Genomic DNA, 144,179 nt, shown 5'->3' on the forward strand with positions numbered 1-144,179 from the left:
TTACTGCTTTTATTCGTATTCACTTAAAAAAATAACATATTCATGTGGTTTTCATTCAGTTTCAATATTCATTTGTATTCAATCTTTAGTTTGAATAAAAGGATTTAATGACTTCCCCCTCCCACGAAAAAAAAATTCTGGCAAAATAATCATACTGAATGGTAATGACATTTCTGGTAAAAAATAAAATACGATAGTTCTGGTAATAACAGCAAATTATATGGTATTTATATACTATTCATTTAGTAATTTTTTACTTCATATGTCTTACCGGAAATTTCTGGTTTTCGAAATCATATTTCTTATTACCATGCATTTAATAAAAATACCACACTGGAAAGTGTCTTTAACCGAATAAATAGTTTTTATGCCTTGCTCTAATAAATCGTAATAAAATTTCCACATTGTGCCACATTAACTAAATTTTATGAATTATTATAGCACTAGATTGTTTTTTCTTTCTTTCTTATTTTTTTCTTAAGATCAGATGGTTGAGCCACGATAGCATTCGCTAGAGCATTCGCCTCTCAATGAAGTGAACAGGCTTCGAATCCCGGCAATGGCTGGTCGATACGAATTTCGCATCAGGCTTGCCCGGACCACAGTGCTGACGTGTAATATCCTCAGTTGTAGATGGATCATGGGCTATAGTCCCCTTGCTGTCAGGCTAACTGTGAGAGGTTCTCGTGGTCTTCCTCTCCATGTAACGCAAATGCGGATTAACTCCATCAAAAAGTCCTCCACGAAGGCAAATTTCTTCCAATACTTGATCGAGGAGTTCCCTTGTCTTCTGGATTGGGTTCAAAATTACAAGGCTCCGTAGTTAAACATTAGCAGTCGTAAACCCAAAAATTGGGTCGGCTGTTCAACGACGGTTATAAAAAGTTAAAAAAAATACCAGATGGTTAATTTAATCAAAATCATTACCAAAATGCTTCGCTAAAATTTATCGACCTTTTTGGTGTTCTCATAGAGCAAGAAATACGGTAAATTTAACCATATTTTGGCAGTTTTGACCATATTTTTTTTCGTAGTGCGTAAACTTGTTATTTTTGAACAAAATCTTTGTACACATAAATCTAGACACTTTACTTGAAGAGAAATTTAAAGAAAGTAATTGACTATTAGTTTTTAAGCTCTTATATTCACATGACACCTTGATAAGTTTGACTTATTCATCATAAAATAATGACATTTTTCTTTTATTTTATAATCAGCAGATAAAAAAGTGAACATTTTATTAAACCAAATCAAAGTGAATACAATATTTGAGCAACAATATAATACATAGTTTTTAATTAGTGTACACTATAATATACAGTTTGTAATTGTTAACTTAGTAAAAGCTTGTGTTTTTTTTATTGGATGAGTATATGCTTGAGGTATTTCCTGTTTGTTACTGAGCAATTACTGTCTGGAAAAAAAATTATAATGTTAGCAGTATAATACAAAGCAGATATAAAATGTAAATAAAATATAATAATGTAAAAAATATATTTTATTTTATTTGATATATAAAATCAAGTGAGCAAAAATTTAAAAAAAAAATGCCTCAATTATGATGATAAACTAGCCCTGACTATTTTTTCGTACGCATTCATTAGATATGTAAAAAACACAACACTTTATCACCCGTTAATGTGAATCATCTCTTTGAACAAAAGCATCAAAAATACGTCATGAACCTCACGTAAATTATTTTTCTATCGTAAAATCACAACGTTTGTTTTTTTATTGTGTATGCATGTGTATAGAAAATTTTAAAACTGCTTTTGACTATACATCTCTACTCTTCAGTTCGATCCTTTAGCAGATCGACTCTTCCATTAAAATGATCCATACCTTAAGTCCCAAATTGGTATTCAATAGATTTAACACATTTTGGCGACCATTAGAGCGTTTGCCTTTATTCTTTATTCTTATTATTATTCGACCCTTTATCAGATCGACTCTTGCATTAAAACGATCCATACCTTAAGTCCCAATTGCTATTCAATAGATTTAACACATTTTGGCGACCATTAGAGCGTTTGCCTTGATTCTTTATTATTATTCTTATTATTATTCGACCCTTTATCAGATCGACTCTTCCATTAAAACGATCCATACCTTAAGTCCCATTTGCTATTCAATAGATTTAACACATTTTGGCGACCATTAGAGCGTTTGCCTTTATTCTTTATTATTATTATTATTATTATTCGACCCTTCATCAGATCGACTCTTCGATTAAGATGATCCATACCTTAAGTCCCATTTGCTATTCAATAGCTTTAACCCATTTTGGCGACCATTAGAGCGTTTGCCTTTATTCTTTATTATTATTATTATTCGACCCTTCATCAGATCGACTCTTCGATTAAGATGATCCATACCTTAAGTCCCATTTGCTATTCAATAGCTTTAACACATTTTGGCGACCATTAGAACGTTTGCCTTTCATTCCAATAAAATACCGAAATTAAGCCAATAGATGAGGTAAATCTTGTCCTTAGTTATATTCACATACGCTCTATATCAGAAATGTCTGCCCCGAACCAACTTATCATTTGTAATGGATTTTTTACCAACAAAGTACTATTTTAACAATTACTTATGCGGATATATTAACATAATAAATGTTGTGCTATTATTAATTCTGATAGTTACCTCATTATTTACATTTATAAATAACCGTCGCTGAAGAGTCGACCCAATTTTGGCCTTACGACCACTTATGAGGACGCGATACCCAGATAAAAAACCGGAATTGGCAAAATCAGAGTTGTAATAGTCACCCTTTGGGGGCGTCGCTTTGAGGGAGGAGTGAATTGGTACAGTGACAGTGATATATGATAGAGGGTCAGTTAAACTATCCCATCCTTCCCTTAGCAAAACTGAACAATATAAGCATTAGTTTCGAAAAGTGATTCTGGGTACGCGGTCTTTTATTTTTAAACCCATTCTTAGTTTCGTTGTGAAATATCCAGAATAGACATTCTAACTATTTATTTGTATGTAAATAGGTGTTTACAAGATAATGGGGATTACTTATATCTTAAATAAATTCGTTTCAAATTAAAACACCAAGAAGAATATAAATTTTTATTAATGTGTGTGGAATTAATGGAATTAATTAAAGTAACTTAGTTTTAATAATCGGAGCTAGAACTGCTAATTATATTGAGCTGTAAATATATGAAGAAATATAATTATAAAAATTCTGAAAAATACATAATTTATTAAAACGTAGGCAATTTATTAAGTCATAATACAGAATTGAAAAAATTATTAAAACTTTTACTAATATAATAAAAAGTTATAAAAATAAAAAAATAAGAATTAATTATAAAATATGATAAAAGAAAAATCAAACGCTTTTTAAATTGCATCAAAGAAAATTTTTGTTTTGATGTATCTTTTTCAAACTTACATTCACCATCCGGGAAAATTTTATTTTCCGTAAATAAGTATAATAATTTCTCAATAAATTTTTTAATTTATTTATATTGCTTTGTAATTTTGCTGAATTACAAATTACATTGTTTTGTATTTGTCTGAGAATTTTTCTCCTTTCATTTTCAATAGTTTAAGACACATACGTATATTAGAATATGGGTGTGTGTTTGTGCAAAGGAAAAAGAAAATTTAAAAATAAATATTTCTACACAAAAATAATTTTTTATTTTTTTCCGTTTCAATAATTTTATATTCTTTTCTGTTTCATACATTTCAATCTCCATTTGAATTATTAAAATTTCTGTTTGAGTATTATTTATTTTTGTATTTTAGTATTATTTATTTACTCTCCTTTTTTAAAGCGAATTCTCACCACATGTTCCATATTACTTCAGCCTCAGAAAGATGGAATTCAGATGAAACATCTGTTAGCGTATAGTTTGATAATCAACGAATTAAAAAAAAATTTCCCCTCGATTTTTATTTTTCTGCTATTCTACTTTGTTCTCTAAAGTTTTAAAATTTTGTTTTGATCACATCTTGAATTCTTTACTTTCATTTTAATTGTGTATCTATGAGCACACACCTGTTCATACAGATACATATAAAAGCTAAGAGACACTATATTTAAAAAAAAAATGGTCATTTTGTTATTTTGGGTGTTTAAATTCAGTGAAGAAAATTTTCTCGAACTACTTTTTTGATGTATGAAACATATGTTTTGTAACATATGTTTGAAACATATGTTACTTTTTTGTTGTCATTTACGTAATGAAATATAAACTTATTTATAACGCAGATAAGTTTGCAGACATATGTCAGAACTTCGCAAACACAAAAATAAATAATAAATCAAAAATAGAGAAAATGACTGTAATATTACAAAAAACTCTAATTTTGTGGGCGAAGCATGCAATTAAAAAAACTCTCTAATTAAAAGCATAAAAAATCTTTATTTATAACCATCCTGATCTTTTACTTCCGTATAATCAAGATAAAAACATAAAAAGGAAAAAATAAAAAATTTAAATTACAAAATAGAGCAAATATAAATAGTTTACATGTGTGCATTACAAACAGTATAACTTGAGTCACAAGAAATGTATAATTGCAATAGATTTATTATGTTTACATATGGTGACAAAATGAGGGCTAAAAGCAAGAACACAACTCTTACTTTATCACAGATGGAAAAAAGGAATGTAATATCAAAAAGTTAATTAAAGGTAAAATTGGCAAAGTAAATAATACAATGCTAATTATGGGCATTTTGTAGTAGTTAAAAGTCGAAGTAAACATTTATTTTCTTAAAGTGAACATTTTTCTGTCAATTTTAAATAGCCATCGAAATATCCTGCAAGATATAAAAACGTGTTTCTCAACAAAAGATTTTTAATATAATTTTCTTTAAAAAAGTTTTTAAAGATAAAAGCTATTTTGCAATAAAATACTAAAAATTGGTGTTATATTTTTTTTTCTAAAAATTTTAATGCAACTCGCTAATATCACCTACATACTCCCCTATCCCCATTGTCTCATGATTAAATTAATCTGAATACATTGTATGTTATTAAATTTATGGTATGTCTTAATGGATTAAAATAAATTAATTGTGACATAAATTAAAAATTGATTTATCCAAAATGTAGTTTTAGCGATGATTATTTGAATACATATAAAGTAACGACTTTTAATAGCAAGTCTGTCAAATTGCTATAACTACTTATTTTAGAGAATAATAATTCTGATTCAATAATTGCAAATAATGCTGACAAAAAAACAAAAGAAAAGAAAAGAATACTAAAATATAGAATTAAAATATAAAGTCAGGCAAGAATAAATAAAGCAAATAGGCATTATGATGAGCAGGCAATAAAAATTTTAAGAAATGTTAAAATATAATATTCATGTTTAAATCTAGCATTAGTATATAAAACAAAATAAATAAAAATCTGAGCAACAACATGTGTTGCTGAGAAATATAGAGCATTTGCGAGAAGGAAAATTATAATATACAATCGTTGACACTGTGAAAGCAAAATTTTACTGAGAAAACTCATGATACTAGGCAATTCTGCAAACTAGCACAAGTATTTTTTCGGGCAAACTCATGGTGCTAAATAAATGTGGAAATTTTGAAGATAAAATATGAGTAACTAAAACAAACAATAGTGAAAAAAAAATTCTTTTCAAGAATATACACTATGATGTACAGTTGCAAACATTAAATTTGAAAATAATAATAATAATAATATATATACTTGTATGTACATTTAGCACTGTCAGCAATGTGAAGAAAATATAACATTATTTATAAAATCTGGAAATACTATACAAAATAAAAATCTGGATGCTGAGACATAAGAAGCACTTGCTAAAGGGAAGGGAAAATTAAAATGTATGTATATGCATGTATATGTATGTATGTACTATATGCATGTATATGTATGTATATGCATATATATATATATGTATATATATATATATATATATATATATATATATATATATATATATATATATATATATATATATATATATATATATATATATATATATATATATATATATATATATATATATATATATATATATATATATATATATATATATATATATATATATATATATATATATATATATATATATATTTGGTGGCATTATTAATTATAAATTTAAAATTACGAAAATTATACTGCGATTTTTGAATTCTTTTCATTAATAGCTGCAATTATGTACTGTGGGTTTCTTATAGGAAGTGATCTTGTAAAACGAGGATCAATTATTTCTGGCAGCAGGCAGTCGAAATAGAAATTCTTTAATTTTTGTTCCATTTTATTTTCCCAAAACTCGTCATCTCGTTTTATGTTTTCTATTTTGATCCCTTTGGGTGTCCATAAAACAAAAAGGCAAAAACTTTTTCTAGTAATGTGTAATTGTCCTTGGACTTGATAATAAAAAATGTGGTTTGTATTGATTCCAAGGATATTTGTTTTAGTTTTATCTACCTTCCAAAATGTTACTTTTCGTGATAAAATTCCTTCGTCAGGAGTGATATCGTAACATTTGGCCGGGCATTTTACTTCGATTATACCATCATTACCTACTAAACCATCCGGCGAAGCAGCTAAAAATGGTAAGTCCTTATCAATGAAGAGACCGCATGGGGAGACATTGTGGTTTAGATTTTGCAAAGCATTTATTGCACCAACTTCATGTCTCTTCCCATACCTCATTGCTTCAGTGCTGAGATCGAAATAAAGAAGCTTCTTTATGATGGTGTCGCATTTCGTTGTGGGGAGTTTATTACAAACGAACCAAAATTGGAAGCTGTGAGGCGCTTCTTTCTCTCAAGCATCCATCTCGCCGAATTTTGTTGACCACGAGTGTCTTTCTCGATTTCTAGTATACCGAGTTCGTCGATGTTTATTTCAGCCAAGAATTTGTCTTTTTTATATGAGTAATCTTCCTCATTCAAATCCGGTCTCTCTGCATAGACGCCGTATGCCGCATCACCCGTTGTTTTATGAAATAGGCGCTTTCGACCTAGTAATTTTCGGCGAGCTTCTGTCTGCTGTCTCTTACGCACTCTGCGTTCTTCCGATCTTTTTGAATGAACTCCTGGGCTTCTCTGAAACATTTGTTTATAGAGAGCCCGTAATGGAGTTTTACTGTTGTGAGAGACAACTGCAGCGTTACACCGTGTTTGATAGGAGCCACGCTGACTATAATTGACCCTCTTTCCTCCAACAAATTTAGCAATTATGCTGTTGAACTGCTCAACGCTATTGTTGTTGGATTTGAACAGTAAGCTTCTAGAGTTGTCAGCCAGGTGATTCACTACTCCCATTACTTTCTCAAGTAGGCCACTAGATTTAAGATCTACAATGAAATTTTTTGGCATTTTCTGGTATTGCACTAGGCTACATTAATGCCAAGTTGAAAGCCTAAAGGCCCTTTCAACAAGCACTTCGCATTCTGGCTTTGTCTATGTGAAAAGTGAGAGGCTTAAAAAATGTTTTGTGTGAACGGTTTCTGTCATATATTCCGCAAATGTCTTTGCAAGTAGTAACAATGATCCAGGTGCATGATATGAAAGGGTAAATGTTGCATTTCACACTGACGTAAAGCGGCATCCAAGAAGATGATGTATATTTTGGAACTTGCCAAAACTTATTGGTTTTCTCTGTTCATGTCTAAAAAGAAAAGAAACAGGGAAAACCGATTCTCTCTTGTTTCTTGTTATGCTTTCTTCTTTCACATTAATGGATTTTTTTTTTTTTGTGTGTGTGTGTGCTTTGTGCCCTTGCCATACCAGATATTTTCCGATGAGGTTCATTAAATAAACGTATTAATGATGACAGATAATTATAGTATAAATATCTAACGTAACCCACACGTATTATTCATTTCAACAAAATAACTAATTTTAAACACGCCTTTAAATGTGTATTACTCCATTTGTAAAAAAAAGTTGAAGTTATATACTTTTAAAAGTATGAGATAGTTTGAAACATATAAAAAAATTTAAATACCTGCGAAAAAAGAATTTGAGCTTACTTTAAACGAATTGCTAATTTTCTACCTGCTCACTGTATCTGGGTTTTACTTATTTTTACAGAATAGCGATCCTGATTCATTAACTGTGAATAATTCAGACCGAAAACATAATAAAAGGAGAAAATTATACTAAAATAAAGAACTGAAATACAATTTTAGACAAAAATAAATATAGCATACATGCATTACAGAAAATTAAATTACAACAAAAGTAAAAATATAACGGAAAAATTTATTTATGTCTGGTCGCACCGTGAAAAAAACCTTTTTTACAATTAAACTAAAGCATAACAGCTGTGAAAGTTTGCAACTATAAGAATAACATGTTAAACCTATTATTGCTTCTACTAAAATAACGTTTTTTGGAAAATACATATGATGCTAAAAAATAAGAAAAACATGCAAATATGCAGTTAAAATATGAACTATAAATCAGTAAACACTGTGAACGCAACATTTCTTTAGAATACCATAATACTAAAAAATAATTAGAATTTGCAAATGTGGAATACTACAAGGATCATAAAATTTATTGACACAGTCAAGAAGTATCTTTTCGAATAAACACATAATGCTAAATAGTGGCAGAGATTTGAAAATGGGAAAATAAAACGGGAATAAAACAAATTATACAGGGAAAAAAATTTCCTTTTCAAAAATATACATGACTCTGCACAGTAATAAAAATTAGATTTGAAAATACTAAAATGAAATATGTTCATTTAACTCTGTTAGCACTGTAAAGAAAATGAAACGTATTTTCAGAAAAACTCATTATTATTGAACAGTTAGGAAAATTTACGAAATGGGAAAATATAATATTCATATTTAAAACTAGCAATCTATATTTACGACCATAAAAACCTGAGTAACATTATATGATGCTCAGAAATAGTTAGCATTTGCTAGTGAAGAAATTAAAATATAAATCGCATATCGGTTATTATATCGGATAATTTAAAGAAATTGCCAATTAATAATTTTAGAAAATTAACTTTTATTTAAGAAAAAAATAAATAAAACAGAAGAGAGAGAGAGAAGGAAATATGAATTGCCTGTTATGCACATAATTTCAGCCAAGGATTTGCCCGAAATGGATTTGCACACGGTAAAAATTGTATAAATTAACGAAGAAGTTTTTTAGTAAATTTATTCACAATAACATACAATTAACTTAATGTTTTTATATAGAATTTAATTACTTTATTTGGGTAACCATTGTTTTTTTTTATCAAATTTTGTCTATTTGTTTTTTGGATAACTAAACATTACTACATAATCTTTTAATTCTACACATTTGATTAAAAATGGTATTAAAATAGATATTTTTAAGAACATTAGAATTCCAAATAATTTATTTGCCTTAAAATAAAAATAATTTCTTTTATAAAATAGACCAACAAAGCAGATATTTTCTCCTTTTATAATACCCAAATCCAAAAAATTAAAGCTATCATTATGATTACGAAGCGAGGTTAATTCCTAGGGGTAAATATTATTAAATAAAAGAGTATATTCATGAAAATTGAAGATAATTAAATCATCAATAAATCTAAAAACAAATTTAATATTAAGAGTACAATTTCTTTTTTTTAGTGCAAACAAAAAATTAGCTAAGAGAGATGAAACGTTAGGTCCTTCCGGTATTCCATCAACTAGGAAAAAAAAAATATCTTTTCCATTTTAAAGATAATTATTGAAAAGACAAAAATTAATTGGAATTTCCCAATAATCAAAATCGCAATTAAAGATTTTTTCAAAACATAGTAATAATTCAAAAGAACATCTTTTAGTTTAGAAAGGGGAATGCTATTGAAAAGATCTTGGAAATCATAAGTGGCAATAGAATTAATTTTATTATGTTTAATAAATTCTAAAATCGGTGGATTATTAGTGATAATCCAAGAAAAATCCTCTTTAATAATATTGTTGATAATTTTATTTAAGTAGTTAAAGAAAAAGGTGCCAAGTTTAATTAGGAAAGTATTAGACCCACATGTGACTGTTCTGAAATTTATTGTAATTTTATGAAATTTAGGACTGATATTTAAGTAAAGAAATTTCATATTGCTAGTTTCAATTTTTAACCTCTTATATAAAGCTAAAAAAAATTTAATGACAATATTATAATTTAAATTACGAAGTTTAAAATTTTTACTATTTTTTAACTCCGTATTTAAAAGTGCTACATAAAATTTTTTACAGAAGATTGCATAATTGTTGTTAGCTTAATTGATATATATAATTAACTAATTAAATATATTTATCCTACAATGTTTTGATAAGTTGTTATTGCCAAAATTAAGAAGAAAAAATAATAATAAATAACATAAGAAAATTCGAAAGAAAGTCTTCCATCCTAACTCATTCTAAAGAAAGAGAATGAAATAAAAACTGTTTTCAACCACAACAGAAGACCCCAAGGCTATTTAACCTCTCAACTATTCAAAGTAAGTAAAGAGGCTTTTCTCCTAACCCCCCAAAAGATCTCCCCACTAGAACTTTTACTCGTATTGGTAAATGAAGGGAGGACAGATGGGAGGCGTGGTTTAGGCTCTTTTCCCAATTTTTTTAAGAATTTTTTCATCTTTCTTTCCTAATAACACATTTCATAATTGAAGAAAATAATTACTAGTTATTTCTTCTGGTAGCTTGAAATGTATAGTTCGAGTAAGTGAACTCAAAAATAAGGATTTACTAAATGAATTTTGATAAAAAACGGATTTCAAGAAGATGTCTCTATTACCGATATTTAAACTCCATTAATAATTTAAAATTTATGGTAAAACAAAAAGTGATTTCATAAGACCTTAGAGTAAACTATGAACTTTCAAATGCTGAAAGAATTTTTCCAAAATATCAAAATGCAAAAAAGTTATTAGCAAATGAAGCTCCCATAGAAAAAGCATTAGCAGCTGGCATTGAGAGGGTAGGTATTGCGTCCTCTTATCTTCAACTCCGTAGCCTTGTAATTTTGAACCCAATCCAGAAGGCAAAGGAATTCCTGGATCGATCAAGCATTGGGAGAAATTTGTCTTCGCGGAGGACTTTTTGATGGAACTAACCGCATTTGCGTTACATGGAGAGGAAAATCACAGTAACCTACCACGGTTAGCCTAATGGCAATGGGTCTCTAACCCACGATACCACTGAGGATATTTCACATCAGCACTGTGGTTAGTGCAAGCCGGATGCGGAATTCGTATCGACCAACCATCGCTGGGATTCGAAACCGGTTCACCTCATTGGAAGGCGAACGCTTGATCCCTGAGCCATCACGGCTGCTGCCTTATTATTGAAGTATTATTTTGCTCATACTAATCCAGTAATTTTAGTTATAAGTAAACTAAACTAAACTGAATGGCACGACAGTTCATGGAGGTCCCTCCATAGGCTGACCTTGAGTTATTTTACGGTGTTTTTGTGCAGATTACATCGAGTTGATTTGATGATAAAGTAGGCAAGTAATTTTCTTGGATAAGCTATACTTGTTTTTAGAAATTGATCATAGCAAAATTGAAAATCATGCGAAATTCTAAAAGAAAAGACATTTTGATATTTATTAAAATATTTTTCAACTCTTAAGTTAATAATACATGAGACTAATAATAGTGTACTGTTAATAACATAAGAAATTAATTTTATATTTCAATAATACGCAAAAAAAGGTGAAAAAAAACATGAAGAATATGGATTCGAAGACAATTAATTCCGTTTTTGACATTTGTCATCAGAAATGAGTGAGAAAGCGTTAAAAACTGAAGTAAGATTTGAAGGAGTGACTCTAAATATTTATATTTTTCTGTATTTTTTGTACGAAAAATCAGCATAAATTAAAGTAGAGATGTTCATGCTGTAAAATTAATACTGTTTCTCTGTATGCTGACTAAAAAGTCAGCATACAGAGAAACAGTATACAGCATACGGAGAAAAAAGACTTAGAGGTTGTGCTTTTTATACTTTTCCAAGAGTTCAAAGGAAAAACAAATTTACAGAATGCATGGTTTAAAATTTGATCAATGTTAAACCATTTATTACTGTGGCAATAAACTTTTTGACTTATTATTTCGGGATGCAAAACTTATACTAAAATAAAACTTAAAAGATTTTTTAAATTAAAATTAGGACTATATATTGTTGGAATAGGATACATGAAAAATTTCGTGTCATTTGCTCGATATTTTTTGTTTTGAAATAAGTTTCAAAAGGAAAAGTAGAATTAAAACATTACTTGCTTTATTTTGAAGATAGAAATGTGAAAGTTCTATAGATGCATAGTATTTAGATTTGTGTCAAACTTACATTTGAGTAAGATGTCAAATGTGAACAATACTTGCGATTTATTAATTTTTTTATGTATAGACTATGCTGTTAAAACTCTTGGACCACATCGAACTGTAATGATGTTCAAATTTCCAGCAACCTTGTTACGTACCAAGGTGAATCATATTATCCAGAAAATTATTATTATTACTATTTTTAATTTGATTGTTGAATAATTTAGTTCAACCTTAACGAAAACATGGTCCAATTAAAGACTTGGATTGGCAGCGAATTTGTATAGTGGTATAAGTACCGGTATTATCCTTCAACATTGAACCGAATTTTTAAGAATGTACACTGTTAAAATTTCCGGATCAAATTATGGTATAAAATACCGGTGCCTTTGGGAACATCTTCATTAAATCAATTTTACCGTAAAAACCATTTACTATAAAATAATATAAGCAATTATTACACTGACATTTATTTAATTAGAGTGATTCGGTGATTTTACGATAAAATCATTTGGTCAAATTTTGGAGCAGTGGAAGAAAATAATACATGGGGAAGTTTATATAACCTTGAAGTGGTGAATAAACATAGACAACCGAACAGTTTGTGAGTTATTAAGTCATACAAGATCAAATGGCTGAGCTAAAAAACTAACATTTTCCGATATTAAAGGTACAGGGAAAACAGGAGGCCAACAGGTGGTTGGACTTTGTGGAGGAGACCATAAGTTAAGTTCCATAAATTAAATCGATTACATTATAAAATAAGTTCTCGACTTAATAATGTCTTGCTTCACTTATAAATATATTACATAAATATTTCAATTATATTTATAGTTCTAAGCTTACGAATTTTTCCTATCACCTTACAAGGAGAGTATGATTTGCTTATTTTGGCCGCTTTATCCCGAACTTTTATGTATTAAAGTGATACAAAAAGCGTCTTTATGTAAAAATTGGTTTAGTATATGAAATTAAACTAAGTGAATATTTTCTACTTTTAGCTATTTTTTCTACTTTTACTATTTCATTTCAAAAATACCAGCCCCCTATCTAGATACCTAATACCTAAATCTAGTTACAGAAACCTAAACCATTAATAAATTATGATGGAAGGTAATCTTTTAATTCTTCTAGACGAACAATAAAGCTTAAACAATTGGTCAACCACAATAAATGTTTTTGAAAAAAGAAACTGTTCTATAAATATAACTCTAAGCGATAACAGATTAAGGGGGGGAGGGAATCCTAAATCATATCATAAATTATAATTTTTCGAAATGTTACAATGAATAAAGAATCCCGTTACAATATTTATTAAAATTCTATCAGCCGCAATCACATGTCGTAATGTGACAAGTTGTGTTATTATTTTTAATAATTTTCCGTTGATATATATGCTTACTATCCGATAATTGTTTTTTTAAAACTGAAACTTAAAGTAATTCTGAGAAGAAAAATAAATGAACTGCAAGAATCATTCATTTATTTTTAACCTCAACCGTTTTGCTGTTATGAATTTTTGAAAACTGTCAGTCTAATTTAGGACACCATGTATCTCTGAAGATTAAAAAAAAAACTCTCTTATTTGCTGGAAAATTTATGCTATACAACCGCCACAAAGCCTTATGTATGAACTTTAAATGTCTGTGTTAATTTTTATTTTTGCAATGACAAAATAAATAAAAAAATAGTTTCTGAAAAAAGGCATTTAGAATTTTTTTTTGGTTTTTGATGTTTTATCTACCGTACCTTTATGCAATTTGTACCACCTCTGAGTTTATCTGATGTGCAGCATTCTTTAACTCCCATAAAATCACAACAAAAATGCTCCATTTGTGGATAAATCTTACACATTTGACCAAAGCACAATGCATTCGCCTGGAATGGTAAGCAAACTGCAATGGCGAGCAACGTCAGAAAAAGTTTAGGTGCAGTATTTCTCACGACCATCTTGAAGGTGAGTTTCTGCAAAAATTTAAATATAGAAAAATCACTAATCAGTCACATTGAACTTTTTAACATTAATTTCTTACTTAATCCAATCTTTTACTTTCATAATTATAGAAACAACACACGTTACAACAACATACTCCTTAGTAACCAAAATTCAGTTGTAAGAGTTAACTCGGATTCATAGATACATTAAAAGTTTAAAGAAAAGTTAAAATTAACAACAACAAAAATATTTATTAAAGGTCTATTATAATAACAGTTCACATCAACAAATGATATGAAGAAAATTTACTACAGATGAAACTGTCGCTACAGAAAGCATGGCGATGATTTTATTTTAAAATAGAAATAATAATAATAATAACAAATTAAAAAATTAAAGGAAGTGCAATATTTTCAGGCGTTATTGATACAATTGAATGTTGACTTTATCAGTGAACTTTCCGAAAAATAGATTTGATAGATAAATATGTGGTCAACAAAAAAAGCCGTATCCTTTAGAAGTTTCTTAAGATAGCAGAAGTATTTTCTTTTGTTAAGATGACGATTACTTGACCAGTAGATAGTGAAATGATATTGTAAATGATACTTGTTTTTAACTTTTTTTTATTGATACTAGATGTAAATGAAAATGTCTTCCACGTTGCCTTTTTTCATATTATCTTCCTCCCTTTAATAATCCAAAAAATGTGTCGCAATAACAGAAGGCGAATAATTTTTAACTAGTTATATAATAGCAGGCTTAATTTTAAACACGTTATAAACATGTATTAACATTTTAAGGATGAATTCTTTGAAAAAAATTGTCGTAATAGCAGACTTCTCGTAACATGACATGCTCGTTCCATTGAGTTTTTCAGTACTCAAGTAGTAAATGTTATGAGATATTTTGAAAGTAGTAAGTGCTATGAGTTATTTTGGGGCATTTATTAGCACTTTATTTTTGGTTCAAAATTAAACAGAACGTGTTCCTTAGAAATAACTGACTTTTGGTGACTGCACTTTAAAAAATAGCTTGCTCTTTAGCTACCCTGTAAAAAAAAAAAAAAAAAAAAAAACACTTTGCTGGATAGCGCTTATCCATGCTTCAAGAAGTTTTCACGCGTTGAGGAGCTCCATTCCATCATCCATGGAAATTTATTTGCTATAATATTTCACCTTCAATTACAGAAGCATTTCCTTTTTCTGAAGGTTGAAGGTGAAGCTCGTCACTTTTCTTCTGGCATCCTAACAGCGATGCATGTTGATGTAGTAAAACATAAAAGTCTGAATGGGAGACGATTTAATGAAAATGATGAAAACGAAATTCATTGTTTCCCCCTCTTTTTTTAAGCCATTTTTCGAAGATCATTCGCGAAAAAAATAAAGAACACTTCTTGAGTGCCCAAAGCAGAGCGTTTTTTAAAATCAATTTTCAATTTTCTTTCAAGATGATGATTCTTTATATATATATAAAGAAAAGTGGAAGCTCAAGTATTTCATTGTTAAAATTCGATTTACAGAAACCAAATAGTTCTGTCTAGCATAATCGATAATAGAAATATTTATTACTTGGATCAGAATGTAGTTCATAATGCTATTTTAAAGCTAAAAATGGCACAAACAAATATTCTTGCATAATATTCTATATATTCCATTTAGTATAGATAACTATGTATTAGTAACACATTTTTCATACAAGCATTTTTCAAATATTTTGCTAAACTATCTCGCTGAAAGAAATATCTAATATTAAAACTGAAAAAATAACTTGCATATTTCAAACTGAAAAAAATTATTAAACTTATTAAAAAAGCGCTAATTTAGCTGGATTTTTCCGACTATATAAAAATTGTTAACGGTAATGAAGAATTAAAAAAATCTTTCCACTGTACACAGTGCAGAAACTAGCCCATTATTTCTCGTCAAAAATGGCTAAAAATTTCGTCTGAGTTGTAAAAAATATTTCATTTACTGTGACTAAGTCAAAATGAAGAGGCGTTATAATTATTGATTAAAAAAATCGTGCGAGAAAAGTGTTATTAATTTACAGTCTGGCAACCATAATTCAAAATCGTCTTTTCATTTTACTCTTATTATATCTTGTGACTTAATGCGATTGTGTTGACGATTTTCATTCTTTAATCATGCAGTAGGATTTCAAAATTTCAAATCTTAAATCAAGTAGTACGGTATTATTTTTTTTCTTTTGATTTTCAAATTGCATTTATGGATGTTACTGTGACCATAATAGTACAATTCTGAAGCTTGCTAGGGACAGAATGGGGTGAATACAATCTGTGACGACAACTATGTAAGGCCTTCCACACCCTGTTGTAGAGTACTGGTCTCCATAAGGTATCTGAATAGCTGATACAATTTTGTAAGCTTTTAGCCCGTTTTGGAGAAAGGAAAGGACACCTATAGTTTGTCTAAAGTAAAAACTTCCCTAGTCATTCATCTAACCTCGTGGCGGTGGCTATGGTAACAAGGTGCAACTATTTCAAGAAGGGGTTTGGGGTCGGCGGGAGAAAGGAAATCTTTTTCTTTGGTCTATTGCAGGGATGGGCAAACTCTTTTGGTCGAGGGCCAAAAATCGAAAAAGAAAAGTTCGTTGGGCTAAGTAAAAATTTCTAAAATAAAGAAACAACATGCAAGTTTTAATTTAAATATTTTATGAGATGAATAAAATTGCGATTTCATTTTAAAAGTTCCTTATATTGAGGTTCGAAGTGAGATGTACTTATTTTAAGGCTATATGGTTGTCTGTTAGTCTACTTCTGAAATTATTTTTTTTTAAGGTTCATAGTTGAAAACACTTTATCAATATATAAGATGAAGCAAACATAGCACTGATTTTCTGGGCATGAGATATTAAATTTTGAAAACTAACTGTTGGTAAAGATTTGTAAAACTCAAACTTTGGCATATTTAGAAGCAACTGCTTCAGGTGATTGCTAGATAGCAACTCAAATTATTCAACGCTGCAAATCCGACCTCACTGCTTCACAATTTACGTTGAAAGGCATGGTAAAAATATCTAATTCTGTTTGAATGGCACTGAAATCTAAAACTCAAAATGGAGTTTTTCAAGCCATATTCCTTATTTGCTGAGGGTATTGAATTTAACCTCTAGAAATGAGACAAGTCGTTCTTAGTTAGCTACCCGGCAAACAAATTAAGCTTCAGTTTAAAAGCTTTGAATTTGGCCCAGGTATCATTGATCAATTGCTTTTCCCTTGCATCTTAACATTCAAGTTGTTGATGACAACTGATTGATATCATGATGTGCTGATGATATCATGTGATTTATTTGCCCAATGAGAATGCGTCGACTTACTAATATATTCAAATTATATTTATGTATCATATACAAAAGTATGTAAGAAATGTGGTGCCTGTATCAAAATGTATCCAAAGTGTTAAACTTGCAATGCCTATTTTATCTTACAGCACCATTTCAAACCCTGTTGGTGAAAAATGGAAGAAAAAAAGTTTTCCTTTAAAAAATCGAATCCCTATCGTCTAAATAGTACCTATTGCAAATTCAGTCTTATTCGTTGCAGCAGTTTTCTCACTATTGAGCTTCGAACACGTCTACTTTAAAAATAGCCATTACATATTTCTGCTGGCCAAATTTTAATGCAACCCTATCCATGAATAACAGAAAAAAGTCGGGTTGTTTAATTGTATTGATAGGTTGCATCTCCATAATTAAATGCAAATGTTATATAGTGAGGATGTTTTTATTGTTCTACAAATTTTCTTATGCTTTTGCAAAATGCAGAGATAAGCAATTTTTAGCGGGTTTGCTGAATAGCTTGTTATGTTGAACTTTTGTTAGGAAGAATGTTGTGCCTAGGACCACATATACCTCGGAACAGTTATTTCCATGCAAGCAACAATGCTCTTTTCAACTAGAGCAATTCCAAAGGTAAATTTTCCTATTTTCATTTCCTATTATTTTCTGATACGAACAACTTTTTATTCCTTGAGAGATTCATTTTCATAGACACTGTGGCAATTTTTATGCCTATGCTATACCAGCTCCCCACTATGTTTTGAGAAAGCATTGACCCTTATTTAATATCTTATATCTGAGACAGACTCGTTTTAACTTGGAATGAAAGCCACAGTTGAAAATTGAGGGATTTCACTGTTTGATGGAGTAATGATGAGATTGGGACATAGTGGGGTGCTGGTATAACATGATAGCACAAAAATTGCCGCAAAAATGCATTTTACTGACTTGGGATTATGCTGGTAAACAGACAAATCTTTTACCATTAAAATAATGTCGATATTATCGGATATTAACAGATTTTTGTATTTCAAAAATGGAGCTATTACTTTAGGTATTGCCTATATACATTAGTTATAGATAATGGTTATGTGTCGTAATAAAATATAAAATTAAATTATTGTAGCTAATTAAAAAAGAGTAAATTATGCAGTACTCTATCCAATGAACAGAGAAAATACAAATATATGAAGTAGTTTTTGCGAGAAATGAATAAAAAGCATTGCTTTTTCACCTATGAATTATTTGTTAATTTTATCTGCTGAAAGACGAGACTGTAATTGTTTCGCCGCCAAGCTCAGTAAGTCAGAAATTGCAAGATGTATCTATTATCTGCATAAAAACTAAGAAAAAGAAAGAAATGCTTATCAAGGAGAACAAACAAGAAATAAAGATAATTATCGAAATTTTCGTAAACGTAACCTCGAATCAAGTTCTTGTTGGAAGTAATACTTAAGCCTAAATTAAAGCCCCTAAATAAAAAAATTTATGCTCTCCGTTTCCATTATATAAAAATATTTAGAAATTTTAAACTTAGATTTTAAACCATTATTTCAATTTAAAAGAGCATAATTAAAACTTAAAAGTACTTCTAAGAAAAGTTTCACAAAAGCTATTAAGTATTGTGTATTTTAAGTATTTATGTATTTTTCGGATTCATGATTTTCAAAGTAATAAGAGTAACGACACTATATGGTCACTAGAGTTGATTTTCAAATGCGGTGGAAAGCTTGGACTCCGTAATGTTATTTTCACATTTTCCATCTTTCGTTTTTACATTACCCGAACTATTTATGCAAAATAATAATAATAAAAGTAAGCATTCTTGAAAAAAAAAACTCTTAATCAAAAGATTATGTCATGTAAAATAAAACTTATTTCATATACAAATTTTTAAAAAGAGTTTTAACTGTATTTTTAAATGACGATTCAAAAAATTTTGTGAAATGGGCTCAATACTTTTTTAACAATGAAATTTAAAAAAGTCAACAATTTTTAACCGAATCAGTTTTCATTTAAGATTTTGTGATTTAAAATTACATAGTTATCAAAAATTTGTGCAACGTGCAGTTATTTCAAAAAATGTTTGATTATTGCAAATGATGAAAAAGGAATAATCATCCTCTATTTTATTTATCGTTGAATCAACGATTTTTTACAATTTTTTCATAAAAACGTTTGTAGGTTTTTAAATAATTCCAAAGATATGCAGAAAATACTTAAAAAGGGAAATAAATAACGAAATAATGAGATATAAATAATTAATAAAGGTGAAATAAATAATTTTCTACTTATGACCGCTTTCCTGTCCAAGCTACTGAAACTATATTTTCCAGATTGCAGCTACTTCTTCATATTCTGAGGGTGAAGAATATGAACCCTCATATAGAAAACATGTTTGTTTAGAGGAAGTACATTTTTGTGTTTGATTTCGTAAATTAAAAATATCATCTGCACGAATTAATTAACGTTTCGTCGAAACATTAGTACCTGAAAATCAGATCAGTAACTTAGATGCCATTTTTTTCTCATTTTGTGTATAATGTTCATAGCTCAGTATCGAATAAAAAAAATTTTGACACAGTTTTTATTTTAGTCGTACTTAAAGAATCGATGCTATATTCCTATTCTAGTCAGGAACGCTCCACCATATCTGAAAAACTGCTTGCAAGTTTAACTCGATTTTATTACCATCAAAATGCGGCAGAGAAAAATAGTGGCACATGCATGATAATTTAAAGACTCTTCAACCATTAAGATTGCTTCTTAGTGTATGAAAATCCGTCCACTAGAATTAATGTTATTATGGTGTTTTGTTTTACACTCAAGATTCCCATGCAGCTAAAAGTTGTCATATTCGCTGTTTTACTTTCATATAAATAAGGATAAAGCAGTGAGTAAAAAGTTTTAATTGAAAAATATATTGCAATAAAAGCTTTTAGTATATACTTTCAACATGTAATATTTGTTTGGATTGTAATTTTAAAAAAACACACACTGATGTCATTTTATTCTCACTTCAATTATTCTTTATAAACTAACATATATAATTTTAAAAATATTATAATAATAAAGGCTTTTAACCATGTATTATTGATGACGTACGTATACAATCAAATATAATGTGACTATGAATTGAGGAATTCTCGCCAAATAAGAGAAGATACAAAATATTTCATTTAGAGCTCACTTACCTTTCAGAACGATTCCAGAAGACAATGCAAATATGCAGGAAGACGAGAGAAGCCAGATCCTATTTAGGCAAATTATATTTAAAGAGAGGCCTGTCAAATACGTCACGGGAACAAAAAGGGTCATGTGATTTAGGGAATGTGGGTGGTTGTGTAACTTAAAAGAGATGTTCGAAAAAGCATATAGAAGGTTGTCACTTTTCTATCCGGGAAACGTGAGTTCTTCAAATAATTTTACTGTGGAAAGCAAAATGAAGGCAAGACCTTCGATATAGTGTAGCGTAACGGTTTCACTCTGTAGGTTTCGAAAAAATCGTTCGAAAAGTATTATTATTACATTATTTAAATATGGCATTGCATAAAATTATGAAGATAAATAAGGGACTCTTCATCAAAAATGATTGAACATTAAAAAAGGGGATTTGAACTATTAATTAGGCTATGCTTGAAATTTCAAATTTATTTGTAACGGTATCCGGTTCTGACTCGAGATAATCGAGCAACGTAAAAGAAATTGTAAGACAACTGGGATCATGGACCTTTTCTTCCAATGATGTCATTTCAGGAATTTTAATTGCAAAAGAACGATTGCCTTTCCCTCTTTTAGATGACAATCGACAACATTTAAATACGCACTTTATTAGAAAAGAAAAAAAGGGAAAAAAAACGTGAATTTGAACAATCTATGTTTAGCAGGTTTTCACCTTCTGTGTTGTGTTGCGAATGTATAGAAAATTTAAACTTATTTCAATATTCATTGGATCAGCAATTGAACTTCACAAATGCTTTGGATTTTTATGCAATTTTCCACATATTTTCTAAAAATAATTATTTTTATGATATAATGGAATCTAAATAAAATTTGATTTGAAGAATATTACCTTTGATCCCAAGGGCAGTGCCAGTTTGAGATCAGTGAGGGCAATTGCCCCCAGTCAGACATAACTCGCACCTCTCACCCTCGGGACCAAAGTTAAAAATCGTCAAGAAAAAGCCATTCTCCTTCAAAAAATCGAATTATATTCCTTAAGTAAATATTTTTTAAATGAGAATAAATTAAAAACACAAATTTAAAAGATGTGTTCTCTTTACTTGCACTTTACCACCAACTTCCTGTTATGACATCTTTTTCTCAGAAAATTTTGAACTTGATCTTGGTAAACTTCAATTTTCGTAAGATATATGCTGAGCGTTTCGTAAGCGTCTAAATGGAATAGGACAACTTTAAATAAAAAGTAAACACGCGTGAGACAAATTTATTTCAATCTAAATAATTAAAAACAAAATTTTTCTTTGTCAGGTTTTTCAAATCAAAAGTTCAAAGGTTGAACCGTGCGAAACTTAAATATGATGTAGTTTATCTAGTAATTATATGCAATACTGGTCTAACATTTCAATCTGTAAAATATAGAAATAAAAAAATAGAAACTTTTTGAGGTGTAAAGATTTAGACATTAAAATATTGTTGAACTTTTCAGAGAAGATTTATTGAAAAACTTAGAATCCAAATCCGTCTGTACGAAAATGCTTATTTCACCACTTTTTTCGTATAAAAACTTTGATCACGCATTCGAATTTTACCGAAATTTTACCGTATGGATAAACATGTTTTATGGGACTCTTTTTTACAAAACTGGATTGTTTAACTTAGTTTTTATTTCTGGAAAAACATCACAACACAAACACTTTTCATCGATACATCAAATCAAATACTTCTTTTCCAATTCATGCTAAGGAGGGTAGAGGTGTTTAAAAATTGTGTATTTTTGGAAAATTTTTAAACACATATATTTTTTAACCCTTTTTGAATGTATTTGTTTCACAAAAAGGAATTGGGATTTCTTCGTGCGTCACAAATGTCTCCCTTAACAAATTTTCATCTAATAAACTAGGCCTCTATAAAAAAGAAGAAGAAAACGCATTTTAGCACTATTTCTACTGAGTCTCACGTAAAATGACCTTCTGATAATCCGCATGCGATCCTTGTTTTTCTCACCATCTACTGTTTATAGTTTGTCCAAAGTAAGAACTCCCCTAGCCATTCCCTTGGACCCGTGGCAGTGACTGTGGTAACGAGGTATAACAACTTAAGCAGGTGTGTGAGTTCATTGTTTTGGACAGGTTTTGGCTCGGGTCGATGAGAGAGAGGGAATTCGTTTCTTCCGTCTACTGTGTTAACTCTAGAGTGAAGCGAAGCTACTCTCCCTGCAATGCGCTATTCTTGTTTACATAGCATCAGACAGCCTCAGACTTTGCGGTGGGGGAACTCATACTGTAGACAAACTATACGTGAGCAACCCCTACGTTTATCACTATTATATTTTTTTTAGCCCTGTACTTAATTTATATATATATATATATAAAAAAATTTTTTTTTTCTTCTTCTAAATAATAAAATTGCTTAGCTACAATTTTAGTTTAAAGCAAGTTAGAAAGTCGGAATGCATTAAAACCTCTTAACAATTTTGCGAAAGCATCGAGGCTTCTCCGCCGAAATTGTGGCTATACAATTTTATTACTTTAGAGTTTTTTGGAGAGAAAAGGGGGACCTGGAAACTGGAGAGTGAAGTAGATAAATTACAAAAAAAAAAAAAAAAAAAAAAAAAAAAAAAAAAAAAGCACAATCATTTTTAATAATAGATAAATAAAACTTTTGAAAAGTGCTAAACAGAGAGAGGGGGGAGATTTTCCAAAAAATGGGATTCAGAGGGTCATTTAAGAGATTTCTTAGGCCACACAGCATACTTAGGATATACCAATTAGTAATTAAGTTAATTAATGTTAACTTTCTCAGAGTAATCATGCATTTTATTATGATGAACTTTGAATATTAACCATCAGATATTGTACAAGTTTTGTAGTGGGCCACAGGACAACATTTTTTTAAAAAAACTAAAAACTAATGAACTAACTTTTAAAAAATTAATTTTTTGGAGCATATACCAGACTATTTTTAAAAAAAGCAAACTAAAAAAATTTATAATTTGCTCCACTTAAATATAATAAAATTTTATTGTAAGAGAATAACAAACTGGTGTTCAAAATTAGGAACATTTGCATATTTTAGTGAATTTCCTGAGCAAAATATAAAGTTACTGCTTGGAAACAAAACTGTAAATCTTGTGTGTTAAATATATAAGCGTATATGTGTGTGGAGATGGAGCTAAAAGAGGAATAGACTTACGTGTATGGCAAAATCTGTATTTCGCCCACTAGCGCATCTTGCAAAATTTAAATTTCTAGGAGTTTTTTTTTCTTTTTTTCTTGGCTGCAATCTTGACCGATTTTTTAAAAATTTAATTTCAAGCAACAAAAAAGAGTAACCACCAATGTTTAGATGACGGGATGAGGTGGTGAACAGTGGGAAACTTGCCAGCCACATGTCCAAATTTTTAGAGAATTCAATTTTAGGCTCAGCGTTAATGCAATTTATGGAAATAATTTCAGGATACCGGATTTGTCAAGAGAAGGCCTGGACAAGGTCAGTCTAGAAGCACAATGGAAAATGAAGATCTGTATTTGTTGGTAACAGTGAGGAGGAGGTACTGCAATTTTTCAGCTCCTTGGAAACCTCTGTGCTATCACAGAAAATCGAGTTTAAGGATTACTGTTGCCAGAAGGCTTGATGAGAGAGGGCTGTTTGCCAGAAGACCTACCGTTTCCGTTCATCTGTCGAGTGTTCTCTTCACTGATGAGTGACCACTGACTCTCGACGTACTTTCATATGGAAAGAATCAGGGACTCGTTACAAGCACTCTAATGCTCGAGAATTTCACCATTATGATGGCCAAGATTTGCTGCTCCGGACGCGTATTGACAAAACATACCGTAGATTGTAAAGGGGTTGGCGAAAATATCTATCGGCGTTGAAGGAGCGTCTCGCAAATCGCCAAACAGCTGTGTGCTTATGTTTTTTTTTTTTTTTTTCGGTATCACGTATCTATCATTCACCAAGTTATATATGGGTGTGACATTTCAGAGTTTCAAATAAGCTGATCTTCATTAGATTCTTCTGCATTAAATGAAATATAAAGCGTATTTTTTTGTTATAGCTCCGACATAATCGTTTGTATTTGTTAACATAATTGTGTTTATTAGCGTTTTTTAGAAGATCGTAATAAAATTAAGATTAAAAAAATTATATATTATTACCTCCATAGCCCCCTTCTGTATTTTCATAACTTTCATTAAATGTATACGCGTAATTCGAGTAGTGCACTTCTTTACCTACTCATCCACTAATTAAAATTAATAATTTCACAATAACCTCTAATCCTTAATAATGAAATGATTATTACAATAAAGTTCGTTTACTTAAAAGATTAAAAAAAAATTATTGTTCAGCAGTGACTTTGTTACTAATTCTATATTCATTAATTAAACTTAATGGTTCCGCTCAATAACCATTTACAATTTTTTTTAAATTTTATTTAATTTTCAGTTATTATGGAATTACTTAAATATTTTTCGACGTAGAGATTATTTAGCAATAATGCGAAAAGCTGAAATTTATAAATGTATAATATTTATAAATGTTAAGAGAATTATTAGCAGCTATTTTGTACTAATTATTTTAGTTGAAATGTTCATTATACACAGTTTTATAAAAATAATCGTAAAATTCATTGAACGATGGAGACATTGACATTTTAAAGTGCAAGTAGAATTCAATAATCATTTCATTTTATAACTGTAAAACGGTAGATAAGTAACTTCGTTATAAAGTTTTACATGATACGAGAATATTATGCTATTGCTTTATAATGAAAGAACAAAATTTTAAGTTCTAAACTTTTTGTGGAAAAGAAAGAAAAAAAAACGAAATTTTTTTCCTGTCATCGGTGTTAGCGATTAAAGAGTGTTTTATCGTATAAATGTTAAGTCAGTACTGTTCCATTTTAAATAAAAATGCATTTTGCTCCGGAAAAAAAATTACTTGAATTTGTCAATAGAAATTCCCCAATTATTGTAGCAAGAACTTTTAAATTTCTAATCAAACTTTCCTCTATTATAATTTTGTGCAAATAATTATTATTAATAATATAAATGACTATTAAAAGGAATTAATTGAGAATGTTCAATTTTAATAAATTAACTGTTTACGCAATCAGATTAATAACTTTTTTCATAATTTACAAATGGAGAAAAAGTCTTTTACAGTTTAAAAGTGAAAAGAAAAAAAAAGTTGAGATTAAGTTTATAAAGTAAGCATAACTCGAAGGAAGTTGAAGTAAGGGCATTAAAATCAAAATTTCAAAAGAAGAAAAAAATCACCTTTTAGTGTACAGTGAGCATTAAACGAAAAATCTAAAACTAACTTTTGATCTAATGATCAGATGTTTACGTTCTAGGACTCAAACTTTAGATTTAGAATTTCCTTAATTCCCTACCACTATTGTATATATTTACTTTTCACCTAACTTGTAAAATTTTAAAGTTTAGAATTTCTTACAGAATCACTCAGGCAAAGTGATTGTGTTTTATTTAAATATTATTTAGAACGAATTTTTCTAAAAGTATTTCTTTTAAAGTTTTTATCAAACTTTTGTTTTTTTATTTATCTATAGTTATTGAAAGTTAAGTTGATGATTTTTAAGTTGAAATGAATGCCGCCCTGCTTTGCATATTTCAAATATTATTTCTAATGAAATGTATAACTTAACATTAAACACCCAGGACCTTACAATTGTAAATCAAACAATCACTACATTTATTTATTAAAAAACACTCTTATGACCTGATAATAAATTGATCTAAATCTTAAATGTGAGTTTTATAACATATAATTTATTTAAACTCAGCACATACATCTAACCTCTGTTGTCGCCAATGTCTCAATTTTAAAATGTAGTCTTTCTTTTATAAATTTTCTGATATTTTCATATGAAGGATGGTATTAAGTTCGAGAATTAAAAATTTGTGCCCAAAAAAGTTGCTAAAAATTATAATTATTATTAATATATGACAACAGGAAGTTTTTAATTGAAGGTTGAAATTTTTTTAAATTATGTTATTTTTTAATTATATTTTTAATTACCAAACTCATATAACAGTATTTAGGAATCTATAAATTTATGTTACGTATGATAGTTGCATTATAACCTGTACGCAATATGTGTAAATAAAATATATTTTTAAAATTGTGCATTTTCTATTAATTGCATTTATTATTCTTATATTGAAAAGGTATCAAGTTATCTATGACCTCCATAATGAATGAAGTATTTACCTACTTTTATATATATTAAGGAATTGAATCAATTTTTCACGAAGTTTAAAATCTCATCTCATTCCAAAAGTTATTTCATAAAATTATGCAAAAAAGTAATTTATTATATATTTTTTTTATAATGAATGCTTCTAGTAATGAAACAAACGCTTTCAAACTTTATTTTAAAAATATTGATTATTTCGTTTACAAGAAACTATTACTTTAAAGCGTGATAGCATTTTTGAATACTCTATTTTTTTTCTAGTAAATAATATGTCTTTGTTAATTTCTAAAAAAATAATCTTTATAAAAAAGCTTACATTATTCTTTTATAGAGAATATTGATTTCATAAAAAATATCACTAAAATAAAACAGGTTATGTTTTCTTACAATAAAAGTTAAATAGAATTAATTCTTCAAAATAGCGTTTCAATAAAACATAGTATTAAAATGTTAGGTTATTTTTTGTGATTGGTTCATTAATAAATTATTTTTATTTCTTCGCAAACACAATTCTTGTAAAAAAAATTAAAAAATTGAATCTGTTTTATCAAAAAACTAGATCGTTTTATAAAATATAAATTATAGCGCTTAATAAAATATGAATACAGTGTATTTGTAAAGTGATCCTGACAATAAAAAGGTGTTATTTTCTTTTTTATTTTCTCTACTAAAAGGAATTAATGAGTTATTTTTATTCATAATGGCTAGTCGAGGAGAAGAAGAAAATATCGAATTACACTGCTTAGGTCAATGTAATTTCGTTCTCCCACCACATTTACGCGTAATCCATCGCCAACTCCACCTACAATCGCCACGTTTACAATCTACGGTATGTTTTGTTAATACGCGCTCCGGACACGCATAATGCAGAATTCCCGCACACATCTCCATGTTTTTAAAAGAGGTACTGTGACTAGTGCGAAGCTCAAAGATGAGGTCTGGAGCCTGTTCAGGCTTGCAGTGGGTCCTTATTTTATTTCAATAGATGACAATGCGACACCACACAGAGAGCACTGTTTACTTTAACGAACGTAAAATCCTTATCAATATAATGATCAAGCAAGACCCAAATGTTAAACAGTATAATTGATGATAAAAACTCAACTCACTTAAAATATGAAGAGGGAAGTAAAAGTCGATATCAGTCGAAGTCAGGCTGTTCACATATAAGCGCCCATTCTCAAGATTTGTCAAGCGTGAATGACTTGTAACGTTAATTATTGGACTATCCATTTAGTAACACAGCATATTAAATTAATTCACTCCATATTAAAATAAATTTTACATAAGATATGGGCATAGATTCTTAGATTGAAAAAATAATAATTCACTACTTTCTAAAAAAATCAATGCTGCAGAATTTTTTTTGCTGCAAGCCTTACCATTTTAATTTAAAGACATAAAAAAATTCCGTTTACAATTTAAATTTCAAAAGTCAAATGCGAAAATGGAATGTCTCCGAGCACCAGGAATTGAAATTAAATAGTTACAAGGACAACTATTTCAAACAAGTTAGCGTTTCCGTCCTACTCGAAGTTATTTGAAAAGGTATTTCTTATCTATCGATTCCAAAGTTTATTCTACATATATTTTAGGGTATATTTTAGGAGTATTTCGATCGAGTTTATTTTTATACCCTTATTTGCTTAAAATCATTAAATAATTCGCTTAAAATAAATTATTCAAGCTATATGATTTAATGCATTTATAGTATAATAGTAAACGGGGCTCCCGTCGCATATCCTTACCCTTGATACCGCTATCATTAAATAAATGGAATAAGCTTAAATAAATAATAAAAATTAATTTTTTTCTCGTTTCAGTTTTCAAGAAATAATATGTTTCGATCAAACAGATTTCATTCTGGAAGTAACGAAATAATTGAGTAGATTCCTTGGAGCAATATATTCTTATCCTCTTATGACGAACTATAGGAAAAATTGGTTTTCACAGTTTCTTTAAAAAGTATGTTAACCTTCTCGCAGTGTATTTTTTTTTTCTTTTTTTGCAAATTAAGCTTGAAAATTACGTATTTTTTATTGCATTTTTTTAAAAATCAGATGATTCTAAAATTGGCACTGCTTCAGAATCTTTTTACAAATTTCAATTTTTAGTATTTGCTGCTTAACAAAATAAGACATTTTCCTAACAACAAATTATACTATAATAATATCTTGGGTATCGTGCTAAAGTTAAAAATTAAACAAAATAGTTTAGTATATTATCCGGAAAAAAATCTACATGGTATCATAAAGAAAGAGTAAAAGATATAATGGATAGTTCTGTGAATCACACGTGGTAAGATAATAAAAAATTTAATTTCACAACTAAGATATTAGGACGACATTTAAGATACTGAGATATTTTAAGACGCTTAAAACTTTTGGCTACGTATTCGGCAGCTTTTTATGTTCGGTATCTTTATACTCTTTGTAGTGACTTATAAAACATCAACACTATTTTAGATACTAATCTACGTTAAAGTTACAGGAAATAAAAAAAAGACAATCAATAATTTATATTCTTTTTAGGAAAAAAATTGTATGCTTAGTAAATAATCAGCTGTTTTGCATCAAATAATTTCAAACAGCGGAATGATTTTTAATTTCTTAACAAGTTTTTATTCCTAGCTAACAGACAATAATTCTAAGCTTTCTTTTAAAAAAATGGACAATAATTTAAAAAGGAACTTTACTTTAAAGAAAACCTAAATTAAAGTACTGAAAAAAAATTGGTTAGCATATTAGTCAAGAACTAATATTACGTAGTATAGCGTAAAGAATAAGGTTTTTAAAAATTTAATTAAATCGTTGATAAAATAGTTTTGCAAAACTCCCTCGTACAGGTGATTAAAAAATTTATTTTAAGATTAAGACGATATATATGATGTTGAGAAATTTTAAGATGCCTAAAAATGTTGATTACGTATTCGTATTAATAATTATAAAATATATATTGAAGAAATTGACAAATATATTATTCCAAATCTATGTATACTTATGTATATTATTGAAATTGTATCAATTATTGAGAAAACAAATTAAAAAATAAAATATAATCACATTAAATAAGCACAATCTGATGTATAATCATATTCTATGAGAAGCATGCTATAAAACTCGCCATTTGTTGAATATGTTTTTTTATTCAGCAAAATGTGTTATTCAAATTTCTTTACTAAGTTGCAAATAAATTTTTAGGCGACTAAAAAAGAAACATCGTATTTTATAGTTAAAAAAAAAAAATAGCAATCGGTTATTAGCCGAAAAAAATATGAATGAAATTTTACGCTACGCGCGCGAAGTCAAGTTCCTCGTAAGTTAATCACATTCTAAAATTAATTGCCCAATTGAAATATTTCTTCATTGTCGCCAAATTATATTTTTAAAAATAATTAATTTTAATTTTTCTCGCTTCTATTAAATAAAAACAGTTGAAACTTTAGATTTTTCAATTGAAAATATGTAGATTAATATGGTATAAAAGAAATCCATACCTTATAATACAACGTTTTTTCATCCTCAATTCAATTAAATAATAAAAAATAGTTACTAAAATTTGTTTTGTATGAAATTATCTTTGGGTAAATGAGTTTTATGAGTGGGTGAAATTTTTTTTTGAATTGCTTAATTAGTTTTTAAAATGTAACTAAAAACACAAAAAGTGAAATTAACATTAAGGGGTTTCAAACTTGGAATCGCTCTCCTGACCGAACTATGGGGACCACATTTCCCAGATTGCGGCTACTCCTTATATTTTGAAGATCTAAAGAATTGAAAAATCTAAATATGTAAAAAAAAAAAAAATACATGTTTATTCAGAGAAAGTACTTTTTTGTGTCCGATTTCGTAACTTAATTAATAGTTAGCACTAAAGAATTGGCATATTTGAGGTCACCCCTAGAAACCATTAAGATTGGCGCTTAGTACATGAAAATCCGATCATTGGAACGAAAGTTATTCAGGGTGACATCTTTTTTTCTTTTGCGGACTGTACATACTATATAGTTTAAACGGACTGTACATACTTATAGTTTAAAATTATAGCTCAGTTCCGAATTTAAAGCCTAAAATAGGAGGAGAATTTTAATAAACTGGTGAGTTTTTTAAAACTTTAATATTTTTAAAATGCTTAAGCTATATGACCGTTCTAAAGTCTAGAAAATTTATTTCAGCACTATGGTATGTGGAGTTAAAAATTAAAGCTTCTTAAGAGTTTAAATCACTAATGCTTTGAAATGAGCATTGTCAAAATATGGAGGAAAAATATAAGTTTTTGAAAATTACACTGCGGTATTCTCCCTTAACTTCACTATCTGGATACCCTGTTATACTTTAATTAAATAGCCTAAGATTAAAATTTATACCTAATAGTAAAAATAAATATCGTGCTTCTAAAAATTAATTCAGACTAATTTATGAATGAATTATTCATTAGTAACTATTCTCAATTAACAGTTTTTTTTTTATAATTGCAATAAACTGTAAAGCAATATTAAGTTAGACTGATATGATATTGAAAAAGAAAATAGAAGCAACGTCAATGAATTTTTAATTTACGATTTTGCCCTTCAGGACAGTTTTTATATCGTCAATTTAAGTAGACATAAATGTCAACTTACACGGTCAATTTGTCAGCACTTTCAAAGTCATTTGACGTTGAAAATGAATTTTTTTTCGCCTCAGATGAATTCATTCATAAAATACCCAACTTAAAAACAGACTCAATAAATAAAACAAACGCTTAAAAAAAACTTATTGTTTGTAGTATATTGTAGGAAAGTCAGTGAAAATTAGGAAATCGGACAAGTTTCTTGTAGAGAAACTAAATAAAAACTCTTCAAGGTTAGTTTCTCTTCATGGTTTCAAAAAGTTTTTGAACTCTTTAGTGCAATTACAATAGATCCTTTCTATGGACAGTTCTAAAAATGCACCATTCATAAATGGCCTTAAAATCCTATACTAAAAATAAATAAAAAAAAAAAAAATCCGTTTCGCTTTTGTTTATATTGCTGATATTATCTTGTAGAAAATAACTGAAATAATGAATTTTTTTTTCTTTTTTTGAGACACGGAATGTTAAACTGCAATGGTTAGTGGAATTGATCTATTTTTAAACAGAAAATAATATCATTAGGGTAGGTATTTTTTTTTTTAAAAAAAAACTCTTTATTGCAGTTAGTTCCATTATAGGGACGGATCTAAAAATGTATTCTTAAATACTTCACTTAAAATCATCCTTCCTTACAAATAAAAAAAATAGTGCGTGGAGACCCTCCGCACGGAAGAAGTTAAACTTCGTAATCTGCGACGTTAATTGTAGAAGAATCAGCAGTCGTAGAAGGATCACTAGTTCTATTCAACGACTCTTTTTCCTGCTCCGCTCGCTTCCGTGCTCTGTAATGACGGTAATATTGTGCATTTTTCCCTCGTGGACCTCTTGAACCAATGGAAGTGCTTGTGGTTGCCTCATCGTCTCGCCATGGAAAATGTATTTGTATTAATAATGTATGTGAATGCGTCATAATGTAATTCCAAAAGAGAAAACCTAACAATCAATTGATATTCACAAGAGACGTACCTTGACATAACCTTAAATCCGTCGCATTGTCCGTGGGATTGTTTTCACTCATTTTTTACAACTGCTATCCACTAAATTTGAAAATAAAAAATACTACCCTATTAAATTATATGTGTATCAAAGCAAACTAAAAAAATATTTATAGAAAAACAATACTTTTATGACTTATATTATTTTTATGCTAGTGAGAACCAAAACAATATGGAAATGAATGAGGGAAAACTAGATCCTATCAAATGATTTCCCAGCCAATAAAAATGTAGCGTTAAACGTTTAACGCAACCTGGTTGGAAGTCGCATAAGAAGTATAACTTTAATAACAACAAACTATGCTTTCTTAAAATTTATATTGTCATTCAACTAGCAGATAAGATACTTCATTTGCTTGTATATAAACCAGTTTTCTGTGAAAATATTTCCAAACATCATCAGATCTACCTTTAAGAAAACTATATGAGATGAGGATCAATCAAATAATCTTGAAAATACAATGTAAATTTGATTTTTCTATATAATTACTTATTTCAAAACAGCCAGTTCAAGATATTTTACTTTTTGAATAGTTACAACCAGGGTTGGCAAGTTTTTGACACATGACGGTTTTTACCACTTTATACCATGGTTTTTACCGTCATGTTAAAAACCCCTCTGTCAAAAACCCATAGTTTTGGTAAAACTGTATTTTTATTTGAGTTTAACTGCTTATAATTTAAAATTAATTCATTTTTGGGCAATAAAATTAGAAAAAAAATTGTTAAAAGATATTTAAGAACAAATTCTTGCATTTTCCCCAACATGATTATATCAAAACATACTATTTGAAGTAAAATATTAGGATACTAAACAAAATTTTCAACATTTCCGAGCATCATTTTGTTTGGCATATTACATTACTGAAGAATGTCAAGTCATTCTTGACTTAGAGTTTGTTAGTAGTTACAAGTTTTGAAAGTTTTGCTTCGCTTATTTCTAATATTTAAGAAATGCCAAATTTTAAATTCTTCTTTTTAGTTCTTGAATTTATTAATAGTTCGAAGCTTTTTTGTTTGTTTGTTTATTTCTAACAATTAAGAAGTGCAAAATTTTGAATCGTTTGCAAATCAAGCTATAATGATAAAAGTATCACTATTTTCAATAACAATATTTCTATATGAATGTATATCCTTCTATAAGTATACATGTATATAGTTGCAAAATCAATAGCAATCACTTACAACATTCATTTATAAAGGCAATTATGTGAAAATAATATATTGTCCGCTATATGCCATAAATGAAAGAAAACAGTAGGTTTTTGACGGTTTTTACCGGTAAAAACACGGTTTTTACCACTGTCATGTCAAAAACCAGTTTTTGACGGCAAAAACCCAACACTGGTTACAACAAAGAACTTGTGACGAAGGTTATTATCACCTCAAGATCATTCACTGGATATGTTTTATTACGATTAAAAAAAGTGGTAATGACTGTTTAAAATACATAAAAATTTTAACGAAAATCTTATAATACCCAAAGAATAAGTTCAAAATTACAAGTAAAATCCTTACAAAACAGAAGAAAAAAAATTATGTTGATTATAGGTTTTGAATTGACGACCATTTGGACGAACTTTTAACTGGAGTTACTCAGGCTAAATAGGTAACTTCTGCCATTTTCTAAAAAACGCCAAATTCATTTACTCGTTGTTCGAACATCGTATCTTATTCGTTACGTGTAAAATCAATTTTCATTTACTCCCATTTCAACTCCTTCATCTTTAACCTGAATCATGCAATTATAAAATACCAGTTTTGAAGCCCTCTGTACTCCTCTAAGTTTAGTTTTCAATTTCAGGGTTGCCACAGAAAAAAATGGACGAAATAGTTGCTTTTAGTAGCCTAAAGCATGAAAATAGTTGCCTAAATAAGAACAAAAATATGACTAAAATTTTGTTAATTACTTAATTGTCATATACCATGATCCATTTAGTCAAGTTGGTGGCAAATATGATAATTTTTATATAAACCTCAATGTTCTAGCACTATTTTCTCTTTAATCAATAATTTATCTATGAAATATATATATGCACACACACATATATATTGTGAAAAGTGATTACTCAAATTCGTTTTTGTCAATTTAAAAATTGTTTTGTCAAATTAAAAATTGTTTTTTTTTAAATCATGCGGAATTTCGAAGCAATAACCATTGAAAAGGCGACCGAGAAACAAAATAGGCTTACAAAGGAATCTGCAGGTTGAACGAATTAAAAAGTGAAGACTCAAATTTGCAATTCAAAATTTTAAACATTTTTTAAGAAACAAAAGTTCAGTGTGTTCAAAAGCTATCGTGGGCAGCAGATTTTGAACCCAATTTATGCTTTAAAAAAAACATCGCTAGGAGTACAGAAAAGTCTCCCAATAGTCTCCTCTTCCTGAAAATAGTTTCTTTTTTAGCCTTTTCAGGCAAAAAAAGTGGCCATAGTTGCATTTTAGTCGCCTGTGGCAACCCTGCAATTTTGAAAGAATACCGAAATTAGAAACGTTCTTTCAATTGATGCTGAGTTGCATGGACTAGAATGTAGACATACCAAAACTATTACATCATACACTAAAATAACCTATATTAAGAATTTATTTCAACAACTGTACTAAATATTGAAAATATACTTTATTAAACATTTGAATTGATTGAATGAAAAAAATCATTGACTTATTCAAATAAATGTTTATATTTTTTGTAAATTTTAATTAGCTTACTTATCAGGTAATATATTATAATCATGATTTATAGACAATATTCATGTACATATAAGTAATTAACAACAAATATTGAAAATAAAAAAGAATAAAAAAAAAAACAAGACGAGATCAGACAATTATTGGCAATCACTTTAGTTTTACTTAAGCTAAAAAAATCTGGGAGAATTCCATTTCATCAGAGAGCACAGGTTTTCATCTTTAGAAGTGATCCCCCCCCCTCCTACTCTCTACCATCAGAGGTTAGGGCATCAACACTAATCCATCTTACTTGACATAATCTTTTTATACATAGGAGTTTATAGTCATGATGCAGTTTTATATTATTAGCATCATATTCTAGAGTAATTTCAAAATATTTTTAAGCATTTTTGTAAACACCATTTTATAAAACATAAGATAAATAAAAAAAGGAACTTTTTTTTACAGAATTTTAGTGTGTTTATTTAAAAAATGTTTATTATTTGCAAGATGCATTGATTTTATAAAGCATGAAGATTAAATACGGAATTTCTTAAGGCAGCTTTTTTTTTCACTGTGATTATTAAAATTTTATTTATTATTTATTTTAATTAAAAAAATCCATATTCTAGTTTTATTCCATAATATTTTTAAAGCATCTTTGCTCTCATAATTTTACAAAACATAAAGTAAATTAAGTATGGAATTTCTTTAGACAGTTTTTTGAGCGTGTTTATTATTAAAATTTATTTATTGATTATTTACAGCAAAATTAGTAAATTATTGTGATTTAATGAAATCACGTGCTGGGAACTAAACAGGACGAGGAACAGCATTCTTTCTGCTGCTCATTTTTTAATATTATTGTGCAATTTAATTGTATGAAGGTTGTTCCGTAATTGCGAGTTCACCACTTTTTTTAAAATTCTGGACAAAAATGAAATGTAGAAAAACTACACAAAGGTGATCTTGAAGTAACATTAAAAAAAAATATATTAAAGATTGACAAATAATCAATTACAGCAAATGCAGGATAAAAATATTTAAAAGAAATTCCTTTTTAAAAAAATGGTAGTAAACTCTCCTTTTAGCACAACAATCATTGTTAACTAGCTGAAATGTAAGGAAAAAATAAATAATAAAAAATGAAAGAAAGCCTGTTTTAAGTGGAAAATTAAATGCTGTAGGTTTTATTTTGTGAAGGCTAAATAGATAACTTCTTATTCTTCAACAAACTGAATGACAGTAGAAATCTTACTCAGATATTAAAAATCGGAAGGTGACAGATAACTTTTAGAGATTTTTCTTTAATGAGTCAGAAAATTTTAAATTATAAAAAAATATATGCATTTTCTTCAAAAAATAAAATTTGATAATTCAAGTTTTTAATAAATTTATCTTTGTATAATTTGGACAAATAGACGTAAAATAAACTAAAATACAAATTAAGCATTTATGCTTTTATTATGCTCAATAACCAACAAAATATACACATCAAGTTCAACTAGAGTGTCAACAATTATATCTTATTTAAATTTTTTAACATTAACATCAATATACAAAAAAAAAAAAGAGACTATAATCATATTTTCTTTTTAAAGTTTATAGTAAACCATAATACGAAACTTTTAACAATGATGCAAGAAAACAGGGAAAATGTATATGAATGTTTAGTTTCATATTTAAAAACTCTAAACTAGTTATAGAATCCAGTTCTCTTTAAATATTTTCAACCCATATTTCCAAATGGCACAATATATTAGACTGGAACCAAAACCCTCAGAATTCTAATTTTTTTTAAGTATTACACATGCCTATTGCTTAACTTTACTAATTAACTAACTGCTTAAATAAATAATACTTTCTTTTTTGCTTTTTAATATGAATAGATATATCTTCTACATATTATAAACATTTAACATATTATAAACATTTATATATTATATAAAGACCACTTATTGTAAACATTTATAAATGTAAAACTCTGTTGTACGATTTACACATAAATAAAGTATAGGATGAAGTAGAATTTCAGTCAGCTTAAATCTTAACAGTATAAGCTTTATGTTTATTTAGATGTTAATCATATACAAGTAAATATTCATCAAATAGACAAGCAACCCCTGCCAGTTTTTTTTAATATGTCACACCATACACTTTAAAATTTTCAAAGATAGAAAATTTTATATTTTATAAAAATAAAAGTATTTCTTCTAAATTATGATAGTTTCCTTTAAGTTACTAATGAAATTATAAAAATAGACATAAGTTTAATTATAAGTCTATGAGTCAAATGATTACACAGTGATACTGATTTAAATTTTGTTTATTTTAGGATTAATATGAATAAATTATCATTTGAAAATATTTTTGACTTTGTACCTGCTAATAAATATTTAAAGACTAGTTTCAAATGGAGGTTATAAGCTGAAAGGGGAAAATTAAAATTTTGTCAGCTTAAATAACAGTTTGTGAAGTATCATATTCATTTGAATTTTAGTATAAAATATATGATTCTTCAAAAATACTTTTGATTGTGTTATTAATCTTTTAAGCTGAATTTTAAAAGGGGTTATTACTTGAGATAGATAAACCTTTCATCTCTACACATACTAAAATAATAGTATATAAATATAAAAAATAGAGCTTGATTTGATTTTCATATGTTTTTCAATGCAGAACTGCTTCTGAAGTTGAAGCAAAGAATTTTGTCACAAATTACCTCTTTTTTTTTAAGGTAATGTACTCTTGGCTGTAAGCGTTTTACTTTCTAAACATAGCATATAAAAATACAGAACAGAATTTTTAAGTAACAAAAAATCAGAAATCTGCAAAACATATTGTTTAAAAATTGTAGAATTAGTTGTGCTATTAAAACATATCATGGAGAAACTTAAATAGTACTTTTACTTTCTTATTTTTATACAGGTTAAATTAAAGTTTTCTTTTAAATAAAAACATTAAAAAAAATCTGGCTTACTCAGAACTATTCTTAATAGTAGAGTAAAGATTAATACCAAATAAATTATGCATAAATAAATAATAATAAAAAAAATTAGACAGTTAAGTAACAAAAGTTACTGAGTTTAAAATTAAAGTGTATTGTTTACAAGTAGAAATTCATATAGCTTACAAGTAGAAAATATGTATAAATAAAAAAATTAAATAGTTAAATAACAAAAGTTACTGAATTTCAAATTAATAAACAAATTAAAATTAAAAAGTGAAACATGGAATATTGGTTCAAAGTTTAGATCACCAATTAATCGGCACTAAGAGATTCATCAGAGTCATACATATTTCGGAGATCTTGAACAAGACTTATTTGCTTATCTGTTCGGATATATGATGCAATTTCTGTGTCAGATATTTCAATGTCAGATGCATTCATATCATCAGCATAAGAAGAAACATGCAGTTTGACTGGCTTTGGTTTGCTATAACAGTCGCGAAATGTTTCAAATTCTTTTTGATTCACTGCATCAGTAGTAAATTTATCAGATAACAAATCATTTCGTAAGGATTCTGAATTCTCCAAAATATATCCCAAGTGGAAAATTATGTTTTTATCAGTGACATAATTTGCAGTTTTAGAAGGTATATTAGCACCAAGTTTTAAAAGCATGTCTTTCAACTCAGGAACTCTTGAACGTGCTTTTGTCACATTTAGAGAGTACTCTCTACAAAACCCAGGGAGAGTCAACTTATTTTTAGGATTCATAGACTTCCAACAGAGATAAGCAGCTGCACTAACGACTCCTAATTTGGATCTTCCAGTCAAAAGCCAACATGAATCTGCCAGTTTAGCTAGAGTAGTAGTTTTTTGGATAAGCTCATTTTTAATAGCTTCTGGAGCATGAGATAGCAAAGCAGCAGTATAGGATTCTAATGATTCATTATCCTCAACACTAGAATTCACATCAGAAATATCTTGATTATAATCTTCAGATTCTTCCTCAGATAATATATTATCAATTAAATAGTTCTGAAGAACTTTTGTCATTTTTAAAATTTTTTTCTTATTGCATTTCAACGAAGAACAAAAACCATTGATGGGCACAGGAAGTTTATGTTTTCTCTGTATATTTAAAAGACAACAGCCTGCCAAAACACCAACGTCTTCTTTCAATTTAAAAGATTTTCCAACTTTTCTTCGACTAGCATATACTTCTTTGAGTAAATTTAAAGTTTCCATTTTTACATCTGCTGTAATATTAAACTGATGACACAAAAAACTCACTGCATCAATTCCATGATTTAAGGCTTCTGCTCGAGGTTTTCTAGAGGCCGTGGATTGAAAAGGTTTGAAAGATAAATCTTTATTGCATTCAATTCCAAATTGAATATCATCACAAACTATACCACAAGCCTTGCAAACTTGTTCCTGATGGAAAAAAAGAATATATATTTCAATTGAAAAAAAAAGGAAAGAAAGGAAGATTTAAAAGTTTGAAAGCTATTTATAAAATGATAGTAGCCCACACTTTTTTTTAAACTTCGTAATTTGCTCTATTAATAATAAAGATCAGTTTAATAAGAATATAGTAAGTTCTATTAGTTTATTTAAAAGTCAAGAATTTTTTCTAAAAAGCAAGCCTGTATAAAAAAAGAAGATAAATAATATTTATAGCTGCATTCAACTTATTTAGCAAAAATATACAATCCATAGGCTAGTTTCCATACAATAACATTATATAGTAAAAGATCTATAAATGCAATTCTATAAACCACAATAGCTTTGTGGGTGCAAACAATGAAATTTGTAGCTAAGAAATTTTTGAAACTAAGTAAAAATTATTAAGTTTTAGCCAGAGTTATGATTTTATCCATTATAAAAAATCTGGGTAGGTTTTTATGGAAATAATCATGTAAAAAAGCCTTTGAAAAAATTCAAGCTGATATTTTCATGATAGTACAGGGTAACAAAAAAATATAGGGATCATTTTTGAATGTTTTTATTTCAAAAATGTATTATATAAATTCAGCGATGCTTCTTAATATGGCGACCTCCGGCATAATAGATTTGTCTACAACGCTTCAGCCATAATTTTAAAGCCCGCAAAATGATTTCCTGGGGGATTTTCTTCACCTCTTCTCTAAAAGCTCTTTGAGGGCCTCTTAATGTAGAAATTCTTCGCTTATTCAGTTTGTTTTTCAGATGTCCCCATAGCAAATAGTCGCATAGTGCAGCATCAGGACTATTTGGAATTCATTGTTCTGGTCTCAGCAATTGCACTTGCTGATGTGTTAGGAATTTCTGGGTGACCTTAGATACATGCGATGGGGCAGAGTCCTGATGGAACACAGCATCACCATTAGGGTACAATCTGCAGTAATCATTCTTAAGAAAGGGCTTTAATATCTTCTGTATGTAATACTCAGAATTTATTTTGGTCCCAGGTTTCACAAACCGAGGTTTGGTCACACCATGGGCGGATATGCCCATCCAAACCCTTACGCTTTTTGGATGAGGCACCGTGGTTGATGGTGTCAAGTTTCGCCTGTTCTGCCCATGGCTAAGATATAGAACCTTAGATTTAGCATTGGTATCAGATAGATAGATCCAAGCTTCATCAGTTGTAATGAACTTTCGCCATCTGTCCTTACGGAGAAGCTTGTAGAGGAGCCATGAACGTTGCCTCCTAATCTGCACCGATCTCTCACTTAAATGATGACATTTCAGTTTTTTACGGCATTTTTTTCTTCAACTTTTGTTTTAGTTGATAGCTTACAACTTGCTGACTCACGTTAAGAGCTTTAGCCGTGCTTGCCTGTGTTAGTGGATCCGGCTTTGATGTCATCTTATCAAGCTTCTGCAAATCTGATTTCTTCAATTTGCTTGGCCGTCCACTTCTTTTTGGTTTTGCATTATTTTGCATTGATCCGAGTTTAGAATTCCTGATGCGACTGATATGGCTGAGTGAAATCGCAATACCTATCTTTTTAAAGTGGGTTTGTATAATCCTGTGGCTCCATCGAAGTTCTAAAAATGTTTGTACTTGATCAATTAGCTTTTTGTCAAATTTCTTCAAAGGCATTTTTGTGATTTTATGAAATAGTATTGCAATTGAAAGTCTAATAGCAGAGCTTTAGATCAGTATGCTATATATGTAAAAAGGTTTTAAAACTTTAGTGGTAGATAACCACAAAAGTGATCCCTATACTTTTTTATTACCCTGTATTTTATTAATAAATCTAAGTTTACAATAAAATACAAACTCCAAACAATGAAATATTTATATTTCCATTACTTCTATTTTCTATCATGCTTTAAATTTTTTAATTAAATACATTATATCTGAAACTTTTGTTATAATAATATATAATATGTAATATTTTTAGAATCACAATCTAATGAAAGGAGAAACTCATCTGTAAAAATATATTTTAAATACTATTTTCCCAGATCTATAAATCGTGTTATACACAGTTTCAAATGATTTTTTTAAAACATAGTAAAAATTTAATCAGTTAACACAAATTTAATCAGTTAACACTAAATTAACATAAATTTAATCAATGGTAATTATTAATGCAGCAAACTTTATTCCACGACTATAAAGAATAAAAAATTAATGAAAAAAAATTAATTTTGAAAAACTCAATAAATCTTGAAAAAAACCAAAACACAGAAGGGATAGGTGATTTTAAAGGTCTGTTTTTTGATTATTTGTTTAATTACTTTCTAAGAAGTTAAAATTTTAAAAATTAAGGAAACCAAAATCAGTTAATTTGTTTGTTATTTAAGTTCCAATGATGCAAAAAATTTCAATTTTTTCTGTAAATAATGAATACTTAAGTGTATATTTTGCATTTTTATATAAAATTTATTTTAAGGCACTTAAAGGTAGATCTGTTTCTGACTAATATCTCAATATTTAGTAGGTAATTTCAGTCATAATTGAAATTATCTAGATAACACAAAATTCTATATAATGCAAAGCCTCAGGTTTCAATGTTTTATTTCATTTTATAACCGTCAGTGAACGGTCAACCCAATTTATGGTTTACGACTACCAATGTTCCACTCTGTACCCTTGTAATTCTGAATCCAATCCAGAAGACAAGGAAACTCCTTGATCAAGTATCGGGAGAATTTTCCATCGTGGAGGTCGTTTTGATTAAACTAACTAACATTTGGGTCACATGGAGAGAAAAAGCTCCTACAATTAGTCCATCAGCAATGGGATTCTAACCCACAATCTGCTTACCACTGAGGATATGATATTTTACGTCTGCACTGTGGTTGATGTGGAATTCGTATCTGCTGGGATTCAAACCCAGTTCACTTCATTTGGAGGCGAATGCTATCCCTTGAGCCACCACAGCCCAGATTGCAATGTTTTATTTTAATAACTGGTGTTGAACAGCCGACCCAATTTCGGATTTATGACTACTAATGTTCAACTTCGTAGCCTTGTAATTTAGAACCAATCCAAAAGACAAGGAAACTCCTGGATCAGTACCCCAGAGGTATGATTTGTTTTGGGAACATGGAGGACTTTGAGACTCGACAGATTTAACATTCATCAGTCACCATTCACGAGGCGGGGAGCCTTTGTCCGACGGAATTGAACCAACGCTCTTTTGAACAAGGGCCCAGTGCCCTACCAACCAGGCTATCCCGGCCTCAGGTTTCAATGCTTGTGCGATAAAAATATTCTGTATATCTAAATGTTGTTTTTTTCTTTTTTTTTTTAAAAAAAAAATCCTTGATTCAGTTTTTAGGGTATAAAGTTTACAGCATTAGAGTAGTTGAGCAACAATAGAATTTTTTTAAGGCTATAATAATTTATCAATCATAAAACCATCTCTAAAATTACTCATTTTTTGATTTCATTAAATTTTTTTTTTTAGTATTTTTCAAATACATGTGGAAAAAATAGCTTTTTTTTTTGAGCATATTGCACCTAGAACTAGATATGCCACAGTGAATTTGGAGAGAAAAAATTACACTTAGCCTAATAATATAAAATGTCAGAAATAAGTTTTCTGAATTATAAATTCAACAGTATTAATTAAAAAATAAGCTCTAATAAAATTTACTACTTTAAGGAATTATTATGTTCAATACACATAATTACTATATTAAATTAAATAAACATAAATTAAATTGAAAAATATGTTTTATAAATACAAGAATTTCACTTTAAATTATAACTCTTCCTCTTAGTTGTTTGTTATTAAATATTAAACTTTCAATTGTAATCATATCTTACTAAGAAAGTCTGATAGACTAATATTTCCTTTAAAACTGTAATTTGGTTAAATATTTTTTATTCATTTAACATTTTTAATTTAAGAGTTTCACTTATTTCAAATACAATCAATTATTGAATTGTTCAAAGTATCAAAACCTTTAAGGCTGTTTTCTGATGCCATGAAATTATGCTTTTTTGTGAATAAAATGCTTTTTTCATAACTGCAGTAAATTTGCAACAGTTACTCATGACTGTTAATCAAGTCAGCGCCCTCTATGCTTATTCTGAAAATGGTGCAAAATGTTAATATAGAGAAAAACTAGAGTTTCCAGAAAATGAAAAGCATTTGTGGTTTCATTTTTGTAATATATAAAAACTTACTCTAATACTGCATTATCTGGGGTCATAAAAATTTTCAAAAATCGAGAATAAAGCATTGATTTCGATATTTTTCATCAGGGTAGAAAAATGTCGCCAAACTGACGATTTTAAAAAAAAGTTTAATAACTCTTTAAATATTTAACTTATTTGTCTGCTCTAAAGCAGGGTTTGTTGATATGAATCACAATTTAAATCATATAATTTTTTTTAAAAAATCATCGATTTAAATCAAATGATTTTTATACATATATATATATACATATATATATATACATATATATATATATATATATATATATATATATATATATATATATATATATATATATATATATATATATATATATATATATATATATATTGATTTAAAAAGTTAAGTAACAGTGTTTTAAATTATTGATACTTTTATTATTTTCTGTTATTAGTTTTAAAATTTATTTTAAATAAATTGCTGCATTTATTAATTTTAGTTAACGAAATTACTTTCTTTCTTGGTGTGTGTTAAATTCCAACACATTTGAAATTACATTTTTAAAAATCTTTTGATTCTTGAGATTGAAAGTACGGATTAAAATAAACATTTAATGGTGTTTTAATATAGACTTGCATAGTTGTAGAAAGCAATTAATAAACATAATTTTTTTTCCCAAAAAAAATACAAAAAATGTTAATTAAAATTCTACCTTTTGATTGAAAAAACATGGAATTAAAATCTACATTATATTTTATTGGTAGAAAATGTATATTTCTAAAGCTTAAGGTTATCTTAAAAAGAAATTACCCTAATATGCCAAAAATAAGATTTAAATTCTCTATTTCATTTAGTCTTTAAATTTTAATCCTGCATTTGTTTCAAAATGGTTGCTATGCATTCAAAGCTATGTATTATGATGAAAAGTTGTTTTAGGTAGTTTGAGCTTCTTAAATATTGTTTTAATATAGTTTTAATATTAATTTAATTTTGATTAAAAATTCATAAAGTTTTTTAATCATTAATCAAAGTTCTTACAGTTTATTTGAATAAAAATCAAAAAAATCTGATTTAAATAAAAAAAAAAATCTGACTTTCTATTTTTTTTAAAAAAATCACAAACCCTGCTCTAAAGCCCAGACTATAGCAAGATGGTCTTTGTAGCTTTACATTATAGCTTTGCCATAAATCTAAGGTACTTTAACTGTAGCTTTTTTTATTTTGGTAGTCGAAAGAGTTTTGAAAAACAGTGTTAAAAATAAACTGCACAAAGAGATCAATTTGAAAACAACTGATTTTAATAATACAAGATTTGATTTCCTCATTAAAAAATAATTACAGGGTTCCCACTAAATTTCAGAAAAAAAATCCCTGACATTTTTAGGTATATCAGGTAAATTACAATGAAAAGCATAACCATATTTTTTATCTATACCATGCAATTTTTCGTCAGAAAACTGATATTTTTATTTGTAATGCCAAATATTATATTTGTAAGCAAAAAGAACATCATTTAATGAGGATGGAAACATGCGAGTTTGACTATAATGTGAAATTTTTATAACAAATAATTGTAATAGATGTTAGAATTACTTAATTTGAATCTCAATAACTACTTTTTACTACTGTTTCTGAGAATTCTTAAAGGAATTTTCCAGGTTTTCGTAAAAAATTTCAATTTTCCCGGTCTATTCCTTGATTTTTGAAGTTAAATTCCCTGACAATATCAGGTTTTCCCTAACCTGTGGGAGCCCTGAGTACAGAAGTATATGATCTTAAAATTTCATGAAAAGGAAATTTAATCAATATTTTAAAATATTATTCAAGTTCTAAAAATTCTGAAACAACAAAATGTACAAAAAAATAATAGTAAAAATAATTCAATCTCTTTCATAAATTAATGGTTGATTCACCAGCACAAATGATCAGGTTTTGAGCTTTATAACAGTTATGGAAACTGGCTAAAAAAAGCAGAAAAGTGGCATGCCTGCAAAACTTTAAAGCAACAAAAAAATATCAATAAAAATTGAGTAATGTTTAAACCTAAACTTAAATAGCACAACTACATATACAATTTAAAAAAAAAATTATTATAATGAACATAAATTTCCACAACATAACAAAGTTTACTGAAATAGAGAAATTAAGATAATATATATAAATATTTACCTCTACATCAAAAGCCTTCTCATTGCAGCTTTTGCATAATAAAGCCATCTATATGAAAAAAATAAATTATGTTAGATTATTTAATCCTTATGTTAAAATCAACAGTGGTATTTCTACCAGAAAAGATCTATATAGTCAATTTGACTGGAAGAAATTGGAAGATCTATTTGTGTCTTTCATAATCTATTCAAAGATAATAAACTGTCAGAACTAACAAGTATGCAAAATTATGTTCAGATGCATACAATAAAAATTCTTTAAATACATGGAAGAAAAAAAACATTTAAAAATATCTATTTTTATTATTATTTTGGATTGGTTACAATACAAACCTTTTTAGTTTAATATTAGAGATGATACTCTGTATCTCTTTAAATTTTAAGTAGTAAACTTTGAAACAATAAGAGTTTTCACAAAATGATTTAGAGAATTCTTTATTTTGGAAAAAAAATTTTTTTCACTATTTAAAATATTTCTATAAGAAAAAATAACACTTAATTTAAAATTAATTCACAACTTTCTGAAGCTCAACATTGTCATCTATTTTCCATATTATATCATCATTAAACTATTTATATAACACTAAATCATTTATTTACATAAAAAGAGAGGACAACTGCCTTTATGTGGCAGAACTCATCCAGTTTTTGCCACAAAAATTCTTTTTATTTTTTAACAGGGTGCATAGCCAAATAATTGAACAAAAAATAAGCACTTTTCAAGCACTCAAATAATATTTTTAAGAACTTTAAAAAAATATCATAATTAGGCAGGGTTGGAAAGTTTTGATAATTGACGCTTTTATCTTGTTCTAACCGTCATGTCAAAAAAAAACGATGTTTTGAATTGTTTTTGACAATTGTCAAAAATCATGAAATTTTGAATCACGTGAAATGAATGATGTTTTCATACGCTACGGACTGACAATACGATGAAATAGATTGGGGTTGAATAAATTATGAAAATGTTGAATAGAGCAATGTGAACTGCGACTTTTTGCATAATTTGAAGCTCAATTTTGCATAATTCGAATAAAATCTCATTTTGTAAAAGGGAAAATTATGCACTTTTTAAAACCACCCAATGAAAAAAGCATCTTTAAGGGCTTTTAAAAAACGAAAATAAGCACCTTTAAGTACTTTTTATAAACACTACACATCCTGTTTAATACTAAAGCAATTTATATTTTTGACAAATAATAATTACTTAAAGCAAAATTTTATTTTCAAGAAATTCTAACATAAAATTTTTTGAATAATAAAACATTTTATAACTTACCACTTTTGTAACTCTTTTTACTGATTTATACAAGTACTCAATTGCAGTTTTGTAATCTTTATTTCATATTATTTCAGAGAGGTAAATTTCCTAAAAATAAAATTCAACATAAGATACTTTTAATTTTAACGAAAATCATAATATTATTAACACAGTGCTGTGTTTTACACAGGGTACGTAGCCAAATCTTTGAATCAAAAATAAGCAATTTTAAAAACTTTTCAAGCACTTTACAAAAATTTTCAAGCACTCAAAAAATTCATATTCAATCAATGATATTATTGAAAAACAAAAACTTTTTATAAACAGTTTTAGCGTTAAAAAAACCCCAAAAAGAAACGGGCGTCAATCGAAACTATCAGTACTTTCCCACCTCACCGAGTGAATTCAACTTGACCCTGAACTCTGAACAAAACCCTTACCCCTACGTCAAAAAAAAGCGTTAGAAGCAAAATAAAATAAACAAGAACAAAATTAAAAAGAAAAACATTTCATAGGGATCTGATATTCTCAATGCGAATTGGAGCACTTGGGTTTCGGTTTCAAGTGCGCGCATGCGCAAGTCATAACGTGGGTACAACATGAAGTCCGCGTGAATGATTACGTAGCAAACTCCCCATTTTTCGTGAAATGCATAGGATCCACCAGATATGACTGAAGGGAAGAAAAAAAATTATTAGAAAAAAAAGCACTTCTTAAAAACGCCAGCTGAAAAAAGCACCTTTAAAAGCTTTTAAAAATGAAATCCCCAAAAAAGCACCTTTAAGTACTTTTTACAAACGCTACGCACCCTGGGGCTGCTGCCTGGAAATTGCCATGACTTGGCAAATATTTTGCCGCAAATCACAATACAGAAATCTACTCAAATTTTTTAAAAGCAAAAAAGAAAATTGTAAAATAAAATAACTTTAATTTTAAAATCAATATAAGAAGTAGGTACATTGGATATTTACTGTCCAGTTCTTGTACTTGCAGTAAGATATAATAAGAAAAAATATGATATAATAAATATAATAGGGAAAAAAATATAATGGCATTCACAAGTGATTATAAATTACTATGTGTTAGTCCCTTTTCAGATGTTTTTTTAACTGGTTGTCATCAAAACCTAGCAATTAAAATGGTACTGATACGAATAAAGAAATTTTTAAGGTATCTACTTTAGAGAAGTAATTTAATAGTTCATACTTATCAAATATGAAATATTCTTTAGTTGTTCAGAAATAATTATAAATTTTGAACAGTTACTGACATTTATTTAGCACCTTAAATATCTCGTTCATCTTCAACGTTTAGTCTTTATTCACATAAAGTTTAATTGCCCAATTAAAAATAGTAGGTATATAGTTATATTTACGATAGCCGTTCCATAAATAACACTGCAAAATTTTACCTATGGCAATGTGATTACAATGCAATCTTCAAACAAGCAATCAATTTTAAATACGTTACTCATTTTTTTCAGTCACATAAAGATTTTTTTCCAACTGGATTTAATATATGAAGAAAAATTCCTATTTTACACATTTTGGAGTTAAGGAGAAATTTAAGAGAATTAAAATTGTTGTGACTTGAGGAAGATTACAACAAACTAGAATGTAAAGGGAGGGAAAAATATCATCGTTCAATAAAAGAAAAACAAACTAAAAACACTACGGAACAGATAAAAAAAAAAAAAAAAAGAAACAATGGAGATACTGGTAAAAATGCAGAATCGCCCTTCTTATTTCGGCGATTTTTTTTAAGACATTTTTAATTTTATGTTCTTCCAAATAATAGGGAAAATGACTTTAAAAAATCGTATAATTCTCACATTTTAAATGTAAGGGACAAAGGGGAAAATAATCTGACAATTTTTTAACTTGAGTAAAACAAAACAAAAAAACTACTTAATAATCGTTGACATTAAATAATCAATTTATTCAGAACTTCATTAATATAAGTTAACTCAAATTTTCTTACGAAAGAAGTGAAATTGTTCATAAAATTTAAAAAAAGGTGAATCTAAAATGATATAAATTTAAAAATAAAAGAAATATTTGACAAGCGATTGAAGTAGAAGTATATAATATATGAAAAAATTTATCATTAGCGTTTAGGTTAAAAGTTAGGGATCGCAAAAGCAAGGCACTGATCCTACAAAAATATTTATTTTAATTTAAATGGCAATCCCGATTATATTATTGAAATTAAATGGCAATAACTGGTTGCATGTCTTGTCTACTCTACATCTTGTTTAGGTGATTTGATCAATTTTATTTGATTGGAAATAATATTGCTTCGTATATCAACTCTTTCGCACTTTATATAATGTAATTTTGTTTATAATAAATTTATATCAATTCTTTGTAACCTTATGATCTCAAAGAAATCACTGTGTTTAGATTTAAGTTATTGGTGTACAAGTAGATTTCTTGGACTTAAAAAGGCTGTTATAAGATCGTAAGTGAAAAGTTAGTTGTTTTTGTATAAGTATGATACATTCTATTTGGAGAATTTGTATGCGATAAAGAAATTTTTCTGAAAATTTGTCATCTCGTATGTCATGAAACGTATAAAAAACATTCTTTATGTATCATCTGGTCGACTTGACCTTAAAGATTATATTGAATTATATTTTATTTGGATTGAAAGCGAAACTATAGAAATTTAATGAACTTAGAAATGATGGGATATTGATTTCGATAAATTGTTAGTGTGTTTTTATTGAATTAAGTAGATTTCATGTGAGAAAAAAGAAATGATTTTTACAAATTACTATTTAATATTTTAATTACTAAATTGTAAACAAATTTTTTCTTAGCTGACTAGCGATGTAGTGTAATATTTGATTATTTTGACTTGGGAGATACTAATTTACCTTAGATATAAAATGTGTTTAAATATATTAGTTTTAACTTTGAACTTCTTCAATAATTTCTTATTTTTTTTCTTAAGAAAGTTTCTTTTTTATATATTATTTATCATTTTTATTTTCAGCTGTGGAAAGCAAAGATTTTGTTCATTAGGACATGTACGTTAAGAAAAGTATCTAAATAGTTCATCATTGTTTATAATTGTGTTTTAATCATTGAGTGCATATGAATAATGCCTACTGCATCTGGCCCTGTAACAGTTAACAGTAATTCTCTTCAAGATCGAAATGAGCAGTGCGGTATTCGTGATGTGTGGGCACATAATATGGAGGATGAATTTAGGATAATCCGTCAAGTTGTTCAACAATACCAATATGTAGCCATGGTAAGTAAAGATTTATCAGATTAGAAACAAAACTAATTAAAGTTATAACAAAACTAATCAATTTTTATATCAACTCACTTTTCAACTTTGCCAATAATTATTTTATCTGTGTTGTGTGAACTTTTATTTCAAATTTATGACAGTTTCCAAATTTAATCCCCAAATTTTTTGATGGGCTTTGGTAATCTGTGATATATTTTAAGTTTTCCCAAGTAGAGATATTTCTCAAATACCAACAAAAATAAGAAAAATATCGTAAAAAATTAGGCATCAATAAGTTTTTAAATCTTTTATTGAGTGTATGTTCATAACAGTATCAGAGATGCCAACTTGCTCCGGACAGCAAATATATATTTTAAAGTGGTAGTTTATCAATTGTGATTCTTGGTTTAATAAATTTAATTTAGTAGATTTTTATCCACCACTATTTCTAAACAATTCGTAGGCTTATATATTTCACCACCTTATATTACTTATGTCGTGGTATACCTTTTAAAAAGCAAGCAGAAATAGTCAAATATTTGCAAAATTTACTTTGTAGTTACTTACCGTTTTACTAATTATTTAGGCTTATCCGGAGCAGTTGGCATCTCTGCAGTATAATAACAGGGTTCCCACAGTACTTGAATTCTGTCATAGGGTACTTGAAAAGTACTAGATTTTTTTTGGAATTAAAATAATACTTATCTTTTTGATAAAAAATGCAGCAAAAAAATAATAAATAATATCAAACGAAAATTATAGAAATTCTGGTATATGCAATTTTTGATCCTGAAGTGAAAAGAGGTTAAAGAAGATACGAAATTTTTCTCTCCTAGATTTTTCACTCCAGATTATTGTTCATCTCTGATGTTTAGAAAGCTAAAAATTTCTTACAAATTTTAGTTTTTGTAGTCATAGTTTCTGAATGATAACTAGCGTTTCATCGATTTAGAAATATTTTCAATGTGTTAACTTCATTATTATGACATGTTAATGCTGTTATCCTATTAGTTTTTTTAATTTTTGTAAGAAGGATCATTAATTTGTAGATAAAATCAGATTTTTACATTTAGTTCTAGATTTCATGAATTATGAATAAAAATTGTGATTCACATTAAACTGATTCTTGATTTATGGATCGGAATTCATATAAAGAAAGTAATTAATGTATGATATATCAAATGTTGCTTTAAAGTGATTTGCAAATTACTCATCAGTATTCGTATTAAGGTATTTTATAAATCACACATCATGATTCACATTAAAATGATTTATCAAACAAGCATCATGATTTCAATTAAAGTTATTTCTAAATCATGTAACTTGATACGTATTTAAGCAATTTCAGAATCGTGCATCACAATTCTCATTCAAGTAGTTTATATGGTATTAGAAGGATTTAAGATTTACGCATCGTGATTCACTTAAAAGAGATTTAATAATTAATGCTTGCAATTCTCATCCAAATGATTTATGAATCACACAGAGTTGTTCTAAATTAAGCAACTTTCGAGTCACATCAAAATGATCACTATTCACATGAAAATTATTAGCTAATCATGTAACAGAATTCTCATTAAAGTGATTTATCTCACATCATGATATACGTCTTGTAAGCTCCTGCATTTTGTAACATTTGCTATTCATATTGTTCCGATTTAAGAAACATGCTCCGCAATTTGATTTCAATTTGCAAATTGTGATGCGTGATTTATGCAATCTTCAGGACTTACTTCACCTTTTTTGTAATTTTGATTTACAGATATTATATATCTAGATTTGCATAAATGTGATTTTTAAAAATCACGCTTTTAGTGCTAATCACGCTTTATGTCAATTGGAATTTTTCAAAGTGATTTGAAGCAGCAATATAATTATCAACCAGAGTTGGGTTTTTGCTGTCAAAAACTGGTTTTTGACATGACAGTGGTAAAAACCGTGTTTTTACCGGTAAAAACCATCAAAAACCTACTGTTTTCTTTAATTTATGGCATATAGTGGATAATATATTATTTTCACATAATTGCCTTCATAAATGAATGTTGTAAATGATTGCTATTGATTTTGCAACTATATACATGTATTCTTATAGAAGGATATACATTCATATAAAAATATTGTAATATAGGGTGACCTGGTAATTCCTGATCAAAAAACGCAAACATCTATTTTGTGAAAAAACTATTCAAAATAGAATTTTAATATTTATTGGAAGTTTGAGGCTATATGAGATGAGTCCAATGCCACCTTCTTTTGTTTGAAAATCTAATTAGAATTTAAAAGATTTTAAGTTTTTAGTGATCAGGAATTACCCCTGGTCTTGATCATTTCTGGGGTAATTACTGATCACCAGTTTTTATTGTAAAGGGGCTGTTTAAAAATAATTATATAATGGTAATTAACAAATAAGACATCAAGATCAAACAAATAAACCAAAAGGATATGTTTAAGCAGTTAATAAAATGATTTATTTAAAAGCAAGAAGAACGATTAACACTTTAAATTTTCAAAAATCTTTGCATCATGCCATACACTTTAGGCAATCAACCAACTCATTCTCATGTTCTTCTGAAATATAAGAGAGTTCCCACATGGGTTACTTTTGCTGGATTTTTTAACTTCATTAAGGGAAAGTGTAAAGTTAAGTAAGGTATGTCAACAGCTCTCACACTGAAATTTTCATTTTCAATCATTAAAAGAAATTCACTAATTTTGTTTTCTAGAAGCCTAGTATCCTTTTTAGGCTTATAATTTCTCCCCATATTTATACTAGGCTAATTTATAAACTTAAAAATTATTCTAACAATTATACTAGGCTTATTTATAAGCTTAAAAATTATTCTAACGATGTACACACATAAAATTAAGATAGAAGCACTGTAAGACAAATCAGAAATGGTGCAAATCAGAATTCAGTCTTGTATACAGTTAAAAACAGATTTTGTGATGACAGTTAAAATATATTTTATAGTTGTTCCACTTAATAAATATGAACTGTTATTTACGAAATGACAATTAGGTATTTATAAGCTATTTTATATACTATTTATAGGAAGAAATGACAATGATCAGGAATTACCCCAGTGATCAATAATTACCCCATCTGTAGGGGGCAACATTTGATATAGTTTCCTATAATCAATTATAATGTTTACAGTAGATGTGAAACAATTAAACAAAAGCTTACACTACTTATATATCAAAGAAAAAGAAAGTGACTCAAAATATTTATTATTAAGAGAAGGAGGGGGATCTTTGCAGAAATGTGCACATTTTGAAACCCATCTTTGAAATGGAAAATACAGAAAGCAGTTTAAAAGATACTTATTTTGTTTGATTAAACAAAAAATTATTATTAAGTAAATGTAGTTATACTCTAGTAAAGTGTACAAGCATTCTTGTCCATGTCTTAAATTTAAAAAAAAATAATTTTTTTTAAGATAAAACTTAGGTGATCATTATTTACCCCAGAAACAGAGTGATCGTGAATTACCCCGGGTCACCCTACTTATTGAAAATAGTGATACTTACTTTTATCATTATAGCTTGATTTGCGAAGGATTCAAAATTTTGCACTTCTTAATTATTAGAAATAAACAAACAAACAAAAAAGCTTGAAACTATTAATAAATTCAAGAACTGTAAAGAAGAATTTAAGGTTTGGCATTTCTTAAATATTAGAAATAAGATAAACAAAACTTTCAAAACTTGTAACTACTACAAACTCTAAGTCAAGAATGACTTGACATTCTTCAGTAATGTAATATGCCAAACAAAATGATGCTTGGAAATGTTGAAAATTTTGTTTAGTATTCTATTATTTTGCTTCAAATAGTAGTATGTTTTGATATAATCATGTTGGGAAAATGGAAAAATCTGTTCTTAAATATCTTTTAACAACTTTTTTTCTAATTTTATTGCCCAAAAATGAATTAATTCTAAATTATAAGCAGTTTAACTCAAATAAAAATACAGTTTTACCAAAACTATGGGTTTTTGACATTTTTGACATGACGGTAAAAACCATGGTATAAACCGGTAAAAACCGTTATGTGTCAAAAACTTGCCAACCCTGTTGTCAACCATTTGCATTAGAAGCTGATAAATAAAATTACTATTAATATTATTATTTTGTCAAATAAGCATTGTGTTTGAAAATATACAATTTCTGCTTTGACGAAATTATAAAATCTGGTTGACGTATACTTTTGTATATTAACTGTAATACTGTATGGGTCCTTGAATAATTTGAGTTAAGGACCTTGAAAGTGTATTATTCATAACTGTCGATACATTATCCTTGCCAGGAAGTTCTTTATGAGATTTTTGTCCTCCATCCTCTCCTATCTAGGGTGTTACTTGTGGTAACATTTCAACTTTGCTAATTGAAATTGTTTTTCTCATTGGTCACCATACTTGACCATGTTGATCTTGGCTTCCTTCTCTTCTTTCCTTCTGATGACCAAGTTAATGCGATTCTCTGTTTGTGATGGCATATTTTCTCAATTTGTGCCTGATTTTGTTTTAACTTATCTTTTTAAAATCTATTCTTAATAGCTTGGTACTGGATTTATAGTATAGATCCATGTTGTGTTGTTTATTTTGTTTGAAAGGCTTCTATTTTGTTGTTTTTGTTATCTGCTTTGTTGATTTCGCTGTTTCGTTGTCAAGTAGTGAAACAGATTTCACTGTTGCTTTGAATCTTTAAAATTTTAATTGAATAGAATCTTTAAATTTTTAATTGATTTTAAATATGAATAAACAATTTCATATTCAAACATTGTAGTTTTAAAAACCATGAAAAGCATTCTGAAAGTGTTCAGTGCTTTTTTATTCTTTCTCTTATTGTCCTCGTCAGTGTTACCATGATTGTCCAATTTATGTAAAATTATTTGTCTCTTGAATTTGCTCTACTTTATAATGTATTAAAACAAAAGGATTTTACAAACCATCTCATTCTTTACTTTTAAAATTTACAGAAAAATACAATTTTAACTTCTGAGAAAAAAGAAATTTTTTCTTGGACATTGTGAAGTAAAATAACTACTGTGCTTCTTGTTTTATCAATTAAAACAAAAAATTGTTTATGGATCTCAAGAGAAATTTTTTTTATATAAAATGACATTTGTGTCTAATTGCTATAAAACTTGTTTCTTACCTGATACAAATTTTTGAAAGTAAGTGGGACCTTTGTATTTTAGAGATCCTTTTGAGTAGTTTGTATGTTTGTCCATTTAAAAGTCCTGTAAAATGCAATTTTCAAAAAAATAAGTTTTAAGTAAATGAAGCAAAAGTTTAACATTCTACTATTGCTAATTTATTACATACTAGTTGGAAAACATTTAGATAAATTCTGATTTTTTTAATGATTTTTTAAGATCAGCCATTTCACAGTATTTACTGCTCAATGTGTGCAACTTACATTTAAAATAAAATTTTCTTTAAAAACTACTATAAATAGCTGCCTTTTAGATTGTCATTGTTACTTATTTTTAAACAAAGTAATCATTTGATATTAAAAAAAATTTTAGATTCATTAAAAAGAAATATTTTTCTGTTAAAATTTGGTTCTATTTTTTTACACTAATGTAACAAAATATTATAATTACATTCATTTTTAACTATGTTAAGGTAAAATTTCATTCAGTTTCTACAACATTAAAAGAAAAAAGAAGAATAGAGTATACACTAAATATTTTTTCTCTAGTGGCTATTTTTCATATATTTCAAAAAAAAAAAAAAAAAAAAAAAACTACTTTTTTGATCAAAATTTAAATTGCTGTATCAACAAACAAAAAAATTGCACAAAATCCTTTAGAGATCGTTTATGGTAGCTAATACCCAAATTTTTTTAGAAAAGAAAAAAAAAAGCACTACCAGATTTACATTATATAGCTGTAAAATATATAAGAATAGTAAATTTAAGTTTTTAAATTAACAGTTAGTTGAAATATAGGTATAGAAAATAATTTCAATTTATTTATACAATGACTAAAAATAAAGTTACCTACAGAAAAGAGACATGTTTAATACTTATGCATTTCTCATTTGTTTCAGGACACAGAGTTTCCTGGAGTAGTAGCTCGACCGATTGGAGAGTTCAGAAGTACAGCAGATTACCAATATCAATTATTGAGGTGTAATGTTGATTTGTTGAAAATCATACAACTGGGATTAACATTTATGGATGAAAATGGAAAATCTCCTCCAGGATTCACAACATGGCAATTTAATTTCAAGTTCAATCTTACGTAAGTTGGTTTTGTTAATTTAAATAGTTATATATTTATTTATCTATTTATTTGAATATTTATGTACTATTTATTTGAATTGCTAAGATCTTCAAATGATGTTCCACATGTTTTGATTTTTGCTTGATATGAAAAATTTCACTTGCTTTATTAACATATTTGTTTTATGTGAACTTAAAAACATTTCATTTTCTGGATTAAATAACATATAGGTCATCAAATAGTACTGCCAAGAAAATTAATTTATGCTGCCGTTGACAAGTATGACATTTGTTTTGTTAATTTAAATAGTTATATGTTTGTTTACCTATTTATTTCAATATTTATATATTTATTTATTTGAATACTTCTGTATTTATTTATTTAAATTGCTAAGATCTTCAAATGATGTTCCACATGTTTTATTTTTTGCTTGATATGAAATATTTCACTTGCATTATTTATAATTTTTTTTTACATGAACTTAAAAACATTTCAATTTCTGGATTAAGTAACACATAGGTTATCAAATAATACTGCCAAGAAAATTAATTTATGCTGCCATGTTGTCATTTATTTATGTTAGAAGAAGATATTTCAGAAACAGTTTCTTGCATTTAAAAGTCGATTTTATAAAATTCAGTCACATATCCTCCTTTCTCAAATCTTTTAATATTGTGCATTAATGACACATTTCATTTTCTTCGATTTATGAGCATGCAATTCTAAACAGAATCTTAAAAGTATCAATTTTATCAGTATTTGTAGATTTGGCAATCATTTTTCCAAATTTATGTTTACTCTGTCGATATTCTGTGATTTTCCATTGATTTAACTTAAAATTTTACTGCTCACTTCCTTATTGGATAAAATAAATAACTTTGATATGATATGAAATATCTTCAAATTAAAATGTTTTGCTGAAGGAAATACTTAGAATACTATCCTTTTTATTTTTTACTCTGTTTAACTAATGTTAGATTGATTTTTACAGGGATGAGATTTTTCCGCTTTTTAGCGGATTTCCGCTTTTTTCACTTATCTCTTGAATTTCAACTTTTTTATCAAAGATTCAGATTTTTCTAAAAATTTAACTTTTTTTTATAAATATTCCGCTTTTTCAGTTAATTCACCGATTTTCAAAGAGAAACAGAAAATTCAAACTACATAGCTACCAATCCTTTCTCATTTTAACTATTTTCTCCCCCTTTTACTCGCAGCAGATAAGATTTTCCGAATTTTTTACCCGCCCTCCAGATAGATCCGATTTTTGTAGTTCAAACGACGCTGCTTCTGACAAGCCTTTTACAGGTCCCAAGCCTGGAATCTGCTAATATCTCGATTCTTATTCACACGATTTTAATATCAAACATAGCTTTTCATATTTGCGTTTTGCGATTCTTATTCACGCGATTTGAATATTGTACGTTGCGATTATTATTTACGAGATTTAAAAATCCAATATTGTGATTCGTATTTACGTCTTTTTAAAAACCTATGTAGCGATTCGTATTCACGCAAGTTTAAAATTCAATGTCTTGATTTGCTCATGCAGTTTATGATATCAAACATCGATTTTCGTATTTATACGTGATTTTAAAATAAGGCATTGGGATTCGCATTCAGGCATTCTAAAAATTATGCATCATAATTCTTATTTATGCAATCTAAAAATTACGCATCATGATTCGTATTTACGCGATCTAAAAATTATGAATCGTGATTTGTATTTACGCGTTTTAAAAATTCTATGTCCCAGTTTGTATTTTCTCATTTTCAAAATCGTATATCTAGTTTCATATTCATGTGATTTCAAAATCCATAATTGTTATTCATATTCACGCAATTTTAAGCTCAACTATCGCGATTCTTGTAAGAAGTAAAAAATTTTTTTTAATTAGTTACTATAAAGGTAACTGTTTTTCTAACAACGATTATCAATATATGTAAGTGTTACAACATCAGAGAAACTGGAAGGGAATATATTCAAAACTTACATTCTGTGCTTGCAAAGAAGAAAAAATAGGATTTGTCACAAGATGTTTGAAGATGGACTAACGACTAAATATAGCAAACAAAAGCAATCACTTACAAAGGGATTTAATTTAATTTTTTTTTTGTTTTTTGAAAATAGTTAATTAACTCATCATCAAAATTTTATTTATAATTGCTGTTATTTATGCTATAAAATGCAAAATTCTTATCAAATAAAATACAATTATCTAAACACTTGCTGATTGTCATGTAATTTTTCAAACTAAAATAGCAATTTTTGTATGTTAAGGAGTTACTATATATTTCTACTTCACTGTTATTGATATGTTTCAAAGGGCTCTAGTAAGATTAGACTATAATATGAACATAATGATTCGGTCCATTGTTAAAGTTTTTTTCCCCAATATAATTTAAAAAGTAATATTACTGATATATTTGCTATAAATCACATAACAGTATTTATTAAGAGAAATGAAATATTATTGTATATTCTCAGTAGTTTTAATTTGCTAAACAAGGTAGTTTTTCAAGTAATAATTGTCTCTTATGTGAACTGAGGAAAAATATAATTTCCAGCTTTATTTTTTCAATTGATAATTTTTATTTTCACTAAATGTTAAGTATCAATGTAGTCATTTATATAATAATAGATTAGTACACAATTGTATGTCAACACATTATTTATTACCTTAAACTGTCTGGAATTTATTATTGAAGGGTTGCGCTTGCGTAAAATTTGCTATTGTGGAAATTCAGCTTTTTTGCCTTTCGGCTAATCTCATCCCTGTTTTTAATAACATATAATTTAACTGTTCCCAGTCTTATTGAATGAAATAAATGACTTCAATCTTTATAAGTGATATTTTCAAATTAGAATGCTTGATTAAAACAGATGCTTAGAATAATATCCCCTTTCTATTTTGTTAATTATTTATTTCTCTGTTTAACTAATGTTTTATTAATCTTAATTACCGTATAAATAATTGTTTTCTACAGAAAATTGTAATTATGTTTACAATTTTCTTCTATATTGAAATTAGGAAAATTAGCTTTTAAAAAAATTTATTTACAATTATAAAAATTAGCTGTTTAATTGTGGTCTTAATTTTTCTATTAGAGAAGATATGTATGCTCAAGACTCCATTGATTTATTGACAAGTTCTGGTATTCAGTTCAAGAAGCATGATGAAGATGGGATTAACCCTTATCACTTTGCTGAGATATTAATGACATCTGGCGTTGTCTTATGTGAAAATATAAATTGGATATCTTTCCATAGGTAATTAATATCATTGCAGTTTTCTCACTTGGTTGTCAAAATCTATAATTGTCTGGATATTTTTTTTTTTTTTCGGCAAATAAGATTTTCGTAATCTGGCATTTTTTACTGAAGATTTAAAATTCTATAAGAAAATTGTAAAATAACCAATCTTAAAATTCATGGTAACAGTAAATAGCCAATAAAAGAATGGGGTTCATTTATTAAAATTATTTGCTGTAAAAAAATTGTCTTGCATTTAATGAAATCATTCTTGTAAAAATTCCATTATCACAAGGTTAAATTTTCTCAGTTCTATTAAATCTGGATCATAAATTTGTTCAAAGTCTAACATTTCTGAAATTTGATCATATTTACTGTATACACAAGATGAGTAATAATATCTTTTAATTTTTTCTGTAATTTAAGTAAAATTAATAAAATATTTTACTTTTGTAATCTAAACTTATTTCTAAGTAATAAGTTGTTCTGCAATTTTATCTAGTTCATATTAAATACATAAAATGTGTATGTCTGCAATATTTTATGAGAAAATAAAAAAGTTATATTTATTTTACTGCTGTTGGAAGCAGTTTCTCAGAACAAAACATTTATTAAAAGTTGATAAATGCAGTTCATTTAATTATGTGCTATATAATTTCAAACCATCTGTGTCAAAAAAATTGATATACATATTCTGTTTTGTCTCCTACTGTAGTATAAATTAATATGTAAGCTATTTTATTTTTGAATTTTAAATTTGTTTGATCTCTTAACATATTTCTAGAAATTTATATGAATAATCAATTATCTAACATTCTATTTATAAAATAACTGTTTTTTTACTGCTGTCTGTCTTAGTTGCATCTGTTTTGCAAATTTGAAAATACAGGCTTTCCACATCAAAAAATCAGTTAAATTATTTTTTCCCTTGTCATTAAATGGGAAACATGGCGTGTAGCATTTTTAAAGAGTACTTAAAGGTGCTTATTTTCGTTTTTTAAAATCCCTGAAAGGAGCTTTTTATAATTAGGTTTTTTTTAAAAAGTGCTTATTGTTCCTTTTTTGTGAATGCAATTTTTTTCTTTATCATATTGAATTTTGCCACGTATTATGCAAAAGCGTGATTTTCATTCAACCATACTCTGTTTCGGCCTTTTGTCGGTCCTTAGCGTATGCAAACGCCAATAATTTTACATGGTGAAATCTTTTCAAGTGTGCATGTGCATCTATTGAACTGGGTTTAATGAGATTCTAGTACTGTCATGTGCAACTCTGCTGCATTTTGCAAAATATTCTCAATTTCATGCTTCATTTCCCCCCCCTCTGAAATCATGATTTATTGAAGCGAAAAATTTTCCGATCTTTTTACGGTGGCTGATATATTCAAGAAAAAGTTCTTTGTTAGAAACTAGTTATTTTATCATGATCGTGCTAAGTCTTTGAAAATTATTTTGCATTTTGTTAATGTATATAGCAGTTAAAAATATTTTTTAGTACTAAAAAAGTACTTTAAATGTGCTTATTTATTGTTGAAAGATTTAGCTATGCATCCTGGGAAAGAAATATGTAACAGTGAAATATCAGTGTAATTTCACCCTGATTCAAAATTCTTGGAGAGTTAAATAATGTGATTTTTTTCCCCTTCAATTCATGTTAATCTCTTTTCATAATACCCAGTCTCATGAGTCTCTTCATAACCACTCTCATTACAAAAATTTTTTAATTACAGTAGTATATTTGATGCAATTAGCTTTGCTGAAAAATTTCTTAAAAACATTCATATTGCAGATACGAGATTCTTCTGCTTTTCTAAGCTGTAGAAGAAATTAAATTTTTAAACTTATTATAATTTTATTCTCTTTTATGATTTATTTATCAAGCTTAAAAATTTTTTTTTTTGGATTGTCAATGTACATTTATTGTATATTAAAAAAGAATTTTAATAAGTATGTTAATAATTTAAATGTTTACTTTTTTTGAAAAATAGTTTCACACGCTTTTTAATTTTTTTTTTTTTTTTTTGCCTCTCTAATGCATGATGTGATGATGTTTGAGAATTGTATGAAGTGACAAAATAGTATTTTCATATTAGGAGCAAAATAGTTTCACTTGGTAGGGGCAATACATAAATACATTTACCAGACTAGTAATGGCAAATTTTTTCATAAATTAACATTTTTATGTACGTTTATATAGTTTTGTAATCTGTTCTTTTCAGTGGGTATGATTTTGGTTACCTGTTAAAACTCTTAACCGACCAAAATTTACCTGCAGAAGAATCCGAATTTTTTGAACTGCTGAGAATCTACTTTCCAACTATATATGACGTGAAATATTTAATGAAAAGCTGTAAAAATTTGAAAGGTGGCCTGCAAGAAGTCGCAGAACAACTAGAAGTAATCTTTATTTTTTTTCTGTGTATAATTATTTTATTTAGTCATGTCATTTAGGAAAATGCATGTATAGAAAAATACATCTTATGTAATTTACAGATATTTATGAGTTATACAGATGTGTATAAATAGTTATGGTTGTTAGAAAGGCGAAAATACATAGTAATGAGTTTTATTTAAATGTTTTATGTTTGATTTATCCTGCATGAGCTGCAAGTACATTGAAACCCTAATAAAAAAAATAATCGCTCAAAGAAAACAGGAAAAGAACATAAAAAAAAGGAGTAAGGGAAAAAACAATAAAAAATATATATATATTTAAAAAAAATAATGGCTAATTAACCATAGTACTTTTTCAACCCATGAAGGTATTATATCTGCAAAAATTAGTGTTTTCTTACATTATATTAAATACTTATTTCTATTAATTATTTCTTCTTTCTAATACTAATTCTTTTGTGATTTTGTACAATATTGCCAAAGTTAAATACATCAATACATTAGTGTGAAGAGCGCTAAGTAAATGAGATTGATTCTTTATGTTAACATAATTCTATCAAGTAAAAACCACAAAAATTTGATATAAGACACACAAGACAAAATAAATAAAAAATTATATAGAGAGTAGAATGAAAGAGTTAAGATCAACTTTAAAAATGGATTTTAAAATATAATTGTTTATATTTTTTAAAAAAAATTTTGTTTAGTTATATCCTTTTGTGGTTTATTTGTCTTTATATTGTTTTGTTTTTCTTTCTTTTCTGAGTTTTCTTGTTTTCATTGTCTGGTAGTAAAATACTACCAGAACAAAGCACAAATTTTAAATAAATAAGTTTGAAAGTAAGACTTTTGTCTATTGTGCATTTACTAGGTTTTTATGTTCCAATTATTTCCTATACTTTGAATTTCTGGAATTGTTGAATGCTTTCCTTCCAAAAACCTAGGGCTGATAAAAAAAAATAATCCTGGTTACTTTTTTTACCCTGCATGATTAAGTTTTTTAAAGCTGAACTCTAGTTGGTTTTTTTGGTAAATTTAAATTTAAACACATATTCCTGGTGCTTAAATAGATAAAAGATTAAAAATCTATATTGAGAATATTTCTGTAAGAAATATTTCAAGAACGAAAATATAAATCTTATGACTTTTTATAATTGTATGAAAAGAAAAACTTCAATGAAGAATATATAGCAGTGGTCATCAACTGGCGTTTTTTTTTTTACGAACAATTTTCGTAAAAAATCTATATGGGTTTAAAATACTTTTCTTTCTTTAAAAAAACCATAATGTCTTCGTTTCTGTGAAATTTAACATACCAACAGTGCAAAAAAAATTATTTCTCAGGTTTTGCATCCAAGAAAATATTCATTCAAATACAAAAATAATCGTGTATGTTGCTCTTTTTTGTTTAGTTTTTTTTTTTTTTTTTTTTTTGTATTTTGTGAATATAATTTAGCATGTGTGTATTTTATTTTATACCCGTCGTTAAACAGCCGACCCAATTTTTGGGTTTACGACTACTAATGTTCAACTCCATAGCATTGTAATTTTGAACCCAATCCAGAAGACAAGGGAACTTCTGGATCAAGTATTGGAAGAAATTTGCCGTCGTGGAGGACTTTTTTGATGGAACTTACCCGCATTTGCATTACATGGAGAGGAAAACCACAAGAACCTCTCACGGTTAGCCTAGTGGCAAGGGGACTCTAACCCATAATCCGTCTACCACTGAGGATATTTCATGTCAGCCTTGTGGTCCGTGCAAGCCGAATGAGGAATTCGTATCGACCAGCCATCGCCGGGATGAAACCTCGGTTAACCTAATTGGAAAGCGAATGCTCTATCCCCTGAGCTATCGCGGCTCTGCATGTGTGTATTAGAAATTTTCTAGGAGAAATTCTCCAATTTATTTACATTTGTAAATTTTGTAGCCAGAATTTTTTAACATGCAATTAAATATTTTTAAAAATCTACATCTTATTTTAATTTGTAATTCAATACTTTTATTTTGTACAACTTGATAAAAATCTGACAGTAATATTTAATATTCCTTCAAACATAAAAGAGTCCTGTATAAAATTTTGATAAAGTTGCGGAATAGTTTTTAGTTACGTTATTGTCTGGTTAAGAAGGAAACTGCGTGCATTCAAAATTGTTACTTTTTTATAGTGTATGTTTTTGTGTTGCATTAAAAAAAAAATTATTACTATTTTTTATTGATAATTGAATTTTGATTTTCAGTTAGAAAGAATTGGTCCTCAACATCAGGCTGGAAGTGATAGTCTTTTAACTGGTGCCACATTTTTCAAAATGAGAGAGGTGAAATTTAACATGTGTTGTATTTAATGTTTCTTTATCTTTTAATTTCAGTGCATTAAATCATTTAATTGTATAAAAGAAATTGAAAATATTAATAATTAGTTTTTACCGTATTTAATTTCTTTATTGTCAAAGTTGGTGTATCTTAAATTAATAGACATTTTATTTATTTTGTTTGTCATCTAATCCTGATATACTGATAATTAAACAGATTTAGATTCAATTAATTACCTATTTTTAGTTTTGAATAGCTTTTTCTGTAAAATGATATAAAAAAATTTAAATAATACTCAAATAAAATAATTTGTGTCATAATTTTTTTAAAATATGGAAAGTTATTCCCTCCAACACTGCGTTTTTTGAATTAATAAAAATATCCTAAAATTAAGAACTTTTCATTAATTTGAAGAATTTTTATCTAGGTGGAAAAATCTTACCTGATTGAAATTTTTTTTTTTAAGAATTCAGTTTTTAAATTTTTAGCTATTTGTCAGTTTTAAGGTACAAATGATTCTTTCCAGCAAAAAAGCATGATTAGTTTAAAATAACTCTTTGCTTTGAGTCTCAAGCGATCAAGGTTATTTATTTTCATTCTTCTGAAGTCCAAAAATGATTAGTTTTTCTCAACCCTTTTAAAAGATAGATGTTTTCAGATGTGCTCTTTGACTTATTCAAGGGAAACTATGTAAATATTAATATAAATAGAGATATTGTTAATGGTATGATTTTAAATCTCAGATCTTTCCTTTTTGCTTGATAAATTAAATCAGGACATCGAATTTCATCTCTGAAGTTCTAGTCAGACTAAGGTTTTGCTCTCCACTATTTTTAGGAAAAATATAAATAATTTTGTAAAAGTTAACAGATGTATAATAAAAAAAATTTTGGTGACCAAAACTATTAAAGAATATCGAAAATAAAAAAACTGAAGCACATTTATGGCTCAAAAAACACTGATATTAGCTTAGAATTTTTTTTTACGGTGGTTCCAATGTTATCCATATATCATTAAAAAGAAATATCAGAAATGTTCCCATACTTTTAGCACTTAAATTTTGTATACTGCTGATTTTGGACACTAAAATGCCAATTGTCAGTTTGAGGCTTGGCTAATGGGGAGAGGATCAATTAATGCAAATTTTGAGAAAATCATTGAGTGTCTTATTATTAAAGAGTTTCTGTAAGCTGTCTTCAGTCTCTCATAGAATAGCACAAAAATGTTATAAAGTGGGGCCTATTAGAGAATCGCACGGAACATTCTTCGCTGTTAAACTTCCTCGTCTTCTAAATCAATGTTAACAAAGCAAACATAAACTTGAATTTTGGCTACCTTTTGTCAACACAGCATCTAAATTTTCGTTAAAGAAATTTGGGTTTAAGAGCATGATGGAGCAGAGATAGTTTAAACACTAGCATAGATTGTAGTTTATTAATCTAATAAATTAACAACAAAATTTAATTAATCTCTCTCTTAAAGTGTGAAACCATTGCTCCCCATTTTTAATATTAGTCAACTGAAAGCTCATAAATCTAGGAAAAATATCGTAGTTTGATTTAAAACACAACATTTTATAAGAAAAAACTTATTTGCCAGTCCTAATTATTCTGTTGCTGATGGCGAATGAAATATCATGCCTTGAATTGAAGGTTGTGAACAATTTCCTTTAAAAAAAATTTTTTGTAGAATAGGGGTGCACAACCTGGGGCCCGAGGGCCACATATGGCCTGCCAATTGTTGATGTGTGGCCCAAGGGAGCTTCAAAATGCGATAAAGAAGTTTATTTTAATTTTTTTTAAACATTATAAATTTTCTTTAATTAAAATATTTAATTCAAATTTATAACACTATAAAAGGCGTACATTTTTTTCACTTTCATTCTGTAAACATCTTTTTTTTAGAGTTCATATCCCCCCCCCCAAAATTAATGTATATATATATATAACAAAATAAATAAATACATGAAAACACGAAGAAAGTTAAGAAAAACAATAAGTTTCATTTAATGTGCATAAGCTGCAAGTAAGCAGAACTCATCACGTAAGTTTTATCTTTATTTTAAACATATATATATATATATATATATATATATATATATATATATATATATATATATATATATATATATATATATATATGGTCAATCAATTATTGTGAAAAGTGTAAAAAATATTTTTTAAAAAAAGTATCAGTTCTTTTTAGTTTTAAATAAATTCAAAGTATATAATTTTCTGCAAAATGTTATTAAGCTTACTGATAAAAATACTTAGTGCTTAGAACACTAATGTTTTTATAAAAATTATAACAGGACTAAATATGCATGCGGCCCTTCGTTAATCTACCTGTTGTGTAAGTGGCCCTTTTCTCAAAAAGTTCGGGCACCCCTATAATAGAACCTAAAATGGGTGATGTTTTGAAATGTGATGTATTTTCACTATTTTGCTTTGATGATGTTAAAATCTTTTTAGATTATTGATCTTACTATTGGAATATGAGTCTGAATTTACTATATAACTTAAATAATTCATTTAATATTATCATAAACTTTGAAGTTTTTAAATAACTTTTTCTTTAAAAAATATCATTGAAATGTGTATTATTTTTTAGATGTTCTTTGAGGATAACATTGATGATGCTAAGTATTGCGGACATCTGTACGGACTTGGTACATCGTATGTTATGAATGGCAATGCTACACTTGAGGAAGCATCTCCTATCCCAACGACATCAACTTCTTGACAATTGTTGATTTAATTTCATCGCATCTTTTCATCTACTGCATCTCCTGATTTGAGTAAGTGTCAGTAGTATTTTAGTTTCTTATGTTTAATCAATATTGATAGTTTTACATATCCACCGAAATTTGTATTGTCCCACAGCAAAATCTTAGAAACAAGTTGAATTTTTTTTAAATTTTGCAAGCACTGACTTTTTTAGTACTTACATATTCTTTCTTTTTTTTTGTTGTATAAAGCATTTAAATTATTTATTTGTAGTGGTACTCAAAATTCTATTAAAGAAACTCATTAAACCAAGAATAGAAATGTTACTTTAAAAAATGTTTTTTAGTTTCTAGGAAAATTCTGTATCAGTTAGTATGGATTTTCTATATTTTAGTTTTTAGTAATTTTGTGATAATTTTTTAGCTATATCTTTTTTTCCTATTTTCCCTTGATGCATTTGATTCAAAATAATTCTGCAATATCAAGTTGTTGAGTTTTGGCAACTATTTATCATTTTTCCAACCCTTTCCAAGGTTTTTCCAGTAATTTATTTTACTATCTGTTCTGCTATCAATATTGGCCTCTTCAAACATAGAATATTCCTTAAATTTTACCTTTTTTTAATACATTTAGACATGATGATTGTTCTATTAGAATTATATTAATCAGTAATATGATGTATAAAATGAACTCTTGTTAAAAAAATGCATATGTTTAAGATTTTTGTTAATAAAATAAAATAATTTAATAATTTTGTCAATAAAATTTACTTATATGTTTTTATTTGTTTTTCTAGGATTGCAATATCATGACATGGTTTTAATAATTCCAGAGATATGTTGTACATGCTAAAAATAAATTGTTATTCTTTTAAATTTCTGAAAACTTAAAAAATAAATAAATAAACATTAAAAATCATAAAGTCTCATAAGACTTTTACAGGATGTATCGTATATATGCATTTTGTATTAATTAAATTATTGTTTTGTCATCATTCATGCTTCATTGGATTATGTGCACATTATTTTGTTCTCATTTTTTTAAAGCAGCTTAAAAGGCATTGTGTCTTGTTTTATTTCTACACTAGGTCACATTATTTAAACATTTACAATTTGTACACTACTTACAGGACTATATTTCGAGGAATTACTATAGATTAATATGTCATAAAGCTAAAATTATCCATGCAGCAGATTTTATAAATCCAAATTTTAGATTTTATTAATCCAAATATAAATCCTAATTCAGGCTCATTTTTTTTTTACAACCTTAAAAAAAATTAAACTGTTAATTATGATATTTATCCAAATCTATGTTTGGTAACATGCAAAATGTTATTTGGTGAAATTATCAATATTAAAACAAGTCAAAGAAATCTAGTATGTTTTTGGTATTTTTCAAAATAAACTTTAACACTTATTATAAAAATAATTATTAATTTGTGTTATTATTTTATTGGAGACATACTGTATAATGATGGTTGTTCATTAATAGATATTTTAAGGGTCATTAATATAGTTGACGAAAAAGATAATTTAGGTACACTGATTTTTACTAAGAAATATACTGATTTTTTTTTTTAATGTATATTTTTGTGTTTGAAAATCATTTAAATTTATACTTAAAATAAACAAAAAAGGCAAGAGAAAAGAAAAATACTTTTAACATAGTGTTAGAACTACCTTTAGTAATTTCAATAAGATTTGATGAATTTAAATTTGTTTATATTTACAATAGAAAGAAAAAAAAGAAATTCAAATGAATAAATTAACCAAAAAATTATCAATGAAAAAACTTTACCTAGATTAAATAAAAATGATTGCTAATCGAATCATATTTGTATTTTTCTTTTTTTGAAGGATAATTTTTTTATTAAATCTATCTATAAATTTATCTATTTTATTAATTTAGTGTTATTTATTACAGCTTATCAAAATGCTTTTCTATAAAGTACTTTGTTTAGAATATGTTTCAATTTTTGGATAATCGTTAATCAAATTCCTCTTTTTGATAGTTGAGATAGTTGTATTTTATCAGATATAATGTGGTAATTACAAAATTTTATAAAAAGTTATATATAGGATCAAATAGATATATTTTGCTTCTAGCTGTAGACTGAATCAAATTATTTGATTATGTCGCAAATGAAAAAGAATTAGCTGCAATGTCTTATTATAAAATAAAGATGTATTAAAGAAATAGGTTATTATTTATTCATAATGTTATGAAGTTTTTGAAAGTATTTTTTAAAAGTTCATTAAATACATAGATTTATAGCATTTTTGTTGTACATACAAAATATTTTTAGGCATTCCACCTAAATAGGTTTTTACTACTCTTTATGTACACATAGTTACATTCTATTTTTCTATAGAAATAATCATATCAGGTATTAGTTGAAACAAAAAATGAATAAGAACTTGTGAAAGGTTGTAATTAAAATTCTATTCATTTTCCTAATAATGAAGGAGAAAAAAAAATATATAAATATAATTGTAAAAATAATATTAATTTCTACAATTATCTTGAATTTCGTGTATCTTCTTTTATAAACAAATTGATACTCACCTTTATGAATGCCTATTTATAATTTATTTAAATAAAATAAATTATAGTTATACTATGGATTTAAATTTTACTATAATTTTTTCTGGTAAATCATGAACTAATTTAACTTGAATATCATTTAATTGTTTTTCCGCTGCCCTTGAATGAAACATTTTTGCTCTTTTTTTAAGACAAGCTTTTTATAATGTTAATTCATGTATTGTATTTATAGAGTTAATTAAAAGAAAAATTTTCTATACCTTGATGTGTAACTAAAATAAGTCATCCAGTGTCGTCAGTATTCTGAACAAAGTAACTTTGAAATTAAAAGTATTCTGGCTTATTATTCTTTTGCAATAAAATATTCCTGAATGATATTTGGGTAGAACAAATTGTACTTTTTGAGTTATTTCTTTAAATTTTTTTTAACGTGTTGACTGGTCACATATCAGTTAGTGTACATTTTCCACACATTAGGAGTGGTTATTTTAATTCAAAAGAAAAGTGCAATCGATCCTATGTTTTTTTAAAACACTCCCTAGTATTTTTTTTCTTTTTCTTAAGATGAACGTTCTTGATATTTTTTCAGTCGGTTTTTTTTTCTTCAGAACTTTGCCTTCATGGAGGACTTTTTGATGAAACTCACTTGTATTTGTGTTACATGGAGAGAAAATCCTCTTTTGGTTAACCTGACGACAATGGGACTCTAACCCATGATCCGTCTAGGAGGATATTTTTCGTCAGCACTGTGGTCGATGAGAGCCGGACATGGTATTCACATCCAACAACCATCGCTGGCATTTGAACCCAGGGCACCTTATTGGGAGGCGAGCGCTCTATCCCCTGAGCCATTAGGGCTTTTATTTATTTTCTACTGACCTAAATCTCATTATGTACTTTTGAATTATTTGATGATTATTTTAATTATTATAAAATCAATAAAAAATGGTCTCTTCATTTAAAGCAGTCAAAAAAAAGAAGACAGAAACACTTGAACTATGTATTTTAACAGTTTGTTGGAATTGTTTATATTTTTACACTATGTTTTTTAACTGTATATTCAAATGCTCTAAAAATTATTTATGTGTTCTTTTTATTATTATTGAGCCTTCAGATAGGGTTTAGTTTGAATAATTTTTTCCTCAATAAAAACAAAGGATATTAAGCTGTAAGCAATTCTATCAATTACGTGAAACTGTTTTAAAATGTATTTAAACTTTTTTAAATGTTTAGGGATGAATGTTATTTTTCCAGTAGATACTTATATCATTGGAAAAATTATGTGCTTTCCATTGAAGAATTCAAATTAAATTGTCCAATTTTTAAGACTGATTCTTTGCTCTTATAATAAGTAATAAGCAAATAATAAATAAATTGGCTTTTTTTCAGAATATAGTTAGTACAATTTTTTTAAAACTAAACAAAATTTATTTTAAAACAATAGGAACAATGGTAAAAAAATATTTATTCTCATATATATACAGGAATGAAGAAGTACAATACATGACAATGTTTTTAAGAAAAAATGAAAAGAACATCATGAAACTTAACATTCCCTTTTATCATGGTTATTTCTCTTTACTAAAAGTATTCATTTTGTTTAATTAATAGCTGAATAGTTCTTTTTTTTTTCCTTTTTAACATATTCAACTTAATAACAGCATCAATTATCTTTTGAGTAATTAGTTGCAACTTCTATTTATCATATAATTGTGACACAAGTAGACAAGTTTACTATTCACTTTATCCTTTTGGATTACTACTTGGTTTTGTCATGGAGCTCTTCATTAATTCATAAATTTCACTTCCAATTAACATTTGAAGCAGACAATTTAGTGAACGCAATGAAAAAAAAAATATTGAATTTATAAGCTTCAGAGAATGATCTTATAAGTTCTCTAATGTAGAATGCAAAACATTTTCTATCTTAAACTAAACTAAATTTCCAAAATACTAATCAACAAAAATTACACAGCTTTCTATAATATATATATATATTTGTTTTTTTTTTTAACTTCTTGCACAACTTTGCACAAAGTTGCACAGGTACAACTTTGACAATAAAAAAGCCGAATTTCTGATGAGTCAAAGGTGATACTTTTTATTGTATAAAGATTGAAGTAACAAAAAAAAAATATATTTTTGAAATCTCAATTGAAAGAAAGAAAGCCTCAAATCCTTGAGACTGGTATGTCAACGATATTTATGAATGAAAAATAAGTGTCGCAACAAATTTTACAAAACTGAAATCAGTACATTGAAATTGATGGTCATTTTCTGTACTAGTACTGATGGAAGAGAAATATGCTGATTGCGACACTGGCAATGATGCTCAAAATATTCTGTGACATCACAGCTGCATTTCCTTTACGGTATCCTTTGACGAATTGCGGATATGGATGTTTTCCAGGCATTGGAGTTATGTCTGTAAAGTGCTTCATTCGCTCTTCGTATGGCACAATAGTTGAAGGTGGTTCAATAAAGGATTTATCCCTAAAAGCAGGGTGACAGTAAGCATTGACTCCAAGTTTAACGACATCGCCAAATATTTCTTTTACGAGGGAGAATGGCTGCTCTCCACATGTCTGAAGAATTTCCTCGATACATTGGGTTGTATCTACAACAATACTGTAATAGAAAAAGTAATTTCAATATGCTACTTAATTTATAAAAAAAAATTCAAAATAAAAAGTAATATTTTTAAAAACCACGTTTTAGTAGTGGAGAATAATAATTAAGAAAAAAATTGAAAAACGTGGGGCGCATGAAATACATAACAGTAATGTTATATTAGTGTGTGTATGTGTGCTCTTGAGAATATGTGTATGTATATCAGTAATTGTATGTGGATGTGGAATATGCTTTTGTATATGCATATGTATGTGGATGTATATGTGGCTGTGCATGTATATGAGTAAGAAAATGTGTATATGTACTGTTATGTATTTCATGCGCCCCACGTTTTTCGATTTTCAATTTTTTTCTTAATTATTATTCTCCACTACTAAAACGTGGTTTTTAAAAATATTACTTTTTATTTTGAATTTTTTATTTTAAGCTATGATTTTTTTATTTTATATTTTTAAAAAATTATTATTTTTTAATTATTATTCTTCACTACAAAAAACGTGGTTTTTAAAAATATATATTTTTATTTAGATTATTTTTCTTAGTCAAGAGTAGTCAAAACTACTACAAGACCACTACTAAAGTAATAGAACTTTTATTTTAAATTAGGGATGCAAAAATCTTTATAGAAAAACAATACCTTTACGACTTTCATTAGTTTTATGCTGATGACAACCAAAACAATCTGGAAATGAATGAGGAAAAACTGGATCCTACCACGTGATTTTTCAGCCAATAAAAATACTACGACAATGAAAATATTTTCACCTGACACGTAATACTAATTTGAAATAATGGAATCGACAACAAAAGACAATCTCGAAAATAATTTATTTTTAAAATTTTAATTTTATTTTACTTTGTATGTCTTTTTTCTCTTCATTTTCATGCATTGTCATCCAATTCTGAACTGTGTGCTAAATTTGAAGTTTCTAGCTAGTCGGGAAGTTAGTTTAAAATCGATTACAAAATTCCACCCGGACAGACATACACGAAGGCAAGTTTATATAAACGTGGTAAAATGAACTGTTCGATACTGACTAAACTATGTATAAAAATCTTAAACATATTTAATAAAATAAATTTTTAAAAATTGCATTTTGGCTACTATATGTAGCACTCTGGGAACATTAAAAGGGAACATCTGGGAACATTAGTTTCATGTTTTCCACCATTGACTTGACGGCAATAAAAACATGATCGACGATTAGCACTTTGTTTAATTATCAAGTACACGAAAAGATGTATTATAAATATACATTGTTTTCTGCTACTTTTTAATCATCTGTTTAAATGTGGTATTAAAATTAACTGTATTGGCTGGTCTATGGTTTTAAGGTAGACCTCAAAACAATGGATGTATTAGTAACCTGTGTACTGAATGCAATGAAATGTCATGTTAACAAAATTCATGGAATCCACAAAATATCGTGCAAACAAAGCATCACGAAACAAAATTTCTTCTAAAAAAACAACGTTTTGGATGTTTACAGTAGCATTTCGTATGAACCAAAATTAGGTCTTAAAACCAGACCGTGCATGATTGAGAATTCAGGAGCCAAAAAAAAAACTATGGTAACTCATTATGTTATTGCTCTTTTATTTCTAACTACATTCTACAGAGTTATTCAACTTACCTGCAAGTTGAATTTGTTTTTTCCACGTCAGAGTAATCCAATAAACCGATGTGAGCCAAATCAATTAGTCTTTTACTGCATTGTAACAACGGCCAAGCCTTTTCTTTGGCGCATTTAGCAAGTGCCACGAATCCTAGAAACAAAAATTGCAATTTTACTTAAAAAGTTTAAATAATCTGCCCAAACTGTAATTACTTATACTTATGTTACATGTAATGGTAGGTTTTTCAAAAATTTCCTTTTCAGATCTTGTGGATTGTTTTAATTAGAGTTATAGTACCATATATTTTTTATTTTGGAACGTGAGAGCTCTACGGCATTGAGTGCGTGCTAGAATTCTAAATTAACCCATCAAATTACGATGTTTTGTGTTCTAGAAAATTCCCATTGTTAGATTAAGTTTTACATAGTAAAAATTCGATATAACGAGACCTCTTACCTCCCAATGAAACGACTTAGGTTCGAATCTCAGGGAAGGCCGATTGATATAATTCTACTCCTTGCTCGAACCGACCACAGGGCTGACGTTAAACATCGTCAGTGATAGACGGATCATGGATTAGAATTCCCTGACCATCGAGTTAGCCGCGGGTGGTTTTTCTCTCCATGTAAAGCAAATGCTGGTCGGTTCGATCAAAGAAGTCCTCCGTGAAAGCTAGATTGTTCGAAAGTTTGATCTAAGATGGCTTTTGTCTTTTAGGTTGGGTTCAGAATTACGAGTTTACGGAGTCTAATATTGTTAGGCGTAACCTCAGAATTGGATCGGCTGTTCAATGCCGTTTATTCAATGAAATAAGATTTAACGAGTCCGGCTAATTGCGAGTAGACTGTCGAGTACGTCATTATCCGTCTTTTACAAGTTTCCGAATTCCCGTTAAAATGCTAAAATTTATTTATATTTATGATTAGCTGAATGTTACTATCCTCCCTCTACAACAAGTTTTTTCCTGTGGGAAATTCCCTTCCTGCCATTTATGTTAGCAATATTAAACGGCAAAGGCCAAAATGGGAGCAATTTTTTTTATTTCTCGTGTTAATGCAGGAAAGTGAGAAGCGGTCATCATTACAACTTTTTTCCATTTTACAATCATAACCCTTTATGTTTGTAAAGCAAAGATAGTTGGCAAAGTTATATTCCTTACAAAAGAAAAACTTATCTGATACTTTAATGTATCCAACTGTGCATTGAAAAAAAAAATCAGCTTTTTGTTGACCAGATATACACATACCATCTTATTTACCTTCTTGACAGCGTAATATTGACATCCAGGGTTAGGTTTAGAAATGCGGGGGGCCCGGAGTCGAAGGTCGTTACTTTAAACTAAATTTACATGTTATTTAAATATGAAGTGTTTTTAAATTGTTTACTACACAAGTAAGTTACGATTATTAATAAATTTGAGCTCAGCTAAATTTACAAGTGTAAATTACGATATATATTTATTTCAATTTTCGTTAATTCATAGTTCTAGTAAACAATTCATAAGGAAAAACTTACGTAAAAAAAAAAATATAAGTAACATTTAGGGGAGTCTTAGGCCTTATGATAAATCAGGCATTGTTGACATTAATGTTTAAAGTTATCGCCGATCTCAAAAAATATTATTACCAATTCATTATATTTTTTTACTTAACATCTTAGAACTCCCAGTAAATTTGTAGCAACTTGTGCTTTATCTAAATTTTTTCACACCATATATCAGGATTGAGAAACAATCGATTTAATTTTATTTAACTTTTGACTGTTCTTTACGACTCACCTTTTTTTGTAATTGTATTTTCTCTATCAATGGGATAATGATGAATAATTTTATTTCAATTTTAATGAGAAACATTCAAACAACTGTCTGCCAAGCTGTCAGTACTTCATCCTTAAGAAACTACAAAATTGGTATTAGTTTTTGATTTTTCTCTTGTACGCGTTTTGTTATCGAGGAAATTATTTATTATTTGATTTGTTATCCACCCTAACAGCATTTTTAAGTTGTGCTGGATGTTTAGTGATGATCACTTTTAATATACAGTGGTAGAATCTCGATCAATTCCTCCTCGTTAGGACCATTAATTGAGAGAGAAAAATACAGGTCAACATAAAAGATACGAAATCTCCTCTCGACTCGCACCAACCAATTAAAATTTTTCATTTGAAACGTTTGAATAGTGCTTTGGTTTGAAGCGCTGTTTGAGGACGAGCGTTGTCATTCCACAAGCAAACTCCAATGGACCATTGTGGCTAAGGAGATAAAGTTCTCGCCTTCCAACGAGGTGACCCGGGCTGGAATCCCAGCGATAGCTGGCCGAAACTACTTCCCCACGTGGCTCGCATCAACTATAGTTCTGACGTAAAATATCCTCAGTGGTAGACGCAGATCAGGGTTTAGAATTCCCTTGCCGTCGGGCTAACTGTGGGAGGTTTTCGTGATTTTTCTCACTGTGTAACACAAATGTGGGTTAGTTACATCAAAAAAATCTCCACGGAGGCTAGTTTTTGCCCACAAGTTCCTTTGGCATTTGGGTTGGTTGAAGGCTACGGAATTAAAAATTGGTTGTCATAAATTAAGAATAGGCTTAACTGTTCAATGTCGGTTCTAAAATAAAATAAGCATAAAAAGTATTCAATTGCAAAAAAAGTATATGATTGAGTCAAAAATATTTATGTTGTTAAAGACGTTTCATCGTCTTCGGTATCAATTTTCACTTCAGCTTCTGCTAAAATTTCTTGAACCGCCAACACCACAAGTTTCAACATTTTCATCAACTGATGCATTAACGTCAAACGTGATGTTTGTGGCGTTTCCCTCAAACTGTAAGAAATCCTCGTTTTATTCTTCATAGTTATTATCAGGATTTACAGCTTTTTTTTCTCAAAATGAAATAACTTCTTTTTCTTTATGTCGGTGAAATTTCTAAATAGACGCGTGAATCAGCTTTCAAAAACACTACGCTTGCACTACGCTTAAATCCGAACAAACCGCGCATAACTTATGCACCCGAATGTTCGCAAAAATAGCCTTAGTTTTCAAATGTTATCTGGACTTCAACAATATATCCTAAAGTAGCACGTAAATTACATTAGGAGACAAGATATAAAATACCTATGCATATAAAGAAGAAATAAGATCCCATTCAGCCCTTCTTGTTTAGCCCGAGATTAAAACCACGAGTACGTCTCATGATATTCTTGTTTGACATGAAATTAAGCAACGAACCTGACGCGTGATATTCAAGTTTGGTCTAAAATTTTCATCATGCAAGTGCAAAGGGTTAAACTGGTTTCAACTAAGAATACCATTTGTGATCGGACAGTTTAAACAAGGTTCGATTCTTGTAAAAAATGAAATAAAAAATTAAGCTTAATAGATATTAGGAAAAAAGAGAAAGAAACAAGTTATAAATTTCTGCCAAAACTTTATGAAAGCGAGATTAAAATCATCAATACCAGCTCGATTTCCCTTTGATGGAAAGAGGAGTTGAAAGCTGATTATTTGAAACATCCTCAATGTTTATATTCCCATTTTTTTTAATAATGATTTTAAAGACTTCTGTAACGTTTGTATTCTTTCCCAATCTCTAATTTGTATTCATTTTTGACATAGAATCTAAAAATACATTTTCAGAAATGTGATAATGTGTAAATAGTCTAAATTATTTAAATGTCTATGAGCAATATTACTTACTATTTTTTTCCGCACAGCCTTCCCCAGAGCAATGGTTCGGAATTCGTCTTGTTATACCAAATATAATGCTTTGGAAAAATTCATGGACTACTGGCGGAGTGCAATTTCTTATGCAAAATGAACCAATTTCTACTTTCCTATAAGAATATTAAAATATTTTAATGTCAGCGTAAAACTCGAACTTTTCATATAAACAGTGTCGGCCGCTTATTAAAATCATTTGATTTTATAAAGTGGCTGATTTTATAATATCTATCTACACTAACAACGGAAGAACGCATTTAGAAACCATGGATAGGGTACAAATTAGCCGCCACATCTACTTAAGGTAAAATATATGTCCAATTTTAATTACTTTTAAATGAACAAAAACGTTCCATCTAATGCGTATTAGTGGTGTAAAGTTTAGGCTGCCCGCCTTCTGCCAAAGATGCCCGAGGTTTAAATCCGAATTGGGAATATCAAGTTTTTAACCCTAATTTTCTTTTCTAATAAGGTTGATAACTATTTAGTACTTTTTTTTTTCTGTTTAAAAATAATTATTTTTTAATCTAAATTAATTTCTAAAAAAATAATTTTAATAACAAAAAAAGGCTTATAGATATTTAATTTTTTAATAAAAATCTATGGATTCTTTAAAAAATTACAAAATTTGAATGATGTGGTTTTCTTTTCTAACAGACACTAATCCAATTTTTTGGTTGTTAACTTTTGCTATGATTTCATTTTCTATGTATAAAAAAAATTAATGTCTGTTTGTGTGTGTGTCCTTTATTAAGTCCTAAACCATCCAATTGAAAGCGACGAAATTTGTCGAATAGATAGTTCGAAGCGCGAGGAAGGTCACTTTCGATGTTCTGTTTGGTTAAGCGTTAGCCATTGTTTTAAATTTAACTATAGACAATTAAATTTTTCAAATATCAAGATATTATCGATGATATTTCCTGGCTTATTTTTTTTAAAAATTCCATATAATTTAATTAAAAATTTAAATATATATTAATTTTTAGTTATTTATACTTATCAGAAAAAGAAATAAGAGTTTAAAACTCGACCGTCCAAGCTGTGATTTGAACCGCAGACATCTCTGACAATGCATATTAGCTGGAAAGGTTTTGGTTGTTTAAAAGTAAATGAACTGAAACTTTAATGGGGAGTATTTCGCCCTAGGGGCAGATGTGGTGGATAATTTTTACTCTATCCAAGGTTTTTAAACGAGCTCTTTAACTCAAGCTTAACATTGTTTTAATACGCATTTTCGAGATGAATACTTCCCTTGGAAGGGAAAAAAATGTTTCTAAGTTAACGATACAATATTACACAATGTTAGAACATAGGCGTTTTTTTTTTATTTGATCATTTTTTTTTTTTTAGTTTAAGGAGTTGTTTTATTATTCGCAATGAAAAAAATTTCCTTACCTAAATATACTAGAAATTCCAAAGTGTTCAAAATTCAGCAGTTCTGCCCCACATATTCTGAAATTACATTTAAGGTCATCCTCATGATGTTCAGAATCTGAAAAAGAACATTTTATACTATACATAACATTGTTTTCATACAATGATGAGCGATTAATGCCAAATAACATAATGTGTTCGGTATATTATTTCCACACAACGGAATAAAATTTACTCCAAATATCTCGAGCACTTGTTTTAAGTCTTGGAGAATCCGCTTGTAGTAAACAAATAAAGTTTCTGAAAATATTAAGAAATGAACAAAAATTTAAGTAGATTGCGACTACCCTCGTTATTTTGATGGTTAGGAATCCAAATGGATCGGGAAAAAAGCATGTTTATTCAGTGAAAATGCGTTTTTCTGTTCGATTTCGTTACTTAAGATATCTTTTGCATTAATTAATTAGCATATTTGAAGCCCCCCTTTGACGAATTTAGATTGACATATAGTTCTTGAAAAACAGATCATTAGAACAAACCTTATTCAAAGCATCTTCCCTATGATCACTCCTTCATGTGTTGCGAAGAAATAGTTTTTCTTGGAATAATTTCCTCGTTGCAGTTAAACTGCAAGTAACTCTTTTTTTTAAATTTCTAATAAAATGGTAATACCATTTTATTTATGGTATTAGTGAATTTTTTGGCCGGGATAGCCTGGTCGGTAGGGCGCTGGGCCCATGTCTGACGCATGTTAAATCTGTCGAGTCGCAAAGTCCTCCATGTTCCCATAAACAAATTAATACCTCTCTGGGTACAGGATTGAAGATCGATCGTTCTCTGATTCAGGTCAAAATTACGATCTGTGGATGAATGGGTTCGCCCTATAAACGGGTGTGACGTATGGGTGTGGCAGAAGTCGAATTCTTGTCCAAAGATGGCGCCACTGGAAAACAAGAACAATCGCACCCCTCTGCCTAAAACAGGCATACGTCAACAACAACAGAGAATTTTTTAACTTTCAGCCGTTTAATCGAAAAAGAATTTCATTGGAAGTTTATAGCACATTTTAATTAAATTACCAATCGTCGGTTTCCTATGTAAGTTCAGCAAATGCAAAATCTATGAGGAAAAATTTTGTAATATAATCGAAATAAAGTTATATAATAATTTTATTTCATAACTATAGAATAATTTATGTAATAAAATTGAAATAATGTATCGTGAATATGTAAAGTTAACGCTTATTTTCGTGAGCTGACTTCTTAAAATGTTTTTAAATAAATCTGTTCACCAAGATGGATATTGTTTTTTACATTGTTTACACGTATATTATAATTTTTGCACTCCATTTAAGTTTTCTCTTTTTTTAAATCATAGAAAATTTAACTAATTATTAATGAAAATTAATTGCAAACATGAAAGCATCATGTGAATAGTCTCTCTTTAAAAAAAATTATTGTAGGTACTTTACTTGTATTTTATTTTAAGAGTTTATTTAATTTAGTAACTCAAAGCTTAAACTCTTCTTAGAGAAATTCAAAAAATTAAACCAAGAAACATTTTAGTACATCTATCTTAACCGAATACGTCATTTAAAACTTTTTTATTTAATTCGTCTTTATTTTAGCAATTTCGCATCTATCTATATTCTCACATAATCGATTTCCTTCAATGTATTACTTGAATGCATTAAATTAAATGTATTAATTTACTCAACTATGGAAAATGCTGCAGAATGTACAATATAATAAAATGAATAAACTCGTTTTTGCATTGGTTATAGATTAATTAGATCAATGAGAGATTATTTTTATGGGTAAATGACTTTTCTATCTATATCAGATCAATCAATTAATTAAACTTCCTTTCCTTGCGAAGTTTGCAAACAAGTTGTTTAATATATGTTTGTTTTTTGATCACATGAGACCTCTTTCTTTTATCTTTAACATTGATTGATAACAATAACTTAAAGCCAAATATTTATCCAATTTTGTTAATTTATAATTTTATTGATTATTTTTCGATTAAAAACATATGGGTGATTCTCACAAAGTATGACAATTTACAGTCTCTTGCTTAAAGATCTAATATACTATACTACTAAAAGAACTTTTTTTTAACGATTTTAATAAATAGCATTGTTGTTAATATTTTAAAATGACCTTGTACTAGCATTGGCCGTTTTGTATTTTTAAAAAATTTAATTGAATTTCAAAATGTAATTTTCCTGGTATGTCACAAACAATATTTCCAATAATAACTAGCTTCAAAACATCCCATAAATTTTTCAATATCTAATTTTCTTATCTCAACCGTTGTAAGCATTTCTAGAATATATGCGGAGGGTATTATTAACAAAAACTTCGTTGAAAAGAATTTTTTCTGTCAATAATATGTTTGTCACAAGAAAATCTGTCATTTTCCTGGCTACTTTTATTTAGTAATTTATAATCAAAATAGATAGGGCCAGCAATCAATGTCTCATGTTAATAGATTGATTAGAATACCATCCTATCTGAACAAGTCTAATTGCATGAATAAAGTACCAACTTTCTGGTTCAAAACCTATTTCAAAAAATGTTTCAAGGTGAGTAGGTTTTTATGTTATCATTTTCATGTCTTCTTGAAATCATTAATAACATAAACTACATAGATTTACCTGAGTTATTTCAAGAAATCCTGTTGTTTTCTTCAGAATGTAAACATCTTAGGCAGAAATGTTAAATTAAAGTAAAGTTAAATGCTATATAATGGTAAATTGTCATTATCCTGGCTTATGAATGCCAGGACATTGAGACAGTTACCAGAAAATTTTTTAAACAGTTGAATGTAAAGAGAAAAAGCAAATATCAACCTAATACCAAGTTTATGTAAGATTGTAATATGCTTGAATGTAATCAAAGTTTTTTTAAAAAATTAATGATTGATTATTCTACACAATTTTATTCTGTACATATCAGCAACAAAAACATTTTTGATTCTTTCTACAGTGGATAAAAGAATTAATTTAAGGAGATCATGGTCCATTTAACGCAAAGGCTTATGTTGAGTTACTTAACTACTATCAACTTAAAATGACTGTTTTTTTATCTTCTAAGCTAATATGTCATTTTCCTGGCATTAAAAACTTGATGAATTTCTATATTTTTTTCTTGAGCAAATGTCAATAAGCTACACAGCTGTCATTAAGATATTAATATATGTAACTAAATAAATATACAAAAGAAATTTAGATTATTTTGAAGACTTTAAATTTGAAGAAATTGTTTGTTCCAAATTGTCATGTTTCCAAAGAATCACCCATATATCAGTGCCTAAGGCTAACTTCGCAAATGGCCTATTTGTATCAGTTTTCTGATGTTCCAGGATAAAAAAAATAACCTTCATAGATTTTGACTTAATATTCCTATTTTAACGAAAAAAAATTAATCTGCAAGCTTTAGTTAAGTAAAAATAATTACTTGAAGGAGTTGAAGCGTGGTTCCGTACTTAGGGCACTATATTTCCCTAGAGTTACAATTCAGCTGGCTATTTTTAAACTCGCACAAATAAAGATAACCAATAAAAAAAAATTATTTTTTTGAATTTTACCTCCTTTGAAAGCAGAAACTTAGTCCAAGTCATGTGACTTGTTCGGCATGCGATAAATTTCCATTTTGGTCAATATCTTTTCACTAACATTTCTTTCTCGTCCCGAATTATAACAAAGATAACTGTTTATAATCAAGAAGTTCAGTGCACCAAAAAGAAAAAAAGAAAGAAAAAAGACCACCCTGGTTAACTTTTAATCTAATGATCGGATCTTCACGTTCTATGACTCAATCTTAATGGTTGAGCGGGTAACTTCAAAAATCTCATTTAATAAACATTCTCTTTTATGTTGTAGGGAAGACTTATTCTACGTACAGTGAACCCTCCCCCCCAAAAAAAAAAGAAATGGATCATCCTGAAAAACTTTTGATCTAATCTGATTTTCACGTTTTTGGACTCATTCTTAGTGGTTCAAAGGTGTGACCTCAAATATGTTACCTACTTAATAAGTGTAGACGATATTTTAAGTTATGAAATCAGACACAAAAACATATTTTCTCTGAACAAACGTATCTTTTTTGCAATGGATTCGGATTTCTGATTCCCTAAATATGGGGGGTAGCCGCAATCTGGGAAATATGGCCCCCATAGTTTGGTGAAGAGAACGATCCAAAGTTTATTGGACCCCTTAATGTAAGTTTTACTTTTTGCGTATTTCGTCCTATCTCCGAAACCTTTCAAGCGAATTTAAAAATTATCGCTAAAATCAGAAGTTATTCAAGGTTAGCCGCTCCCCCCCCCCTCCCCGTATTATTCATGGGTTTTTTTCAGACGCAATAACGACTATGTAATTCAATAAGAGCTCAACTAAGCTCCTTAGAACACCGAATCTAGGATACCATATAGTTAAAAGGTCACTATTGCGTGGTATTTTTTTTAAAAAGTGGATCTCATTTTCAGTGCTACAAGTCATCTTTACAAGCTTTGCAGTTTTGAAAAATTAAAAAAAGGCACGAAACTTCAAAAATGAACGTTTTTTACGGGTGCAAAATAATCCCTTTTGACTGTTTAAGGTATTTCCATGTTTATTTATTTTAATAACTAATATAAACGCATGAAAATTTCAAAAAGTATGCATGAAAACAATCTAGAAAAAGTAAAAAAAGAAAAATAGATAAGTTTTAAAGCTCTTGTGTATCTTCAAAAACACCAAGCAAAATTGCAAAAAACGATCAAAATGACCAGAACGGTGCTTCCAGTTTTAAGCGTACCAGAATTCAATTGTTCGAGAGCTTGACCTTAAATGTACAAATTAATTTGTACAAAGGATATTTTTCAAGTCATGAAACAAGAACTAAAAACGTGCTCTAACGAAACTTACATTTTCTTCGACGTACTTGAATTCCGGAACTAAATCTAAATAAAAAAAACTGGAAAAAATATGGGAAGTAGCAGGAAACTATGGTCCAAATCGCTTAGGCCGGAGAGCAGTCGGAAGTTTTATGCCCCTTTATATTAATTTCTCTCTTTGACCATTTCACCAAACCAACGCAACTAATGAAGTGAATCAAAAAAACCTTTTGCCAGCAATTATAGAGCTTGTTTATCCAAAGGTAATTCCGTAGGAAAAAGCATTTCTTATAACTATTTATTATATTTTATTATTTACCCAGGATCTTTCCATTATGAACCCAGGATCTTTCTGGTAATACGAGTTCGAGTTTAGCCACAAATCACGTGATTTCGTGACGAAATGCAACGAAATACAAATCAAGCATTGAGTTGCATTGATCAAGCATAGAGTTTTTTTTCTGCGAGTGTAGGTAGGTTTGGGTTTAAGGTACTTTTGGGTAAGTACAAGGTACACGAGTTTCATTAAAAAAGTGTTTCAGCATATTTATAATTATTATAGAGAAAAGGAAACTCAATTAAGAAACTAACATATAAGTATATTTGAAAAGGCAAAATTTAATCAATTATGTTCGCAAACTAAGCCGAAAAAAACAACATAGAATTTCTATGATTAAGTCAATAATTGTTTTCAGTTAAATTAATTATGATTTTGTTTTAAGAGTTTGGATGTCTAATTGATCTACACATAAACAATTTGGGAAGAGGCCTAGGACTGGCCCCTTCAAGTCTTTCTGGGTTTACAGACACGCTATGTCTTTCTAGTGTTAAGCAATTAAGTAGTTCCTATTAAATTGTAATTACATTGTATGAAAGCAAAAATAGCATTAACTAAATATAATAATATCAACCGTAAAAGAAATAGTATCAAAAAATAATCTTAAAAGTATTATTTTGTTAAATTTTTTTATTTAACTCAGTAATGATCGAGCATGACAGCTTTTTCAATTATAAGATTTAAAAATGTTCAAATCATACTAAACAATACCTAAATTTCAACACGATCAGCTAAAAAGTTAACGAAAAAAAGATTTTTCTGTTCTTTTTTTTTATTTCTGGAACCAATTACTTAGAAATCAAACAACTAACTTAAAAGTTTGTGCACTGTACACAGTGGTAAAATAAAAAATGGAACACCTTAATGACTTTTGATTTAATGATAGGATTTTCACGAAAAAAGATGCAATTTTAAAGAAAATTATTTGTTAACTCTAAATAAGCTAATGATTTCTAACATGTGATGTTTTATGTAACAAAAGCGTACTTTCTTTGAATTAACAAAACTTCTTTTAGATGGATTTGGATTTTTGACTCTTAATGTATGCGAAAATTTAGTCCTAAAAGTTCCGACAGGAAAGCGTTTGAAAATTTGGGTCCCTTAATTTTAATAAAATTTAATTTTAATAAAACTGAGGTTTGTACTATTGCTAGGCACAAATAGTACAGACCTCAAAAAAGAAGCTTTTATCATTTTAAAATTAAAAAACTCTTGTTATATAGCTGGGAAAATTGTTGTCTATATTGATCGTTGTAATAGTGAAGTAAAAAGAAAACATCGATTTTTATGAATTAGTAAGAGTAACATCCTTTTTAGGGTTAATATGTTATAAAATAAAATTGTAAACTTACGAACTAGAACTGCTAAGGCAAAAAGAACTAATAATATCTTCATCCTTTATGTATTCAATGCCGAAACATTAATTATTTAAGTTTTATAGAAAGTTTTAGTAATTTTTAAATGCAGTTGAAATTAGGCTTGGTTCGCTATGGAGAAGCGAAACAATTTTTTTATCGCCTTATTACCTATCAGGTAAATAATTTCCTGTCTCTAAATAATCTCGATTGCAGTTGTCTGCATGGCAAAGTTCATTTCTGATAAAGAATAGATCTTTAAAAAAATGAGTGTTTATAAGTTATTGATTGAATTATAGGTAGCCTGCTTATGAAGCATAAAAATTTTGAGATTTTGAGCCTTATCAGATAAATTCTGTTACAGAATTGCTCACTTAATCAGTTTCTCTCGAGATTAAACTTTAAATGGTGTCGGTTTTAAGTTTCTATTGATTTCTTACCGCCATTTTTTGGGCTTTTGAGAAAATCCTCTTTTTTTCTTCATATAAAAATAAAAAATGTCATTTTAAGTACAGAAAGTATTGCCTTTGTACTATAAATACCAACAATGAAAAGAATAATGAGTAGCATATTCGGGAAATTTATAGCTCATATATAAATCATATTAATCACTTATGCGTATAAATACAAGCCTCATGTTGATAACGGTTCTAAAGTGAGCCATAAGTAGAATAGAAATGAAAAATCAATAACGAAATTTTTAAATCTTATCTCAAGTCAGTCCTTCATCATGATCATGTCATGATCATCATGTCACGTATCTCATGCTACTTTTTAGGTCACAAATAGATGTCTTTTAATGATTTTCAATTTCAATAATTTTATCCATTTCATTTCAAATTTTTTTTATAAGATTTGGTTTGATATACAGGTATCTTAAACATGACTAAAAAAATCCTAACCATTCTTAAACAAGAAGTTGAGTTTACAATTTCATTTTGATTTGAAGTAACCAACTTATTTAGAACTTTTTGCCGTTTATATTCAACCTTGACATTCTTTATATTACTAATATTCAACCCCCCCCCCATTTTCTTTGCTTCGATTACTTCTTCTGATGTTACTATCTATGCTCCACTAATTTCTTAATTTATATTCTTTTCTTTTTTCTTTTTCATGGATATTTGTGTAATATATATTCGAAACTGATATCACCATAATATATTAATACATTTTATTCGATATTATATTTAAGTCATTTAACCTTTATTGTAACTGATAAGGCCTTGAGCGGACATAACTTAACTCTTAAAACTAAGGCTAATATAAACAAAATAGGCCCTAAATATTAATCACATAAAGTGTTTCATAATATACACTATCATACTTTTAGAAATCTCTTCGAAACTGCGACAATAGTTATGAAAATGCAAGTGAAATTTACTGTATACAAACATTAAGATTTTCAAGACTATTTATTCCGCCATTTTGTGCCATCGCCTATTTCATCCAAAAGGTGTCTTTTGAAACCTTTGCATTTAAATGAAAACAATTACTGAAATTGGAGGAATTCTCAACTTTCAGTTAAATATAGATAGTTTAAACTAAATACATCGTGATTTTACAGTGCAACTCCATTCAATATTTTTAGAACCGCTTCCTGCAATGATCTGTATCATAAAAAAACTTTCAAGCAAAAATGTCTTTTGACACCGCTCTATAAAAATAGCGTGTTGAACACAACGCTCTTTGAATCCAAAGATGAATTTTCGAATCCACAAAATTTAAAGAGGAGTTTTCGCTTGGTGTTATTATAGTAATTTGTCGCTGTTAGTAACTCTATATTTTATAAACGTCGTTGAACAGCCGACTCAATATTGAGTTTGCGACTACCAATGTTCAACTTCGTAGCCCTTAGTAATTTTGAACCCCATCCAGAAAACAAAATAACTCTTGGAATAAATGTTGGGAGAAAATTGCAGTCGTGAAGGACTTTTTGATAGAACTAACCCGCATTTGCTTCACATGGAGAGAAAAACCACGTAAATCTCCCATGTTTAGTCTGACGGCAAAAGGACTCTAACCTATGATTCGTCTGCCACTGAGGATAATTTTAAATCAGCACTGTGGTCAGTGCGAGCCGGGTGCGATGCCGGGGGGGGGAGAATTCGAATCCCAGCCATCGCTGGGATTCGAACCCGGGCAACTCGTTGGAAGGCGAGTACTCTTTCCCCTGAGCTACCACGCCTCCTAGCACTTCTATAGTTGAATCTCTGCCAACTCCGAAGGTAGAATGAAAATTTTAGGAACTAAGATTTATAAGGTATTAAATATACTGAGCATGTGGAGGCAACAGTCTCAAATTTGGGACATTTCCCATAAATGCTCCTGAAATTTATTAGTGGATGATGATTAAGAAGGCCTTTAGTGCAACTGGACATAAAAAAAGATGGTCATAATGATGACTTAAATATATCAAATCGACTCTAGTAATACTTATAATTAGTTGTTAGAAAAACTGCATTATTTTTGTAGTTAAATATAACTACTTTATTGCATTTGTAATTAACTACAACTACTTTTTTCTAAAAATGTAATGACTAAGAACAGCTTTCGAAATGTAGTTACTACTTTTATAACACGAACTTGGCAGAACCTAATTAACACCCATGTTCAAAATTTTTTTTAATAAAAAATGGCTTATTTAAACACGAGGAATTATTAAAAAAATATTTATTCGCGTTTACATGAGCCCAGTTTTTAATTCTAAACCACTTTTAATGAATTTGTTCTTTTAACCTACAACTTCTGATGTCCTTCTCGGCAGAGAATATTTAAGAAATGCTAGGATATTGTAAAATATTTTTAAAACATTTTACTCCCCTAACTTTTTCTTTCTCATAAAAAGAACGGCGTCCAACCTTCCTTGTCTTTAGATAGAATTCCATTTTTTAGCCAATTTCGTAGTTTCTTATAAATTGCAAAATATTTTCAGCATTGTAAAGTAATTTTTAAGTAAAACAAAACTAAGGCAAACAGCGTTAAAGAGCACAAAAATATTTATAAAAATTTTATAAATGCAAATTTTATAATTTTTTTTTTTTATAAATATTTTTGTGCTCTTTAACGTTGCTCGCCTTAGTTTTGTATTTTAGTACAAAGGTCGCCCACTTGTGTATTTAATTTTTACGTACTGTATTTTTTTTTTCGTACTACGTGCTTAAGAAACTTTTTTATTCATTTTGAAAATGGTTACTTGGAGTAAGGCAGATTAATATTGTGCGTCTTATTTCTAAAATAAAATATAAAAAGTGCACAAATTTTGGAATTCTTAGCGTTTCTCTTCTGAAAAATTTTGATAATATAATAAAACTTCTGAAGTAAAAAAATGTGAAAAAAGAAAACATGCGTTGGCCGGGAGTCGAACCCGGGTCAACTGCTTGGAAGGCAGCTATGCTAACCGTTATACCACCAACGCTTCAGCGACGCGTGAAAAACTAATAATCTGTAGTGTAAAAATGAGGTTAGTATTTTTTATGCAAAGAAAAGTTCAATTGTTGTTTTTTTCCTAATTGTTTGTTTTTTCAAGTTGTAATTGTTTTTTCAGTTGCAATTGTTTTTTTTTTGTTCCCTAATTCATTAGGGGGACCGGAAAGTAATGTCGTTTTGGTGCATTTGATATTTGTTATCAAGATTTTATTTTTAATCAATAATTTATTCACCCTCGTAAGCAACACGCTTTCAATGCCGCATCGAAAATGAATCGAAATGGATCGAAAAAAATGAATTGGTTTTTAGAATTGACGAATGTTTAACGAGCCGAAGCTGTATTACTTTCCGGTCCCCCTAATAAATTGGGGGGAAAAGGCAATTACAACTGAGAAAACAATTACAACTAGTAAAAACAAACAATTAGGAAGAAAAAAAAACAATTTCAACTGAAGCGCAAAGGATAGATTCCTTTTTTATCTGCATAACGACATTACTTTCCGGTCCCCCTTACAAAATATTTCATACAGTTAATTTCATTCGACTGAAATGAAATAATAGCATTAAACTCTTTTTTCAGAGAGCAACTCTTTTCTATCCATACTTGGTTCATGTAGGAAGGGACAATAATATTCATCAATAATTTAAAATGGCGTTTAAAAATTAATGATTACAATGATTCTTTTAAATGAAAAAGTGACAAATTAGATTTTTACCTAACAACGAGATCGCTTATTATTTCTTCTTATGAAAAAAAGTTTCATTTAAATGAATAGTCAAATAGCTTTCTTTTAAAACATTTGTATCTCTCTAGTTTTACATTATCTTGAAACATTCCATTATATTTACATAACGATATTTAATTTTACATAACTTTATTACAATAATTAAAGCAATTATTTTAAAACTAGAAAGCGTAAACTAAATACAAAAATAAATAAATGTTTAATATTATATTTTTGTTTGTCAGATGTTTAATATTACATAAAATTTTAATGTTATATATTTGTTTGTAAAATATTTACTAAGTATATATTATATTATGTTATGTTATGTTATACTCAAAATTAACAATAAACGACTTGGCGAGAAACTGATTTTTATTGGTGTATAGAAGTCTTCTAGAACTATAAGGGGACGTTATACCACCGGAGAAACGTTTCAAGGCGAATTCTGTTTTTATCTATATTAGTAATTTTAAATTCAAAGTATTAAAAAAAGGAGTTCAGATATGCCAAAAGTCATGAATCATGAAGTTGCAAATTCTAAAAATGTTTTTTTTTTTTTTTTTTTTTTTGTAAATATTCAAAAAGGGGGGGGGGGGAGAGAATCGCAAGATAACTTAGGATTTCGCTCTGTAATCCAGTCGTAATTTGTTTGCATCTTGATATTTTGAAAAAAAAAAAAAAAATCAGCATTTGAAACTTTTTGGTTTACTCTCGGTTCACCTGAGACCCCTTTTTCCTACAAATAAAACTTTAAATTACCTCTGCAGGTGAAGTAAAATTTGTCAGGAAAAGTTTCTCCCGAAAGTATATGGCGTTCTCTTATTGAAGAGGTGAGTTTTAGAAGGGAAAAAAAATTTTAAAGGCAAATTTAATTTTTAAAATTATTTGAAAGAAAAATAAAACAATTTCATTCAAAAAAATTAAAAAAATTAAAATTAAGATTTAAAAAAAAGTTATTAAAAAAATTTAATTGAAAATCTAATTTAATTTAAAAAGTCAAAGTTTTATTAGTTAATTTAAAGTTAAAATTTTATTAGTTAATTTAAAGTTAAAAATAGTTTAGAGTTAAAATTACGTTCAAGGAAAAATAATTAATTAATAATTAAAAAACAAATTGAGAAATTGAAAAAAATAAATTTTGGAAATAAAAAATTTATTAAAATATCGCGAAATTAAGTTTCCTCTTTAGAAAACATCCTAAATCCATTGAATCACTTTTGCAGCTTTATTTAAATATGATAAACTTACAAAACTTGGATTATTTTTAAGGCATTCGCATGTAACACGAAAGATTTGAAACGCATGATTAGGAAGCTCGTATCTAAATACCAGACTCACGGATTCCATTAAGTGAGAGAAGGAGAGAGGTCAGTCGTTTCATCTCTTGATCGCCGAAGTGATATTCAGTGTCTTCCTGCGAATTACGTCAAAACAGGAAGCCAATTAGGGTGAAGAAGATTTAATTTGGAAGGCAACTGATAATCATAAACAAGTTGGGATAGAACATCGTTGTTTACCGGCACAGAATGAGATTTAAATTTCTTCTTTTCTTTTCGCATCTTTGTTGGGGTGAGTAACCCAAGGAATATATAAATATATATTTTTTTAAAAATTATTCTTTTATTCATAGTATATGCTAAGTGAGAAATACAGGTTAAATTTTTTCATTTTATAATTTTACATTTTAGTTTTCACAATGTTTTCCTTTCTGAACAAATATTTCATTGTATACATATTTCATCATATATTTATTTTTTACAAACTACAAAACACAAAATTTTTAATTTCTTAGGAAATAAGAAATAGCTGATGATAGATTTGTTTAAAGATATTTTTAGAAAGTTAACAACGATAAAATATTTAAAAAGTCTTTTTAATTGGTAGTGTCAAGTTTTTATAAATATTTATTTGTTTGAAAGCAATTAAATACTTGGTTTGAAATGCTTAAAATATTCTTTTTAATGCAAATTAAGCAAAAAGAGAAACATCAAAAATTTATGAATTGAAAAAAAATTTTATTTTAAATAATCAAACTTAAAATACTGTTATCTTATTTCCTGAAGAAGTTTAAAATACCATGCGTAATCTGTATTGATATTGTAAGACAATTTGAATGTTTCTGAATATATTGTTAAGTAGACTAATGAGTTAATATTAATTAATTCCCAAGTATTTAGCATAGATTAAAACGCATGATAGATGAATACAAACAAATTTAAAACTTTCTAGCCACATAGACTTCATTCTCAAAGAAAGAGCCCCCTTAAAGTATTGTGCATATATTAATCATTTCAAGTTTTCTGTCATGTACATTGCGCAAATAAAAAGAGAAGAGAACCTTACTAACTTTTGATCCACTAATCGTATTGTCACGTGCTAAGATGCACTCTTATTGGTTTAGAGAATAAACTCAATCAATCATCACAGAGAATAAGCACAATCATCAATGGCACAATCATCGGAAACGGCCATACTGTCCTCAACGTTGTTTCATACTCTGAGACTCAATGTATTAAATATTTTAAATTAAGCCTGACAAAATAAAGAGACCGAAAAAAGTTGGAAAGATTAAACAGGATATCCCAGGGACAGTCAATTTGTATTTACATAAAAAAGATAAAAATAATATAGAATAAAAATTTTGTGATAACAGATGAAAATGGTTTGTTGTCAGTTTAACAATTTAAGAATTGTCGGCCTAAAACCAACACGCTTTGATATGTTAGTAAATAACGACGGACCACCAGCTGCACTTTTTGTGTTTTATTAATAACAACAACATTAAGTATAAACAACAACAACAGCTGGAGATATTGTGGATTTCGAAAGGGTTTAAGAGATATTTATCCACATCTAATGTTTATCGAGTCTCATAGGAGAAGTGATGATTTAATCTCGTTCCGCTAGGGAATGGTGCGCATGCGCCAACACACCGCCCAGCCTTGCACTGTTCACATGCAAGAACTTGACACTTTTTTTTTGCACTTATACATTTAACATATAATTTCACAAAAACTTTAACATTATTGAGTATTATAACTTTAACATAACTAATACTCAATCAGAATCTTTGAGATACATTTAACATTTTTTACATGAAATTCTAATAAAATACAAGTGTTACATAAAATTTATACAAATATTTAGATGAATATACAACTATTTAATTTTCTATCGGCAGTACACTCAATCTGGAAACTGACCTTTTATATACTCCCTTACAAGTTTTTACTTCAACTACCCTTATTTGATTATCTTGTCCAGGATACAGTTTTACTACCCGACCCAAGACCCATTTGCATGGGAAAAGGTTTTCTTCTTTTATCAAAACCATATCCCCGAATTTTAAATTTTTTTGATTTTTTACCCATTTTTTTCTTTGCTGTAAGCTATTCAGGTAAGAAAGGCTCCATCGTTTCCAGATTGTTTGTACTGACTTCGTAATTCTCTGCCAAGAGTTTAAACGACTTGGCTCGATATCAGTTGGGGATGGTTCAACTATGGCCGTTATCGGCCTCCCTATTAAGAAATGCGCAGGTGTCAGCACTTCTAAATCTTCAATATCAGAACTAAGAGGAGTAAGAGGTCGAGAGTTCAATATTGCCTCTATTTGAGTTACGAGTGTTAAAAATTCTTCGTAATTAAATTTAGAGTTACCTGCTACACGCTTAAAATGAAATTTAAATGATTTAATGTTTGCTTCCCAAAGTCCTCCCCAATTTGGGCTCCTTGGGGGAATAAAGCTCCATTCAATTTTTTCTTCGCCAAAAAATGCAAATAATGATTCCTCTCGATCCCTTACCATCTTAAACAAACAATTAAGTTCTTTATTAGCCCCTACCATGTTAGTTCCGTTATCTGAAAAGATTTTACGACATTTACCCCTTCGGGCAATGAATCGTTTAAGCGTCGCTATGAGAGCTTGCGAAGTCAAGTCACTGATTGGCTCAAGGTGTATAGCCTTTGTTACTAAACAGATAAATATACAAACGTAGATTTTAATTTCAGGACCTTTCCTCTGATATTTATTTTTAATAAAGAATGGTCCGCATAAATCCATTCCAGTAGAACTGAAAACTTTATCAGGTGTTATTCTTTCTTTTGGCAAATTACCCATCTTTTGATTATACTCCTTAGGATTTGCTTTAAAGCAAACTACGCAACTGTGCACGATTTTTTTGCACAAATTCCTACCATGAATGGGCCAATATTTTTGTCTAACCTGAAAAAGTAGATGTTGTGCACCAACATGAAAATACTTAACATGATAGTATTTAACGATAATTTCAGTTAACTTACATTTAGATGGCAATAAAATGGGATGTTTACTCGAGTACGATAATTGAGAATTTTCTAGTCTGCCACCCACTCTCAATAACCCCTCTTCATCTAGAATAGGTGATAGATTAAAGATCTTACTTTTATTGGAAACGCTACCTCCTGACTTTAGAGCAGTTAATTCTTTTGGAAACTCTTGCTCCTGCAAGCAGCGAATTAGATAGGTTTCAGCAATGGAAAATTCTTCTACCTTCAGAGGACCAAGAATCCTTTTCTCTGGATTTCTCAAGTTATGAATGTACCTGAAAAGATAACTACAAATTCGAACTATAGTTAAAAATCTATTGCTACGATTAATCAGATTATCAAAAATGGTTTTGTCATGATTTAAAGTCAAGACTGTAGTTTCTACTGAGTTTTTGGATTTTGGTTCTGGTAAATATTTTTCTTCATTTGGCACTGGACAGTCAAATTCACTCACGAGTTCATCGGACAACAAAAATGGAGGACCATGCCACCACTTTTTGCTGTGCAGAAGCGACTCTGCACTGAGACCTCTTGTCAACAAGTCTGCGGGATTTTCTTTACCGGCGCAGTGAAACCAAGTATTAGGATCAGTCAGCTTAGTGATTTCTCGAACACGAGCGACGAATTGTTTCCATTTTTTCTGAGATCCTCTAATCCAAAACAAAACTACTTTTGAATCGGTCCAATGAAACACTGTGCACTGTCTTTTCTGATTGAAGATTTTCAGCACTTTGGAACTCAGACGTGCAGCTACTAAGGCTCCTAGAAGCTCAAGTCGAGGCAAAGTAACTCCTTTTAGTGGTGCAACTCTGCTTTTCGAAGTAACGAAATTTACATACACTTTGTCTTGTATTTTAAGTTTCACATAAATGGTAGCTCCGTATGCAAGTTTCGAGGAATCACAGAAAACATGCATTTCTACGATGTCACTATTACTGTTAGAATCTAGCACAAGTCTTGGAATTTTAAGTTCTCCCAGGAGTGGTAACTCTTTACACCAATTTTTCCAACTTTCCATAATGCTGGGTGGGAGATTCTCATCCCACGAAACTTTCTTTTCCCAAAGTTTTTGAATGAGGCATTTCATCCGTATAGTGAAGGGAGTAAGCAATCCCATTGGATCGAAAATCTTTCCGATGGTCTGCAGAAGAAATCTTTTGGTATTTCGGCAGTTTGAAACGAATTCTAAAATACCTTTTGTGTCTAATATCAAGCAATCATCTTCAGTTTGCCAGGTCATGCCTAATACCTTAGCATTATTAGTTCCTAAGTTTATAGGAATATCAACTGGATAAGTGTCAAAGGCTTCTTCTGACCACTGACTCATCAAGGTGGAGTCGTTGCTAATCCATTTTCTCATCTCCATTCCAGCTTCCTTCATGATTTTCTTCGCACTTCGGGATATTATAAGTGCCTCTTCTCGGGTATCTTGACCTGTTATCCAATCGTCTACGTACATGTAAGAATCTAGATGATGTACAGTCGTGGGATATTCCTCTCTGTATTTTTCAATGTGATGTTTGATGGTGGCTGCTAGTTGGAAAGGGCTAGTATTAAGTCCAAAGAGTAATCTCTTGAAACGATAAATTCGAAGTTTTGATTTTGAGTCTAAACGAGGATCACTGTCTGTCCACAGAAATCGTACTGCATCCTTGTGCTTATCCGCAATGCAAATTTGTAAAAAGGCCTGACGAATATCTGATGAAATAGCCACTCGGCTTAGTCTAAAGTTGATAAGTATATCGAAAAGGTTAGGGTAAAGGTTTGGACCTGGCCATAAACAGTCATTCAATGAAAGTTCGTCTACCTGGTGAGATGCTGCGTCAAACACTATTCGAGTTGAAGTTGTAACGCGACCTTCCTTTTTAATGGCCTGATGTGGTAAATAGAACAAGGGTCTATCAAAGTCCGATTCAGAACTCTCTACTTCTTCGATTATTCCTTGGTCCAAATAGTCCCGAATGATATTTTGGTACTGAGAATATAATTCATTATCGAACCGCAATCTTCTCCATAAATTAAGAAAACGTTGTTTTGCAACGCAAACGTTATTCGATAATTCTTTCCAGTGTTTACGGAATGGTAGTTCAACTATATCGACCATCTTTATATTGTACAGTTTGTTCAAAAATGTTCATGGCTTGATCTTCTTCTCGAAGACAAGGGTCGTCTTTTATACCGAGAGATTCAAGTTCAAAAAAGCGTTTTAAGGTATCGTCTATAGAATCATCGTTTTTGAGAAGAAGACACGAATTTTCATTATTAATTTTTGATCCTTCGAATGCTGAGTCAGCGATTTGATTTTCTGACGCCAGCTGTTTTCTGTTCTCAGCGATAGCTCGTCTGAAACATAATGTATTCGAATGGCGTTGACCACAATTACATACAAAAGACGATTTACATTCCCACTTTTTATGATTTTTTTTCAAACAAATTTCACATAGTTTATGATATTTAACAAGATCAAATCTTTTATGCGGTGTTAATTTCAAAAATTTATCACAGCGAAATATAGGATGTGATTCTTTCAAACAAATTACACAGTTTTTATTCTCTATATTTTCATTCATCAAAACAGTTTTGTTTTTAAATGGGAAATTAGTTGTTTTCTTAATTGTTTTCGTTTCTGAATAACAATTTCGATTTACCGATAAGAGAACAGCTTCGCGTTGTTCTAAAAATGTAATGAATTGTTCGTCTTTGGTTTTTTGTATTAATTCGAAGTTCTTTCGAGTTTCTTTATCTAATTTGTTAAGCATTATGTTTTGAAGAAAAATGTCAAATAAATCATTTCGTTCATATTTTAACACTTTTAAAGCTCGTAAATTCTTTTGAATGCAATCTATCATTGCACGAATTTCTGTAGCATTTTCACGTTCTATATTTTTAAAATTTAGGATGGAATTTACATGCACATCAACGATTAATCTTTTATTATCGTAACGTGAATCGAGTGCTTCATACAATGAAGAAAATGTGTCAAATGTGGAAGCAAATTCTTTTACTTCATTTGAGAGACATGAGTTTAAATAATAAAGTTTTTGCGACTGCGTGAGTTGATCATTAGAGGTGATCAAGTCATCAAACTGATTTTTAAAGGTACTAAAGTGTTCATATCTTCCCGAGAATGTTGGAAGTATAATAGGTGGAATTTTTGTGTTAGTTATATTTTCAGTTTGATTACTGTATTTAACATCTTTTACAGTTGATACAGTTTCTTTTTTAGAATCAATTATAAGTTTGAGGCTTACCTCCAAATCTTCTAGACGAGATTCGCATTGTTCGATTTCTTTTTCGAATTCCTCTAATTCTTGATCAGTTATTTTTTCAATACCGAAAGAATGCACTCTCAATTCATCAAGCTTAATTTGTAATTGCTCGACTTTTTTCAATTTCACTTCAAGTATGGTATTATTAGGAATATCTTCAGATACACTATCGACAAAGGTTTGTATTCGAGTAATATTTCCTTTCAAGGAAATTTTTGCTTTATTTAGTTTCACTATAGTATCCATAGTTGTAGTTTGATTCGAGCGCTCCGTGTGCTCGACGTGCCAGACAATGTCGGCCTAAAACCAACACGCTTTGATATGTTAGTAAATAACGACGGACCACCAGCTGCACTTTTTGTGTTTTATTAATAACAACAACATTAAGTATAAACAACAACAACAGCTGGAGATATTGTGGATTTCGAAAGGGTTTAAGAGATATTTATCCACATCTAATGTTTATCGAGTCTCATAGGAGAAGTGATGATTTAATCTCGTTCCGCTAGGGAATGGCGCGCATGCGCCAACAAGAATCATGATTATTTTCCTTAGAAAACAAGAAGAATTTACCTTTACGTACAAGAATTTCTTTTTAAAGTTAATGTACATTGTGAAACAGACTAACTTTATTATGACTGAAATACTGGTTTGATCAGAATTTGATTTATTCTGTACATTTGAGAGCTTCAAATGTAATTACAGATTTTGTTTTTAGAAGAAGAATATTAGCCTTAGCAAATGTGAACATGAAAGTTATGAAGGAAAATTATATGATCTTTCATTACAATTAAGTTAAAGATTAAGTTATTAATTTAAAGATTAAGTAAGTTGAGTGTTAATGTTCAGTGCCATGGGTGTCCCTAAAGCAAGAGGAAGAAAAAGAATTTGAAACATATTTTAAAGAAAAACCGAAAGAAATATCGGCTTGCTATATGTCGTTGCTAAGGATACCGAAGCACTCTTCTCAATGAGTACATTCTCTACATTTTTGATCTTCAAATGTAATTAAAGATTTCGTTTTTGGAAGAATATTAGCCTTAGCAAATATGGAGTTTCTTCATAACTTCATAAACATTAAAGTTATGAAGAAAAAATATGTATCTGTTTATTAATATTAAGTTAAGTTAAAGATTAAGTAAGTTGAGTGTTAATGCGAAGTTATCACGGGTGTCCGTAAAATGAAAGGATGAAAATAAATATGAAACATTTATTTTAAAAAAAAAAAAAGAAAGAAAGAAATGAGAGATTTGCTGTATGCGGTTGCTATGGAAACCAATGCATTCTTTTAAATGAGTTTTAAAATTAGTTACAACTTCCTTTAACACATGGCACTTTCTAAGAAAAATTAAAAAATGCAAAATGAGATTTTCTTAAAAATTTAGAAATTTTTTCAGTTGAGCATTCATTAAAACAAGGAAATTTAAATTTAATTGCCCAATATCTTAGTATTATTAAAATTTCCTGCGCTATTGTTTTATTTTTTAGTTATCAGTGAGAATATTTTTTATTGGTTTGTTCAGAAAGTAGTTACGTTCCCCCCCTCCTCCAATAGAGACTTAAATGTATTTTTCACAGACAACTTAAGTCACACTTAAGTTACATAATATTTTAAAGTTAGGAAGAAACATTAAAGTTAGGAAGAAAAAATATGTATCTGCTTATTAATATTAAGTTAAGTTAAAGATTAAGTAAGTTGAGTGTTAATACGAAGTTATCACGGGTGTCCGTAAAATGAAAGGATGAAAATAAATATGAAACATTTATTAAAAAAAAAAAAAAAAGAAAGAAAGAAATGAGAGATTTGCTGTATGCGGTTGCTATGGAAACCAATGCATTCTTTTAAATGAGTTTTAAAATTAGTTACAACTTCCTTTAACACATGGCACTTTCTAAGAAAAATTAAAAAATGCAAAATGAAATTTTCTTAAAAATTTAGAAATTTTTTCAGTTGAGCATTCATTAAAACAAGGAAATTTAAATTTAATTGCCCAATATCCTAGTATTATTAAAATTTCCTGTGCTATTATTTTATTTTTTAGTTATCAGTGAGAATATTTTTTATTGGTTTGTTCAGAAAGTAGTTACGTTCCCTGCCCCCCTCCAATAGAGACTTAAATGTATTTTTCACAGACAACTTAAGTCACACTTAAGATACATAATATTTTACATTTTGACAGCTGATATAGCAAAGGTTATGCTTGCGAAAATGTTCGCTAGATTCTACGCAGTAGTTTTCGGTTGAAACCCATTCAAATAGGTAAAGTTAATGCTGCATTTTTGCCGTATATATTTTTTTATTTTTAAAAAAATGCTGTTCAAGCAAGAAAAAAAAATAATCCGATGTGTATGGAGATGATGCATTGACAGCAGTGACGGCGGAAGTATCTCAAAGAAAGGGGGGGGGGAGCTCTCTATCTTTTATATATATATATATATATATATATATATATATATATATATATATATATATATATATATATATATATATATATATATATATATATACAGTGGAGCATCGTTTATACGACGCCGAAAGGACCACCGAAAAACGTCGTATAATCGATTTTTACTTCTAAAACGGAAACTAACTCTGTTTTCAGTTAATTTTAATGTTTAACGTGTTGATTTACATAAATTTCTAAATTAGACAAAGCAAAATAAACAAATAACCAAAGGAGAAAAATTGCAGTGAGCCATTTGAATGTATGTTACCTGTAATTATATTTTCTTGCTATTATTCTCTACAATGCTTTGAATAGCGAGTTGAAGTTACTGCTTTCTATGATGCAATTTTAAATTTCTAATCACGGCCAAATCTAATGGCTGAAGCGCACTTGTGCAATTTGCAGGAAAAAAGAGTGCTTTTACATTTTCCAAAATAATTAGTATCGATGGGTGCGCTGGACATTTGTCGATGAATAGCAAAATTTTTCATTTTTTCCTTTTCATAACATTGTCTAGTTTTTTCAGTCATCTAGCAAAAATTACGATCGTCATCCAAGCATTCATGTTGGCAAATTCCGCCCTTTTTTAAAATACACAAGAAAAAATAAAAAATTAAATAAAGAATAAAATCTAAAAATCGACGTATAACCGATTCTGTGCGTCGTATAAACGATATATTTTTACGTTAAAATGAATAGGAATGATTTGGGACCACACTAAAACGTCGTATAAATGTAAACGTCGTATAAGTGATCGTCGTATAAACGATGCTCCACTGTATATTGTATATATATATATATATATATATATATATAAGTATTTTAAGATTAAATAAAATCGGTACAGAAGAAGAAAATCAAAATCAATTAACAAACTACCTATCACCTTGTGAAAGGAGCACTACTTTGCATAGCATCCTAACTATCAAAAAAGAAAAAATATTAAAAAGAAATTGAAGTGAATGCGCTAACATACATGGCAGCATCGTCAATGGATCGTTATGACGCAGTCAGAGCAGGGGCAGTTTTAGCGATTGGCGGTATACTACCTGTTCCAAAAAAAAAAACAAAAAAAAAATAAACCAATTGAAAGTCAGACATTGACTATATACCGAAGATGAAGTGCATAGAATCACCAGACGGGAAGCAGAATTTATCGGATGGATTTAGAAAGTTGAAGGATCGTGTACCAAACAAGTATGTGGTTCCGAGAATGCGTAAAAAGATGAAGAAAAAAAAATCTGTAAAAACAAAACAAAAGAAAAAAGTTCTAAAAACATTAAATATAATAAATGAACCTTAATAAAACGTATAAATATGTAGACAGGCACCCGATTATATTCCAAAATAATCCAAACGAGAACCTTCAATGCTTAGGTGGCCCTTCCATATTTTTATAGCTACGTATTACTTCGCCTCGGAAGGCAGGCATTCTTCTACTGTATCTCAGGTACATAGTCTTATATCGGTATATAGCCGTCGTTTGCTTGAAGTCAGTATAAAGTTTTATCTGAAATTTATCTCAGGAATATGAATTTTTTACTGGAGTTAAACATAATCACAGAAATTATTAAAACACAAACACTTTTGTGAGATAATGCAAAGAACTTTTATAATTTAATTTTCTTTTAAGCTAAAATTGGAAGAAGTGGAAAAGAAATACTAGGTCATAAAAATCATGTTAAAGGTTTGAAGTAACTTTTGATAGACAGTGAAATGTGTTTTTTTTTTAAAAACTATATTAGCTCAAAGAAATTGAAAAATAAAAAGTTTTTTTTTCAAATTAAAAAAGAAATGTAAATAAGTAATAATCACTTTTTATAAGGAATTTTTATTTCGACCAAAAAAAGTACAAAATATTTTCCAATATTCAACTACTGGTATGAATTTAAGTAGTATGCTATACTCAAACCAATTACTGAATTTTAACTCATAATAATACTAAATCTTAATCTCTTAATTAATCTCTTAAATAAGTCTCTTGCAATAAGGAAAACTCTCAGTCCTATGAAAAATACAGATAAAAAGAATATATGCGTTATAATGAGTGTTAATAAAATTCATATTACTTCACATCGCACAATTTTAGATTATAAAAAAAATATTAATCTTGGAAATACTGAATCTTGATATGGATTTACGGTTTTATTGAAATTAGGTTTTGTTAAAATTCTGTGAATAAAAGGTCATGAACTAAGCATAAATGTATGTTATCAATGCTCATCAAACTAGTTGCATAATACAACATATTTATAAACATTCTAGATTACTTTTCGTTTTTTTTTTCACTGTTCGATAAAATTTTAGTATGATGTAATAGATTAAAAGAAATCTTAACTTACAAAATTAAAAAAATTAAACTTAACGGACTATTTTCATTTTTAAATTCAATTTTTGTAATTGGGATTATATTTTTTTGGTGCAACTGAGAAGAAAATATGAAGAAATAAATGCTGGAAATAAACAGTTAAAAGAAAAAGAAATATTAAAGAGGAAAAAAAAAATCATTTTTTAGTTCAAATAGTTTTTATTCTGAATAAGTTTTATTTTGAATAATTTACGATTTGTTTTTATTAATATTGATTTTTATTATATTTACAATGATTAATTTTTATCTTTATCAGTTTTTCAGATAAATTCTGCTGAAGTAGTTTGTAGTGAAGATATTCATATTGTTTGCCCAAATAAAGACATTTACGAGATTTTCAGTGAAAGCAGTTTTTCAATTCTAAAGGATGAGATGCTGATTAAGCACTGCAGGTCAGTAGAGATATTGTATTTCAAATGACTCTGTTTGACATTTGTTTAACATGTGTTTAATTTTGATAGGGACATAATTATGGACATCGAGTGCAAAAGCAACTTTTTATTAACATGCCAAGAACAGTCGCATCCTTCTTATGTAACGATGACCAATGGCATCAAAGGAGTATTTACTGACATGTGTAATGAAACATCTAGTTTACGAAGAGGTCAGTAAGCATTAAATACTCTGTAGAATGTTCTCTAATCCCTGCCCTTTACACTATGAGTGTTTAAACACTGTATTTTGCCTCACTAGTAAAAACAAAGCAAAATTATCGTGTTTTGGATGGAATTCATCTTATCTATTCCCTATCTTACTTATTCCCATATTTAAACTTCTCCGCCCTAAACCGGGTAATTTCCAGTCTTTTTAACATTACTTAAATTATACTTGTATAATACACGGAATATATTCCGTAACTATCGTCTTTAATATATATTTTGGAGACCTTAAATAAATAAATAAATAAATAAAAATATGTGCATACACAAAAGGTTGCAAATTAATATTGAAGCGAGGAAGAAACAAAAACAATATCAAATTCTGACGAAGCACTAATAAGGAAAGCAGGGAGAATGATGTTAAAACCTGGTTGATTGTCAGATTTCAATACTGCTCCTCTTTGTTTCCTTTAACAATTAAACAGGTTTTGATGTTTTCAGTCTCGCTTCCCTTAGTAGTAAATTGTTAGATATAGATAGCGTTTACCTCTCCCCCCCACCCTTAAATGTTAATTTACGACTCCTAAAGTTAAGATTGTTTTATTTCATGAAATAAAAAGTGGCAATACGCAGCCTGCCACATGTGAAGTACAATTCACATATATTAGATTCCTTATTCCTCGAGAAAGACAAGTGCTCGTCGGCGCCAATCTACGGCTATTCTATAAAGAACTTCTGCTTTCAACATTTTACCAATTGAAGCTGTCTATTTCCATCAATTTATGTTTTATAGAACAAAAATAGAGAAAGTAAGAAGATCACCAGTAGGTTGTTAAAGAAGAAAGAACAAAAATAGCTTTAAACAAAGTAGACAAGAAAATTGATGTATAATGTATATTGTTTATATTCGCCATGAACCCGTAAGTTAAAATTCTATCAGCTGTCAGGATAAGACCTTCCGGCAAGCCACAGTAGGCCCATCTCTGGTTTATAGAGTTTAAATAAAAAGTTGTCGATTTTTTGAAAAAAAAATTACTTTATGACCTTTTCTATACTTGATATATTGTTTGACTCAAAGTATAGAATAATATTCAAAAAACTACTAAATTTAAATCAAAAATACTAAAACCCACTAACTGGAAACAAAAAATATTGCTCCCATTTTCTTAAACGACATCGTCTACAAACTCACGTGTTTTGTTTAAATTCATTTATTCAAAGTTTCGTCTTTCAATCTATTTTTCTCAATTTGAATTTTTTTCATCTTGTGCGTAAGATTATTCGACTTCTATTTAACCTTCTAAGTTAAAACTTGGTTATTGGTTCGAGTTCAGCATACTACTTAAATTCATTCTAGCATTTGAATCACGTTGATAAATATTTTATTTATTTTTTGGTCGAAATAAATTTTGTATAGAAATCCAAACAATTAAATTTTTTCTAATTTGAAAAAAAAAAATTTTTTTTTTCAATTTCTTTGAGCTAGTATTGTTTAAAAAAGAACATATTTGACTGCATATTAAAAATTATTTCAAGTCTTTAACATGATTTTTATCAGCTTTATCATGCGTGCAAAATGGGATTATTTCCCTTTTTTTATTCAAATTTTATCCCCAAGAAGAATTTAATCATGAAAGTTCTTTGCATCATTTAACATAAACATGTATGCTAAATATAAAAATGCGATGATGGCGTCACAAGATCTAATGAAATTGTTGACGATACGAAAGTTTGACTCTTCAGAAACATCAACCATCCAATCAGAGATTCGAATGTTATTAAATCAGAAATTATCGTTACTTTAACGAATCTTTTCAAATACGAGCTATAAATCTCTATATAACACATAAACAGAATGCATTGCAGTCAGTACATTCCTATTAATTATGGTGGGATTCATGGCGAGATACAGTTTTCACACCAGTAATAATTATTTTTCTTATTCTAATTTGCTATCATTACGCTTTTGAATTTGATTGTTTTCTAAATTTAGAGTTTAAAACTAAAAAGTTGCTTATTTTTTATAATCTAATTTTATGATACATTTTAATACGCTACATTTTAAGGTAATTTATTTAAATCGGAATCTAAATTTATTGACCGCTTTACAATTATTATTTTTTGGCGTAAATCACATTAATATGCTAATTTAAATTAAATGATTCAGAATTTAACGATCAGCTTCATGCACAAATTGTATTAAATATATCAGCCTCCGTAATGAACGAAAATATTAAATTACGGTAGTACACTCTCCAAATTTGTAATAATAATATACCTATTATTTTAAATGTTATTTTAAAAAATGATTACCAAGCAAAATTATTTATACTTTATAATAGATTTTACTAAAATCATCGGGGAAATGTTTTGATAGTGGGGGAAAATAGAATTTTCTTTGGTACGTATTCTTTAAGTAATTATTAAAGCTATCGTAGAAGAAACTGTTTTCTGTCAAGGAAAAGAATTATTGCGAAACAGTCATCCGGGATTGGTGAGCGTTAGTGAGCAGGAGCGTTGCTCCCTAGAGTATATAAATAATGTTTGTGCTAATGTTAAACTCATGTAAAAAATTCAGAATAAGTTACGTTTTAGAAAAGTTATGGAAAGTTAAAATCAAAAACTGCATATTGATGATTTCTGAATGAAATCAGAACCACCAGCACATTTTTTATATTTGATAGTTTATTTATAGTTTAGTTATTTATAGTTTATAGTTTAAGAAATACTTTAATACACACATTTTGGTAAAATTTTCGTTTTAAACTTAATAACAAACTTTAAATTAATTTTAATAATATTTCTTAAATAAATTATTTCCGTTTCTTTTGACTTGTATAAAACATTTTCGACTAAATTTTTACATATAACTATTAATTCCCCCCCCCCAAAAAAAAATAAAACTAAATATTATTAAAAATAAATTATATTTATCCTTATTAAATGATATATTACATTGATTATTTCGAATTATTTGAAATAATTACTTGAAATTGACTGTTATTAAATGATAAATTACGAAAAAATATTAAAGAGAAATTGCATTGACTATTATTAAGTATTAAATTAAATTGATTTTTTGTTAAATAATACTTTGCATTGGTTGTTAAATAACAAATTATCTTGAATATTTATTTTATAAAAAATCACTTTAAACATTAATAAATATTGAGCATCTTAGAATGTAGTTAAATAGCCAATTAAATTCAATACTATGAAATAATAATCATCTTAAAAGTTATGAAATAATAATTGAAATTTAATATGATTAAAACAGGAATTGCTTTGCATATAATTAAATGATAAATTTATTTAGTGTTATTAATAAAAAATTGTAACGAATAAATTGAATGATAAATCACTCTGAATATCGAAGGAAAATTCTTTATTACGACAAGTCTTGATATCTGATGGAATTGTTACTGTAGCAAGCTAGTCATTATAAACGATACATTAAGTTATTGTTAAAATAACAGTAATTAGAACGAATATTTTTCTTATGTTGTCTCATTAATTTAATTTTTGTTCTTAAGATCAACGTTCTTAACTAATCGTTAGGAACGTTGATGTAGGATTTCCATATTTCTACATTATATCACGTTTTAAAGGTTTATTTTTTCACGTTTAAAAATTTCGAATTTTGTTTTAATTGCTGGAGTATAACATGGTTGCCGACCGGCCTGTGTAGGGGGCAGAAACTGTCCTTGCATCAGAAAGGTCCTGGGTTCGAATCCCGGGATCTTTCTTTCGCTCTCTGTGTGTTCTATGTCCTTTCTCCTTTGTGTGTGAATGTGACCCGCCCTATAAACGGGTTGTGGTTGTGTGAATGGCGTGGCAGAAGTTGAATTCCTGGCCATAGATGGCGCCACTGAAAAACAGGAACAATCTCTCTCTCACTGTCTAAACAGGCATACGACAAAAAAAAAAAAAAATACAAGGTTACTTTACCACCACTTTTTAATCGGAAAAAAATAATTTGGTCGATAGTAACCCTTTATAAACACATACATAGAGGGTAACCAACATAACTCTTAATATTTATAACATAAAGTTTGCTTTATAAACATTAAGGTTTAAGTTTATAAAAAGCAAATAAGGTGAAATAATGCTAATTTTTTATTTTTTCTACATTAATACCAGAAATAAATAAAAAAAAAAAAGCCTTTCATTTTGCTCTTTTTTTCATAAATTGCTCACATAAGCAGTAGAAAAATACATTTCTCTCTATTACTCTCTCAAAATAAAAATGACAAAATAGAGGACGCTAATTAATTCTCAACTAGGGGTAAAGATACACTTTTCATATCTTTAATATCAGCATCTTGAAACTTGTGAAAATAGCAGAATATTCTCGTAATATATGCTTAATATATTACGAAAATATATTTTTGCAATATATAATTCTCGTAATACTCGTTACGTTAAACTTCTATTATAGTTGTAATAGTGTTTTTAAACAAAATATTTACGTTTCGCGCATATGTTGATGATGTCATAAATAACTTTCGATTCTTCTTTAGATTATCTGCTTCATGGTCCATGTATGAGTAATCAAACTGAAGAATACGATGAATGTCTCTTAAATTCTATTGTGAGTGTGGCACATGATGAAAGCGAAAATTTCGTAGACAAAATGAGTTCCAAAAAGATAATCGAAAGATTTTGCAGGTTAATTTTTTTTATCAATAGTAATTTCTCACTGATTTCTTAATTTTTTAAACAAAAGTATTATTTTACAAGCTTATGACACTGTCAACATCTTTATCTGAGAAACCTTGTTCGAAAGATTAATTCATTTTATTTACTTTTAATATTTTAATGGATTTAATTTATGACTCTCATGTAGGAAGTATTTACACTTACATTTTTGATTTAGAAACTAGAGTTGCAAAACTAGGTGAATACCTGTTCTTCGTACTGGGGGAATAAAAAAAAAATTAATTAATCAGTACTGAACAACATTGCGAAATCTTGCACAAAATTAATAGACATGTACCGACACAAATGAAATGTTTACTAGAAGAACCAGGTAAGTGACATTTTTAGGAGTAATAATAAATCAGGGAAAATAACATTAAGTGGTTACAATATGAGCATGCATAATGTAACAAAATTATTTTTACTTTCACTTTAATCTTAACATAACTAATCCGCATTATTTTCATTTTCAAATTAGACAGTGGTTAATAAACCAAAACAAAGAATTGTTAGTTTTCCTTCAAATAAATCGGTAATAAAATAGTTCGGAAACCAATTTCTTCCATCGTACCCTGATTATCTGAAAAGCAACAAACTGAACCCTGATTACACTTCTTACCATGCCTCTCTGAAAATGTCACTTACCTAGTTTTTTCACTAAGCTCTTCAATTAAGCTAAAATAATGTCCTCTTTTTAAATTTATTATTACTTGTGGCTCCTCCCGGTTGCTTTACGTTATTATAAGAAGAAAACACGCTTTTTGTTGCTCATCCTATCTGAATTTAGATTAACTGTATTTAGCACCACTTGGATTGATGATATTGCTCGTGATCAACTCATGATATCATCACTATCAAATAATCTTTTCCGGTACATATCCATTTCCAGAGGCCGTAAGACGCTTATTTCCGCATTATTGAAGTATTGATGAACTTTTAATAATCGCCAAATATATCAGTATGATATTTTATACTTATGTTTGTACATTCGGTACTTTTTAAATAACTCTAAAACACTTGAGTGTTGCGCAAAATTCATTTTTCAATGGCAGCAAACTAAAACTGAAATTTTAAAAATAAATAGAATTCTAACAAGACGTTGATAAGAACTTTAGAGTATGATCATTTTTTTAATCTAACCTTTAATTTACTGTTTAAAATATGTATAAATATTGGTGAAAAAATTCTTTCAATTCTAATTCTTTAAATATTCAAACACTAGGTTTGAATAACATTGGAGAAATATTTTTTGTAATTACGGAAAGCCCATTGTAGAATTTTATTAAAACTGCACCAATTACCGCAATACCAGCAGTACATAGTTCCAAAATTAATTAAGCACCGTCTGCATATGGCGATTTTTTGCGGTTCCCCCAAGTGAATTTCTCATTAACTTCTTCTCCATCATTGATTTTCTTTTTTAGCACGTAGCTTACTTTTTTTTATTTCAATCAATAAGTATTACTAAAATTAATTAAGCACTAGAATAATATAGCGAATAATATCCCCAAAGCGAATAAGCATTTCTTTTTTCCATTTATTTTGCATTTTAGTTGATATATTTTTTTTAAAATTTCAATTAATGCATATTATTTACATTAATTAAGCATCCTTGTTGTCAATAATAGTATGGTAATATTTTACTGTTCCTCTAAACGAACAAGTCCTTTACTCCATTAAATTTACCTTTTAGTGCATAGCTTATTTCGTTTATTTCAATATGCATATATTACCTAAATTAATTAAGAATCTCTGGCGTCAATAATAGTATAATTTTTTACATTTCTTCACAGCGAATTAGTACCATTTTCCAATAATTTTGCCTTTTTAGTACATAACTAATTATTTTCACTTCAATTACCGTTGATTTTAAATTATTTACTTTTATTGAAGCATATTTCAATAGAACTACTATGGGTCAAATGAACACGTGGTATCAGATAATTTTAGACTGCTACCACATTAGTGTTGTTCATTAAATTTGTCTGACATATAGAATAAAAAATAATTAATTATTAAAATATGTGCAATAAATGTTTGATAAAATAGAGCTATAAGCTGGGAAATATCACTGTTGTTATTTTTAAAATATTTGAAAAATTTCGCTGTCTACAGTTAAATTTGAAATATTGGCTAAGGAATAACCAATCAGAAATCTTCTTCTGATGATTGAGGGAACTATTTTTAACTTTTCCATTGTTGGCAAATTCAACAATTATTTTTGCTTTTGGCAACTTATTTGTTGAGTATTAACACAGATTAACACATCTTCTTCTGATGATTGTGGGAATTATTTTAACTTTTTCATTGTTGGCAAATTCAACAATTATTCATGCCTTTGGCAATTTAATTGTTGAGTATTAACACATTGAGTATTAACACAGATTTATAGTAATTTCTCTAAACAATAATTTTGCAGTTGAACATCAAAAACTATTCTGTTTTCAATAAATCTACTTAAAAGCAACCATGACTCATTGAGTATTAACACAGATTTATAGTTGTTTGCTAAAATGAGTCTTAATGCCTTATTCTCTGACTAGTAGATAAAAATTTTCAATGATAAGTTGTGTTAAAATGATATCACACGTAAGATCTGTGAATAGAAAAAGTGCTCAAGAAGTAGTTTGGAATTTTTGAAACAATCGTAGAAAAAATGCCGACAGAAGTGACACTACTTATAATTGTACTAAATATTTGTGCGGTGATTTATTATTATTTTTAAATTTAACTTTAATCATTCTTTTGCATTTGAGATAAAGGACTTAAGTTTAGAGAGAGAAATCCCCCTAAAAATTCATCTTTTATACGTAAAATTGTATTCTCTTAAATAATCACCAAAACTTGCAAAAAGAGTTTCTTTGAAAAAAAACGAGGAATAATTAATAAAGAAAAATCGAGTGTTGAACTACAATAACTGTACTTCAATGCAATTGATATGTTCCAAATTTTGAGAGCAATGCATAACTTTTTTTTTATCACTAATTTCATTCAAGTCTAAATATCCTTTCAAATTTCTACCCATTCGTTTCCTCTATGGTTTTCTCCAAAACTGAATTGTTATATTTTAGCTGCATTATAAAGATTTATTTGTTACTTTTTTTTTAATATCATGCCATCTCATTTCACTAAAAGTTCAAAATTTAGAATGATGTGATAATAATAAAGCTTTTTAACGTGTAAAGAAACATAGCATTGTTTTAAACTTTGTTAAATGATTCTATTTATTATTCTTATCGAGTAAATAAATTTTACGACGGGTCATATTTAAGCATATGTCATTTAGCAGGAATCATTATAATTAAATACAACATTACATTTAAACCTGTCAATTGGTTTTTAATCTACCAAGTTCAATTTTCAGGATGTTCTGTAACCTCAACTCTTAATAGATATTTCTAGAAGCCTAATAAAAAAATTAAAAAAACTTTTAAAAAAAACTATAAAAATTATTCAAAGTTAGAAAAAAATAAAAATTAATTAAAGTAAGAAAAATAAAATTGAAAGGATATAAATATCATCTTCAGCTCACCCGATTATATTCACAAAAATAGTGTTTTCAGATATTGTATTAATAAAAACCAAAGCAAATAATATAAATACAACAGTGTGGAAGAACACCAAAGAAAAAAGAAAGAAGGAAATCGACATGTAAAAACATTTTATCAAGTGAAAATCACAATAATACAAGAAAAATACAAGATAAACACAAATAGAAACATATAAAGAGAGGGGAAGATGCATGTCCTGTACGTTCGAAATTCCAGCAAAAATTATTTAAAAATATATTCATAACTAAGAACTTTAAAAATATATTCGTAAGTTCAAAATGTAGAAAAAATATAATTCAAAATTATTTTTTTAGTGCTCCTCACACTATTGTATTGATATATTTTGCTTTGGCTACATTGATACATTATTAGAAAGCACTCCTTTTTGCGGAAATAATCGTGTGAACTGATGAAAAGATTATATCTTTTTTTTCCGGATTTCTATTACTTTTTTTCGGATTTTTATTTTTTTTTCTTCCCCTTTTTTTCACTGTTCTGTAATTTTTTCATGTTTTCTCCACATTCTGAACTTATTTTATGAGTTCTATTTACCTGCAGCCTATGCGCTGTAAATTATTCTTTTTCCTGATTTTCTTCGTTTTTTTTTCTTTATATATATATATATATATATATATATATATATATATATATATATATATATATATATATATATATATATATATATATATATATATATATATATATATATATATATATATATATATACAGTACTGGTCAAAAGTTTAGACTCACTCTAACGTAAAAATCACAACAAATTAACTTTATTTTGGCAAATAAAGTTAACACACTACACTATATTTGCAAAAATAAACTTGTCTAAAAATACACTTATGCGGGAAGAACTATAATGTTGTGTATAACTTATGAATGTCGCCCAAACTCGGATTCTTCGAAATATCCTTCTTTAACTGTAATCACAGCAGTGCATAATTTTTGGCATCCTTTCTATTAGTTTTTGCAATGTTTTAGTTGAGATCTGGTTAAAGCAACTAATTGAAGATTCTCAAAGTTTATTTTGATTGGTACATAGCATTTTTCTAACATTTTTATCAAATTCATCCCACAATAGGATTAATATAGGGGGATTGAGGGGACCAATCCATATATTTCAGTACTTTTTTTCTTTTCTTTTGATGCAATGCAGTTTCTACACAATTTCGATGAATGTGTCAGATCGTTATCTTGCTGAAAACTGAATCCGTGTTCAACGATTCTGCGTCCACATGGAAAAACGCAACTCTGCAATATTCTGTGATAATATTTTTTATCCACAATTCCCTCTATTCTTACAAGATCTCCTTCTTAGTTCACGCAAAACATCCCCAAACCATGACTGAACCTCCACCATGCTTCACTACTGGTAGTAAACAGTGATATGTCATATGTTCACCAACTAAACGAAGTGCATACTGCCTTCGTTTGCTTTTAAACAACTCAAATATGACTCGTCAATAAAAAAACGTTTGACCTCTGTTCTAAAGACCAGTAAAAATGTTTTTTAGCACATTCAGAAGAGTGTTTTTTAGTAGCTACACAACCTTTTAAATTACAGTCACGAACTCGACGTTGTACAGCAGTTAATGACACTGTTTTCTGCCCAATAGTTTTCAATTCCTCACGGATTTCTGGTACTGTTCGCGTCCTTACTTTGAATGCAGATAAACTTATCCACCTTTGGACGTTATTCTAAGTCACCCTGATTGTTGCCGGCTCTTATTTTGTCCAGTTTCTTACTTCCTTTGAAAAGTTCCGACAACAGTGGTCAAAGAAACATTAGTTTTAGAGGCAATTTATCTACTTGAATAGCCTACTCTATCAATTGCAATAATAACTGCACTTTTTTACACAGTTATTTCTGGTTTTTGACCCATATTTCTGTATTAAATTGTATAAAAAAATTTAAACTTTTGTTTTTAATGTGCCCAGGTTATTCTGGTAAAATAAGGCTACAATATCAATATTTTAAACGTTTTATGTACATGAATTTAACTTAAAATTAACATTGCAAAAGATGAAAAGTAAATTGTTTATAAACTGAAAATTGGTGAAATCTCTTAAATAAATTAATTTTTTTTATAGATTGGGTATTTACATGCACTTTCGTTTATTTCGTAACCAACTACAGAATAGACCCAAAATAAAAATAAAATTAATGAATAGTTTTAAATGGAAACAGCATTTTGAGAAGTTTGTTGATGTTTATGTTTCATAAATTACATGTTTAAATCAGAAATATTTAACTAGTTTTGAAAGTTTTCAGATAAATACGAGTGAGTCTAAACTTTTGACCGGTAATATATATATATATTACTTTAGGAGTCGCAGATAAATATTTAGTTACATAAGGACTTTAAAGTTAATAAGTTCAAATAGCAAATGGGGGTTTAAAATGCTTAAAAATCTAAATCTGGAATGCATTCATTTTTACCCCAAAACCATTTTCAAGCATCCTTCACCAAAAAACAGTTGGATTTAAATTATTTTAATTATTTTAATGATTTTAATCCTTTGCTCTTAATGATATTGAAAGTGGTTGGTTTAAATGTAAAATACGATTTCGCTTTTTATGACTAAAATAGGAATTTGTAACTCCTAATGTAAATAGTTTTTTGAAATCATATTTTCATCGTGAAATTGTATAATAAGAGCCATCTTTACACAACAACTTACATTCCCTCTTCTTTTTTCATATATTTTCGACGACCTTACTCTTAACTCTAAATCTTAAATGAGCTCTAAATCTTAAAAAAAAAATAGCGTATATGTACCAAACATACATATTACATTTTAAAATTTATTTAGAATTCAGGGCAAGTTCATTTTATGATTTTAATTTCTATTTGACACTAGATTGTATAGTTTGTTCAAAGATTGTGCGATCACTAAAACTCGAGAAAACTTTGCACTAAAACTGCAGCTCATTTTGAAACTCTCGTGACAACAGCAATTTATGGTTTAAAAAATGCTAAATGCTCATATATGGATATTTGATTTATATAGAATATTCTGCAAGTTCAATTTATTTTGATTTCTATTGGACTCTAGGTTGTATCGTTTGTTCAAAGATTGTGCGACCACTAAAACTCGAGAGAATTGTGGTGATGCCGCAGCAGATCATTTTGATATTCTCATGACAAGAGCAATTCAAGATTTACAAAATGCTAAGTGCTCATATCTAGATATATGATTTAAATTCGTCAATCAATTTTGTAATCTCATCTATTTTCATAGTTATATGATCATGAACTGCATTGTGTATATTCATTAATTTGTAAAATAAAATATCAACAAAATATGTCATTACTTTGTGTAAAAAATCATTTCTGTCAGCTGTGAGCAGTCACTCATTCATTTAACAAATATTTTCATAGGTATAATAAACAAAAAAATAATAAATTGTAAGCAAATTTTTTAGAATTTTAACAGTTGGTTTTTATCTGTTAAAATAGTTTTCAAATATACATTTAAGTCGTTTAAATAAAAAAAAAAAAAAAAAAAAAAATATACATTATTCGTACAAATAATAGAAGTTATAGCATTTTTCAGATGCATATTTTACAGATTACTGACGAGATGTATTTAGAACTTGCCAGTGATAAATATGAGATTTGACGATTTTCTTACGTACAAATATTTTAAAAATTACATATATATATATATATATATATATATATATATATATATATATATATATATATATATATATATATATATATATATATATATATATATATATATATATATATATATATATATATATATATATATATATAAACTGCTGTTTGTAGAAAATGCAACACCATGAAGGAATCAACAGAATCAAATGAAATTCGCAGCAAATGTCAATTATAGGATATTATGCAAATTAATAAAGTTTCAGAGCCATCGCGCGTGCGTGGCGCGCGCAGCGCCCTCTGAATTGATGCTGAAAGCGTATAAATAAAGTGCTGTAGCGGGACGTTGAAAATAGTCTATGATTATTTGTTAGTGGCAAACGTTTAGTGAGACCTGAGTATGCCTCCACGACGGAAGAATAAGAAATTCAAGCAACTTACGGAGTTTGAACGAGGGAGGATAATCGGCCTTCGAGAAGGAGGATTTTCCTATCGCGCAATAGCAGCTCGTATGCAGCGGAACAGTTCCACAGTGATGCGAGTTTGGAAGCAGTGGACCGACGAGCACCGAACAACTCGAAAAACAGGCACTGGACGACAGAAGGTGACGTCAGAGCGCGATGATCGACACCTGCTCCGCATGGCGGTGAATGATCGCACAGCTTCCTCCAGGCAGCTGGCAGCACATTGGTCTACTGCTACAGGTGTACAATTGTCGGCTTCGTCAATTCGTCGTCGTCTGCTGCGCCGTGGATTGCGTGCAAGGGTGCCATTATACAGGATTCCCCTCACGGCGGATCATCGACGGCTGCGTCGGCAGTGGGCTCTTGAGCACAGAGACTGGCGAGCTGATTGGCACCAAGTTGTCTTTTCAGATGAATCACGCTTCAATTTGTGGACCCATGATGGCCGTGTTCGTGTTAGACGTTATGCCGGTCAACGCTGCCTTCCTGAGTGTATTATTGAACGACATAGTGGTCGAACACCCGGAGTTATGGTCTGGGGTGCGATTTCGTATCATGGACGATCCAATTTGATACGAATTGAGGGTAATCTCAATAGCAACAGATACGTCCGTGAAGTGCTACAGCCCGAAGTCGTTCCTTTCCTTCAAGGCATCCCTGGAGCTATCTTTCAGCAGGATAATACACGCCCACATGTTGCGCGGACTGTTAGAGACTTCTGTTCAGCACAACGCATGCAACTTCTTCCTTGGCCTGCTTATTCGCCGGATATGTCGCCTATTGAGCACGTGTGGGATATGGTTGGTCGGCGTCTCACTCGTGATCCGCGTCCTGCAGTTTCCAAAAACGAACTTTGGTTGCGCATACAAGCGATATGGAATTCTCTTCCTCAAGCAGATATTCAACATCTGTTTGACTCCATGCCACGTCGTATAGCAGCACTTATTGCAGGGCGTGGTGGCTGCACCAAATACTGATTTCGGACGCTTAATTTGTTTCTTTTGTTTTGAAAATTTCATCATTTATTTGTATCAGTACAAGTCGTTTCTGCATTAAATTTCATTTGATTCTGATGATTCTTTCATGGTGTTGCATTTTCTACAAACAGCAGTTTATATATATATATATATATATATATATATATATATATATATATATATATATATATATATATATATATATATATATATATATATATATATATATATATATATATATATATATATATATATATATATATATATACTTTTAGAATGTTCTGCTTGTCCTTAAAATATCACATTAAAGCAAATTACGTTTTGAAACGCTTAGGATTTTAGAATGAAGAAAATTGCATGCAAAAAATTTCATTTTATTCATTCTAAAATTCAAATTTATACTTTTAAAACTATCTTACTGATAAAGGAATAAATCAACTTAACCATAAAGATATAATTATGTAGAATTATTAATTATCGAAGCATCATTTTTTAAATCTTAGTGCCAAAACGTAGTAGGCAAAGTTTGGGCGTCAATGTTGTTTCTCTCCTTCTTTGTTTCTTTATACTCTCTATAATGATTTTGAAAGAATAAATTTCTCAATATTGTTTTAATTCTAGAAAATTGCTTTGAATTAATTTAGTTAATTAAAAACCTTTGCTCTAAGAGAAATGGAGTTTTGAAAAATTATTACCAAACTCTTCGATAAATATGACAACGTTGTAATAATAATTATATGATCTCTGATGACATAGTCAAATATTTTTAAATTAAAATCATCGGCTCTTTTTTTTAATTGCACTAATACATAAAAAAATTGAGAATAATAGTAGTTAGTGAGTGGAATTAAAGCTGGTTAACCTTACCATTCCAGGCGTAAATTTTAAATAAAATAGGAATATTTAAAAAGAGGAAAGCAGACTTTCTTAAAAGTTCTGGTGATGCATCCTTTTTCATTTTTTTTTATTTCCAATTTTCATATTTCATTTCCAATTTTTATTTCGACTCCTTAGCGTGTTTGAAATTATTTCTTATGAATATTTTCATAAATTCTAAATACCTGAAAATGTGTCCGTGATTTTACAAGATGCAGAACCATTTTATTTTCCCTATTATTTTATAACCGTCGTTCAACAGCCAGCCCAATTTTGAATTAACGACTACTAATGTTCAACTCCGTTGCCTTGTAAATTTGAAACCAATCCAGATGACAAGGGAACTCCTGGATCAAGTATTGGGAGAAAAATTGCCTTCGTGGAGTACTTTTTGATGGAACTAACCCGCATTTGCGTTACATGGAGAGAAAAACCACGAAAACCCCCAGGGATAGTCTGACGGCAAGGGGACTCTGACCCATGATCCGTCTACAACTGAGGATATTTTTAAGTCAGCCCTGTGGTCAGTGCGAGACGGTTTCGGGATTCGTATCGACCAGACATCACCGGGATTCGAACCCGGTTCATCTCATTTGGAGGCAAACGCTCTATCCCCTGGGCCACAACGACTCAACATTCTTTCATTGCCTTTATAAAAACAAAGCACGAATCTAACAAAAAAGAACTCATCACAACTGTCACATCTCTGACAAAATCGCCAAACAGCAGGGTGTACGTGACAGAGGGAATTTTGATGTCTCAGACGAAAAGAGATGGGGCAAAATGAAAGTGAGCATGCTTTATTGATATTGCAGCTCTAAACATTAAATCATTAAGATTTAGTCCAAATGCGTGAAAATCCGATGATTGGATAAAAAGTTATTCATAGTGTTCCGTTTTCTTTTTTTCTGCTCACACATTATTTACATTAATTAGCACATTGATTAGTTCTTTCTATCAAACCATTAAGTTTGCATACTATTTATCTGCTGCTCTGATTTATAGTTATGGAAGTGTTCTAATTTTTTTTTCATCGCATAATACATATAACAATATAAACTTCGTGAACACGTATTTTAAGCAGTGCTCTTTTCTTAAATTCTGCTAATATTTTCTGCTAATATTTTGCTTATAAACACCAATTTTTTTAATAATACTATATAATTTATATTTTAACAGGAAAAATATATTTTCTTAAGCCTTGCTTTTCCAAATATCAAACTTAATCCAAAAAGGGAGGGGATGAGGACTAACATTGACCTATAAATAATGCAGGACCATTTTACCCATTTCGCCTTAATTTGTGACTTTCAACTGCAACATATAAGCATAAAGATAAAGTAGACCAAAGTGATTTCAAATAAGGGCAAAAGCATACATTTTTAGTCAATAAGCAATGATTTATAAGTTGATTGACACATTTTATCCGGCAGCTGCGTTAATCTTTAAACAGAACTTCTCTTCGATGGTTTTGTCGATATATGTACTTATTTATCATAAATGCTCCCAAATCTGCTGTTACTTACAACACAGAAATTTGTTATATTATATTTTTTAAATATATTTGTTTAACTGGCTTTCATGTATTAAATATAATTTATGGTTTGAATCACAAAATTTTAAATAAAATTGAGTTACAAATAAAATATATTTAATCAACAAACAATTAAATTACTTATTAATCAAATGACAATTTCAAAAAAAAAATCTGAATTTTATTTCCTTTTTGCAATATTTTAAATATTAAAGAAACATCTGTATTTGTTACCCTTTCTATATATTCAAAATTGTAAAAAATGACTCTGAATATAGGGGTTAATATAGTATATAGGGATAGTATATAGGGAGTATAGTATATAGGGATAGTATATAGGGAATATAGTACATAGGGTTTATATAATAATATTAGGGATCCTAAAATGAATAAAAAATGTGACTAATCATTATAAAAGATCAATAAGAGCAAAGAGGGGATTAAAATTATCTTTAACTTATTTTTTTAACACATTCTAGTGTGACTGGCAAAATAAACTGACTTATTATTTTAATTCTCTTTTAAATCTCAATTATGCTGAATCAGAATTCGAGAACGTCTTGGATTTTTTTTTTACTTGAATATTAATTATGAGCTATAATTTTCTGACTTTTATTTTGCAAGGATTGTAAAATTCAAAATTCCAAATGCCCAAAAAGTATGGAAAACAATAAATATCATAAGAAATATGGATCAAATCAGAAGCCTAATTGTTGGGAAAATGAACTTTTGTCTTCATTAACAAATGACTTACTTGAAGAATTATAACATCTGATAATTTTAAGGAACTAAAATAAAACAAATAACAAAAAGATTAGAGCGAATTTATTTTGAAAATTCAATTAAAATAGAAAATTATTAACTCAACAATCGAAATAGTAAAGTTTTTTCTTACTACGAACGTTACGACAACTATTACTTCAGGATATTACGTAAGGATCGCGATATTTTTTTTAAAAGTTTCTTCTAGCCTAACGAACTAAGAGTTCTTTAGCAAAACTTGAAGGAAATAGTTAGTTGATACAGTTGATTTGAAAAGTTGAATAATGACACTTTACTGTTAATAATTTAGTGTCTCTGTCTTATTTTTGCTAACTTCCTTACGATTAAATCGGTGCTGCCATCTAGTGTGGCAGAAACTAGACGTCCAAATTAACACGTCTAGTATCTCACCCATTGTGGTGGTCCTGAAAGAGTGGATACCACTTCTGGTGGACGCACTAGGTCTGCCCATGAGTGCGCACTTGTGCAGCTCATTGGAAATTAAAAAAAAAATCTTTGCGATTAACCTGAACTAATAAATTTCTGTATGGTTTATTGTTTAAAGTTATATTTTTGTGCTTTATTTCAATAAAAATTACTGAATAAAAATTAAATCGAGTGGATTTATGTTAATGCTTTGAAATTTTTTCATAATTACAAATATCGAGATGAAACTATTCAAATTTTTTCTTTTTCTGTCTCATAAGGAACACATTGTCCAAATTTGAGACTTACATCCTGGTAAAAACGTATTATTTAACAATATTGTCAATTATGGGCTAATTGACCTGAAAATTACAAAATATTAAAATGAAATCTTTTTAGTTTTTTCTTATATCTAATAAAGAACACATGGTCTAGATCAGAAATTATAATTTTTCTTGTTATTAAGCTTTGCAGTAAATTTGTCTAATTACTCTGATTATTACAAAATATTCTGATAATTGGAGTTGAACCATTTAGGCAAAAGTGTTGCCTCTTTACCACGCTTAGGAAACAAAAAACCTAGTACTTTTTATGCGCTTTTGCATCACAGTGAAATTTCTTTATGTAAAAATTCTCTGTAGCATTAATCAAACGAGTAATAAATTACATTTGAATACATAATAAATTACCTAAATTTTTTATTGTAGCGTAGCGTTCTCAGAGAGAGAAATGTATAAAGAGTTTTCACTCTAATACTAGAGCATATAAAATATGCTTTTTTTTTATTTTTCAATGCGTACCAAAATGACAAAAACTGGTTCAAACGATTTTAGCGCCACGCTACGGCATAAAGCTTATCTGTTAGATTGATTAATTGATGAGTTCATCATTTTCTTTTATTATTTTTAATTGTATTTTTTATAAAGTTCTTTGGTCATTCGTTTGGTCATTTGCTTCATTTTAGTTCTATGAAATGCCCAGATGTTAATCCGATGAGGATGTCGTTTTTGATGAAGACAAAATTACAGTTTGCAAAGTAAATTATGATTTATTTTAAATATTTCAATTCCTCACCATTTTTTCGTTCCTAAATTTATTTAAACGTTGAAAAAATGTGGATTTATATGAATAAGATGCACTATTACTCCTTTTACATTATAGAATAAATAGTGAAAAGTGTTAGTCGTGTAGATTTTTATTTTATTTTCTATGTTTACAGTAGAATTAATTATATGAGTGACTGAAATAAATAAGAGTAAATCAAAATATGATAAAAATACTTTGTACGTATTATAGAACTAAAATGTAAAATAAAAGATTTGGAGTTGATTAGAAAATTACATAAATGCGCAATATGAAAAATAGTTTTTACATAAAAATGTGAAAAATAGATTTTACATATGAAAAATAGTTTTTACATAAATGTGCAATCTGAAAAAACTTCGAAACCATATTATAAATTCACGATATCCAATCTTAATTCATAAATTTTCGTAGAAATGAAGCATAAAAACTCAACTTTGAAGCAATAAATCACAAAATATTATTATTTATTTATTCAGGCTACAAATATAATCGTGCGGAAGTAAGTAAAATATGACAGAGAAACAAAATAATTGTGTTGTACATTAAATTAATTGACGGTACATTAATGTACCACGGAATGTCAACTATTCACACTTACTTAATTGAATAAATGTTTTCGTTAAGTGTTGCTACAGGCTTTGTTGACAATTGGGCCAACAAAAACTTTAAGAAAATCGTTGTGATGATTCCAAAGAGGATCGTCTTCAAATGTGTACTACGTTCATGATTGCGCTGAAACCGTTTAGCCATATTGCCATTTTGGCATGATTTGAAGAAGAAATAAAATTCGTTGTACTTATCATATGCTCGAGCAGATTGGAAATTCCTCAAATATTTCGTTGTTTATAACAATAGCTAGTTTTAAACCAATGAGAAAATTGCATTTATTAAATATCTAACTCAAACGACGTGGTTGAAAATTTTAAATGATTTTTGGGATTGGGGTTTATAAATTTGACTACGAACAATTGGCAGCAACATTGACGAAAAATAATCACCCGTGTATAGTAATGGAAACATTTTATTGATAAACAGGTACAAAGGGAATGGGAATGACAAATGCTCATTCTTCGTTGTTACAAGTCTTGAGTCCTGTAGATGGTGAATAGAGCAAAGCTTTACGAACGAATGTCGCTGTTTGCATTCCACACTTTTCAACTCCTGTGCTCATGAGGCATGCTCTCAACATCATCTCAAAACTATAAAAAGGCACATTTAACATTCACCCTTTAGGATACATTTAACATTGAAGGGATTTAATTATCGGCTATGTCAACCATCATCTACACAAAAGGTACCTCTAGATAGAATCAAGTTAACATGTCTTATATACTAGTGATTTGGTATTTAATATTTATAGTGGTAGTTACGCCACTTTACTCCCCTTCCAGAATTTTATCTGTGATAGAATTCGATGAACGATTACCACTAGTTGATTCATGCTGTTAATATAATTAGATCAATTTTGTTCATTATATTTTTTCCCTTTATTTTTTGTTTATAGCATTTCGCTCATTTTTTTCTATATTGTTTATTACCGGGAGACTTTATTTAATTCGCCGGATCTTTTTTTTTTTTATCTTTGAGCAGTTTATATTAAGCAAATCAACTGTTTTAATGTGGACCATCCATTATGTTACCGAGTTCATATCACGTCCACAGGTCACCAATGAAGGGAATTATAAATCGACCATGTCAACCATCATCTACCAAAAGGTACCTCTAGATAGAATCAAGTAAACATATCATATATACTAGTGATTTGGTATTTAATATTTATAGTGGTAGTTACGTCACAACATCATTATTCTTTAGGGTACATTTTACATTCACTACACGTTTAAATACTCTTAACGTAATTACTAGTTAAGATATAATTAACGTCAGGCTAGCAGGAATGAAGATTATGGATTTTAGAAGAAAAAATTATGATTTTTTATTATCAGGCTGTTATAAACATTTTTTTAATGAAAATATGCTAAAAAATATGCCAAGTGCTACGAAAATGATTACATTTCTTTTTTCAAAAATCGATGACAAAAAGAAGAAAAAAATGCAAGTTTAACAATATGTTATTAAGTTCGTCAACAGATGGCGATGATAACTGAGAAAAGAAATAGCACAATGTTTTCAAAATAACCATAAATATTATCTACAATATATTGCAGTCTTAAAACAACGTTTACAAACGCTTGTCCAAACATTTCAGATGGAGTCGTTTGACATTCAACAGAAAGCATTGTTTTACAGTTTTTTCAGGAAGCTGCTTCATTTGTTAATTGGCTTTATAACTAACTTTGAAATTCAAAAAAAAAATCTGGCTTCTTAATTCGAGCACAGTGAACCATGTATTTCTCTGAACCTATCTCTTATCATTTTTTTAATAAGCCTCCAGTGATTTTCGCTGAGTATCAAAACACTGAGTATCAAAAAATATAAATTTCGATACATTCGAAACGTAATTTCTATCTAAAACTGTTTAAAGGGCAACAAATGTTTTTTTTTGGGGGGGGGGGGAAGCTAACTTCGATGCATTCAAAACCTAATTTTTGTCTAAATATGTTTAAGGGTCACCTCACCACTGTGGAAATATAACGTGATTTCCTTAATTAGCATCCTTCTAATTTTTTTAAAAACTTTAAATATATTTTTGATTTTGTTTTTGTTTTAATGTTAATTTTTTTTAACAATTCTTGATTAAAAAAAATAAATATTCTGCGAGCTTATTTAGGCTGTAAGGCCTGTAGAGTTTAGGAAAATTCTCCTTAAACCCTGTAGCGAGTCCTGTCCTTAAACCCTGCCCTGTATAATTAAATATTTTTGAGTTTTTCATCGTACTTCGAAAATTAAATTAGAATATAAAAACTGTGCATACGAAATAAAAATATCTCATTTAATTTCATGAATATTTTTTTCGTACTTTTCTTAGTTACTTTGCATAATAATCGAAAACATTATTTTGGCTTATAAAGTATGCATTTTGTTTAATCTTGTTAAATTACGTAATTTTAAATTAGTGATGTGTTTTCAAAAACTAAATAGACATTTTTTAGATGAATAACATTTAATAGTAGGGAATAGTTGGACAAAATCATGCAGGTAGGTAGGACCGGAACTCTGATATTTTTGACTTAACTATTGCATCCACTTAAGAGAAGTCACATGAAACTAGTTGTTGACAGACGTCATGCTATTTGGAATCATGCTATTTATTCATCTAATTGAGTCCAGCAGTGGGTTGATCGTTAAAACACGGCTCCCAGGAAGTCAAGCATCACTGGCGTCAAGCATCACTGACTGCGGTCAGTGCGTTGGTGGGAGACTACTGGGATTAGTCTTGGAAGGGACCGAGGGAGTACGTTATCGGTCCTCCTTAAACTGTTCTACCGTAAAGTACTCGACTTCGCGTGCGGGTCGTCGAGTTACTGAAGCTGGGTTGCCATCCCCTCTATAGAGGATCAAAATTGTGATGGTATTTCTTCGGATCATCTTAAGGGATGTTTCTCAGTAAATGAACAACAACAATCATCCAGTTGAATGAAAACAGAATCGGTTGTTTGTCGACTGCAGCACTTTTCAAAATCTGATTATGAAAGTTATGATTTTCATTCCGTCAATTTAATTCTGTTACTTCTAGTTGCTTAAAGACTTATTTTAGGTGAATTCAACACCTAATTACCACTATTTTTTTCGATTGTTAAAACAGGTTTTACAAGGCGTTTTAAATAAGTTAAGCCTCTTTTCTATTAAATGATGTGGTTGAATAAACCCGGAAGTGTTTTAGTCGGACGTAAGGGGGTAACTATTTTGCAAATAATACAAACTTTCTGGAAGGTTGGATACGGTGGATATAAACAACGGGTACATGTAGCGGTGTAGAGGTACATGATCAAAATTTTCATTATGATTTCTATTCTGAAATCCAGCCATTTTGTGGTTTGTCTTGATGATTTGATGGAAAATTCGCCTATTATTCCTTTCGCCTATTTCATTACAGCCCCATTAATCTCATGGGGAGTAAAATAATCATTATAATCTCATTCATTCAAGATAATCTTTATTTTAAGAAAGGGAACATGATTTGGGATCAGATTTGCCTAGCAGATAAGTAGATTCACCCTTGTCACATCCACCGTATCCAACCATAGCAATTTGAAAGCTGGGTGAATGGTTTACTGGCCGCCTCAGACACTCTGGTAGAAACTTGACAGCTGGGTGAATGGACTACTGACCGAACGGATCCAAACATCGTCTAGGACTAGCAGTATTTTGCTGCATCAAAAAGCAGCAAAGGTAAAATGTTTCAAGCTAGGGAAGGTGAGAAGCAAATTGTTCAGAACTCCAAAGATTATCTTTTCGTGCTAAGATGGTATTCTGTGCTTATCATTTGCTGACAAAATGTGAGGGTTTTCAAATACTGGTTTTCTTTTTAACTCCTTCCTTGTATTTTAGGTTGTTTTTTTTTCACACAAAAAAAAATGAAGCTCTGCTTTTTCCATACATTTTCAGACATCATGAATACCCACGCTTATTTAAGTTTCAAGTTTATTTTTATCTCTTTTTTGCCTAGATATAATTTTTTACTCAAATCAAATTTTCAAAATGGAATATATATTTTTAAACAATTTTTTTTTATTTGTATCGAAGAATTATTTACATTAGTTAAGTTACCTTAAACCATTTTTTATATTAAAAATTAAGTAGTGACACGAATCAGCAAAAATGCAAAAGTTTAAAAGTCTCAATTTATTTGTTCCGTATTGCACTGCTCTATTAGCTGGAGAAGTAACAATAATTTCTAAACTTGGTAGAGGCATATAGAATTAATTTACTGAGTTCAAATACAGTTTCTTTGCTATATTTTTCAGAAAAAATTCAAATTCAAAGTTATACAGACAACAGGGGAATTTCGATGAATATCTGATTACTTGGTTTAATTTTATTCACAGTGTAATTTATTATTATTATTATCTTTTTTGACCTCATGCGTAATAGGGTTGAACAACAACTATCATAAGTTTAAGAAAAATCACTATTAAAATTTATGTAGAAACTCTATACAACGTGTAAAACTAAAAATTTTCTATGTAGAAGATTACATATTGTTACTGTATGGATAAATGCATTTTTATTGCATAGAAAATCTCAAATAATAAATTATTTTAGTAAATTAACAAATTCTTTTAGTTAATTTGATTAATATTTAATTTTTTTTTCATTCATAAAGAAGATATTTAGAATGCCATTTATAATGTGGTAAGCATGATAATCTTTATATTTATAATTTTGTATCTTTTTTGAATGGTTTAAAACATGTAAACTTACATGCATGTCAGCGTATGTTCTTTGTCGCTAGTATCAGCTGCAAATTCAGCGAGAAATTCTTGAACTTTAGTGGAGCATATTTCGAAATCTTCGGCATGTTCTAGTAAGCAGGGCGATGCCTTCAAATACTCTGAAAAAAAAAACGTAATTAAGCATAACAAATAACCACTGTAATCGCACAAGTGATCTCAATAACGTTAAATATATATTTTTTAATATGTTTTATAAGAAATATAATCTTAATACTAAAACAATATTATTATACTATTCAAGTATATAGAAAGACTAGCGTCTGTTGAAAATCTCATATTTGACTTAAGAAAGGGAAAGAAAGAATTGGCACATTTTAGTAATTGCTTTTTATTTTCAATTGCAGCAAATATGTTAGAATCGACTACATTTTATGAAGCAGAAACTTGGAATGCTTAGCCATGATTGAGCATAACAAATAATCAGCATAAGCACACAAATGAACTCAATAACGTTAAATATAATTTCCTTTATATGTTTTATAAGAAGTATAATCTTGGTACTAAAACAATACTATTATACTATTCAAGTATATAGAAAAACTAGTTTCTATTTAAAATCTCATAATCTGCTTTAGTTTTTTTTTAAAATAATTAAAAGGTAAAATACTAAAAATTAGTTCAACATCCACAAACTGTATTTAAAAGTTTTTTTTTTTTTTTAGTCTTTAAAAGACAGAAGAACTAAAAGTTGTAACGAAATTTGAATTTTGCGCCATCTGTGCTATAATAAGTTGCCAGCTGAAAAAAGCACAGCTGGTAGTTCAGGGTAATTAGAAATGGAAAGCTTCAAAAAACCACAAGGCGTTTTAATTTAGTCATATTTAGAGAAACGTGTCGTTACTGTTTCAGGACGTATTATCCATTTGAGAGATCAGAATTTGCCGAATAGATCATGTAATTTAACGCTGTTAATCTTTTTCGTAATTAGAAATTGTTTATATCATAATTTTATATCGTATTTTATATTGCCAATAAGCCCATTGTTACTTACGTTTTGAAATATGAAATCGAGTGCCGATTGAGGAAAAGTAAACTACATCCGTGGAAAATGGTCATTGAAAATTTTAATAAAATAATACTTATGTGGCGGCAAATCTCTATTCTCCCGAATTATTCGATACATTGTTCCATATTCTATTCCCTGTATAGCATTTTTTATGAATCAATTAAAAAATAACTATTTTTAGTATCCGACTAATTTCGAATTTTTCTTTTTAATAGTGATATAAAATTTTAAAAACTAGTTTATTTGTTTTATTATGTGTAAAAATTTATGAAACTAACAAAAAATTATTAATATTATTATTGCTTTAAATGGCCATTTTTATGTAAAAATACCCAATTTTTTGCATAACTCGGGAAACACTCGTACAAAAATTCTATCGCCTAAAACAAAAAATCCTTTGAAGATTTTATTTAGAAAGCTGGCAACTGCAAATGCATATACTAAATGCATATATAAAAAAAGAAAATTTTTGTCTTTGTTAAAAAACATGCATGAAAAATAAAATTCTACTCTTTTCTCTAAGTTTGTAGTTCAAAACATGTGTTCTATAATCGTAAACACTCGTGAAAAATTTAAGACAATTATTTCAAAAACAACATGAGATATCGTGCTTAAGGTAGTGTAAAATGCGAAAAAATCTGATTTTGAGATAAATGCATTTAAAGACTTTAAATCATTTGTCTATCCACTGTTATCACCTTGCACAAAAACTGCTATAACTTAGTAAATAATTGAGGTAAAAACAAAAGTAAAGTGTTTTTAGAAAGCTAAGAGTGCAAGAATTCTAAATTTATAATAAAGTCAATTTCGAAAATTTTGCCCTAAAATCATGTTTTTGCAATAGTTTTGCCTTAATAAGCTTTGTTTTCTGCAAAAATTATTTCTTGCGAAAATTTTGGAGCAGAATATGTTGATTTTCTTATATTTTTTAAAGTATTACTATTTTGTATATTATTATTGTATTTTTTTAATATAATACATGATATAATTAAAATTATTGCTAATATAAATTGAAAATACACAATATTAATTATAGTATCCTTTATTTATATTTTTGTTTCAACCAGAATTTAATATTCTTGTAGTAAAGAACTAAACGAACTTTTAATACTTATTAAAGAAGGATACTAACGAGAACAATTTCGTCTTATTATGTTCTAGTTGCATTTTAACTTCATAAAAATACCTCATAAAAAGATTGTGATAATTGGAACTACCGTTCCGTGTTGGCATCAGAAAAAAATGCAATCGATAACTAAAAGGTGATGACAAGAACTCAGGAAACCATTATATAACTTATCTTTTCATTTCTCTGAAAAAAATTGTACAAATTGAGGCTTAAATCAGATCTCTAGACTAGAAAGCCACTTTAAGTTTTAGGTTTACTTCACTGAATTATTCCTTTTAAATTTATGAATTCGAGAAAGACGTGCAGTATGTTCCAGGAATCACAGATTGATGGTAAATTCCAAAGCACCAAAGAAGAATGATATAAAACTTTAACCAGGATTTCTCAAAAAGCATTTTTTGTGTGTGTGCGTGTTTTGATTACAAAAAAAAAAATCAGTCTATTGCTCTTGATGTCGCTGGCGAAATTTATAGAGAACAGATGTTACTGTGGTTGGAACCAGTAAAAATATTTCACGTCGTTTAAATCCTAAAAAAGTTGAGTTTTGTTATCTTTCATTCAGATGACAACCATTTTGTAAAAAAAAGGAGGCATTTTTTATAATTGTTTGGTTTCAAACACTCATACATAATCGTTAAATTTTGGTTTTGTCTCTTTTAGATTATACAGTATGGAGATCGAGCTACACCCGTCCATCAGTGCTCGGCATCAGAAAAAAATGCAATCGCTAACTAATGTCTTTGGCGAACTTTATAGAGAACTGATGTTACTGTGATTGGAACCAAGAAAAATATTTTCTGTCGTTTAATCCTAAAAAAGTTGATTTTCGTTATCGCTCAATCCAATAAAAGCCATTTTGTAAAAAAAAAAATTCATTTCTTAAATTTGTTTGGTTTTAATCATTTTATCATTGCTACATTCATAAATAATCGTTGAACTTTTCTCGTCTCTTTCAGATTATACAGTATGGAGATCGAGCTACACCCGTCCCAATTTTATGAAATATTTATCAATTTATGAATATTTTATCATTGCCACCTACAGTTGCTTAGACGTGTGACAAGTCTCGAAAATGGGCGTCTATTTTTGAGCGCTTGAAACATGTCGTCTGTTATTTCCATTCTGTATATTTTAGAGACGAGTGAATGCTTTAATCAAATAATACACTGGTTATCATAAATTAAGGAAAATTCACAAAAATCGCGATAACTCAAGAAATTACACATGGAATTTTATGAAACTTACCCACAATATACAACACATAGTAAGGTATTAAACAACATAAAAAGAAATTATCAGACATTAATAGTAGTATAGAAATTAGCACATGTATAAAATAAACAAATTGGAAGTATCGGTTTGCAATAGAAAAAGTACCTTTAATATGGAATATGATTGCCTCTAGAAGCAATACAGCACAAACAGCGATGTGTGATGCTTTCAATTATGCGGTCTATCAGTTCAATAGGAAGTGAGAGCCATTGCTCTTGTAAAGCAGTTGCAAGCGTGGCAAGGGTCTGAGGGGGCGGATTGATGGCAGATACACGCCTCCCTAGAGCATCCCAAACGTGCTCGATAGGATTCAAGTCCGGGGATCGAGCTGGCCACTCCATGCGAGTAATTGTTTCCTGTTGAAGATAATCATCAACAATGCGAGCTCTGTGTGATCTTGCATTATCGTCCTGTAACAGGAAGCAATCACCAATTGCCCCGGCATATGGGCGCACATAAGCATCAAGGATGTTGTCTCGATAAACCTGAGCATTCACGGTTCCCCTTGGAAAGACATGGAGGTATGTGCGCCCTCCTAAGGATATGCCTCCCCAAACACAGACACTGCCTCTTCCGTATGCATCTCTTTCACGGATGTTTGATGGATGATAACGGGTCCCAGGTTCTCTCCATATCAAATAACGTCTACTGTCACTTTCTAGACTAAACCTGGACTCATCCGTAAAGAGAACAGGCCTCCATTGATCTGACGTCCAGTGGACATGTTGTCGGGCCCACTGCAAACGGTCTCTCCTATGGCGTGATGTGAGCGGCACGCAAATGGCTGGTCGTCTCGCATACAGACCACCTTCGTGGAGCCTTCTGCGCACAGTTGACGTTGACACCAACCTTCCGGTGGCTGCAGCAAGAGAGGATCTAAGATGTGTCGGAGTAGCGGTTCTATTCCTGCGTGCACTTAATGTCAAATATCGGTCATCGGCACTGGTCGTAACAGTTGGCCGTCCTTGACTGAACCTCCTAGATGCCGAATCTGTGGTTTGAAATTGCCTCCAAAGTCTATGAACCACAGATGGACTCATATTTAGCCATCTGGCCACTTCTGATTGACTCTGCCCTGCCTCTAGTCTCCCGATGGCTCTCCATCGTAGTTCTTCAGGCAAATGATGCCTAGAGGTCATTATTACGAATTGGCTATCTCAGATTTTCAATGTCGCAATCACAGTAAAATTTGTGTGCTTTCTCTCAAACTTGGACTTTTATGCTCCAGGCAGATGACGTAAGCCGAGTGCAGCGCCACTAATTTGCATATTGCAATTTTACTCAGCTACTCTTAGTGGACAACATATGCAAATTTTGCACGGTTTGGCTTACTTTTGAAAGAGTTATCGCTATTTTTGTGATTTTTCCTTAATTTATGATAACCAGTGTATATCAGTTTCTTGCGATTATTTATTTAATATTTCTAACGTTGTTGAAGTACGGTACTTATTTGACGATTTAAATATACAGGGTGTTTATAAAGTCCCGGACCCATTTCGATGTTTGATAACTCATAAAATAATAAAGATAGATTAAAATTAATAACATAAATGGTTAGTTAGAATTAAAAAGTTTCATGACCCTTGTCAATGAACTTCCACGTGTGTCCTTTTCTTTTTTAGAGGTTTACAACAGATATGGTAGGAAGGATAGAAGATGCTGCTGATTTTCTGAAGCGCATAATGTTCTCCGACGAAGCATCCTTTCATGTTTCTGGCATTGTTAATAGCCATAATGTGCGCATATGGGGATCTGAAAAACCCCATGAATACCGTGAGACACAAAGGGATTCCCCAAAGGTTAATGTGTGGTGTGGACTAATGCACGAACGAGTCATTGGGCCTTTCTTTTTTACAGAAAAGACGGTCTCATCAGTCGTATACTCAGATATGTTGGAAAACTTCTTATTTCCACAACTAGAAGAGCTTCAGTCACATGTCTTTTTGCAACAAGGTGGTGCCCCACCTCATTAGGGTATCATCGTTCGTAGTTCTTTGAATGACCATTTTCCAGGAAGATGGATTGGTCGAGGAGGTCCAATTCCTTGGCCACCCAGATCACCTGATATAACGTCGCTGGACTTTTTTCTTTGAGGATTTATAAAGGCAATGTTTACAGGAGGATCGTGTCGAACATTGATGACTTAAAAGCCAGAATTACAACTACAATAGCCTCTGTGGATGTCGATATGCTTGCCGCTACCTGGCGTGAAATTGACAATCGACTTGATATTTACCGTGTGACGAAAGGGGCACACGTGGAAGTTCATTGACAAGGGTTATGAAACTTTTTGAGTCTATCTAACCATTCATGTTATTAATTTTAATCTATCTTTATTATTTCATGAGTTATTAAACATCAAAATGTGTCCGGGACTTTATAAACATCCTGTATATTTATATCAATTAAAGTTATTTTAGGTTAATAAATAATAATAATTGAATTCTAGTAATAATAAAGTATTGATTTACCTCTTCTGATAGGAGATGTGGGATCACAAATCTTGGCGAGGAAATCTGCTGGCCTCTTTATTTGATCATTGTAGTCTTCTGCAATCATTTCAGTTCCGCATTCATCTGCATATTTTTGTACACATGCAAGTCCATCTTTAATTATTCTAAAAATGATGCATCTTTCTTTAGACATGAAAGCTACTTTTATCAATTTTTAAAATAAATTTCAAACAAGATAGATATAAAACATTAAAAAAATGATCAGAGAAGCATACGAGAGGCGTTGGATCTTGTATCGATTCTCATAATTACAATCTAAGTCAGTGATTCTCAACCTTTTTTTTTGTGGCGGCACACTTTTAACGATTTCGAAATTTGACAGCACAAAATGAAAAAAATTAGTTTAAAAGTTGTTTACTTATCTATAATACACTGTGTTAAATAGTTTGTGATAATAATTTTGAATATGAAATAAAATAATATGTACTACAAAATCACGTTTATTAAGGGATTAATTATTTCTTCCGACTAATTTTTTATTAGTTAGTAACAGTTATTTATTTTCTTGCTAGTTATTAATTGTTACCTTATTTTTTGTTAGTTATCCTTTGCTAATTTGCTTTTATAACTATTTATTGCATAGTTTACTTTAATGATAAGCTTTTATTTCCGTTTGAAAGTTAATATTTAGCTTGAGTTCCTTTGTTAATCAATAATTTCAATAGTCATTAAATTTCCTACTTATAATTTCAACTTTTTTTAAAATTGTTGAAGACAATTTACACACTTCCTTCTTATCCTAACTTATTTTAAGATTGTCTGAGACAAGACAGTCACCGACGAAGATGTTCACGCGGTTAAAGCGTGGAAAAATTATAATATATATAATTTTTCCACGCTAATATATATAATTTTTCCCAAAATTATAATATATATATATATATATATATATATATATATATATATATATATATATATATATATATATATATATATATATATATATATATATATATATATATATATATATATATATATATATATATATATATATACACTTTTTTTTAATTTAAACTTTACTCATAATAAAAAAAAGCATTATAATTTTTATTGTATCATTTCCAACATTTGGCGGCACACAAAAGTGCCTCGGCACAGTGGTTGAGAATCACTGATCTAAGTAATACTCATAATTACATTCTAAGCAATCATTATCGTGTAAAGCGATCATCGTTATTGTAATCTAAATTCTAAGCAATTATCAAAACTATTTTCGACGCAAAGCACAAAACTATATCAACAACTTTGATGCATTTGAAATAGCGGGTACAGAATGGTCAATTTTCTACGTAATGGCTTAATTAATTTTTGGTATGCTTTTATTTAAATTTTCGGTTATCAACTATACTAATAAATACAGATTTTTATTTCTGTTGTATGTGTTTTTTTTAGGATTGTTTTAATTATTCTAAAAATAGCACCACAAACAATTAACTCCAATGGGTATATAAACCTACTCACAAATGAAACAAAACTTTCTATTTAATTATCACAAGCTTAAGCAATACAAATTAAGCTATTTCATGCTTAACATGTTGAGTAACATTTACACAATAAGTTGATAAATTATTATTCTATAGCAATAAAATATCAATAAAGAATTAGGCGTAGGAGCTATTTACAAACTTAGTACTTTACTCATTCATCTATTGCTAACATAAAGAATGATAATTTGGCATCTTATTCCTTTGATAACTTCGAATGTAAATATCGTAATTCCGGAAAATAACAAGACAAAGAATGTAATGTATGCATTATTCCCCACTGAATGATAGATACATGCGCTGTGTCATAAATAAATATCGTAAATTGCATAACTTGCGAGATATAGTATTTTAAAGTAGCACGTTGCATGCAGGTTCTGTGCAAATGCTAAGAGCTGGATTGTTTAATTTCAATGAACAATCTCGATTCTCAACAGAGCCCCTTATTGCACAAAATATACTTACGTGAACATACGGGACACTACGCTAAAGTACTGAAAACTCTTTAATAGTGCTACCCAAATCAAAATTTTTGATGGTGTTCTAATGATGGACCAACATAATCTTGTAACCAACAATAATTCCATCATGGAACCATTATATTTTGGATGGTAACCAACATAAGAAACCATCGCCCTAATGCAGGAATTCGGACTGATTTATGAAGGTCCAACATAAGAATAACAACTTGTTTTGATGGTTTGTGTATGTTGAACCATCAGAAATTTCCATGATAGTTTCTTAGAAATCAAATGTTGGAACGGTCATGAACAACCATCACTTCAGTGTATGAATTCGGTCTGATTTATGATGGTCCAACATAAAAAACAAACAAATTGTTTTGATGGTTTATTCCTGAGAACTAACAAGAATTCCCATTAAACCATCAAGGAAATGTATAGTTGGAACCATCATGGACCATCACGGGTCCTCATGGATTGTTGGTCCATGAGAATAAAACTTCTCTTCCTGGTTAACCATGACAGTACTAAAGTAGCATTTTCGATCATGGAATGATGCAAGTTTGTTGGAAACCAAAATCCATGAACACATAATGAAAAATGTTGGATGATGGTGACCATCAAATGATGTTGGGCTATCATGAATCGCACTGACATCAACATAAACCATCAAAATTTTTTTAATGGGACCATTAAGAATTGTAACTTGGGTATTTAGTTTAAGTTTTTGGGAGTTTAAGTTTACTATTATTTAGTTTATTATTATTTAGTTAAGTTTATTCAGTTTAAGTTCAGTCAGATATAGAACAATACATAATAATATGAGTGACAATGTGGATTGATAAAATGCACTTACGGGCAGCTTGTTGCCAGATCATTGGAATCTTGATAAATACCCTTTGGATGTCCAAAGGTAGCATTATGAATGGGTTCCATGCATTCCACATATTTAGAAACATCACATTTATCTTCAGAAAAGACAGGAGCTACAACATGTTTTAAATATAGTATTAATTGTCAATATTTTCTTTAAAAAAATGCATTTTGGATCTTCATTTGCGAAAATCACACAAATAACAATTTAAAAAGTTGGAGAAAAGGTATAAATTACATAATCTTTCATATAATACTAATAATGCTAAATTAAAATACCATTTCATAAGTCAAAATTCTACACTTCATTTGCATTTCATTTGTAACTCAGCTAAAAAATGTGGAGTTGATGTTAACATCGGAGAGTGCATGAAGACTAAATGAATTTTAAGAAAAAAATTTCCAATAACTTAGTTTTATTGAACTAGTTGCGAGTTGTCAATAGGCTTTACTGACCAGAACAATGAGTACGTAGCATTAGTCCTTCATTTTCAAGCAGCCGCTCTTTGTGGAGTGGATTCCTGCCAATATTTTGTAGGTTTAGAAAGTGAGAAATTTATTGTATTTCCATCACCGATGAAAAGGGCCTTTTTCCTATATACCTTTCACTGATGCTTTTGTAAGTTTAAGAGACATTGCCCGGTATTCCCTACATTGATGTTTTTTTTAACACTAGAAGCTCCATTGGGGTCATTTTGATCATTTTTTGCTATTTCTTACGTTGTTTTTGAAGATGCATGAAGTTTCAAAGCTCATTTTTTTTAAACTTTTCTTAAATTATATCACAATTTCATGCGTTTTTGCTCATTATTAAAGTAAATAATTATTAATTATAGCAATAGCAAATTATAGCAATTTCATGCAAGTTTTAGATTTTGAAAGACTGCAAACCTTAACAAGATGATTTGTAAAACAGAAATTTAGGTCAATTGTGTTAAAATAATGTCCCGCTACAGTTTTTATTAAAATATAATGGTATCTTATATCCATTGTTTTAAGTTGATTAGATGAGCTATTGAATTATATATTCGTTATTGCGTCATCTTGATTATAAACAGCTATTTTTGTTATAATCCTGGATAAAAAAAGAACTGTTAGTAATTAGTTATTGCGTTATAAAAGTGGTAAGGAATCAATTAAATACGATTTAATTTCAAGACCACCTCTGATCTTAAAAACTGACGAAGCTTTTCTAAGAATGCATTCGAAAAATTTGAAAATTGTGAGTCGTGAAAAAGACTGAAAAAAAAAATGAGCCAATTGCTATCTTTTTTTTAATATCACAATGAGCAATACATTTATTTTTCTTTTGTTCTCATATCGCATTTTTTTTCAAAAAGTCAAAAAATACAAAAAGGATTCTTTAAAACCATTTTTTTAAATTAAAATTCTTCAAACTTCCATTATTACGTAAGAGTTGAAAAAAATGTTTAATCTAAAAGTCATTTTTTTTCTTCCTTTACATGAAAATTTGTAAACAATGTGACAAAAACGAAAAACAGTATATTACTATAAAAAATTGTATCATATTATTTATCTTTTTTGATAGTTTCTCATATTGTTCTTCTCATAGTTTTTTGCTATTTTTTTCATATTATATTTTTTTTTACATTTTATTATTGGTTTTATTTCATTTCATGTTAAAACGCTAAGTGTATATCTTTTTTTTTATACGTTTATAATCACTTATTTTATTAAGCATATTGATGATTCATTATTTTTTAAAAATTTTGAATTTCAAGTATAAAACTGTTAATTGATACAGTTTTTAAACTAAAAGCATTAAATGTAAAAAATAACATCAAAATTTAAAAAAAAAAATTTTTTTTAAAAATTTGATGTAAAAATTTAGTAATCGAATTTTGCATGTGTTTTAATTCTAACTGTTTTTATTTTGTTTTATTAACAAAATTAAAATAATTAAATTTAGAAAAATTACTCGCTGATAAAAAAATTAGTTTCATAAAAAGCGAATACTTATAGGAATGACAATCGGAACAGAGTCAGTAATAAAGTTCAGATTTAAATTTTATAAGCTTAGTAATGTAATATTGAACGTTACAGTTCGATTAAAATTCATTATATTTTATTGTTTTACTTTCTAACTGATTTACAATAAAATTTTGCTTAAATACTATTCATAAACTTTTAAATTTTTTTGTTTATTTTTCAGTCAGAATGAAACAAAATTTTAAAATAAAAAATGGCGTATTAAATATATACATACCAGTGAAAAGTGCTCCGAGAACAATTAATAGCCACATGATTGGATTATTATCTACAATGAAGTGAATTTATAGCCTTGGAAAGTTGTCCACACGTGGTTATCGAATTGTTGGTCAAAAGCTCGAACAGGAAATGTAGATAAAAGAGTTTGCTCAATTTCCTCAATCTCAGTTTATTTGACTCTGTGTATATGACGTCGCACGGAAGGGTTGATAAATCTCCCACTTTGAACAACACACAGGATCATGTTTACAATTAAACACCATACATTCCGAATAACACGAAAAAACGATTGTAACCCCAAGTTCACGTTGAAATGAATTTACCCTATGGATACATAACTTAAGCGAGCAATCAGTTTGGCACGAGTTGATATTTCCTTCGTCTGGGATATAATTTTTTAGTAAATTTTATAGAACAGTTTAACACTAAATCGGATATTTATGAAAAGGGTAAGACAGCCCTGTGATTTCGGAAAAATTATTCAAATGTATATGAATTCGAATCTTTTGTGCAGCCTCGTACAATCTCCTGAGTGCTGTCCCAAAAATTTCAAAAGCATTTTTCTCGAAGCTTTATTTCTCAAGGCAGTCGGACTCATGACTAAAAATTCTTTATTTATAAATCATTAAATTTAAATGATTGAAACTTTAAATCAGCAATCAGTGTTTAATCAGTAATTTAACTAATCACTGACTTAAAATTTAAATCATTGAAACTTGCTTTATTATAGAAGCGCAGCCCTGTCGAGATTTGAGTGATCTAGCTCAGCGTTTAACAAATGGTGCTCCGTGGAACTCTAAAGGGTTCCGAGATTTTTGTAGAAACTTTTGCATATTTTTTGTAAAAAAAAACAATAAATTTTTTTAAAACATGTAATTATATTTATATCCAATCTTATTTATCGTTTCGACATGGACTTGTTTATGAAATTATTAAAAATAAATGTCATTAAAAAAGGTAGTATTATCAACACGTTCACGCCGGGAAAAGGGAAAATACTGGTACGGGAAAAGAGAAAATACTGGTAGAAGAACTATTTCAATATTAGATAATATACGGGAGGAGTTAATCTATTTTCAACAATAACAATTCACTGTAAGGAAATTTATCACGGAGAAGAAGCAATTCAATTTAAAAATTGCATCCGTTAAAAACAATTGGTAGTTATGGATTTTTATTATTCCCGGAAAAAAACTAAAAAATGAAATTTATTGTTACCAGTTTTTACTCCGGTGCGCTGCCAAGATGAAACAATCTAGCGTGACCCACCGGTGGGTCATCCCGGCGTGAACGTGTTAAAAAAAATTATTGCTCCAGTATTTCCGATCAAACTTTTCAATTTAAATAAAAATTACCAATTTTAAAAAGAAATGTGTTTCTCTGATTATATGATTACCATTCTTTTACGTCTTTCATTCAAACAAAAACCATTACTCAGGTTGTTCATTTTCCGCTCAGAACTAAACTAGATACCATTCCATACCCGCGAATTCAATTGTCTGACGTAACACCTAATTCTAAAACTATTGTTGATTAAACGATGAAAAAAAAAATTAATTCCTTGCATAAAATGTTTTTACAACACTAAACCCACCGACACTTTATGTGTACCTATTTCTAATGATGGCAGTCAAATAGACGTTATATTCTTTTCCGGTTAATTATAAATAATACAGAATATAGTAAAGGTAATAAAACATAAAAATAATTATCATGTAATAATAATAAAATAAAAAAAACATTTCAATATTCTGATCGTTTTCTTCACATTCCCGTCTTCGGAACTACAGAACTCTCTCAATCTCTTCCTCATTAACTAGGTCGAATAACTCAGAGTCTGAGACCTAGAGATCATACATAACATCCTCACTCTCATAATTATAAATAATACAGAATATAGTAAAGGTAATAAAACATAAAAATAATTATCATGTAATAATAATAAAATAAAAAAAACATTTCAATATTCTGATCGTTTTCTTCACATTCCCGTCTTCGGAACTACAGAACTCTCTCAATCTCTTCCTCATTAACTAGGTCGAATAACTCAGAGTCTGAGTCCTATAGATCAGTGTTCCCCAACCTTTTTATCACCGCGGACCTGTCAACGTTTAATAATTTTACCGCGGCCCGCTGGGGGGGGGGGGGGGGGCGCTGATTGCTTACATTTTAGATTATTTTAATTTATTAATTTTAATTTAATTGTATTTAAACATGCCATCAAAATAAAATACAGTTGCACCAAAATATAAATATAAAGTGATTTAACATTTTAACTTACTAGAACCTTAAATCAATGAGAACCCTGAGCTAGTTTCTTTGCAATGAGACGGTTCCATCTGGGGGTAATCGAAGACAATGATACATTACAAACATTAAAAAATTTATGTCACTCCCTTCGGGGGCCACTTTTTTTAAAGAAATAAAATTTTAATGGAACACAGATATTTTTAATTTGGGGGTTTAAACATAGGAATTTAAATTCCGTTTCAATGGAATGGGCGGCCCGGTACCATTTGATCAACGGCCCGGTACCGGTCCGCGGACCGGGGGTTGGGGAACACTGCTATAGATCATACATAACATCCTCACTCTCATAATTTTCTTCCGCCATTTCCAATTAAATTATTTATTTTCCCTCATTTCCTTTACACTGACATTTTACATCTAAATTTTCGAATTTGTGTTTGAATAATCCATCTATTTTCAAAAATTAGTCTAGTATTTGTCTAGTTATTAGTTCTAAATTACAAAAATTAGTACTAATCTTATCTATTACCCAAAGTGTGTAGCTTAGTTTATGGATGAACAGAACTCATCACGAAAACAATGTAACGTATTTGAATGATCGTTATTTTGCCTCATGGGTTACTAGCAGTCGGAGCTCTCAGCATGAAACAAATTGCACATAATCACATAGCATGTCCCTAAACTCAATCGGATGATATTTTCTTGGAAAACTAAATTAATAGAAGGTTTAAGATTTCAAAGCAGATAATTTTATAAATTTCGTTTATTTTCCAACTGACAAACAACTGCTCAAAGTAAATAACTGTAGAGTACATTTGATTATCGGGAAAAACGAAAGAACAGAGACTGATATTGAACAATTAAGTATCTATATATTAGAAAAAAAGTGTGTGTGGTGCAGTAAGTTCAAAATATAATAATAATAATAACTTGCAATAAGCAATTTTGATTCAAGTCTCAAAAGCAGTCAATTGAACACTCTGATAGGTTTAGTTTTAAGATGATTATGAGTGTTTCTTTGGTCAATATGTTTACAATTGCTAATGAACTTTATTAAATCGGGGATCCGACAAAAAGAGTCGATCATGTAGGGTTCCGAAGCAGGAAAAAATTTTGAACCGCTGCTCTACCTAATCGAATTTCAATTGCAAGATTCTATCATCATAAACAGGGAAACTTATTAATAATATTAATAATAAATAAAAGTTTTAAAAGCGACGCTTTTCAAGGCAATTAAAAAAAATGAGAAATTTATTCTATTTTTGTCAAACGAAAAACATTGCACGCATAATTTTCGGAAGAGGAGGGGAAAAGAAGTTTAATACGTACTAAGTTGAATACGTCGAAATTTAATACGTCCTAAGGTTTTAATTTTGTTCATACAAAAGTTATAATTATGTTCTCTGTTAGTTTTCCTGCTCTAGCTTTCCTGTTTGTACTCACGTTTGGGTTTTATAACGTTTATATAAGCTAGTAATTATACTTTAATTTTATGTTTCTGAAATCTGCGATTGAGTTGTAATTTGTTATTTTAAAGAATCATTAAATGATTTTTTCTTATTCCTTACATGAATATGGTAAAGGAAAAAATCAGTTTGCTCCAAAGATCTAAGTACTTACGCAAGCTCGGTAATAATTGTAATATAACCACCTATTTGAAATTTTTTTCCAGTTTTAAATTATATAATGCTTCAAAATTAAGCCAATATGTTTTGTTATATAATCTCACACTTAACCAGTGGATGAAGTTTTTTTTTTTCATTCAGAATAAACTATTCAACAATCAACCTTTTTTTAAATTAAAGAAACTTCAATGATGAATAGCTGTTTCTCTTAGATCACTGCAAACAAGTGTAAATTTAAAAAATTATTGTTTGGCCGTGTTTGGAAGATCTTACCTTCAAAGTAGAAAAAGGCACCGGTGTTTCACCCTGTATTTCGTAACCATAAAATATTAAAATACTAAATAAAATATTTTTGACTTATTTTGATCAGAATTAATACAAGAATATGGAAAAAAATATAAAAAATATGTTTCATAAAAAAAATTATACGTCATAGCCTTAATTAAAATATAGACTAGTATTAGTTTTCATGATTGGATCGAAAATTATCAATGGAAACAAAAAAAAACAATGTGACTTTACAAGCGCATATTTGTTATTTTGTCACTCTAAATTCATTTCACGTTCAAAATTATTATAAAATTAATATTATTTTTAAAATTAAATATATATCAGATTTATTGTTGAGTACAAAAGAAGTTAGCTCTGTATGCTTTCATAGATGGCGCCATAGAGAGCTAAATACTGAACATAACTATAATCACAGAACACAAGGTTACAGAACATCAGGAAACTTCACTAAATTTATTTTAGATTTCAGCTAGACACAAGAAATATGGTGCTGACATCTAACAGCAAAATTTAAAACTAAAAAAACTGCATGATTAATATTTATACACTTAATTGACTCAAACATAGTTTTAATTACTGCTGACAGAAAAAAAAAATAATAATAAAATTAAGGAAGGATAAACAACAGAGACAATTTAAACAAAAATATGAATAAATAGCTCATTGTATCTTACTTTGCATTTTACTCATAATTTTTCATCAATAGTTTGTACGTATTGTTTAAAAAAATTATATTAACAGAAAACCGCAAACAATAAGTCACAGCTTATTTCACATTTTTACTTCATTCATTTAAATTAGTAAATTTAAAAAATTTACTAAATTAATTCCTTGTATGAAATTTAAAAAGAGTTTAAAAATTGGTAGAAATATTTCAAATATAATATTTTAAAAATCGTTAATGATGTTACAAAAAATAGTTGCCATGAGTTGAATATGAATTGAATGATATAAATGGATATGATATAAATCAATGTATTTCGCCTAATCTTTGGAGCTGCTTAAACGAATCTAAATCTTATTGAATAAGAATTCTAAGCTTGTTCAATTAAAGAAAAATTTTTGTAATTATTTAATATTTAAATTATTTAATTTAAAAATTATCGAAAAAAACTTTTTAACTGTAAGGTACACAAATTTTTCCATATTAAAACACATATTTTAAAGTTACAAAATCCCGAGATCTGGAAGAAGTTGGTTAATTAGTTAAGAAACAATTAGTTTTTTTAAATTTTATTAGATTGAAAATTTTGTTGGTTTTTCTTCTAATATAATTTTTTAAATTTAAAATGAGGTTTATAAAAATCATGTTTTAAATGAAATTATGTTTAAAACTAAGTTTTTAGTATTATTATTATTATTATTATTATTAACCTAAATAGCATCCTGAATATGCAAATTACTCAAATAGTGAAATAAATATTTTTAAGCCTCAAGCTTTCACCCTAAACTGTCAGTCCGTATATTTTGAGAGGAAGGCAAGTTGGTTCAGAGTAACTGAGTTTTGCATTCCAAGAACTAATCTTTCATTAGAAAAAAAAACTTATAAGTATGTTTGTAGTTAAATTCTTGAACTTTTAAAATTTGATCGTAGTAGAGGACATTAAAAAAGTGCATACACAATACCAAAACTTACTGAGGTGATTTTTTTTTCTCATGTGCACTGTGCATGCAAAACATTATATGAGTATATATGAACAAAGTATATATAAACAATATGAATATATATATATATATATATATATATATATATATATATATATATATATATATATATATATATATATATATATATATATATATATATATATATATATATATATATATATACAAACATTTTGTAACCTCAGATTTCAGAGAAGTGTTCTTTTTCAGAGTTTCTTGAATGGGTGAGAGTACTACCTTTTTTTTCGAATAAAATGTATAAATTAAAATAATAATTATTATCATTATTATTTATAATAGCTAATTACGTTTCATAACCTAAGACAAATGAGAATACACTCTGAGATTCATGCGCATGGATGAGAATAATATTTAGCGAAATAAAAATCAGTCTTATTTTTATTTGATAGGTTGATGCGTTTTGTAACCTGAAATGAAAAATTTGAAATCAAATGTTATAGCTTTAAAAAAATCAACCCTTGTCTTTAAGACTAAAAAAAAATTCAGTTTGCTTTGAAAATTCTTCAAATCTAAGTATTTGAATGAGTACTTTTACAATCTTAATTATTTTTAAATAATTTCCAAAACTACCTCTATACACAATTCTTTTGGCAAAAATTGTGGTACAGATTCTTTCTTTACGAAAATGCAAAACAAATGAAAAGGTAAAGATGATGTTTGAAAAGAGATAATAACTAATCATCTAAAGAAAAATGATTTCCGGGGAATAATATTTTTTTTTTCAGGATGTTTTTTTCAAACTATCTAAACTGTTAAAAAGCTCAAACTAGAAAACAAAAATTTTCAAGCATTTTAGCACCAGAGTTAAATACCTATATATTTCAAATAATTTTATGTGAATAATTGCAGCCTATTTGTTAACACATTTATCTATTTTTAACTAGAAATGTTTACATTCCAAAACAATATTTATTATACATATGCGTACAATATAAAGAAGAAAAAATTCTGCTAAAACTACCATATTGCATGGTAATAATATTTCTAGGTTGAAAAGAACCATATTTCTGGTAATATTAAAACCAAAATATACGGTATTTGAACCATTCATTTGG

General features: G+C 28.8%; 5 protein-coding genes, 1 long non-coding RNA gene and 1 other non-coding gene across 13 annotated transcripts; 2 read left to right on the top strand and 5 right to left on the bottom strand.

Moving 5' to 3' along the window:
• Positions 1 to 1,221: 1,221 nt before the first annotated feature.
• Positions 1,222 to 20,840, bottom strand: LOC107456129 (uncharacterized). Its single transcript, XR_001585674.4, has 3 exons — positions 20,703 to 20,840; positions 14,025 to 14,240; positions 1,222 to 1,414 (listed from the first exon to the last, which is right to left on the bottom strand). It is a non-coding gene; the product is annotated as an uncharacterized LOC107456129 (long non-coding RNA).
• A 15,798-nt stretch (positions 20,841 to 36,638) lies between these two features.
• Positions 36,639 to 49,275, bottom strand: LOC107456133 (transcription factor IIIB 50 kDa subunit). Of its 4 annotated transcripts, none has more exons than XM_016073914.4 (4): positions 49,156 to 49,275; positions 47,194 to 47,283; positions 45,916 to 45,963; positions 36,639 to 39,577 (listed from the first exon to the last, which is right to left on the bottom strand). In XM_016073914.4, the coding sequence occupies exons 3-4, from the start codon at positions 45,961 to 45,963 to the stop codon at positions 38,456 to 38,458; spliced, it is 1,170 nt and encodes a 389-aa protein (XP_015929400.2). In that variant the 5' UTR covers positions 47,194 to 47,283; positions 49,156 to 49,275; the 3' UTR covers positions 36,639 to 38,455. The 4 variants fall into 4 exon arrangements, with proteins under 4 accessions (XP_015929400.2, XP_087024068.1, XP_015929401.2 ...); XM_087167942.1 differs by lacking the exon at positions 49,156 to 49,275 and adding an exon at positions 49,007 to 49,025; XM_016073915.4 differs by lacking the exon at positions 49,156 to 49,275 and adding an exon at positions 48,587 to 48,692.
• A 5-nt stretch (positions 49,276 to 49,280) lies between these two features.
• Pop2 (CCR4-NOT transcription complex subunit Pop2) lies at positions 49,281 to 68,328 on the top strand. Of its 4 annotated transcripts, none has more exons than XM_016073917.4 (8): positions 49,281 to 49,635; positions 50,173 to 50,433; positions 56,473 to 56,666; positions 59,758 to 59,919; positions 62,120 to 62,297; positions 64,536 to 64,613; positions 67,219 to 67,405; positions 68,131 to 68,328. In XM_016073917.4, exons 2-7 carry the CDS (start codon positions 50,281 to 50,283, stop codon positions 67,348 to 67,350), a joined length of 897 nt encoding a protein of 298 aa, XP_015929403.1. In that variant the 5' UTR covers positions 49,281 to 49,635; positions 50,173 to 50,280; the 3' UTR covers positions 67,351 to 67,405; positions 68,131 to 68,328. The 4 variants fall into 4 exon arrangements, with proteins under 4 accessions (XP_015929403.1, XP_042901520.1, XP_015929404.1 ...); XM_043045586.3 differs by having other exon boundaries at positions 49,281 to 49,505; XM_016073918.3 differs by having other exon boundaries at positions 49,281 to 49,433.
• A 3,000-nt stretch (positions 68,329 to 71,328) lies between these two features.
• LOC107456136 (uncharacterized) lies at positions 71,329 to 86,099 on the bottom strand. The gene is made up of 5 exons (XM_016073920.5): positions 85,792 to 86,099; positions 79,243 to 79,339; positions 77,824 to 77,960; positions 74,147 to 74,279; positions 71,329 to 72,509 (listed from the first exon to the last, which is right to left on the bottom strand). Exons 1-5 carry the CDS (start codon positions 85,832 to 85,834, stop codon positions 72,164 to 72,166), a joined length of 756 nt encoding a protein of 251 aa, XP_015929406.1. The 5' UTR covers positions 85,835 to 86,099; the 3' UTR covers positions 71,329 to 72,163.
• Positions 86,100 to 89,140: 3,041 nt separating this feature from the next.
• TRNAG-UCC (transfer RNA glycine (anticodon UCC)) lies at positions 89,141 to 89,212 on the bottom strand. The gene has a single exon. It is a non-coding gene; the product is annotated as a tRNA-Gly (tRNA).
• Positions 89,213 to 91,351: 2,139 nt separating this feature from the next.
• On the top strand, positions 91,352 to 114,509 carry LOC107456137 (uncharacterized). Its single transcript, XM_016073921.4, has 5 exons — positions 91,352 to 91,520; positions 102,597 to 102,732; positions 102,802 to 102,944; positions 107,460 to 107,607; positions 114,255 to 114,509. The coding sequence occupies exons 1-5, from the start codon at positions 91,478 to 91,480 to the stop codon at positions 114,394 to 114,396; spliced, it is 612 nt and encodes a 203-aa protein (XP_015929407.2). The 5' UTR covers positions 91,352 to 91,477; the 3' UTR covers positions 114,397 to 114,509.
• A 7,444-nt stretch (positions 114,510 to 121,953) lies between these two features.
• LOC107456139 (uncharacterized) lies at positions 121,954 to 137,412 on the bottom strand. Its single transcript, XM_016073923.4, has 5 exons — positions 137,271 to 137,412; positions 135,027 to 135,156; positions 132,184 to 132,329; positions 126,274 to 126,403; positions 121,954 to 122,147 (listed from the first exon to the last, which is right to left on the bottom strand). The coding sequence occupies exons 1-5, from the start codon at positions 137,305 to 137,307 to the stop codon at positions 122,012 to 122,014; spliced, it is 579 nt and encodes a 192-aa protein (XP_015929409.1). The 5' UTR covers positions 137,308 to 137,412; the 3' UTR covers positions 121,954 to 122,011.
• Positions 137,413 to 144,179: the final 6,767 nt, after the last annotated feature.

The sequence above is a fragment of the Parasteatoda tepidariorum genome, chromosome 7, assembly GCF_982258835.1.
Source record: "Parasteatoda tepidariorum strain Cologne lab strain chromosome 7, Ptep-v5.0, whole genome shotgun sequence".
NCBI classification, from domain to species: domain Eukaryota; kingdom Metazoa; phylum Arthropoda; class Arachnida; order Araneae; family Theridiidae; genus Parasteatoda; species Parasteatoda tepidariorum.

Excerpts from the sequence above, each read along its gene's own strand:
- LOC107456133 (XM_016073914.4), bottom strand. The coding sequence starts at position 45,963 with ATGGCTTTATTATGCAAAAGCTGCAATGAGAAGGCTTTTGATGTAGAG. Across the intron at positions 39,578-45,915 it reads AGAAGGCTTTTGATGTAGAG|GAACAAGTTTGCAAGGCTTG; the intron begins GTAAATATTTAT and ends TTTTTCCATCAG.
- Pop2 (XM_016073917.4), top strand. The coding sequence starts at position 50,281 with ATGCCTACTGCATCTGGCCCTGTAACAGTTAACAGTAATTCTCTTCAA. Across the intron at positions 56,667-59,757 it reads AATTTCAAGTTCAATCTTAC|AGAAGATATGTATGCTCAAG; the intron begins GTAAGTTGGTTT and ends TTTTTCTATTAG. Across the intron at positions 62,298-64,535 it reads AAGTCGCAGAACAACTAGAA|TTAGAAAGAATTGGTCCTCA; the intron begins GTAATCTTTATT and ends TTTGATTTTCAG.
- LOC107456136 (XM_016073920.5), bottom strand. The coding sequence starts at position 85,834 with ATGAAGATATTATTAGTTCTTTTTGCCTTAGCAGTTCTAGTTC. Across the intron at positions 74,280-77,823 it reads AGGCTGTGCGGAAAAAAATA|GATTCGTGGCACTTGCTAAA; the intron begins GTAAGTAATATT and ends TTTTGTTTCTAG. Across the intron at positions 72,510-74,146 it reads AAAACAAATTCAACTTGCAG|TATTGTTGTAGATACAACCC; the intron begins GTAAGTTGAATA and ends TTTCTATTACAG.
- LOC107456137 (XM_016073921.4), top strand. The coding sequence starts at position 91,478 with ATGAGATTTAAATTTCTTCTTTTCTTTTCGCATCTTTGTTGGG. Across the intron at positions 91,521-102,596 it reads CTTTTCGCATCTTTGTTGGG|TTTTTCAGATAAATTCTGCT; the intron begins GTGAGTAACCCA and ends TATCTTTATCAG. Across the intron at positions 107,608-114,254 it reads ATAATCGAAAGATTTTGCAG|GTTGTATCGTTTGTTCAAAG; the intron begins GTTAATTTTTTT and ends ATTGGACTCTAG.
- LOC107456139 (XM_016073923.4), bottom strand. The coding sequence starts at position 137,307 with ATGTGGCTATTAATTGTTCTCGGAGCACTTTTCACTG. Across the intron at positions 132,330-135,026 it reads GATCTGGCAACAAGCTGCCC|AATAATTAAAGATGGACTTG; the intron begins GTAAGTGCATTT and ends CATCATTTTTAG. Across the intron at positions 126,404-132,183 it reads CACATCTCCTATCAGAAGAG|AGTATTTGAAGGCATCGCCC; the intron begins GTAAATCAATAC and ends TTTTTTTTTCAG.